General features: G+C 37.4%; 6 protein-coding genes across 30 annotated transcripts; 3 read left to right on the top strand and 3 right to left on the bottom strand.

Moving 5' to 3' along the window:
* Nucleotides 1-5,465: 5,465 nt before the first annotated feature.
* On the top strand, nt 5,466-7,517 carry fshb (follicle stimulating hormone subunit beta). 2 transcript variants are annotated; one of them, XM_028013920.1, is made up of 3 exons: nt 5,466-5,573; nt 6,804-6,978; nt 7,241-7,517. In XM_028013920.1, exons 2-3 carry the CDS (start codon nt 6,832-6,834, stop codon nt 7,433-7,435), a joined length of 342 nt encoding a protein of 113 aa, XP_027869721.1. In that variant the 5' UTR covers nt 5,466-5,573; nt 6,804-6,831; the 3' UTR covers nt 7,436-7,517. The 2 variants fall into 2 exon arrangements, with proteins under 2 accessions (XP_027869721.1, XP_027869722.1); XM_028013921.1 differs by having other exon boundaries at nt 5,476-5,573; nt 6,807-6,978.
* A 5,416-nt stretch (nt 7,518-12,933) lies between these two features.
* arl14ep (ADP-ribosylation factor-like 14 effector protein) lies at nt 12,934-17,374 on the bottom strand. The gene is made up of 5 exons (XM_028013755.1): nt 17,185-17,374; nt 16,126-16,321; nt 15,916-16,041; nt 15,134-15,174; nt 12,934-13,358 (listed from the first exon to the last, which is right to left on the bottom strand). Exons 1-5 carry the CDS (start codon nt 17,253-17,255, stop codon nt 13,130-13,132), a joined length of 663 nt encoding a protein of 220 aa, XP_027869556.1. The 5' UTR covers nt 17,256-17,374; the 3' UTR covers nt 12,934-13,129.
* A 1,046-nt stretch (nt 17,375-18,420) lies between these two features.
* On the top strand, nt 18,421-34,582 carry nr1h3 (nuclear receptor subfamily 1, group H, member 3). 2 transcript variants are annotated; one of them, XM_028014789.1, is made up of 11 exons: nt 18,421-18,574; nt 22,108-22,318; nt 27,305-27,387; nt 27,764-28,006; nt 31,139-31,405; nt 31,521-31,726; nt 31,822-32,001; nt 32,198-32,297; nt 32,431-32,544; nt 32,757-32,851; nt 33,979-34,582. In XM_028014789.1, the coding sequence occupies exons 3-11, from the start codon at nt 27,345-27,347 to the stop codon at nt 34,123-34,125; spliced, it is 1,395 nt and encodes a 464-aa protein (XP_027870590.1). In that variant the 5' UTR covers nt 18,421-18,574; nt 22,108-22,318; nt 27,305-27,344; the 3' UTR covers nt 34,126-34,582. The 2 variants fall into 2 exon arrangements, with proteins under 2 accessions (XP_027870590.1, XP_027870591.1); XM_028014790.1 differs by having other exon boundaries at nt 22,108-22,323.
* Nucleotides 34,583-37,417: 2,835 nt separating this feature from the next.
* Nucleotides 37,418-88,315, top strand: madd (MAP-kinase activating death domain). Of its 23 annotated transcripts, none has more exons than XM_028015759.1 (38): nt 37,419-37,722; nt 44,136-44,335; nt 45,390-46,028; nt 49,000-49,303; nt 51,573-51,704; nt 51,842-51,955; nt 52,159-52,239; nt 55,581-55,637; nt 57,172-57,344; nt 57,907-58,142; nt 58,236-58,392; nt 58,482-58,585; nt 58,674-58,879; nt 58,985-59,235; nt 59,382-59,521; nt 60,209-60,310; nt 62,063-62,122; nt 67,054-67,162; nt 67,277-67,463; nt 68,348-68,498; nt 68,814-69,017; nt 70,284-70,334; nt 71,719-71,822; nt 72,002-72,082; nt 72,892-73,050; nt 73,377-73,497; nt 74,115-74,177; nt 74,925-75,045; nt 75,134-75,239; nt 75,344-75,454; nt 75,529-75,636; nt 75,720-75,884; nt 75,989-76,061; nt 77,141-77,247; nt 79,910-79,918; nt 80,466-80,535; nt 83,727-83,773; nt 85,694-88,315. In XM_028015759.1, exons 2-38 carry the CDS (start codon nt 44,277-44,279, stop codon nt 85,805-85,807), a joined length of 5,076 nt encoding a protein of 1,691 aa, XP_027871560.1. In that variant the 5' UTR covers nt 37,419-37,722; nt 44,136-44,276; the 3' UTR covers nt 85,808-88,315. The 23 variants fall into 23 exon arrangements, with proteins under 23 accessions (XP_027871571.1, XP_027871560.1, XP_027871559.1 ...); XM_028015758.1 differs by having other exon boundaries at nt 72,002-72,085; XM_028015762.1 differs by lacking the exon at nt 70,284-70,334 and having other exon boundaries at nt 72,002-72,085.
* Nucleotides 88,081-117,998, bottom strand: bbox1 (butyrobetaine (gamma), 2-oxoglutarate dioxygenase (gamma-butyrobetaine hydroxylase) 1). The gene is made up of 8 exons (XM_028015784.1): nt 117,863-117,998; nt 115,500-115,933; nt 113,198-113,312; nt 93,598-93,796; nt 92,287-92,392; nt 91,946-92,142; nt 90,999-91,165; nt 88,081-89,550 (listed from the first exon to the last, which is right to left on the bottom strand). The coding sequence occupies exons 1-8, from the start codon at nt 117,981-117,983 to the stop codon at nt 89,390-89,392; spliced, it is 1,500 nt and encodes a 499-aa protein (XP_027871585.1). The 5' UTR covers nt 117,984-117,998; the 3' UTR covers nt 88,081-89,389.
* A 5,842-nt stretch (nt 117,999-123,840) lies between these two features.
* On the bottom strand, nt 123,841-125,240 carry fibinb (fin bud initiation factor b). Its single transcript, XM_028015755.1, has one exon. The coding sequence runs from the start codon at nt 124,761-124,763 to the stop codon at nt 124,140-124,142; it is 624 nt and encodes a 207-aa protein (XP_027871556.1). The 5' UTR covers nt 124,764-125,240; the 3' UTR covers nt 123,841-124,139.
* Between the last annotated feature and the right edge of the window lie 5,185 nt (nt 125,241-130,425).

Raw genomic sequence — 130,425 nt, 5'->3', positions numbered from 1 at the left:
AAACAATATAATTGTTTAGAGATTTGCGAGTATAAAGTAGTATATCAGCTAATAAAGTAACAGTTGATTGCCCCCCTGATAGTCACACAATAGATTTATTTGGACCCCATTGGGCTATGGTGGAGTAAGGGCCTAATTCATTGCACCTTTTAAGCCTACTACTTTGAATCTGATTGCTCAGATAATTAGCTTTTTTTTTCTCTCTGCAGGACCCCTGCAGGCCTGCTGCTGGAATATACACAACAATCATTAGCCATAGCCAATTCACCTCTACCCATCTGATTCATTTGAATCAAACACTCTAATTAGGACAGAACCGCCTGTTATTCTAGAAACAATATTCCTCTAAGGGATTCTAATCTTCTCCTGAGGGTATCTAGTAAATCTCTGGTTGTAATATTCCTGCAGGGGTATTTTTGGGTGCTTGCATGTTCGGAAAGTAACCCAGTCTTTGCATCTTTTAGCTAAGAAGATATCTGAAACAAAATTGTAAAATTTTATACCGAGGCACAGCATACTTTGGTAATAATCAGTCCTGCTGCTGGTGCAAATATTACTCAGTGTCTCTAAGAAGCTTGTCTCCACAGTCTCTGTCTTTCACAAACTCACCTAATACATCAGAGGAGCTCTTTTCTTGTCTGCACAACATGTAGGCAACCTTCCACCCACCTAACATTCATCACGCAACCTCACTTCTTGCACCTCATTGAGCATTCACCTCAGTCAGCACCAGGGGGAGTTGTGAGGCTAGTAATAGGGTGAGATGAAGTGGAGATGCGAGGTGTTTTATTATACAAGGGTTAAGATGCATTTTAAACAGAAGTCAGAGCTGCAACAGATCAAAGCTTGTATGCAGTGAACAAATCCAACCCAAAGAATCATGTTACATTATTGTAAATTGCTTGCATTTATTTATTTAATTAATATAGAAAATGCCTTTTCACACACAAATCACATTTGATAAACATTTTAAATGGCATAGGATTAATTCCTTTTTTAAAGTTTTACAACATAATATACATTGCTATTTCTGACTGATTAAAATACATTTGACTTTTTGGACAATGGCCAGTGTTGAACATATAGGAGTTGTAACATTATTTATGTAAAAATAAGGGTTGAGGTTACTAAATATTTTTATTTCACCTTTGTCAGCTTCAGATGTCCAAAAATGCAAATTTGACTGACAACTGCCTCTATCAACAATTTGTTTATGAAACAATAGTCAATCCAATGTTAAGTGTGCCTTTCTGCTACTTTTGTTTGCTTTCTACTTTTAATTTAGATGCAAGCTGACTGTTGTTGCTACTTTCTGAGCTTTTTGTGTTTAGTTTAGTTTAGTTTTACAGTAGTTCCTGGATTTAAAATCAAACATACATTATGTATAGAATAAATTTCTCACTTTCTCTATGCACTTTCTGGAACATGGAGAAAGTGAATGATGGATACATTAGATTTTTATTATATAGATATGCTGACATCAATAAATTTGCTGTGAATTGTCCTAATTGTGATGTGTATTGATAAATACTGTACTATAAAAAAAATATAGTACAATTGCATTATATGTCTGTAATGCAATTGTATAATGTAATTGTAACTGCTAAGTAAAGGCTGACTGTGACATTTTTCCCGATTTAGTTCATAGAAATATTTTAAAACAATATATTACTGTTAGTATTTCCAAAGACAATGTTTGACTTTGATGGGTGGTAAACACTAAAGAAATTGCTTTTAAAGAAAGATAGATACTGATGGTGAGGTCAGCTGTGAAGCTATACTCAATAAATTAACATATTATTGAAGGGGTCATTTATTTCAGTTACTTGGTTGGCTAAATTACACACATTATATGGATTAATCACAGTCCAACTGATGTTCCCAAGCCTTTTGTAAAATGATGATGATTTCCCATTTACAGCTCATTAAAAGACTAATATTAGAATACATGAGAAACAATTTAAAAAAACATTTTCAATACAGAAATGTTTTTAATACTTGCTTAAAGATTTTACTTTTAATCTGACAAACCAGTCTCATCAGAATGCCTAATGTATTAAACATGATTGCAATATGAAACTTAATTAGTTTATCTAGCAGTTTGAAAATTTAAATTTGACCCAGTTTCTGATCTTTGAGAAGGAACTGTAAAAAGTGCATAATTCAGTCATGTCATCGTGGCCTGAATAGTATGATCTTCTATCTTATTCCAGTGCATGAACATAGATAGCTTTATGCAATTTCCCATCCCAATTTTTCTTACTTGAATCTAACAAATTTAAAAGCTGTGACTTCAGTCTTAAAGAAATAAAAGGAACAGCAATATGGGCTAAACACAAGAAATATGAAAAAAAACTCTTATCTTCCCTAAATAATATCATCAAGTTTTATTTAGAAATGTTGCTGCATATAATAAATAGGTTGTATAGATATCCTAAACAAAGTTTGGGACATAAAATAATGCTTGATAGTGACATTGACATAGTAAGGAGGGAGAAATTGAGAGAGGTTCAAGTAACTATATAGAAATAACAATACATAGTATTTTGGAAAAAGTATTCATACCCCTTCCACATCTGTACATTTTTTATGCAATAGAAGAAAAATATCCTTTGAAATAAAAAAAAAAAAGTGGCCTGTATTTATCTTCTGTCTTCCTTAATCAACACTCCACCAACTTTATTCATCTACATAGATGACTTTTTGTAAAAGAACAAAAAGTACTGTCAGTCTGTTTGGGGAGTTTAGTTTCGAAGCCTTGCCACAAATTATGGACTGACTTTAGATCTGCGCATTTACTGAACCATTTTACAACATGAATATACTTTAATTTAAAACATTCCTTTGTAGTGCTGCTGTACTCCTTGACGGTGGGCCTCTACCACAGTTTCAAGTCATGCAGCCCTCCATCCACCTTTTAATCAGCACTGACCAGTTTCTCTAAGCAAATTTTCCCACAACATGTTTCATATTTCATTATGGAGATGGTATGTTCAGACTAATGTGTATTTACCAAGAAGTTGACTTCTGAATGCAATTGACTGCACTAGATTTTATTAAGGGCTATCAGAGTAAACGGGGTTAAATACAAAAACATCCTAAGCCTTTCACTTTACCCCTACATGTTGATTTGATGCCGTTCTCCTAAGTAAAAAATAATGTTAAAATAATTTAATATAAAAAATGTTTCAGTGGGTATGTATATTTTTGCAAGGCATTTTATTCCTTAGAGGTTAATAGGGAGCTGTCACTTTGAATATTTCCTACAACTATGCCTCTCAGTCAGTTCACATGGAAACATGAATCCAAGTCACATAGCAAAATCCTTGACCTTAAATGGGTTGTAGAGGCGTTTGTTTATAGAGATTAGTGTGGGTGATCCTCGAGACGAAGGCTTCAGCTTCATCACAAAACCGGAGGGTGTGTTTTTCTGTCTCCGGTGTGATTGGGGGGAATCTGCTCCAATAGAGCAAAGTTTCCGCAGAAAAACAATCTGGTTGTGACCAAGTGGGGTTGTGAATATTGTTAGTCTTGTCAGGAGAGTGTTTACACTGAGCTCACAAAAACCAAGATGATTCTGTTCCAAAGCGCTCAAGCATTAACCTGTGACTCGAATTCCTGAAGTCAGCAACTTGTTCAGCTTAGAGCTCTTTTATATCTCTTCATATACAGCTCATATGAGGTCTTTTTTTACACCCATAGGAGCTTTATTTTATTGTACTGCTCAGAGATATGAACCAGAAAATCTTCCTGGGCCCACAAACTGTCACCTCATCCATCACATATAAATTGATTCCTCATGGACATGAATGTGACATTACAGAACAAACCATTTTCTTTTTGCTGTTGGAAAGAGAAAAAGAGGAAAAACATCCTTACCAGCCCTGCATTGGTTTTTGTGTGTGTTTTTGTTCTTGCTGTAGGTAGACTTGGCTATTTTTGGGACTACAATGTTGACATAAACTTGAATGTCTTTTCTGCCCTTTCAGAGTTCTGGGTCTAATATTAAAAAAAGCTGTTCGTGTGATGAGTGTGTGAATGTACCGTATGTGTGTCTGCAGACTTAATGAAGCATATTTTCAGTATAGATGCAGGCATATCAAGAGAAATTACCAGCTGTTGTATAAACTGCTTAGAAAATGGCAAATTAGGTGTCCTGCTCTGAATGCAAAATTAATCCGCTATGGCTGGTCCTCATTAAGAACAGAATGGATACTAATAATGATACATATCTGAGGTTTACTAGAGAAAGCAGCACTTCAGAGGACCAGGGTGACATTTTAAAAGTCCTTGTATCCTTGTTAGACAGGTGTGGCTGTTCTGCAGGATGGTGGAGAAATAAACTCCGTTGTGGCTGCAAAGACAGACTGAGGCATTGCTGGATGAAGCGTGACGCCTTGCCAAAGAAGTGCTTTACTGTCACTGTGGACTGTCCAGCTCAGGCTGCAGTTTTAAAACAACTCAAAGCTAAAGTAGAGACATCAAAATAGTATAATATAGGATATTCTGATTCCTTGTGTCCAGTGCTGTATTAATAAGGAATATAGATTTACAGAAATTGTCCAAAAGGCTCACTAACGAAGACCAAACTGCAATAATGTAACTGAAGTTTATTGATGAGAATGGCCCACAGGATATGCTTCTTATTCAGACTCAAAATAAGACTATTTGCTGAAAGAACAACATACTCAGAGCAGTAATTAAGCCAAAACTGTACAAAAAACATGTACATTGAATTATTTATTTGATTTTTTAAAATCTATTTGTAATATTGCATGAAAAAGACAGATTGTTCAAAGAAAAATTTGCAGAATGTGCCAGTTTTTTATCCGATTAACTGGTTAATCATCAGAATAATCTATAGGATAATCAATTAATTAAAGTTGAAGAGTTGTAGCCCTATTGGTGAGTAATCAGAGCTGTGGTTGAGGATCAACCTCGGTCCCAAAATCGCATTAATTTATTTTGTTAAGCTAAATTTGACAACAAAAATGTACTTTTGCATACCAAAAAACATAAATTCATGCTCCAAGATAGAAACCATCAAGATAGATAAGTCATCCAGTCTAAATAAGGGTGGACAAACTGTTGCATAGGTTACATATTGTCTGTTTAGGTACAGGCACACAAAATGTGCATTTATTCTGCAAATGGACAAGACCTATGCTACAACAAGCAAAAGATGTAGAGTACAGCATACTGCATATTAACATTTTCCATGGCAGTGTGGGGGCAGAGGACTTATAATGCTTCTGTGCTCCATCTGAATCTTTCCATCAATCTAATCTAAACAACACTTCTAAAATTACAGACTTGTTCACCCCCATGTGTGGGAGCAAAGGTCCTGAGCCATGTGGTATTCATGACATGTCGATGGGGAAAATGATGTGGATTTGAGATAAGCCACAGCAGGTAGAAGATGCATTAGGAAATAGACTGAGAAGATTAGAAGGATTACGAGCAGCAATATTTAAGCAGACAGAGATGATTTCAAGTGGCAAACTGCTGCAGATGTATGAAGAGTGACAGAGAAGATATTTTCTTTTTATTTTCAAATAACAAGAGATTTACAGGTAAGCTGTCTGTTTAGAGAGGTTTAAACTGAATGAAATGTCTTCAAAAATGCGTTACTACTGTGTTTAAATTGTGCAATTTATTTTAAGAACCTTTATTTTCCAACAGGTGTACAACATTTTGCTGGATAAAAAACATATTCTCACATTCAGTTTGTTTTCAGCAGAAGAAATATTAATTATTTTACTATTACTTATTTTAAACATTTAAGAATAACTAAAAATTATGTTCTAAATAATTAAAAAAAATAAATTATGTGTTTTAATTTTAACAACAAATTTTATTTCTGTGATGGTGGACAAATAACAAATAAGACTTTTGATGTCCTTTTAAAAGAAGCAAGTTAATTTTACACAAAACATGTAAATGTAATTTTTATTTTTATTTTTAATTCAGAAATCAGATTCGCATTGATCATCAATTTCCTTCAAACCACTAGAAAAAAAATCAGAAACGACTATGTTCAAACATACTCAGAAAGAGTCAAACAAGATCTATAATTTTTTTTATTGTAACTAACAACCCTTGGATATTTATGACTAAATCATCTCTTTTAAAGCCATTCATGTTTTATTAAAACAGTTTTTAATTTGTCACTAAATAACCTGAAAAACAAGTCCAAACAACAACAAAAAAAAATGTATTCACAGAGAAAAAGCCAGAAAGTTTTCAAGGGGGTGGTTAGATAATTTTAGTTTTCACACTAAAACAAAATGCTGAAACAGAAATTGTGTTTTATTATGCTTTTGTCATATCCAAAGCATTCCTGGATAATTGTATCACTTTTCCTCCAACTTACAATGTTTTCATATTCTTTAAAATCGTTTTTTTGTGTTTGCTTCACTTTTGTAGTAATGCAAAGTAGAAAACCTGTTAAATATCCAACAGGCTGAGCCAGACAAACACAACCCCTCTACTCACAAACTTAATACCTGTTAAAATTGTCAAACAGTCATTTTTATCAAACTTTTAATGCTTTTCTGGGAAGGTTGGTGGTGAGACCACAGGTCTATAGACCCAGTCTGGTTCACTGAGAAATGACAAAAAGATCCAGACCACAGTACGGTGTTCTGCTTCTTCTGCTGAGATTGTTTTATAGTGCTGACCAGTGGTGTTTATTTTTCCTTTTTTTTGGCCTTGTGCTGATTGAATTGATGTATAAAAGTGGTTGAAAAACGTTTTAAAAAAATTTTGAAATATCTAATCTAAGACGTGAACTGCTCTTGCAGCAGGAGTCTGTGCTACACCTGGTGGAGGATGCAGTTGGTTGTCTTTGTGGTGGTGCTAGCCCTGGGGAAGGGATGCTTCAGCTGCAACCTGAAAAACGTCAGCATCTCCATGGAGAGATGCGGTCAGAAGGTGTGCATCCACACCACAATCTGTGAAGGGCTGTGTTACTCCCAGGTGAGGAAGGATTCAAACTGTCTGAGTTATTTATGATAACCAATTGTATGTAATCACTAACAAAACATATCAAGGTGAGACTTATTCGTCTTTAAAACTGTGCTGAACTCAACTCTGTCAGCTCATGTTTTCATTGTGAAAATGTTTGCTGGAAAACAAGCAGTTACTGGTTTTATTAAATATGATGTAATAAAAATCTTCCACCAGTGTTTCCCACTGAATTCTGTTCATATATTCAATTTTTAATCCATTTTGGTAACAGGACCCTGTCTTTGAAAGCCCTGAAGAGGCACCTGAGCATAAGATCTGCAAAGGGGACTGGTCCTACGAGGTGAAAAACATCGAGGGGTGTCCGGGAAGCATCACTTACCCAGTGGCTACAAAATGCAACTGTTCCACATGCAACACAGAGGACACATACTGCGGCCGCTTTTATGGCCACATACCCAGCTGTTAAACTACTCCTTAGGTCAGCAAACGTATACTTATTATTGTACCTCTTTGTCTGACACTGAAATAAAAAAAAGATACAGCTCATATTTCTGTTTATTTTTTCTTTATGAACACCAATTGTTTTAAAGTGCCTTAAACCAGAATGATTGGCCTGGTGCTTTATCATCATCAGAAGTAAGAGATTGAATGTCCAAGTATCGGTTTCACCTTTCCTCCCAAACAAGGTGACCAACCCTGAAAGTGCTGTAATTCTACTGGTCAGTTTTTCATTCTGGCAAAATGGTTCACAGAAGGGAAAATAAAAAAAGGCTTGCCTCTTTTTGACAGGTGGAAATGAAAATATACGGCCTGCAGTATTTCTAAAAGCTCCACTGGAGTCCCTGTTCCTCACTGGCTCTTCTCCAGGGGTGCCGCTAAATGCAGAAACAGCTTAGTAAGCCCAAAACATATATATCCGTAATGAACTTGAAACTTCCCTGGAATACAGCATTGCTTTGGTAGATTTTTATGCTTAGCAGAAAAAGCTTCTTTTCGGGTCGTGTAAATTAACGGTATAGCAAGTTATTACTGCTCTAAATAAAAAATCATATTTCAGCAAGTGTGAGCGAATGGTCCTTTATGTAATAAATGTAATGGTCTAATAGACCACTGCATTTTTGAGATAATTGATGGTAAGGCATTAATGAGATTCTGAAGTGTCAGCATTGAGTTCATTTCATTTACTTTGAAAAAATAAATGTTCTGTTCTGCTTGTGAAACGTGTCACTAGTTCGTTGTGGCACATCACAAATACTTCTGAGTTTTTAAACTTTTGATTAACTCTTTACTTCCAATAAGAGACTTTGGTAATAGTTAAAGTTTGGTGGAGGTGCTGAATATTCATATGAAACACGGCTGACAACTCAGATTTTTCTTTAAAGCCAAGAACACCCATTAACATCTACTAATTAGTGTATCTGTCGCAGGACAACTCAGAGACGCACAAACAATTATGCACACACACACACTCCATAGGGAAATTTAGAGAGACCAGCTGACCTAACATGAACATTTTTAACCTGAGAGAGGGAGTTGGATTACATGCAGAAAGACTAAATAAAATTTTGTACATCTCATCTCTAACAGAAGTCACATAATTAGTAGCACCTGAAAATGGAAAGACTAGGTCACAACTGTAAACTAAGACATGAGTGTCTACCAAAACTCAAACTGTGATCAATGAGGAATTATTCAGTAAAGCAGTCGATAGATGACTCTTATGAAATCTCAAAGATTTGCAGCTATGGCAGGGAATCTGTTGGTACCACAACTTTTAGACTCTCTCTCTGATAGTATTAAGACTTTTTAGAAGAGATTCCCATTTGAAGTTTGCCTGAAACCATGTGGGAACACAGCAACATGAGGAAGATGACTATCTGATCAAATGAATTCTAAACTGAGGGTTTTGCATATGTACAAAGCACTTTGTGTGATGTAGAATTGTTCTTGGACATATTAGAGAATGCAGTGTCCCCACAAAGAAACACGTGGTAATAGTATTATGCGGAGGAGTTTCTTTTCCTCACAAAACTGGTCACAGTTGGAATCTGGATGAAGGTGCATACAGGGTAACACAGAAGAAAACCTGAAAAGTTTAGCTCCCAACAAACAAACAAAAACCCATACATGCAGCCAGATTTATGATCAGGGTGTCATACTGATATTCATCAAAAGAAAAAAAATGTCAGTACGTTTTTCCTTTACTTCAGACATTATGATACATTTTTTTAACATAAAAAGCTTCACATATGAAAAAGATGTAAAACTGCTATAAAAATCAAAAAAAAATTTTTTTTAGTAGCACCTGAAAATGGAACCTGAAAATGGAAAGACTAGGTCACAACTGACCTGCAGTCTTTGGAGCTAAATTTTAATGTAGCAAGAAAAAGACATTCAGCATTCTGTTTTCTACTCTGATGTACGCTCTCTTCTACCTGTGGTTACTTTTGAATGTCAGCAGATGAAGGGTGAGTTGTGGGTTCTGATTGAAATGCCAATCAATGAGCAGGGCATTCAGGGACTTGTGGTTTTAGTGGTTGATGTCCTGCTTATCAGATCTACCAGACCTTTGACTTTATAATGCAGAGAAAATTGTAAATTTGACATGTACAGTTTAAATCAAACCATAGAAAATTGATTGTACAGCCTGAATATTTACATTCATAAGTGCTCAATTTCATAGGGCTCAAGCTATTTCAGTCTGTTGATGTTGAAAACTGACAGAAATATCCCCCAAAATCTTCTGTTTGTATTTCCAGCAAAAGGTGATTCTACAAAGAAAAATCATCATATATTTAAATGGAGGTCAAAATTCAGATTCTTTCTTTGTAAAAACACAAACCAAAAAACTTTTTATCTTTATTTAACTTTTGCATGGAAATGGACTCCAAGTCGAGACAAAGTTGTTGTAAAGTTAGAAAGTTTGCAGTTTGTTGTGTTGAGTTGGAAAACACAAGGAGGTGAGACTATAGGCAGAAAGCCTGAAGTAAAAAGCTGACCAAAGCTAAAGAGAAATTCAGCAGGTAGAGATATTGAATGTTTCCCAGAAGGAATTGTGGCAGGGACTATTTTGCCCAGTGTTAGTGTAGCAACATCATCAGTTTCTCCATCAATGCAAACAGCCTGAAGGCAGCAAAAATAAATGCAAAATAAATATAAAAAAGAAGTCAGAGCACAGAGATTAGGAGAATGTAAAGCTCCATAATTTCTAAATATTTGTCTATCCAGCTACTATCCACAGCATCCAGCTTCAGTTAAACTGAATGAACTGATCCTAAGCCCTGGAGGTTAACTTAGAAATCAATCTCTGTTTCTGTAATTAGGCAAAAAAAATCTTGCTTCTAAATCAATGCCAAACTACTGTATAATGACTTGTTGTTCTGCCAGAGGCACAACAGTAAACTTCAAGCCAATCTAATGTCCCAGTGAAGAGATAAGCAGCTGACAAACCAACAAGCATCAGCACTGGCGTCCAGATTAATCCCAGGGTTTCTGCCAATTGCTGAAAGGACAAATACAAAAGGATCAATGGTATTAGGAATGAGGTCTACATTTTCTCTGATTCTGTAGCATTTCCAACATTTCTAATGCTGCAGATCCAGAATTATGTTTGATTTAATATAAAATCAGAAATTAAAATAAAATAATTGTTAATATACCATAAAAAAGCTGTATAAGTGATTGTTCTATTAGTTCATCATCTTTGTGAACAATCTTTTACCTGTTTACCTTGATGTTAGTGGTTTTTGTTTCAACCTTTTATTGCATCTTCTCTCACATCTCCAGCTGAGAGTAACACAGTAGGCTGAGTTTTAGCTGACAAGCTGATGTGTGCTCAGGTTGTTAGTGTCTTATTATAGCCGATTTGTATTATGTCCAGCAGATCCCTGGAGGTTTATGTTATTATGCTTAAAGAGATGTTTTATCAAGTTTTATACATGGGTCAGTCGCTGTGTCGTCTCTGCTAGAGAGGAGTAATTAACTCAGATTTGCAGTCAGGGTGTGATGAAGGCCCCCTAAAAGTTCCCCACAAACTTAGAACAGCTGTTTTTTTTCTTTGTTTTTTGGATTCTTTAAGAACATAGATGCTGTTAGTTCACAGATCTCTAAAAGCGGAACAGTTTTCTATGAGACAAAAAACACACTATAAGTATTCCTGTAAGAACTTTTGTAAAGTATTCTCCTTTGCTCCTTTGATGTCAGTTAGTGTGACTAAATTATGTTGACGTTTTACTCTGACCCACACCGTCATCCTTAGAAGACAGACCTTGGTTAGGATGTTCAAGCTAAAGAAATCAGAGCACAAAAAAGACACAAAGACATAGGCATATCAGTCGGCACACCATGTCTGAATAACAAAAAAAAAGAGAGAGAGAGAGAAGTCCAGAATTGAAAGGCTATTTATTGGCCTTTCAATTCTGGACTGAAAGCCAGTTAAAATATCTGTGACGTAAAAGACACAAGTACTTGCCTTTTTTGACCTCATCACAATAATTTTCACCCAGCTAGAAGAAATCCACCAAGAAAATTCTAAATTGGGCTCCTAATTTAATTAAAGTAAGAGGTCGTGATATTTGCTATATATTTCATCTAGTTCAAAAGGCCATAATCAATGTAATAGGTAAATATTTTACTTCAACTGTATCACACAATCTCAATCTGATATTTTTTTATGTAAAGAGTCACACATTACAGCAGTTCACTGACAGATTTGTAGAGGTCAACAGATGTTATGACAACACATGCCATATTTAACAAGCTATTTGAGTCCATGTGACACCCCTAAAGCAATGTTACCAAAGTGTTGAAGGACATAACCTGAAGGACCCCATCACATTCAGGACATTATAATTTAATGTCCTCTGTTCAGAAATAAAAATATTTTTTCTTCATATTACTTAATAATATAAACATCAAACTGAATTTTTCTATAAGCACTTAATATACCACCCAAAATGTTCTGATAGTAGGCGGGACGTTTACTCAGCATGGAGCAAAACTTCTGTTGCTGTGATGAATGACTTGTTTACATCGACTGGCTCTCAGCACTTATAAATATTAATATGCTTAATTTATTTGTAGCCTCTGTATGATGAGCTATAAAATGGACTTGGTGCAGGTAATAAAAGGCAACAATGAATAGAGCTGCAACACTGTTCTGTTATTTTATGGAAAGCTGACTGCACACTACTTCTATTTTATTTACAACGTATTTAAAAAGAAATATTTCCACTTCAGTTTTAGTTCCATACTCAGCAGGATGGTGAATCTCAGAGCTGGTTATCCATTTTCTTTCAGAAATGTCATGAGGTGATGCCCCCTGGGCTCCATGACACTTCACCTGCAGCTGATGCTCAAGGGCAGCAGAATGCGTATAAATGAAAAATGATACTCGTAGGAGCGCTGCAGCTCTGAAACTGCTGTGTCATACTGGTCTCTTGCTGCCTTGGGTCAGTGAGAAGCAATAATTGATTTTATGTATAGAAAACTTTGGTTAAAAAGCAGCTTACAGAAAAACAAGCATATTGTGAATATTCTGTTGAGCAGATTACTATGAGCACAAGTTAAGAGACTAAAAAGATATATTTGGTGTGTCTATCATGCAACATAGACATCACTGTGGCTATGAAGGAATGAAAGGGTTCCTTCACATTTTTTAAGTGAAAAAACAATCCAAACCAATTTTTTATAGTTTTCAGTTCTTTTAAATTAAACTTTTAAAGTCTAAATACAAATTAAATAACACAAATTAAAGTACCTTTTGAATTTCAATTTCCAAAAAAATCTCTAAAAATGTTCTCGCTTCAGGCATTTAAATAGAAATAATTTTGGAAATTCTAAAACACCTAAAACAAGATAGGTTTAGTCTGATTTAGCTTCAACAGTGAGAAAAAATAATTTCAAGTAAATGCAGGGTAGATGGAGATCGTGATCCTAAAAAATAACAGTGAAAACATAGCAAAATAACAAATAAAATATTTATTAACAGAAGTTGGCATAATTAGAAAACAACTTTAAATAACAGCTACATTGTCTTTTTAATGCAAAGTATCACACTGTAAAATGTTTCAACAAGCTGAAGTTCACTGGAAATAATAAGGATATATCGATAACAGTTTGTTCTTTTTAAACAAAAAACAAAAAAAGGCATCAATGGTAGCTAAGTTGCAAATTTGTTCCGGATGATTTCTCCACCTTCGACTTCCACCTGCTCGTAGAGCCACTTTCGGTCACAGCGGCACTCCACACCGCACTTTCTGGAGCAACACTCGGGGCAGGGGTAGAAGCAACCCATGCAGTCCACATCCAGGCAGTCGCACATGTCTTTGCCGTTGGACAGCAGCCGGCCCTTGCTGTCGTACACTCTGCTTTTGGCTGCGACGTTCTGCCTGCATGATGCAGAGTTAAAGGTGACGTGATGTGATTTGTTCCCTCAGATGCAAAACAATCTGATTTCATTTTCTTGAAGCCTCTTCCTCCCACCCCTTCAGTGGCTTTCTATAATTACTTTCTCACTTGTTTTATATCGCACATTATGACTGTGTGAATTTATCACAACCAGATATAAACCATCCCTGCGTATATCTCCATTAACACGGCCATTGTCTAACACGGAGTGGCAATGTCGGCTAATATAAAGAAGTCAGTGAGGAGAGTAAAAACCTGGGGACAGTTTTGTCTTTCACTTCATTATGAAACAAGGATCAAATTCAGATTTCACTAATCTAATTAAACAAACCACGGCCAAAAGGAAAGTCCAAGCTTATGAAAAACTATTGCAGGAGTTTTTCATTAATCCATTTCTGCTGTACTGGAAAAGTGCCATCAACTTGTCAATTACAGGAAAGAATACAAAATATTCAATAACCTCAGAAATCTGTTCCAAGCAGTTATTCAGAGTTTCAATCAGTTAAATCAAGAAAAAAAGAGAAAAGTATATAAAGGGGAATAATTTCCACATAAATCTAATGCTTAAGGCACATTTTGACAAAGCGATGTGGAATATTAACCTGATTTCCCAGAACCTTTCATTTAAACCGTCAGTCAGTTATTTGTGTTTTCACTGTCTGGTCCAAAACGGGTCCATTTATGTATATGATGCCGGCTGACAGTGAGCAGCTGCTCCTCTTAAAGGAAGGGCTTTTCTGCTGTGAGCATCAGCAATCTTGGGGGACTGATTACCATGCACCTTAACAGCAGAGTTTGGTATGAGATTAAAACAGTGAATCACACAAATACAGCAATAATACCAGAATGTTTTACGACAATGATGGTGCACAAGCAGCGCAAAACCACTCCAAACTTAGTGGAAATGTGCAGCTGGAATGGACTTTGAAAAATCTGACAGTGGGTGTCTGTGGAGGAGATGGAAAAGCAGCTCCAACTGCAAACTTAAAGAAGTTGTGATTTTCAGCAGAACAATTATCACTAGCAACGACACTTTATGACTTATGCAGTCAGTCAAAATCTTTGAGAAATGTATAATCGTAACAAACTTTATATGAATATTCTCCCGCTCTTGAAGCAGAGCAAGAGATATGAGCAGGATCACATCTCTAAGTTCTAAAGCCGTGACTTTTCTTTGTTTAGTTCTTACGGCGGTTACACTGTAAGAAATAAAATTCCTTCTAGCTCAGAGGAAGTTTGAAATAAACTACATATCCTCGTGAATAAAAACCTACATAGTGTGTGCCAAGAGACCAGCACACCCCAACACACAGCAGCAAAAGATTATGCAGAATGTACGACTCTCTCAAACCTAAAATAGGTTAACGATGTACAACCTTGAAGGGTTAAAATTACTTTCATTTGATAAGACATTCTAATATAATAGATTTGGATCCATAAAAAGGAGCCTGACGACAGCGTTAGTATAGACTTTTATCTCAGCAGCTGTTAAGACTACATAACCATCTCTGGTCCCAACAAACTCAATAAGTGTTTATATCCCTACTGGTATATGTACAGTTTTAATAATGTCCAATAGAACTGTAAGAGTAGTTTCTAGCTCTCTGGATGTAGAAAATGGAGACCAGTTTTGTGCTGTTCTGTTTGGATTAAGTAATGCTTTTAGCTCTGGACCTGATCTAGAACTGGACTAGCTTCTGTTCACAAACCCTTAAAGTGCAGAAACACAAATAAAAAAATAAAAAAACAGCCTCACCTGTCAGACAGCTGTTTTCCTCCACGGCTTCCGCGTCCTCCCTGCAACATTTTACATTCTATGATATATCCTTTGGGTGATCTCAGTTAGAAATTTATGATTGACATAATTAAAACCACCTTGTTTGCAGTAATTAAAATTATTAAAGAGGGAAAGAACATTACCTACAATTGAAACCAGATATTTACACACACTGAAGAGACGCATCACTTCTTCTCTCTTTTAGGCCAACTGAGATTAACAAAATTATTTCTGGTGGGTAAATGTCAGAAAACTGATGGAGATTTTTTTTATTTCTTTCGTCAAAATCAAAAGTTTACATAAACTAAGATTATTATGGTCTAATATAATTTGACAACGCTCATTTAATAATGCTATGGCTTCTCTAAGGTTTTTGACAGGTTAGTTTACAAGATTTAGGTTCAACTGAGACACGCGTGTAGACATATTTTAAAGCAACAACTCAAAAAAGCTGGTGTGTGTTATTGGTAGAATATGTGTTGTTGAAGTCTGACTTAACGTATACAGCTTAAAAGACAATTTTATCAAATGCAAAGAAACTGTAAGCTAACTTCTAAATTTTAAGAAACTAACACATTCTAAAAGATTATCTCATTTTTCACACATTCAGCAATGTGTGAAAAACCAGAAATTATTTTGGTAATTCTAACTGAGTCGTATTTAAAGTCAGACAGTTAGAATAGAAAGGCTATGTGTCTTTATATGCAGCACATCTAAATATCCAGTTACAAATATATAAACCAACACCAAAAGAAACTCACCCTCATTCCTCCTCTTTTTTCTCTACGCATGACTGTCTCTCTCATTCTGTCTCTGTCTGCCAGCGTTCCCATCTGATTTGACACATTTGCTTCTTTTGGTATTACTCCTCTTTTACGGAGTTCAATCTGTAAAATGTTCAGAGTTATTTGTTCACTTCATGTGGAAAATGCCATTTTTCAGCACAAAAACAAGAGGAAACCTGCTCCCACCTTTGAAGACTCCTGTCCTGGGGCGAATATGGTGGGCACTGCGTCCTCCCTCAGGAACTGCTTTCCGTTGTAGTCCCTGAAGCAGTCGGTCCTGAAGTGCTCAGAACAGAGGCAAGTGTTGGGCGTCGGGATGAAGTTTTTCATCCCCAGGCTCTGGACCCATTTGGTGGCAAGTTGAGGTTTGCTAAGAGGGAATCTGACAAACAGAGAAGAGGAGACATGGAAGGATTTCAACTTTTTCACAAATTAACAATACGTTTAATGGCAGACATGTCTCACTTTGACACAGCTGATCTACACTGTCACCACACTGCCTGGGCTTCATTTGATGATGTTACATTTGACTGTATATCATTATAACAGCATGTGATAGAGCTATGTATGTCTAGATATGACTGACTATATTGTATGATAATACTATGTAGAACAGGGTTGTCCAATCCAGGCTTAGAGAGCGACTACCCTGCAGCTTCTAGATGGATCCCCTCTCCAATACAACAAAATCAATCAATCATTGTTATTCAGAGGCCTGGTAACAATCTATTAGATTCAATAGATTTTGCTTAAACTATATAATACTAGCCAAAAGTTATGGATGGAGTATTTAAATATGTTCTTAGAAATTGATTAGATAAAATTCACCTCATGTTTTTAATACTGCAATGCCTGAAAAGTCAACGATTCCCACTTATATGTTTGTTTAGAAAATCTATAAAGAAAAGTTAGTGCTATAAATGATATTACACGGAAAAGAAAAGTCTGTTTCAACCACGTGATAAATGAAAATACTATTACTAAATCCTGACTAACTATTTTAAAAAGCAACTTACTGTTGAGAATGGTATTGGATTTGTCTATCACAAATATAGTGTATATAACTAGAGCGATTGCATCCTCCTTAAAAAGAATCTTCGTTCAAAGTTGCACTTTTAAAAGCATTTAAAACGAAAATACACCGTTTGTTTTTGACTACAATCACAATTAAAGCTGACGTAAAACAGTTTTCTGCAGCACTAAACAAAATACCGTCCAATTTCTTGTTATAAGTGTTAAACCTACCTGTAAAATCTTATCTCCGACCCCTTAACAAACTTATTATTGCACCCCGGTGCAGCACAAATTACGGGCATGATGGGTTTTTTAAAAGAAATTATGCAGGAATGCAGAAATACACTAAAAACGTGCACAACATAAAGAAGAGTTACAGAATTGTTGTCTTCCGTTTTCCTTCTTTTATGCTCACACTTCCTGTTTGGTCTTGAAGTCGTCTGCCCTCTGGTGGCCGTTGGTGTAGTTACACCCAATTTTTCCATCTACTTCAGTTTATGAACCTGTGATTAATTCCCATTAAGGCTGATTATAGTATATGTTTGAATTTAAGCTGATTTATGTCACCTCACAGCAGTTCAGTAAGATCAATAGAAAAGGCTTTGACAGTTCTCTGGACTTTCTTTTTCTTGATTCTCCTCCAGTCCTTGGTAAATTTACTAGTGGTCTTGTTTCAGTGTCAGATAAGGCTGGGTGTATTGATCTGAATATCAATACTGTCAATACCTGAGCACAGGTATCAGATCAATAATAGAGGGAAGAGATCAATACTTTTGGTTGCACTTTCTCTGCCATATGCAGCAAATTATTCAAATTTGCTTGCAGAGTTCATGCCAGTGCATGTGTATGAAATAAATGGCAAATATTAAGATCTTACAATTTCAATTTGAGAGCAGGATTTTATGTCTTTGTAATATTTGCAAATATTAATATGGCTGAACAAAAGGTTTGTGTGTATATCTATAGGTGCTACAGTCAACACTGGTCTGGAATGTACCAACTCAATAAGTTGGTACATTGCTGCAGACATTTTTTTTATTTCTCGTTAATAGCCTGTTGCTGTTTTTCTATGGACTAACATATGCACATCGATGTTTAAATAGTTCTACTTAGTTGCATGTTTCTTTTGATCTGAGTATGGTATTTTCATTTTTGTTTTTAATAAATGTACAGGATTATTTTTCCTATGTTATAAATTTGACCCATCTGTTCAGTCTAGATTTTTCTCCCCCCTCCTCCCCCCTGTTTTTTAACATTTGTACTTTATGCATTCTTCCATTTACCTGTACTTGCTACACTTGAATTTCTTCACAGTGGAATAGTCAAAGTTATTCTATTCTATTCTATTCTATTCTATTCTATTCTATTCTATTCTATTCTATTCTATAGATAATAACAGAATATCAAGTGTCTGTTTTTTGTATCTGCCTGCAAGTCAAAACACAGGGCAGCAATCACCCCGTTGCCTAGGGGCGTCTGAGTCACATGATGTACTACGCTGGCTAACGAGCTAACGTGTTAGCTTGGCTTGTCAAAGCCGTAGTCAGGAATCACGAACAGGACTGAATCTCCTAACCTATTGAACAGACAGCCCGTCACAGAGGCGTGAACCTCTCGGAAGGTAAAGAGTTAATTGTTTTGTGTCTTTCCTGAGTGTGTTAGTGGGGTTTGGAGACTGAAATTAGCTCCGGTTGCTAAGTTCAACTTGTTTTTGTCGTTACGTTCATGATGTTGGCCTTGCTGTGTGGGTTTACCATTAAGCTAATCTCCCATAAACAACCCCATTCTTGTTATTCTAAGCGTTTTAGGTAAATTGTCAAAATCTTGACTACTTATCTCGCCAAGGTTTTGACGTAAAGCAGCAGTAATCCTCTTTATGCTAGTTTCACAAAACAAGTTGTGTGTCAAGAGTCCATAACTAACTTAGCTAATGTTAGCAGCGAATGTGTGGTAAGAAAAATAAAACAAGTTCCAGCTTTGTCAATATAAACTCCAGACATATGAGTTATCTGTCCATAGTCAGTTGGCATGAAATTATGCAGCACTACTTCAGTTTGACAAAAGCCAACTAATGTTATAAAGTATTTCTCTTGTGCTCATTGTGGTCGTTTCAGTTCTGTATGAACATGGTTGGGGTTAAAAAGAAAATAGCCTAAATGTCAGTGTACTACCCACATATTCAGACATGTGAAAGTTTGGAGTTTCTTGGTGGAAAAAAAACTCCTAAAGAGGAAACAGCGTTTCAGAGAGTCGATAACGTGGGTAGCATGTATTACAATATAAAAACCAAGGAAAGTTTTGATGCACAGAAATAGGAGATCTACACCAGATTTCATTCTTACCATTTGTAGACATATTGTATGACAAAAATAAGTACTTTACAAGAAAGTGCAATAAATAACTTTTAAATTAAATTATACTGGGATCTCGTAAAAATATATTGCTGTGTTGTGCTGTATGAACAGGGAAGCACCTCTCTGTATCTCTGCAAGTTATAGTTGTGTCAGAAGTTTAGAAATACATATTATCCCTGAAACAGATTCAGGGGGCGAATCATGGTTGTGGTTTTAGAACATGTAGAGAAATGCATCCTGACCATGGAGGTGGTGCTATAGACATTTGTGCCTTTTAAGTTACATATTTTTTGTTTCCAGTTTTATTGTTTGCAGTATTTTGAGAGAAAGGATGATGATTTTCACAAGTATATATATGAGGGTAAATAGCGTCTGAAAATTAATATTAGACTATTTTAAAAGATGGAAGTTTTTACTATTGGAATTTCTGTGTTTTTCATCTAAATATTTTGGAAAACCATGGCAATGCCTCAGAAGATCAGTGCTGAAATGCTTCCAAACAGACACTATAAGACTGTCGGCTGACTACAAACAATGTCTAAAAGTTGTGACAGTTATTTAAATAATGGTATTATGTAATGCCAGTACATTGTAGCATAGTTCTTTTCCTTGTGTTAGTTAGGTGCCTTATTGCATGCAATGTAGAAATGTATGCCCAGCTGTTACTTGAGAAGTTAGGGTTTTCAGGATTTTTTTTTTTTTTTAGTTCTTACTCATTAACTTACCCTACATTTTAATTTGTCACCTTTTTTCTTTTGCTTTCATGTATATTGCAATGTGTTTACACTGTTACAACTATATTGTTTTATTCCCCGTTTTGGTTTGGCATTGTGTAATGCCAATGTACTGGCATTACACGATGTAATGCCAGTACATTGTGCCCTAACTTGCTCAAATATTAATGACTTGGATAGTTTTTTGATTCAGTAAGAGAAATTACAACTAGGTTTCAAACCTACCAATTGCTATTATTTGAAGCTTTGCTTTTCTTATCTTGATAAGTCCGTTTTCTCAGTAACCATCCAGATAATGTCTGATTCACCTGTTTGTTGACTTCCATCAACAATGACTTCCATCTTTTTATCATGTCCACCACTATGGTGACCTAACATACTTCTCTGCTCAGCCCCACCCAGTGTTAATTTTGCTAATAGGTCAGAAGAAGTAAGAACATCAGGGTGGATCTGCAAGCAGTAAATGAATCACTTCTTCTTCTACTAGGGCGTGCATGAGAACCCTAATTTTGTGTGGCGCCAGTGATTCCTGAAAATCAGCGACGCCTTCGTTTCCCACCAGATTGTTGCTGAACATGGGAATCCCATTTTGCTTTTCGAGTGAGAGTTGGTACGCTTTGAGGAAGCCACGTTTCCCTCCCAGTTTTGCTGACTGTTCCTGTATACCAATGCCCTGTGTATTTTCTCTGGGGTTATTTATGAAAAGTTTGCTGACAGGGAATTTTCAGAAGACAAATTTTACAAATGACTTTGAGTGTCATTAGGTTAAAATCTAAATCTTTATAATCTAAACTATACGCTTTCCGCTCAAGCAAAGTATTGGGGTCATTTGGATAAAAGAAGTGGAATATACTTTTTGTTGCTTACCCATTTTAAGATTAAAGTCAATATAAATGGGGGGGATTCAAATGGTGAGAAAAAAGATGAAATAGTAAAAAGTAAAGTCAAAATAACACTGTTAAGGACAAGGACTTAAGAACAAAAACTTTTTTTTCTAGCTTGTAAACATCCTGTGGACACGTACTCTCAAAACACACCAAACCTGCTCTGAAAGAACACAGCAGTGTCAACATACCACCATTTCTGACTTTAATCACAAAAAGATTTTAAATTCTTTTCTCACATTTAAAATTTATTCTTGAAATGAAATTTGAATCATATTCTCTACATTTCATTTTTATCCTGTAACTGATAAGAAAAATAAGCTCCACCTAAAGAAGATAAAATGTTTTCCCATTTCCAGTGATCCTAATACTCTGTTTCATTTGGATTTTGGTTTTGAAAATGAGTACAATCAGTCACCTAAATTGTGACAGTAACAACTTTGATATTTGGCTGTAAATAACTGGTGGAATTGTTTATTGTAGGGCAGGTTGATGTTTGTCTTCCCAGGAGTCTGGAAAGATAAGAACTTGTGGATTTCAAAATAAATGCTATTCCACAGTTTGGTTTGATTTGTGATCAGTAATTAAATTGACTAAATCAGACTTTCTTTATGTAAATGAATGTGCGGTTCAATGAGGTTGGCCAGGAAGACATTATTGATATTTGTTGGTGATTTTATTTCCAGCCATCTGTGGCAAAATGGAACATGAGTAAAGGTGAGCGACCGATAAGATGTTGGGGACATTGGACTTTACCAGTCAGATCAAGGTGTGGATAACAGGAGACATTATGCAATGCAGAGATGGTTTACTACTGCAGAAAGTAAAATTCAGTCAATAAACCATATCTCTAATTATTACACCTGCTGCCTTTTGAACGGTTAAGACCTCACTTTATCTACTTTCCATTGAATAAAATCAAAGTCTGATATATGATTTTACATGTTGCTAGCTTTCTTTTAGTAAGAAAAAGCTAATATTTGGGGGGAAAACATTAGGACAACTGGTAAGGTCTACTTAAATACAACGAGTTAAATACAATGAGCTGCTTCAGGAGAAAATGACCAAAGCACCTCAGTGCATTTTAATATTCAAGAGTCAATGACCTACAGTAACCCCTGGTGTTCTCTTTTTCACCCTTTCTCCTCCCTCCCACTCTGTTTTTCCTCCCGTCTCCCATAGGGCATTGTAGAAAGCCACTTCTTTCCTACTCGCTCTCCTCCAGATATCAAGTCATTAAAACCTTGGCACAATAAGTCAGTGGGCTTTGGGCGTCCCATAAAGCCCACCAGGGAAAGCCGGTCCTCCATCAGTGCAGAGGAATCGACAGACTCAAGCTGTGGACTGGCATGGGCAAGATGGATAGGCAGTAATTGGGACATCCACTTCAGAGGTAAGGTCAGTCTCACCTGACACATACTCACTTTTGCAAATATATTTGAGCCTAATGATGCTCTTTAGCAGAGTTGTATTTTTTAGGTTGTTTTGGGTGTTTTGTTTAGTGAAAAAGTTTTTCTGTTTCAAATTTAAAAGAGAAAATCTGCTTACAGCGTACAAACACAAACAGAAGCCAACATTTGGTCAGCATTTGTAAATGCCAATATTATAAAGTTCATATCTTCTTCCTTATAATAACAAGCATGTTTATTTGTTATATAATGAAAGTTTTTCTTTTTGGTCTGTGGAGGCTGGAGAAATGAATTACTCCCATCATCAGCTCTGCAGCCTTTCCACTGACTCAGTTTTATTCATCACTTCTCTTCTTTGTCAAAAGAACTGAACACGTGTATTCAGTGTTCAGTCAAACTTTTACCATGTGGGACAGAAATGGCAGGTCAAAAGTCAAAAAAACTAAAATAAAAAAATAACCTTTTTTTTACCTGTTCAACAATAAACCAAGCATGCAATAATTTAACAAAAAGTTGTGAGATTCTTTTACTTTGCTGCAGGAAAGAGACGTGTAAACCATTGTCAGTGTAAATCTTAAAGAGTTTTGCACACTTGATTTATTAAAAGAAAGGTGTTCAGTTTACAAATTCTTTTGAGCTCAGATATAAAAAAAAAACTAGAAAAAGATTTAGTCTGTTACCAGCAATAAAAACAAGATTTGGATCTCACTCTTTTTGATAACACCTCTACATTCTGCCTGGTTTCATAAATTATTTAAAAACTAATTTCTTTGCTCCAAAGTCTGCATTTGAGTGAAAGTCACTGGACAGATGTAATACATTTTATTGTGAAATTAAAGAGAATGAATAAACCTTGATGTTTCACTCGACAGATTTAGATTTAAAATAAAAAGTCTCTAAATGTGTATCGTTCTTGAATTTCTGTCAGTGGACACATAAAATCTGTCCATGGGCTACAAATGGTCTCTGGACCACACTTTGAACCATCCAGCTCTTTAATTGGGAATGCACAATTTATTAACAGAATATGGTCAGATTAGATTATGTTTGAGCTTTAGATTAAAGTCCGATAAGGAGGTTTCTTTTAGATCTGACCCGCTGATTCAGAAATACATTCTGCAGCTTTTTGAATACAGATAAAGACACATCAAAGTACATGATGTTTGTTAATCATTCCATAGAGCAAAAATGTATGGAGTTCTTAGTTGTGATAGATTTAATGAGCTGAGGGAAAAGCTATTGATATTTATTAGTATTTGACCTGCTGATAAGCAATCAGCACTGTCCATCCATCCATCCATTTTCTGTTCACCCTTGTCCCTAATGGGGTCGGGAGGGTTGCTGGTGCCCATCTCCAGCTACGTTCCGGGTGAGAGGCGGGGTACACCCTGGACAGGTCGCCAGTCTGTCGCAGGGCAACACAGAGACATACAGGACAAACAACCATGCACGCACACACTCACACCTAGGGAGAATTTAGAGAAACCAATTGACCTGACAGTCATGTTTTTGGACTATGGGAGGAAGCCGGAGTACCCGGAGAGAACCCACGCATGCACAGGGAGAACATGCAAACTCCATGCAGAAAGACCCCGGCCGGGAATCGAACCCAGGACCTTCTTGCTGCAAGGCAACAGTGCTACCAACTGCGCCACTGTGCAGCCCTAAAATAAGTCTCTTTTGGTAAATAAATGTCAGATTTATGTGAGGTGACCTTCGTCTGGAGACATGGACAAAATATCCGATATCACTTAGACCACCGTGATGTTAGTCAGCCCACAGCATGCCTCCCCTGTGATGATCAACCACTTAATCCAAAGCATGAATTTCATAAAAATGAGGGATAAAAAAGGAGCATCAGAAACAGAGAGGAGGTGAGGAGGGGGTTGTACTGCCGGTGGGAAATACTTCTTGTTCCAATTTGCAGGGGGATTACTAATTTTTTCATCATTCCCGTCTTTACACTGATCAAGGAAAAATTGGCCACTTCTAATTTGTGCTAAAATTATTACTGCATCTATACTTTATATCCATGACATAAATTCACTTGGACATTTTTATGCATCTCCCTCTGTGTTGCCCCTGTAGCATTAAGGAGGTGAATATTATTTTTAAATCTGGCAAATGGCAGAAATCCAGTTTATGAGGCTCAGAGCTCTGACTCAGCTGGTGGTTTGGGTTGCTGTTGTGGCTTCCAACCGTTTTTTTTTTTTTAATAGATTATTTAAACCAAGAACTAAAATATTCCAATGTTAATATTTACAGGGCTTAACCATACTGCATTCTATCAATAGCGGAAGCCGTTTGATCAAGCCACAGAAATGAAAGTCAACAACAACTACTTCTTTTGTTGTAGCACTTTTATTTAAAAATCAATTAAATCCAACACAGGTTTTCAAGACTTCACCTTGAGTTAGGCAAACGTACTAAACAGGTTATAAGATAACCATACATGAATTTGTTTATCTTGTTTAGCATTTCTTCACATATCAAAATTAACAATAGAATGCATTTTGTTTAAGATTTGTCTGTCCTGCAGGCTGGTTAAGAATAGCCTCAGTTTATGCTGGTGTGTGTGCTGAATCAGTTTCCTGAAATATACCCTCTCCCCCCCAGCAGCACATGACAGACTTTCATTTCTGCTTTTGCATCCTATTGGTTTTTTTTTACACACTTTGATATTAGGAGTGTCCAACTACAATTAAATTCTTCTGGCATTTCAAGTCTTTCTAAGAACCACACATTGTTGCTTAAGATGCCCTGTCATCTCATTCTCTGGACCGCATCCCTTTTTTGAGTGAGAATACAATTTTTGTTTATTTACATCCACCCGTCTTATCACAGTCATGTTGAAATTCGAAGGTTTTGTGTGTATTTGTCCATGTCTTTGTTAGGAATCTTGCACATTTTGTCATCTTATTGACTGTTAAAAGATTTTGGAAGCTTTAAGTTCATCAGGATCCAAACTCTACCTGTCATGTCTGCAAACAAGCAAAGCTCTCTGTCCAACCTTACTTTAGTTTTTTTTCCCCTTTTTTTGAAAATGTAGTGGTACATCTCATAAAATTAGAATACAAAAAGTTTCAAGATTTTTTGGCAATCCTATAATGGAATAGAGTGTAACATGCTTTATTTATCCCCAAAAGGAAATTGCTTATTTGTTGACAAGCTTCTCCAACCAAAGTGTTAAATATTACCAAATAGTACAAGCATAACCATAAGTGATATAAAATTTATAAAAATATATATACATAGGTGTTGTATAGATTCATTACATATAATGAAATATTGCAATCCTTTTTTCTTTTAATTTTGATGATTATGCTAACAGAGAATAAAAAAACAAAAATTCACTGACTCAGAAAATTTTAATATTGCTAAAGATAAAGAAAATGTCATTCTAAACAGAAATGTGAAGATTCTGAACAGGATGTTCAATGCAATCAATATTTCATTCAAAAGTGGCTCATTTTGCACAAATTACTACTTCAGTACAGTGTAGCACTGAAGAACAGCTGTTTATCCCTTTTTGCTGGTGCACCTTTTAATACCACACGTTTTCCTTCCACTCAACTTTCTTTGCACATACTTGGATATAGCACTCTGTAAACGCATAGCTTTTTCAACAGTGACCTTTTGTGGCTTTCCCTCCTTATGCAGGATGCCAGTGACTGTCCAGTCAGCAGTCTTCTCCATAATTGTGCAGCCTACTGACCCAGACTGAGGCTCAGGAAACTCTTACAGATGTTTTTGCTTAATTAGCTGACTAGGGTCAGTCATGACACCATTATTTTCTAACATTGAACTTTTTCAAATATTCAAAATCTCTGAAATATTGAATTTTGAGCTTTTATTTTCTGTAAAAATGGAGAAATACAAGAAATAAAGGCTTGAAATATTTCACTTGGAAAACTGACTCCATTTAATGAGATTCACATTCTAAATTGACAAAAACTTTGAAGTTTTGCATGATAATTAATGTTTTTAACTACCTGTAGATTGCAGCATATGTATCTGTTTAGCCCCCTCCACTCTGTTACCTGAAATAAATTTAATTGTGTCTACCTACCTCCGGGAGTCACACCAAATTAGTTCAGTAATTATAAATTTGGTCCTCACCATTTTAGGGAAACATTGCCATTGCTGAAAATTGTGATGGCTCTGACCAAATATGTGAGAGATTTGCAGGGCTACTAGACATATTACCTCCTACAAAATAATGATTCCATGCAGTTCCTTACAATTACAAACTGTTACAATTGTGATTTGATAGATTTTGAACAATTGTAGGAGGAAGCCAGAGTAGCTTTTTGTTTTAAAATATTATTTATAATTTTTCTTTTGGAAAATGTAACATGTTACTTAGCTCTTGATCCTGTCAAACTTGCCCAAGAGATTTTGGTCTTAATGGGTCCTTATTTTATTAATTAAATGAAAATAAAGGCTGTATACACTGCAGCTTTTGAACAAAATCTGCTGGAGGCTGCCAAAGGCTTAAAAATGACTTGTGAATCTAAACCTCCTGCCAGAGCTTCAGGGAAATTATAACGATTAATGCATGTCTGTGTGTTTATAGCTCAGACAAAGCCAAGACCTTACTCCACACTGGCAAGAATTTAAAAATTACCATATGTTGTCTTCTAATTATAGTTTGAGCCATTTTTCATAGAAGAATGGGCAAAAAATTCAATCTATAAACAATCTTTTAGAAAAATGTATTAAAAGACGTGACGTGAGAAGATGTGCAAATGGTGCTGACTATAAATTGGTGCAACAGGTTTCAGATTTTTTTATTTTTTTTTAAGTTGAAAACCACTTCACAGTTACACAGTGATACATCAGATGGCCAAAGCAAACATTAAAGTTTGTAGTTGTGACAAACCTTTGAAAAGTTTGTCACAAGTGGTGTTTATTCTTCTGCAAGGCACACTCTGCTGTTTTAACTCAGTCTGGTTATTTTTATTCCACAGGTACACGTTGATTTCGTAATGACAAGCTGCTGTGCAGAAGATGTCCACGCTGTCTGTGACTGATATCCCAGATGTTGGTCATGGTAAGAGGAAAAGATTATTTCTTAAATCTGAGAGATTAGTCAGGATTATTTCTTCTTAAATACGCCAATGTCACTCTTCCAGTTAAAATATATGTATATATTCTCCCACATTAAAAAATAAGACTAATTCTGCGAGATAAAAGTCATAGAACCCAAAAGCTACTTTTTTATTTCCAAGCTTCCTCTAAAGGAGTGACTGTTTTTAAATTGGAATAACCATAAAGTCACTGCTGATTCTGTTAATTCCCTATCATATTGTTTACATTTCTTCGTTCTCTAAGAATTGTTTGTTTTGGACACCTGTTAAAACAGATAAGATAAGAGGAAGCCGAACAATGAGTCTTTGAGTCCAGCGAGTTTGTTTCTCTTTTGTCAGATGAGAGTAAGGTGTTTGACGGGGCCTCTGAGCTGCAGCTGGACTGCTTGGCTGAGGAGAGCGGTGGAAACACCACAATGAAGCCCGGCGGCCTGCTGTCACTGACCGACCTCACCCAGCCAGATGACTTCCCAGTCGCCTCCCACAATGGCCCGTCGCTTGCCGACATGAGCAGCACTCTGCCGGTGGAGCCAAGTGACATCAAACTGGATCCGTGTGCAGGTGACGCGTCTGGTAGCGTAGGTAAGCAGAGCAATAAAAGTTTCCTTGTTTTTGTTTTGAGTTTGCTTTTGAGTTTGCATTTAATCTGTTTTGCTTTTAAACAGATTAAATGCAGGACCTTGCAGTCAGCTGTTTCTAAGGAACAATTGCGATAAATGATAATGTTGTTGTTTTTAGATCATTTTAAAGTTATCTAATGGTAAGGGCATAATAATGCAAGAAATGTAAGATTAATAAGTTTTAAATTCTAACAAACAGTTAACACTGGAACTAAATATTTAAATGTCTAAAATAAATAAACAAAACAACTGAAACTACAAATAAAATGAATCATGAAGTCTCTGTTATAAAACCCCCCAAAAAACAAATCGTCCTTCAAAGAAAGGGATAGCTGAAACCAATGCACCCGGCTAAAAACTTTTGCCATCCAGTTTTTGGTAGAAAAAGAGAAAAACAATAAATCATTCAAATGAAAATTATTGAGTTTGTTTTAATTTATCTTGCGATTAATTGATTTATTGTTTATTGTGCATACGTATTGTTGTTTTTGTAGGATAAGTGGAGCAAAGATTAGTTATTGCTGTGTTTATAATGCACCTGGACTGATGTCCAGTTCTGCCTAAATAATTAGATTTATTTAGGGGTTTTTCTTGCTTTCAAACCTCTCATAATCTCAATCAAGTCTCTTAATTTTGCAAAATGGTTCTGGAACATTAGGCTTGCTTATTATGATCCGTCTTCTCCTGCTTGGTGTCCCGACTTCTCTGTGGATTGTTATTCACACATGCTCTACACAGCAGGAGAAGTCTCTGCAGGACGTTCAGCAGGCCAGCCTGAGTTGAACACGAAGGAGGCGGGACACGATGCTTCATCTATGTTGTAGCGAGTTCTCTGTTTTTGTTTTTAGCAATATGTGGGTGGTGGCACAGATAACCTTGTTGTGCCTGCAATGTTCTTGGGAAAAGAAGGATCGTCTTGAGATACATTATAAAAGAGATGGAAGTAAACAGAAAATAGTATTTTTTTCTTTGTTTAGTAAGAATTTCACAAGGCAGAACTGAAGCATCTTTTAAATTATCATAACTGTCCTCCTTTTCTTCTTGGGGATTTCCAATCCCCTAATTTTAGATCATGTCAGTGATACAAAAGTAACAATAGATTCAGTATATAATTAGATATACTGACGCAAAGGTTCTAAATATTTTTCCATTGGCAGAATTCATCATTAAATCAATTTGGTGCTTTCTTAGATCTCTTTTTATATTTTTGCTGGAAAGATCTAAGACTTGCAGAAGTGCAGGGTTATTATACAGACCTGAAACATTTAGAAAAGTATTCAATAAGCATCTACCTTTTTCATGGCTGAATAAGTATTGGGAAAATTAAATGAAGTGTAGATAATGTTTGCTTTTCCAGACTTTTTTCTTTCGTTCTTTCAAGGACAAAACTCTTAAAACGCTTTAGAAATCAGTGGATTTAAATCTACTTTCAAATGACACACTTCATATTTGACTTGCTACATCACAACTTAATTTTTAAATCTTGTTCATTAAACTGACTGGAAGGCTAGTCATTTAACAACATATCAAATATATACTTTTATAACAGGGCCTGTGGTTCCCAATTTATGCCTGTTTAAAATACCAACCAAAGCCTAAAAGCTATTTTTTTTAACTGAGAGATGTTTCCAGTGTTCACAAAACGGACCCTTAGCATTTATAGTTCAGCTCACACTTTTATATACAATTCCTTATGTATAGGTTTTAAAATGGAGTTTATTTAATGCGAAACCCAAAAGAGCAGTGAAATACGCTCACAATACACTTTAAAGACATAAAGACACTTTTGCTAATGAAGCAGTCAAAACTGTATATTTTATACTCCAATGAAATTTTTTTGAAAATTTGAAACACGAAAAGTATAAAATCTTTAAATTAAATTTCTTTTAAAATATGGAAACAGAGAGGAGATCTTTAATATTAGCATGCGAACGCACATGTATAACAAAAAGATACAATCACTTTTTAACAAGAACAGTTCATTCTGTTCACACAGGTTAGAACTGAATTGATTCGTATTCCAAGTACACCACCCAAACATTTTGAGCAAAATTCACATGTTCATATTAATTCCTTAATTTTTTGATGAGGCAAGGTTCTGAATAATGTGTACACACAATGAAGCTCCTTTTATTTACATGGTTCCTTGTGCAGAAGGAAAATTGAGTACAAAATCTTGAAGACAACTTTCTAATTGGTAATTTGTATGATACTTCAAAAGCAAAGTAAGATGTGACATAATACAGTAAGTTGTGGTTTTACTCAGATCTTGTCTCTTTCATGGTTTCAGTCCCTGCTGAAACTCAGCATATTAAGTCTAGGAGGTCAGGGGATGAGCTTTTTGTTTATGTTAAGTTTAAAGCAAAGGAAGTGGCAGCAGCTTGATTATAACTCCTCGCAAAGATCAATGTGCTTAATAAACTGAACCACACGTGCATGTAGGTGCACATATGTGTAGCAGTTGTCTATCGCTACCTTTTGAGAGGACATATCTCGACTCAAACACTGCTATTGTATAATCTTACTTTAGATCAGAGCACATTGATTACAGCACACAGAGCTGCATCCATATGAAGTTATGATGCAAACATGTTATGCTGCAAGTGAAGATATTTACAGCATTGCAGGTACTGTAGACTTGTTGCATAATCTGCCAACTCCCTGATTACATCTGGATGATCACTGCAGCAGATGCTTTAGACGATCTTTACAGTTTTTAAAGCAGAGTTTGGTTGGGCCCTGACACTTCTCACGTTTTTTACTCCAATATAGATCCATTCACTGCAACTGAAAAACATCATCCACCATATTCAGTGCGCATATACTGCTCATAATATTTTCTCCCTGCTAGGTGCTGCTCCTCTGCACCAAATCCTTCAACTTTCCATCTATAAGAATGTGTCCCCCCAAACTGCACTTATAGAGTACCTACAATCTAGAAAATAATCTGCAAACTTATCCACAAACATCTGTGATCTTGTGGCATTCCTTAGATGTCATACTTTAAAGTTTATGGTTTAATCTTTGTGAAAATATTTAACTTCCTACAAGCCCCCCTTCAGAAATCTAATATGTTTTTTGGATTCTCTTGTAGATGGGCAGCCGGTGAAGAGAAAAAAGGGTCCTGCTCCGAAGATGCTGGGCAACGAGGTGTGCAGCGTCTGTGGCGACAAGGCTTCTGGTTTCCACTACAACGTGTTGAGCTGCGAGGGCTGCAAGGGATTCTTCCGCCGCAGCGTCATCAAAAGCGCCCAGTACTCCTGCAAGAACAATGGCCGCTGCGAAATGGACATGTACATGCGCCGCAAGTGCCAGCAATGCCGGCTGCGCAAGTGTCGGGAGGCGGGCATGCTTGAGCAGTGTAAGTGTCTTCACGCTAAATCAATTCTTGACTTTTATATCTACTGTAAATAAAGTAGCCTCTTTGACTCTGACATTGAGCTTTTGTGCAAACCAGCATCCTCTGTAACCCACAGGCGTGCTTTCTGAGGAACAAATCCGGTTAAAAAAGCTGAAAAAGCAGCAGGAGGAGGAAACTGCACGCACTTCCACAGTGGTCACACCGACCCCTCTGCAGGAAGCACCCACTCTCGACCCACAGCAGCAGGAGATGATCGAGAAGCTGGTGGCCATGCAGAAACAATGCAACAAGAGGTCTTTCCTTGACCGACCAAAAGTTACGGTAAATGGACAACATGTAGCCCAACAAATGGTCTTCAAATGCTGTTGCTGTTTGTTTGGCATCGGTCTCACCAGACTGCCTGTGAATATTTCCAGCCTTGGCCCCAGAGTCAAGACTTGCAAAACCGAGAAGTGCGACAGCAGAGGTTCGCCCACTTTACAGAGCTCGCAATAATGTCCGTTCAAGAGATTGTGGATTTTGCAAAGCAGCTTCCTGGCTTCCTGGAGTTGACAAGAGAAGACCAGATCGCTCTACTAAAAACCTCCACCATTGAGGTTCGTTTTGAGTTACCGTCATTCAAAGCTGCTTTGATTCAATGAATCTGAAGTTAAAATAATTGAAGCACATTTTTCAAGATTCAACATCTTTTTACCTATTTTTTTGTAAATTAATGTTGGAAGTAGTTGGGTTTGTGGCAAAAACTTTGACTCTGCAGAATCAGTGTATCACTCAGGTGTTTGACCTCCACAGATTATGCTGTTAGAGACATCCCGGCGATACAATCCAGCCATTGACAGCATTACTTTTCTGAAGGATTTCAGCTATAATAAGGATGATTTTGCCAAAGCAGGTACATTTAGTCAATGAAAGAAATCATATTATGTACTGTTTTTCATTAAAATCTTGAAGCATTTTCCTATTAAACCCAGTTTTTTCCTCTCTTTACCCATCTCCTTCTTTTCTCTCCCTTTCCATTCCCCCAGGGCTTCAGTTTGAGTTCATTAACCCCATATTCGAGTTTTCAAAAGGAATGAACGACCTGCACCTCGATGAGGCCGAATACGCTCTGCTCATTGCTATCAACATCTTTTCTGCAGGTCAGAATGAATAAACTGCAGACATTGCTGTTCATCATCATTATATAGGTCTCAGAGTGAGCCAAATGCTTATAATCCCTTAAGGACGAAATGGTTCATTTAAGCTTGCAGACTGTGCATTTAGAGTAACATTTATCATATCTTAACAAAATGAAAAATTCTCCAGTGAGAGATTTAAGTTGCCTGTCTATGCTTTGCTTTAATTTGTGTAGATCGGCCAAATGTGCAGGATCACGATCTTGTAGAGAGGCTGCAGCAGCCCTATGTGGACGCTCTGCGCTCTTACATCATGATAAAGAGACCAAATGTAAGTTCCCGCCACATTACGTAATCTCTGCTCTTGTGACCGAGAGTGTGTCAGCACAACAGGCACATAAGATCATAACTGAGGTCATATTATACTCCTGATATTAATGGTGAAGGGTTGAATTTAGCGGTTGTCTGCTTTAAAAGGTTATATTGATTAAATTGAAAGCAAATTGTTACTTTAAGTATTATCTAAAAGGGCTCCAATTTGATGATTTGTTTAGAAAAAAGTTCCCCTAAATATGGAGGGTTTGTCAATATCCTCTCACAATAACTTCTCTACTTTTAAGAAAGTGAGAGACTTGAGTCAAAAAAAATAAGAGGTGTAGTTCATAATTTTGTACACTTTTGATTTTAGTAAGAACATAGTTGGAATGTTTATATTTTGAAGTATCTGAAATGTTAATTATGCTCAATTGTGTAGTTGTTGAATTTGTTCTAAAAAAGTGCTTAAGAAATAAACCAAGCAGCCAAAAGTTGCTCAAGAGTGTGTCTCATACAGAACACCAAACTCTGGAATCAGTGCATGGCACATTTACCGCCCATGAAGAAACTGTAAATTCATAAGGTTTGATTTTGCTACAAAGTTGTTGAGTGACCGCTTGTGACTAAAATCCTAGTGCAGAAAACTAGAAGTCTTGTAGCCAAAAATGATGTTTTCATTTTTGGCCCAGTTGTGACCAGCATTGTTGTTTTGATTTGAATGTGCCGGATCTCTGCCAGTGGGACATTTACATAAGTCAGCTGTGTGAAAACTAGCAGCAGTGAATGGAAGCAATTGAAAGTCTCAATTTTCCACACACAATCAGTTCCTGTTTTGCTTGTGAAGGTTTAACTGCAGTACAAAAATGTAGCTGCCCAATTATTATTCCCAGGACATTGTCACTACCCGTACACTTAGTTTGTTTCACAGCATATCTTTTTACTCAAAAGGTTTATTATCATAATGCTACACAAATACTTGATAGAAGTCTCCTTTAAAAGACTCAGGCAGTTCATATAAAACGTGGAGAGAAAAAAATCATTTTTTGTTTGTATTAAACATTGTTAGTCCTGGTTCATGTCTTTAAAAGATCTCCTTTGCTAACAATGTGCTGTGAATTGATAGTTTTTCGATGTTTTCTTCAGGATCACCTGATGTTCCCCCGTATGCTGATGAAACTGGTGAGCCTTCGCACATTGAGCAGTGTCCACTCAGAGCAGGTTTTTGCTCTCCGCCTCCAGGACAAAAAGCTTCCCCCGCTGCTGTCTGAAATCTGGGATGTCAATGAGTGACTGTGGTCCAGGTGTCTCACTTCGTGGCTTATGGACCCTGAGAGGGACATGGCTTCTATGAAAAGACCGCCAACTCCTCTCTTCTCCTGTGGTCAGGGACTGGATATTGCCTTGAGATTTTTGTTTTACCCTGAAGGGAGTAGAGTGCTCTAACCCTTTGCTCCCTAAAAGACTGTTAAGCAGCATTGTGTGCAGTGGAGGAAACTTGCACACAAACATTTCTTTTTTTTTTTCTTCATTGTAGATGCTCACATGATTATGGTTAAGTTTAGGCGTTAAGGGTTTTGAGACACTTTTCTTTGATTCAGTCTTTGCTGAAAGTTAAAGTCGGTCACTTTCGTGGTTCTGTACCTTTCTTCTACTAATTAAAATCAGGAAGCACTGAGCAGGTCTTGGCTGTTACTGTCTTAAAAATTGCAATGTCTCATTAAGAGGAAAAGATTATTTCTGCAGCTGTGCAGAGGCAGAGACGCTTTTCTGCCTGTATTTTGTCCTGATTCATGTATGGCAGGCGTGTCCAAAGTCGGTCCTCAAGGGCCGGCATCCTGCATGTTTTTGTTCTCTCCCTGGTTGTAGTAACAACCTTCTCAGCTTGTCAATGTTCTCCTAAGGCCTCTAATGAGCCATCATTGGATCCAGGTGCGTTAAACCAGGGAGAGAACTAAAACACACAGGATGGCGGCCCTCCAGGACCGACTTTGGACACCCCTGATGTATGGTAACAACTAGTTTGCATTTCCTTCAGAGTAAATTCAGAGGTCTTATGGTTGAACTCATTGCTCAGGTAAAGTAATGTGAAGCAGACCTCTGAGAAGTAGAGGCTTCTTTAATTTTAAGTACCGTATATTACTCTTTTTTTTCTTTCTCACTGCAAAAGGGACCTTTTTGGTCATTAACAAATGGCCATTAACGTTTATGAAAGTTGGACATTACATATCCATAAGAATGTACAATCATTACATCTAACGAGATCCTAAATTCCTTCACGTGATGTCAATAAAGTCGATCAATGCATTTAAATTACTGTATTCTCAAAGATTAGTAAGTGGATTAAGGAAGTGTCTTTACTAGAATAGGCTCCAGTCTCATTTTAAAGAATTCCTAAATGGGAATCTCATTGTTATTCAATATTACCTGTATGACATTTTGTTTTATTTGTGATTTGTTTTTTCATGAAAAAATACCTTTTTTCATGAGAAATACCATGAAAAAAATTATTTTTTTAAATTTCAGTTAATAAAATTTTGCAACTGCTTTTATTTAACAACACACTGAAAAAGAAAATGTAGTTATAAAGCTAACTTAAAAGGTCTATTACATAAGCATTCTTGAACTTGATACCAGCATCTATGCTGAGAACCTTCAATAAAAAGGCACCAAAATTCAGCAAAGAGCAAAGACATTAGAATGTAAGTTATATTGAACTTTATAATTACTGGGATTTGGTTCTTTTGGCTGTTCTCCATGAATTGCCTGTCAGTGTGAAGTTGAAATCTCAGATAATCAAAAACTTAAGTGTGAAATTGGTGGAGTTTATTTCTCAGTGTCCTCTTTAGACGGCATAAATGGGAATGATTGAATATTGTGGGTTAATTAGCTCTGGGCTTTTTCCCATGTTCAGATGTTCCTAGTTGCGTTGCTAATTTAAAAACCACTTGAATAAAATCCCAAACCCACCGTCTGTGAACTGATTTATATGGCATGCAAACAAAGCTAGACTGGGTCAGGACAAGCATAAATGTAAAAACAAAGAGTCTGCGTACCCTGGTATTTTTCTGACCACATGTTGGTTCAGACATTTTGCTTTCTTCCTCAAAATGTAACTGTTATTTTTGTCATTTTTACAACATTTTAATTCTTTGAAAATTATATTTTCAGAAAGAGGTCTATTATTGAGAGTGCACACAATATTCTTTTGGTTTGAACATTTTGCTTTTGTGTTCCTTTGCAGCAGAATTTGTGAGATTGTTTCTTAACTTTTGGGTTTGATGCCGACACCCAAACACTAATTTCTGTGTAAGGGATCCAGGGTGCCCCAATCAAATATCCAACCCACTGACTGAGGGGAAAAAGATGAAACTGAAACTATCATGGCTGAGTGTGCTGTAGTGTAATCGACTCAAAATAATTTTTGTGTGTGAGTACATGTTAATGCTCTAGCTATCAAAGTTAATTTTACTGTATATACTGCAATTGTAACATCTGATCTAATTCCTGTCTTCAAAGGGTGACTGTAAACATTGATATATAGAAATGCAAAACTATTTTAATACTTGTAACTTCTAAAGACAACCTGTTTTGTATGTACAGTATAAATTAAAGCTCTGCTGTAGTGTTAATGTGTTGGGGTTCTTCATTTCTCAAATTTTTCATTTATGAAGTTAAAAGTAAAACATTTGCAGCACTGCATCATTTTAACAATTTGAGGCAAAACTAGCAGTGGGGTGCTTCTGATGTTGCAGTACTGTTAGCCTCATGTCAGCAAAGTACTAAGGGGTTCCTGCTGCAGTACTGCAACAGGTCCTGGATGAAGGGTAGGAACACTCCCAATAGGTTTCTCAGCTACTTTCACCATCCTTGGCAGGAGTCTCTTGTCTGCCAGATTGCAGCTGGAGTAAGATGCAGTGATGCAGTACAAACACATATACTAATCCATACTGCTGCAGAATGTAGAGAGAGGATGCAAGTAGAAAGTGGGACATGTTTTAGTTTCCAAGGAAAGCAGTCTCTGCTGGTCCTGTTTCACAATAAACAGGAAATCAGGAAGGGGGCAAACATTTTCAGACCACTGTCAGTATAAGGGCTATAAATGATAAGTATGAAAATATTTCTGAGTATTTGCATTTCTAAACCTATGCTGTGACTGAGTTCCTTTTGGGGCCCATGAACAGTAGGGGGCTCTAAGCAGTGGCAAATATTGCATATATGTTGGGCTGTACCTGTTATCACCTATTAGTACAATGTCAATACAATGCATTTTTGTTGCATGTTTTTTTTTTTACTATGATTAAGCACTTGTGATGTTTAACTTTGGGTAATTCACTAATTTATCTATGTGAATTTTACTCGCAGGCAATACTAAACCCAGATTACTGTCTGACAGGTATAGTGACTTATAAAATCGGTCGCTTCATTTAATTGAAAAGCAACAAAATCAAATCAGAAAGCAACTGTGGGAAAAATGCGGGTTTTTTGTGTTTTTTTTTTTTTTCAAGTTTAATGCTTCCTTTAAGTTGGGTTTTGAGTATGCGGAACTTCGTGCAGACTGAAAATGATGAGAAGGAGGAGTAGGGTGTTGTGAAGGCAGGTTGTAACTGACCGAACCACTCGTTCATCCAGTAGGGAGGCGGTCACACGCATTTCCATCATTTACTACGCTGTCAACCAGTCACACTCAGCGACAAGCCCTCCCATTTATTGTTCGTGTCCGGCTTTTTAAATGAGCAACCGTAACCTTGAGAAAACACGACATAACTCATACAACCACCCCTTCCTCTCCAGTCTCTGTGACCGAGAGAGGCATTCAAGACACGGGCCGTCGTCTTTGGCAGTTGGTTTCACAGCGAACGTTAGCGGCTAGCAGGCTAATGTGAGCAGGTAAGGATGTTCTACTGCTGCTTGTGAATTAAAACCCACATGGCGTTTTGGTTGCATATTTCCTGGCTGATAATTTTTTAATATGGCCTCTTGACGTGGGAGTTGGTAGTTAAATATTTAGAGGTTCAGCAGCAGAGCTCCGGTTAGCAGTGGCACAGCTAGTTAGCCTGCTAGCTAATCCATCGGTGGCGTAGGACAGCACACAGGCAGCGCGGACAGGAGGTGAGAGGATGCTTATAAAGGACAAACAAAACATGGACTGCATGCTCCAAATATAAAAATATTCAGTTATACAGCGGGCTGTCAAGAGGCGTTGGCATTGCCTTATTATATTTGTTAAAGTATTGATCTATGACAGCCAATGCCTTTACACTTATCTCAGTTAGTTTAGTATTCCCACTACAGCTTATAACTAGCTTACAGTGGATGGTTTTTCACTCCGTTATTGACATAGAGGAGAGTTATTCGAACATATTGGGTCACGAACTAGCATGTGGCAGACTTCCCGAAAGGTCCTGCGATCAGGCAATTAATTTAAAAGGATTGAATGGCTGTTTCAGTTGGGTAAACATTTACGTAGCCAGCTTTTTAACACCCGTATTCAGAAACTATTGTAGCGTCACGTTTCTCTGTGTTTTCATTTACATTTTTAATGTATGATTAAATATACTTTGTCGGGTTTAATGAAATATAATGCGGAAGACGGGTTTTGAGGACAGAATGTACACAGACACGATAACTACAGGAAAGGAAGTATCAGTTTAGTACATTATGGAATGAATTATAATGCATAAATGCATCTATTTCTGTGCCTTGCAGCCTCTGAGCACGATCTTCCTCTCTGGTATAAAATAAATGACATTTTAGTTATAAGATGTGTATATGTGGATGAAACATTTATACTAGCTTGTCTCACACTATTAGTCAGAACAGCTTGGCGTGTGCATGACCCCCGCACAAGCTGTTACCTACGTAAATCCATCTATCACTACTTATTGAGTTCCTATGCAGCATTTCTTTTTTTTTTTCCAGGTCTGGATAAATTTTGATAAAGAATGACGGAATAGTAGTTGAGTTTTCACTATCCATTTGCCCATCTATTATTCTAGCAGCCTTCAAGATGGGAATTTTTGCATCCATATGTAAAGACTGGCTGACAAACAAGTTCTATATTTTTAAGTGGATCAAAGGATGGACCAAGAACTCTGTAAATCTAATGGTGGAAAAGTTTTTGACTATCTAAATATATTATTTTGACTTGTGTGGATGCACCTATGACTCGTATTTCTGGAGGTGTAATTAAGATTCCAAAGCAGGAGCACTTAGAGGGAATACTTCACTTTTATTTTATGTCTTTTGATGTCTGAGAAACATCTAAACGACATTAGTTATCTGATAACCATCTTCTCTGATACAAGAACAGATTTATTAAATATTAGTGTTGAATAGTGAAGGTCACTGCAGCCTGATGAATCACATTTTGACCCATAATGGATAATTCATATGCTAAATAAGATGTGAATTTGAAAATATTGAACAAGATAAAATAAAGCAATGAAGTGGTGACTTTTATCCTCAGGATCAAAGGCAGCGGCTTTCAGTTCAAAGACCCATCATGATATACACATTGAATATTTTTCTTTCATCAGCCTGGAAAAAAATTAATATTTTTGTCATGGCTTGAAAAACCTTAAACAACCTCACATAAGTGAAAACCCAGTTTGTAGTTGAATTGTACATACCTTTTAAAGCTTGGTATCTGTAGATAGTCCTTTAAGCTGTCACCTGCTGTTTTAGAGTTTTTCTACTCTACTTTTACAAAAAAGGCTACATCTGTTCCCTAATGTTAAAAAATTTTACAAGTCGAAAGCTAGCAAAAATGTTTAAATATCTATGGTGACAGACTTACATTTAACAGAAAGTGTTACTTAATTGCTGATGTAAAAACATTTTTTTTTTGTTTTAAGAGGAATAACTAAAATCAAATTGTGCTGTTTTTACATTGTGTAATTTGATGATGCCATACATTGAGAGTCATCGGTTAACAGTTGACTCACAGTTGAGTCTGAAGAACCCACATTTTTTGTCAAAGGGCTACTTCAGGTTCTGGATGTTAAGTTTGCAATATGGCACTTAAGCACACAATTCTAGTTAACGTGTACATTTATTTTAGCTGAAAATAAATCAATAGATCAGTCCTCTGGACGTGTCAACGTCAAGAATCCAAATGGTTGCTTGATGTTTTTAAGTTTAATTTTCCAGGCTCTAAACGATACCAGCGCTGCTCAACTGAGCAATATTTTGATGTGATGACTGATACTTTTTGAAGCACACGTCATCCTTCATGTGTTTTAGCAGCTTTGTTGAGCTAAAACTACTCCATCACTTTGCTTTAGTAGTTTACTTTGACTGGAAAGAACTGCAACCCATTTTGAAAGGTCTGTGAATCAAATCCGTCTCTCCTCTCTCTGCTTGCATAACCAACAACTGGCGCCTGCAGTAATTCTGAAGAGATCCGTGTGTTGTGTTTAAAATGCATTATTCTGTTGCCTTTGAAGACTGTTATTGCATGCCTTGATTCTCATTTCCTTTACTGAGAGACAAATGGTTCAGCACCAAGCCCACTTATTCAGAACCATCAGTGAGGTGGCACCGACCTTCCATCCTCATCTAAAAATAAATCTGTGGTTCTGTTCTTTGCGCTGTGTGCCTACAGCTCTGCTGCTTCATAAAACAGCCATTTTGGCATTGCACCAGGAAGCCTTCATGTTGCCAGACCAGCATGTAGATTCATTGTCCTGATGCTTTTGCAAGATAAAGATGACTGGATAACAGTTTGTTCAGGCCCAGCCCTGCCTTGCACAACATTTCCTAATAGCAGGCTTATTTCTTCCTACAGTTTGACACATGCTTTAGGAAAGGTGGATCTTATTGCAATTTGTAAATTTAAAATATCACCAGTCCCTTTTTATATAATGTATGAATCTGCAAATTCTCTGGATTGATCAAACATATTTCAAGAAGAGTTGACCTGTTCTAACACCATGGTCCTGACAATCGACAGCGTTCATAATCCAGTTAGAAACTCTATGGTCTCCACTGTATTTGAATAATTACACAAAGCCTAATGACATCTGATATTAAGCTGACTCCATAAAACATTCCTGCCCATTTTTTGTGCTTTTGAAGCCACTCACTATAGAACACCAGATATCCAATGCTGAACTTGGCTATATGAGAAAATTCAAAGATTAGGATTTCAGCAATAACAAATATTTTAATCTTTGAGTATATTCTCAGTCAGTTTTCCACAGATAGGTGTTATATTCAAGTGTAAATGGCCTCTCCACAGCCAAGGAGACCCATTAGTGATAATTGGAGCCATATTATAAGTGAGGCAACGTGTGTTAAAGTTCGCCTTAATGTTCTGATGTCCTCTTTGTACAGCTGTGTCGATTACTAGTTCCTTTGTGGTTCCTGGTTAATGACAGCCCTGGCTGGGATGTGTGTGACTGTAGCGTCACACTCCTGATTTATGTGCTGCTCATTTTGCTCCTCTTGTTTATCTTGCTGTGGTGTGTCTGTTTTTATAAGACAAGCCCATGAGTTTTTCTACATTTATTCACATTTTCATATCCAATGTCTTATCAAAAATTCTTTATCTCTATTGTATAAAACAATAGAAATGTTGATTTTGTGGATTTGTGGTTAGAATCCCCAAGACTTGGAAAATGTAGAAATTAAAACTTAAAATAATTAGCTACCCCTCAGTAGTTAAAGAAATAGGTACAAAAATCTCAACTCATGATTCATTTTTCCAATCCAAGCATTGTCAAACTTTTGCACACTGGATCAAATATTTTCATATACTCCCTGTACTAGTTGTGCCTTAGCAAGTTACAGATAAACCGCACGCTTGTTGTTTCTATTGAAAAGTCAAGTTTATTTGTACAGCACATTTCAGGAACAAGGCAGTTATAAAATGCTTTACACCATTAAAACATAACACAGTAACCAATTATGAAACAATTTACAGTATATTTTGTCAAATGCCATCATCAAAATCATGAATCAGATATATTAGTCAATTTCCTGTTATTATGAATCACAGGTAACTCTAAACAGGTGGCTTTTTAGAGGTTGTTGAGGTTGGTTGTAGATGTTGGATTCCTGGCAAAGACTCTCTCCTTAAGCATAGTTCTGCACTTTTCCGTAGAAGTGAGTTTGAGGCTGTCTACTTTATTCCTCACTAAAACAGTTTGGATGTCTGTATCGGTTTTCCATTCCAGGTTTTGCATAACAGATACCTTTTCAGTCCCATGTCAGTCAAGACTCTTAGTGAGCTGAGGTGACTCTAAAAGATGAACAAGATTGCCAACTACTGATCAGGGGAGAAGTCTTAACGTCAGTATTTGTGTTTGAAACCCAACATCAAAGTTTTATCCATTCAACTTTACACATTTCCCCTCTGTTGTGATACTAACACTGAAAACATCAAACAGTTGCATCTCAGCAAATGTAGAAAGAAACTGCTGATACATTTATTATTATGGGACAGTAATGAATTTGGAAAACATTTCAGAATAAATTGAATACCTTGGATGTCTACCGTCCTACCTACCACTCGGCATCTATCTTAGTTAGTATAAATAACTGTCTCAGCCAGTGAAAAACAGTAATTCCAGTAGATTTTCTGGCATATTTAAGGCTAATTCATTGCTTGGTGTGTTAGTAAATGGCATCATAATGTGTGCATAGGTAAATGGATAGCTCCTTGACCTTATCAGTGCAGGGTAACATCATGCAAGCATGTTCTTCCACTTCATTGTTTGCTTTTCAGGGTGGCATTTCAGCGGAAGAGCGATGCAGTGTTTGTTTTTGCAGTAAAGTGTGTTCACCATGGCATGCCGACTGCGAAAGCTCTTGTTACTCGAGAATATATGCTTCAGAGACATGTTGCTGTTACTATAACAGGAGAGGCCTTAAAATAAGTTCCCTCCTCTTGTTAGTAGTTACTGGTATCAAGGTATTCCAGGTTTTTAAAAAGTTCTAAAACCCCTAAAAATGTAAATTACATAGTTGCTGTGGTTTGAACTCCTTTTGTGGAGATGCCAGAAAGGAGAAAAACTTTTTTACCCCATATATTGCTATGTACTGGCTGAATCAAGGCTTCCATTCTTATTCATCAATAATCATTTTAAAATGGCGACCATTTTGTAGTGATATTCATTTCCGCACTTTCAAGGAGCGGTATGGTTTTCTGATCACTGATAGATTTCAGCTGGTTTGGCTTTCCGTGCCTTTTTTCACCTCCCTTTCTCTATGTGATCAATATCGTTTTCCCTCTGCCATTTCACATTTTTACATACAAGTTCTGAATAATAATTTCTGAACTTATTTGTTTAGGTTCTTTTCTCTGAATGAATTACTTGGATTAACATTTGATGAAAATTTCATGTCACTAACAGTACCTTTAGGAATATGCTTACAATGAAAAATTATGATGTGTTCAGTACTTATTTTACTCCTCTGTACATACATAACAAAATGCATTTTTCCAAAACAAAAAAGTAGCTCAGTCAATTTAAAAGTTGGATCATTTTCATAAAATAGTTTTGCAGTTGTACTTGCCAAAAATGTTTGATTACTGTACCCTCTAAGATCCTGGCTTTAAGAGTCAAAATAAAGCTGGTAAATGGTGGTAGATTTATGTTTTGGTGTTTAAGTTTGCTCCTGTTACCTGTAATTCCCAGGGCTTTAAGGGCCATAGTGCACGCTCTCAATGGTCCTCATTCTCCCAACAGCCTGTAAGCTGCTTACTACATCAGCGAGCCTCTTTTTATCCTCCAACAACAACAACCAGCCGGCACAATAGTGAATAAAAATGACTGTAAAACACACAGCGCTAGAAGTGCAGTAGGGATTTACAGTGTATTTCTGAGTTGAACAATTATTAAAGGGATATTGTTGAATTGGGGAGGAAAAACAACAGCTAGAAATCTCTTGTGCTGTTCCAGACTTGTTTCTTTGTCACGTTCTTTGTCTAGTAAAAATAAATTTAGTTCAATATTGTGCATTGTGTTTTTAATTTCCTGTAAAGGGAAATGTGAGGCAAGATAGTGTTCTATCTGTCATCTAGCTGTCATCTCCTGGCACGGCTGTAATGCTGTTTAATCACAAGAATGCAACCTGCAGCCGATCTCCTGGCGTAAATGTTTGTAAAATATAAAATTAAGGTCCTGCCAATCACCAGTTAGCTGTTCAAGCAGAAAATCTGCCTCTTCCAATTAACTGCTGATTTCTTCACTCTTTTTTGTATTTTGTTTTCTTTCATAGTAACATGCATATTCAAAAATAAACTGTCAAATAAACTGTCAGGTTGATAATGGTCATATTTTCCTGTGTTTTTACAGGTTTGTCTGTAGTGAATGGACATAATGATGACAAAGGATCTGAATTTCAGCTACAAACCTCCTTTGATGAAAATACACCATTGACACAGAAGGGAACATATATCCTGGATGTCTTGACATACAGGATTTTAATATTCCAAAATGGAGAAAAAGAAAATATGCCCACGTCTTCTTGACTACTTAGTGGTTGTTGGAGCAAGGTAAGCACTGATCCTGACTGATGAATCTGTTATTGTCTTAAATGTATCTGAGTCATAAGAAGAGTTATGGGGGAGGGTGCTGCAACACATAGGCCCTCACAAAACACAGCTCCGCCTTACCATCTGCATGCCAGAATGCAAAGTTATCATCCTCAGTAAAGCTTGATTCTTTAAAAATGTCTTTATGGAAATTTTTGCCTAAGCCAGTTGTTTTTAGATTTGATTTTTTTCTTAGAAATAATTCTGTTAAACTAAAATTCAGAAACAATGTTTGAGTTTTATTTGGTACTATTCAGTTACTTATTTATAGTTGCTTTTCAGTTTCAAGTTATTTCTGTTACTGTTGTGGGCTTTTCTAAGTTGAGTTCTGGCCCCTTGCAGGGCCACAAATTAAGTATAGTTTCTTAAGATTCCCTTAAGACGATTTAATTAAATAGCAGAAATAATAATGAACATATTTATAAGTATTGGAACACATAAAGCTGTCCTTTCACATAGATAAAAAACATATTTTGGGATGTGTCACACCTTGTGTTGTCATTATAGCCCTTTTTAACTTAGTAGAATTTTGCCAGATCACTTGGTATCATTTCTACCTAAGGTAAAGCGAAAAATTAACAGTCAATCCAGGCTATAGGCAACGCTCGGTGATCGGCAGAGATTGGCCTCATGGGTGATCGGTATCGGAATTGGCAGCAAAAAACCTGATCAGAGCATACCTATTTGGAACCACTTCTTTGTGGGTATGAGCAATCCCCCCCCTATGTTTGTTGAAAAATTTGTTGAATTTCTAGAAAACATAATGGACATTTTAGACATGCTCATTTTTGATTTTCTTTATCAGAGCTTAATTTTTTCCACTTTTTATATCTCTGGTTTTTGAGCTACTGACACACACTCAAAAACATCCGATATCCCTACTTGGATTTGCCTAGAAGTTCACTTCTTGAACAGTTTAGATTCCTATCAAAGCATTAAAATTTCCTAATTTCTTTTAGTTTGTGCAAATTGATGTTGTAGAATTTCCTGGCATGTTTATCCATCTGTTCTTCAGGCAACCAAGTAGTGACAGTGTGGCCCAGACTCCACAGCTTCTCCGACGCTATCCCCTGGAGGATCACCACGACTTCCCGCTCCCGCCGGATGTGGTGTTCTTCTGCCAACCAGAGGGCTGCTTGAGCATCCGCCAGCGCCGGGTCAGCCTGCGTGATGACTCCTCGTTTGTTTTCACGCTGACCGACAAGGACTCTGGAATCACCCGCTATGGAATCTGTGTCAACTTCTATCGATCTTTTCAGCGCGGGCATCACCGCCCTCGCGACAAGAGTAGCCATACAGAAACTGCAGCGCAGGCAGTGGAGAGTACTAATGAAGCATCTGATGGAGGCGGTGGAGGCCATGTTGCTGCATCATCCGCTCCTGACAACTCCAAGTCTGAAGCCCCGTCTTCATCCGGAGAAGAGAGTGGGCAACCAGGTCCTGAGCAAACCCCTGGCAAGTCTCCACAGCACAAACGCAGAGCTGCCAAGATGGCTGCCAGGAACCGCAACAGTACACTGACCTCGCTGTGCATACTCAGCCACTACCCCTTCTTTACCACTTTTAGAGAATGCTTATATATTCTCAAGAGGCTGGTGGACTGCTGCAGTCAGAGGCTAACCCAACGAGCGGGACTCTCTCGTGCCACCCAAAGGTGAGACTTCTGTATTGTTGTTCTGGAGGTCAAACGCTAGATTTTCTGTTTTTCGTTTAAAAATAACAACAAAAACCCCCCAGAAAAGGTAACTAACCAAATCTTTGGTTAGCCAGAATTGCAGTACTCGAGCTTTTTTTTTTTTTTTTTTTACGTTGTTTCCGTCTGAATGGACTTTTTATTCACAAAATTGATTTTTTTTTTTTTTTTTATTGTTGGCACAATGCTCAATCTACTAACTGTTGTATTGACTGGTGTGCCTTTTACTGTCTCCAGGATAAATACTTTGCTGTCAGCTCATCTATTCACAAGGACCTGTTAGAAAATGCCAAGAAAATAGAGCAGTACTACTCAAAGAGCTAACAGCACAACAAAAAGGCACTGGCTTGTGTTTTTAAATAGTTTGCAAGCAAAAATGAAATTAAAGCCACAAGCGGTGTTGAAGGCACTCGCAGCGAAGTTCGCCTCGGGCCTCATGGCGACTGCGGGGGTTCCAGCAACACCACTCTCTTGCCACCATTGACACTCTCGCGCAGTTCCCACAGCTGTCCGCCTGGCGACACACACCGACGTCTTAGGCAGCGCTTCCTGACAACGGACAAGCGCAGTCGAACTGCAAATTGCAAATTCAAGCTAATGGGTTCTTTAGAGACTAACAAAGGTCAATCCTAGCAAGCATGTATGATTTACAGCAGTCTTACCCAAACTGTGGTCCCTGAACCATTTGTGGTGCGAGGGCACCCCGCAGTGGACAGAAAAGAACTCCAGGACTACTTGTATGATAAGAGGAAGCTAAGTTACAGCGACTGGAACCGTTAGTGTTAGGAATCGTTCCAGTTAGTCAGAACTGCTCTTTGCTTGGTAATGAATGATGCTCTGCTTTCAGGTAAAGAATTAGAATTTGCTATTCAGCCATGCCCACTTGCTCCCACCAGCAGCCATCATTGAAAGAAGGATTTAGAATAAGGAATTATTCTAATTCATTAAACATAGTTTGATATCTGCATGAAGTAGAGATTAGGAGGAAGAAAAATAGTAGGAAAACAGGTGACTTCCTGTTGGAAGGGGGCGGGTCTAAAGTGATGTCACCAATTGACCATTTGAATGTGATGATACAAATGAAGTTTGATGCAGTTGGGAGCTTATATGGGGAAGTTATTCCATCTTGATGTTTCATGGTGAAAGGCCAGATTTGAGGCTTGACCACATGCTTTGACAAAGGAAAATTCCTTTGATAACTTTTGACCTTCAATGCCTCAAGACTGTGCTGACTGAGTTTGAAGCCTGGATCTCAAAAGCATTAGGACGAGTTTGCTCTGATACGACATCAATAAAATAGACAAAATGGCGGCTTTGATCCAAAATCGCTGACTTCCTGTTTGGTTTGGACTATGGCTCCAAGAGACTTTTTTGTAGGTCCTGACATGATACACATGTGTACCAAGTTTCATAATTCTGGGTTAAAGCATGGCTTGGGGCTGATTAAAAAAAAAAAAATAAATTCTAGGGGCACTGTGGAGGAATTAGGCCACGCCCACTAAATTTTGGACCGAATTCCTATCAGGGGGTGGACAAGGATTGATCTCAGTGAGTTTGGTGCAGCTGGGCTGAAAGATGTCACAGGTCACGTATGGCAGTGGATTGACCTGTGACCCGCCACGGCCCCGCCCACCACTGAAAACTCTTGGTGCTTTAAAGCAAGTGAGACCAATTTGTTATCTGTCATCTGACACAAGATCATCTTGATTAGGTCAAGAGAGCCAACAATGCAGCTTTCCAAGTAAAAAAAGTCACTTCCTGTTCTGAGGGGGATGTGGATGAGGGGCAGCACTATGTTATAGTTGATACAGCTGGTGATACCTTGATTTACTCCAGGGCTTTTTATTTTCAAATATTCTATTTGGGATATCTAATGCTTTCAGTGACTGTGCATACATTTGAATAAAGAAATTATCTAGACTTTAGCTTTTAAGCTAATTATGAGTAAAAATACATATTTTCTTAACCTTCGGTTTTACAATTTATTATTGTTTTAATGCACTTCTCTTTCAGTAAAATGATCCATTCTGTCTAGTAATTAGCATCATGAAATTGTGGTTAATCGTACAACCTCAATGAGTGTATTGAAGCCAAATGCTTAACATACTTGAGTTGTTTTGTTATTTTATTTCCTGGATTGCCTGGTTGAAATGTTGGGTTGTGGTGACAGAGAAAGAGGAGAGTCATTGTATAATGGCTTAGAGCACTTCTTACTATGGCAGCTCTGACAGATTGAGGTCTCCAGCTGCCTTTGGGCAGCAGCTGCGAGGTGGGAGGGCTCTGAAGGACTAATGGTTTACCCTCACTCCCCGCCTCACACACTAAATATACCCTTCCAGAACCAGAACGGTGTCACGTGTGTGTTAAGTTGAGCCTTTTCAAATCAACATTTTGGTGATTGGCAAAGAGCCTCTTCCGTGTTTCAGTATCAATTACCCTTCAGATTACTGATTTCACAGTTGGTTTGGTCATGCTTATTGGTAGCTGTCTGCTGCAGCAAAATTAGTCATCGTTTATCTGCTTCAAGATATTTTTATCATTAAATTTATCAGCAAAACTCTGTATATTTGTCATGTCAATTAGATGATTAAGTTCTCTTGAGTAGTTGTATTTGTATCATTGGAATTTAAGTGCATCTGTGAAATTTAAGAATAAGTATTGCATTCTCTTGTGTGTGAAGAAATGGCTTTTAGCAACAGGAGAACATTTCACCTGCATTTGTTACGCCAGTGTTCTTAGAAACTGTTTTGCAATTTAAGCACAACTCTTGCACAGTCAATTAGGATATTTTGCGATTAGCAGACATAGACACTAAAAATATTTAAGTTGATTGCAAATATTTTAATTTAAACTATTTGAATCCAGCTGTAAAGAGGAAATAATAACATAGAAGTTGGTTTAATGTGTGTGATCTGTTTGTATACCTATGCAGGGACACCATGTGGCGGGTGTTCACCGGAGCGCTCTCTGTGGAAGAGAAGGGCAGTCAGCTGCTGGTCGACCTACGGGATATCGAGTCCTGGGTGTACCGACTGCTGCGCTCCCCGGTGCCACTGGCAGGTCAGAGACGCGTGGATGTGGAGGTGCTGCCCCAGGAACTGAAACGGCCACTCACCTTCGCCTTGCCTGACAACTCTCGTTTCTCCTTGGTTGATTTCCCGTTGCACCTGCCCTTGGAGTTGCTTGGTGTTGACGCCTGTCTTCAGGTCCTCAGCTGTGTCTTGTTGGAGCACAAGGTAAGCATGGGAACAAGTCAGGAGTTCAAGATATGCTCTGGTTATACCTTGGACCTTTTTATATCTGTATTTGCGTTTTCAGTTAAGGTAATTTTCATGCATAAAATATGTTAAATAGAACCTCAGAAGATCAGCAAAACACTGAACACAGTTCTTCTGCTGTGAATTCTAATAAAAAACTGACCAAGCTCTACAACCAGGCTGTATACCTCATAATTTATTCATTTCTTGATAAAGAAACTTGATTTAATTATTTTCTTTAGCGTGAATGACTTTAACTTAACCCACTCTGTTTTCTTTAAAGCAACTAACCTTACTAAGGTTTGCAAACATTGTTTTGCATCTCTCTCTTAAGACCCAGCTCTATTGCAATTACCAACTAGTGACATTTTATCTTTGAGTAAAATTCTTTTTTTTTTTTTTACATCTGCCAAAATGAGTAACGTTTATTATTCAGTTTCTGTTTATGGTTTTTATAGCCATTTAGTTTACACAAAGCGCAAGAGAGAGGAAATGAAAACTCGGAGGAAAGCATCTCTTTTCTCTCTGTCATCTGCTGTCTTTCACCCCTTGAGCCATTGACTTGAATGTAATTGGAATCCTTGTTCAAATAGCTGGCGTAATGTTACTGTGGCACAGATACATAGGCTCATTCGAAGCATTTCCAGACCAAAACTTGTGCTTTTAGTTTCATACACAATGTTGTGAAGCTCCTCTGCTGTGTAACCTTTTTGTGTTTCTTTTGCAAATTTTATGATTATCTGACTGGTATTCTTACTTGTTTATATTAGGAAATGCAAATTGAAATGTTTAAAAATAAAATCAACAATGACTTTTCAAAAAGTTTTTCAAATTATTTCCAAAGTTAATGTTTCCAGTCTGCAACGCTATGAATCTAAAAGTGCACTAAAATCCTCCAGGTTATGAGAGATATCAGAATAAATCTGTACAATATATTCAATTTTTTCCCTTAGCAAGACGGATCATAGCTCACTAACATTTTTTTCTTTTCACATTTCAAAATATTGATGTTTGTCTCATCACAGAATGCATATGTAATTTATTGTTTTTTCTTTTACAAAATCCTTTCCAAATAAATAACATCTACATTCAGATATGTGAGAGAACAAAGTGATATTGCTTCCTCATTAAATATAAATAAGACCTCTTTCCCTACTGAAAGAGGTCTCAGTCAGTTTAATTCCCATTTTAAACTTAAAGGCTGTAATTTTCTGCAGTAGGATGATAATAAGGATTTTGTCACTTTAAAACCTGTGGGTATTCACATTTAACTTATTGAAAAGCTGTAATTGTTCCCAAGTGCGAAAAGGTATTTTGCCTTCATGGACCTCCCTGTTCTACCGTTTTCTAGGAATGAGAAGAGTCTCAGCTGCTGTGGGGAGTAAATCTCAGGGTTTTAGCCATAAATTTGTAATCATTTCACAACATTTCCACAGAGAAACTACAGTACATTATAATCTCTTCAAAGCAAGAGGAAATTTGTAACACTCCCAGATATTAAACAGAGAAAGGCTGACAGGTCTGTTCCGTAGGACCATTATCCACACACACCAGCAGCGCCTCGTCTCCAGAATCATGTTATTTTTAAATTTGTATTTCAGAACATATTAGTTTAAAATAAAACATTGTTTATTTGTTTACTGTACTACGTTCAATAAAAACTGTAGACTTTTGTTTTTGAATTAAGGATGCAATTCTTCTCTGCCCATAGACTGCTGTTAAAGGATACTGATGATGCAGTCAGCATAATATGAGCTTTAGACAATTTTAAACTGATTAGACTGAATTATTTGTAAACCCTCAGCACTCCCTCTACACAGAACACCCTCTAAAAGTTCTGCCTTCATTTTAAGGAAAGTCAATATGTGCAAAATTTCCTTGTGTTCATCTGTTTGAAAAACATTTCACATTCTTATTTAATCCAGCCAAGCTGAACTAATTGAAAGCTGTCACACTGACATCTCTTTTGAGCTTTTTCTTCTCTCAGCTTCACTTGTTCTTGAAAGTCGGCTTTTAATAATGCTGTTACAAACTTGAGACAAAAACAGGCTTTCTTGCATGCGAGTTAGATAACAAGGGAATAAGAACAAAGCAGCGAAGTTATTAAAAGACAGACATAACTTGACAGTTTTACATTTGTAAAGCCTTAACATAATAGGAATGAGACATTCACTGCTTGAAACGGGACTAGTAACATTATGTCAAATAACATTAATTGTGTTTCTTTTTACCAATATTTTCCTTTAAGGTCATTCTTCAGTCACGTGATTACAATGCTTTGTCCATGAGTGTCATGGCCTTTGTTGCTATGATCTACCCCCTGGAGTACATGTTCCCCGTTATCCCGTTGCTCCCTACATGTATGGCTTCTGCTGAGCAGGTAAGTGTAAAAATGAAATGCATGGAAACAAGTCTGAGAAACGTTTGAAATTAGCTGCCTATTAAAATTGTAAACACCATCTGTTGTTGGAATACCAACTTTATGTACAAACTGGTTTTGCTTTGTCCTCCTCCCAGCTTCTTCTCGCTCCCACTCCCTACATTATTGGTGTTCCAGCCAGCTTCTTCCTCTACAAATCGGATTTCAAAATGCCAGACGATGTTTGGCTTGTTGACCTTGACAGCAGTAAGGTGTGTGTGTTAACACAATGTTTTGCACATCCTGTCACTCCAGTGGCGTGTTTGTACCAAATGCTGCTATAAGACGATGTCAAAAATAAAGCAGGAAATTGAAGATCAACTATATAATCCCATTTTTTGTGGATTATTTCCTTCCTATTTAGAGATTATGTTAATAAAGTGAATTTTAATCATATGTCTTATGTGGCTTGCAGGTTATAGCACCTACTAATGCAGAGAATCTGCCCCCTCTGCCAGAGCCCGAAGCAGGGGAGCTAAAGAAGCATCTAAAACAGGTAATCAGCACTTGTTTTTTAAAGTCAATTTCATTCAACTGCCCTGTGGCAACCAGAAACCAGTGATCCCAGTATAACACAAGTGTTTTTATATGGCTGTTTCTTCTTACTGTGACTTGACCACACTCTTGTATACATGTAAAAATTCTCTTTCAGCAATTTGAAGAGTAGGTGGCTTCTTCATCATCTCGGTTGTATGTATTGTAGATGAGTGTGTGAGATTTTAAAAGGGCTTGTTTTTAGTGCACTAACATGTTATTATTATTTTTCTCTTTTCTTTTTGTTTCCATTTTGTTTGCATGCTCTAGCTGTTGGAGGTAAAGTCGGATACTTGGACCCAAATAAACCTTTTAGTGTTACTGATGGCAGAGTTACAATTTCCCCCTATAAGCCTACTGAACAATTTCAGAGTCTGGTTCTGATTCATGAAAACAGCTTTAAATTCAGTTCCTTTATTTTTTCATTTAACAACCACAAACGTTCATGGCTTTTACTGTGATTTTTCACATGTAGTGATGCTAAAGGAAAATTGGCTCTGGTTTTTGAAATTTTGTACAAATACAAATCTGTGAACTTTGGTGTGTGTATGTGTTCACCAGATGATACCCCTAAAGGAAATTATGTCCCACTGATTGTCTTTTGTAAAAATAGTAGCAGCACAATTTCTCAACATCTCTGAACATCTCACAAAGCAATATTCAATTCATCTGAAAAACTAATTGCAAATCTAGGAAGAAATTGACACCCATGTACACTGGCAGACCCAAACAGGACAGTATTAATTAGAGAAGCCACTAAGATACCAGAAATAACTCTGGAGGAGCTGCTGAGATCTTGAGCTCAGGTTTACACTCCACAAACTTTCTTGTTTTTATGAAAGAATGGCAATAAGACAGCCATTGCCAGAGGGAAAAAATACACTTCCTTCTACTGCACTTGATGCTAAGTCTATCATCCCTTACGTTAAATGGAGTGGTGCAAGTATAATGCAGTGAGAGTACTTTTCTCCTCTTCAGCAGACATACAAGTTGGTCACTGTTGACAATAAGGTGCCTGGAACAAAACTTAACTGTGACAAAAAATTTGATCTCTTGGTAGAGGTTCACATTCCAACAGGACAACAACATCAAACATACATGTGTTTGAAAACCCATTCAAAGTCCAGATCTAAGTCTAATTTTGAATCTGTGGCAAGACTTTAAAATTAGAGAGCACTGAGCAAAAATGTCAGCTTCTACATGTGCAAGACTTGTAGAGATAATACCCCCAAAATACCTGCAGCTTTATTTGCAGAAACAGGGAGTTCATCTTGCATTGACTTGGAGGGGCTGAATACATATGCACACCCCACTTTTTTCAGATTATTTCTAAAAAAGGTTTCCTTCCACTTCCAATTGTGCAGTACTTTGTGTTGGTCTACCTCAAATAATTTCAATAAAATAAATTGAAGTTTGTAGTTGTAATATGAGAAAATTTGAAGAATTTTGAGGGGTATAAAACTGCTGCAAGGATTTTAGTTCCACAGTATAGACGTATAATGGCCAAGTTATAAAATTGGCCATTATAAAATTGTCTATTACTCCTACACCCTACAAACAAACTTTATTTACCCTCTGTAGCTGTTGTCTGAGTCTCAAATGAGTTTGAAAGCAAATTCAAAATGCCCACATCTTATACATGCTTGGCTCTGAGTTTTTACCCTTTGTCATCCTATATTAAACCTGTACAAGCAATGAATATGGGGCTGTGGACAACCCCACTTGCTGATATCCTTCTCAAATTTTCCTATCTATATTGGTTTGATATTCATAGTATGTGCTATTTTAATTTATTTATTTTTTTTGACTTACTGGGATTGCTAATTGGTACAGCTATTGGTGCAGCAGAGACATTGTTTTTTGACGTTTTTGTTTTACAATCTCACAGAAAAGTAAAATGTAAATAAATAAATCTGAATTTCCTTTAAAGTATTTGAGTTTTAAGTGTTTACATGAAGCTTTGACTTCACATAAAATTTCAGAATCTTATTTTGTTTAAGATTGTTTTGGAGATGGCTTGTTGTTTTTTTATACTGCTATATGCAAAGTTTCACAACCCACTTTACTTGATCTAAATACAGAAATTAACTCAAGAATCTTTTTTTCCACAAATGCAAGATGTCTTCCAACGTACCTTAAGATATGGATTGTTACTAAATATACCAGTTCCATCTTTATCAACCCACTTTACTGGCAAAACACTGTGTTTAGTTGCTCAGAGGCTGTTTTGTCTAGCAAAATTTTCACAGGATAAAACTCAATTTGACTATTCATTTTAGTCATCAATTGGTTTCATCCACCTTGAATCAGAGCCAGTTTTATAGCCGTGTGTGGTTAGCAGCTCTTTCTTTGTGTGTGTGACTGAGAAGCTGGTTTGTAGGAGTGTGCTAAGCCTCAGTTTTTGCTAGCATATATTTGGAAATAAGCTCACAATGTTTTTTTCTGTGAATGTAAAACATGTCACAGAGGAATGTCTCACAGATTTTTCTAAAGACTTGGATGCCGTAGCATAATGCTGCTTGTGTGAGAGCCTCTGAAAATACTTGCACTCGACTCTTCATTTTACAAATAAATTAGTCCTGCAAGAGACTGATTCATTTACTTTTGCAAATCTCAGATTGGTTTATTTATTTTTTTTAAAGAAAATGGGAATTAGTTTAATTTTTTCCATTTTCTGTAGATGCAGAGGTGTGCAAGCATTTTATGTATTTCTGAAAAGATCTGCTGTTTTGTGCTGTCATCTCCTCTCCATCGTAACCACTGGGTTTTCCCTGTTGGTGACCATGGATGTTTGTCCCGTCTCTCTCAAAGGCTGGATTCTGATAGTGAATTCTGGTTTTTGATCAAGTTATTGATTTGTCGGTTTCTCAATGTCTTATCATATTTGGTATAAAATCATCTCAACTTTTTCATCAGCCTTTTTTTCTGTCTTGCTTTCTCAATGTCTCTCTAAATTTAAATCCTTTTTGTTTCCAGACTCAATAAAAATATTATCCAACTCAAGTCAGTTGTAGAATCTAAAAACGAAATGACAGAGCTAGAGTTGTTTCACTACAAAACTCTAGTATAAGCCCTTTTCCTCACGACTGTAACTTTAAATTACTCACATGTTGGTGGCAACAAAATTTACTTACTTGCTGTCAGCTGAGCAGAAAAAGTGGGAAGTACTTTTAAAAGGAGGCAAAGAAAAGAAAGTGAAAAGGCAGATGCTGTTACCCTTCCATCATGTGATGTTCCAGTGTCTGTCACAAAACTGTCATCTCCATGTGATTCTCCTGGCATCTCTCTTATTCCCCTTCCTAGTGTCTGGTTAGATTGACCGTGATCACCCAAAAGCAGATCTTCTCCTCTGAAAATAAGGTTACTCATTTCTCCTCCTGTGGAATGTGTAATGCCCATGCACGGAAATCCTCTCTCACACATTGGTTTGCCTGTCATTACTTATTGTCTCTTGTTCTCTTGACCTGTAGAAAAATGCTAAAGAACATTTCAGAATGTCGCTGGACACTGTTTCTGATACACTGCTTAACTCTGGCTTGAGCATGTATGAATGTGCGTGCATCTGTTTTTGGCATAGTGAGTGTTCTCTTAACCAAAATAAGACAATAAAAGCTTATCTGTTTATCCCTTTGACAAAGTTAACATTCATCCTGACCCAGCAACTAAATGTTCCATTATGCTAAGCTAAACATTGACACTCCTGAGACTGCAGCAGTTCCCTCTAAGCAAACCATGCATAGTGACTTACTTTCCTCCTGTTTCTCCTCTCTAAAATGACATACCCACCACAGGCATTAACATGTGTAAATTCAATCTTTAATGACCTTATTTATTGTTGAGTCAAAACCATAAAGATGGGGAATCTTTGGATTGGGACTAATTTATAAAGTTGTAACTACAATTATGCAGCTTCTACTTCAAATTAAGTTTGTTGTCTACCTTCGAAATTGTTTAGGTGTTTCCAATAAGCAAGACTTAACATTAGTAAATATAAACCTCATATTACCAGGTTTTAGTGTAGAATTCAACACTATTTCCAATGACCACTGCTGTTTTAGAATTACTGAAATAAAGGCTGTATAACAACACACATTGCAGACCACACATGTTTTCAGTCACCCCCAATACAACCAATGAAGGGTTTCATTGATGGATGGAACTAGATAGTTGATGGCGACATTTCAATACATGTTTTAAACTGTTCAAGTCAAGTAAATTGTTCAATTGATCTTACAAAAAGGTGGACAAGGTCCTATAGTGACAGCTGGAAGGATTCACCTCCTGAAAGCTATCAACAACCACTACCAGATTCCCGTTGAGGCAGAAACGATTATTAGGCTGATAAACACCTGTGGCAGCTGGCACTGAGATTTTGGTTTTCACAGTATGGCACACTTGAAGATCTCCAGGCGTACACCATTACTGACTCAAAAGCAAAAGTTGGTTCTGCTTTAAATCAAAATAAGGAAAAGTGGTATAAGCATATGTTATCAAGAACACTGTGTTTACTATGAAGCAGGGCAGTAGCCCCGTGATTCTGTGGATGGACTTTCCATCATCTGACATTGGAATCCTGCAGCATTTAGATGACAAGATATACAGGGTTGAATAATTCTAAGATGGCAGTAAACAACACAACAATTGTGCAACACTGGTTTTTATTTAGTTTGTTAGTTTGGGCACATTGCCAATAAGCTTAATTTGCAGTGGGGGTTGAATAATTTTAGATGCAAAGATATGATCTCCCTTGTTGGTGGTTACAAATGTACCTACATTATATTCCATTAAACACAATTTCTAGAAATTGTTGATGCCTGTAGTGGGAGTAGTTCATCACAGCATTTTTATTAGATCCATAGCGTCTTTTGTAATTTGTATCACTGGTGCCTTTTAGGCATTGGCAAGCATGAGTTTGAACACACAACCTATTCTGAACCTGGAGAAGTTCCAGGAAGGCCAGGAGATGACCCTGCTCCCTCCAGGACGAGACAAGGCTTCGCCATCCTCCACTGAGTTCAACCCTCTGATATACGGCAATGATGTTGATTCCGTTGATGTGGCCACCAGGCAAGTAGTAAACTTACGTTTTCATAAAAATCAAAAGTTTCAAAGTATCCATGTGGATAGAGGTGAGGTGACACATGGTAGGGATCTTACTTTTAATCAAAAATACAAATTGGAGATCACTTCTTGTTCTTTGATTTTTTTTAAAGACTGGCAACACTACTTCCAGTCTACTACTACTGAAAAGTACTGCAACTTATTAAAGATGAAAATTAAAGATCAGCTATGACAAAAACAGAAACAACAATCTGGCAACTTAGTGTGTTTTCTACCACTTCTGTTAGTGTGCTGCCGCCACCTTGTGGGAGTAACAACACATTACATACAATTGATGTTAAAAACAAATGTAAGAATTAACTTCTGTGCCTAAGTTGGCTAAACAGACATGCCAGAATGACTATTCAAAACTTTTAAAATCAGTGACAAGTCTTAGCCCAAACACGATTTTAGAGTTTTTCGGGTTAATGTGCAGCCTTATTTTTTATTCTAACATTGTATCAGCTATAATATCACATAACATGATTTACCCTTAATTAAAACATCTTAATTTTCTTTTTTATTTCAGGGTTGCCATGGTGCGATTCTTCAACTCTCCCAATGTCCTCCAGGGCTTCCAAATGCACACGCGTACTTTACGGCTCTTTCCGCGACCAGTGGTCGCTTTTCAGTCTTCGTCTTTTCTTGCGTCTCGCCCACGCCGCTCCTGCTTTGCCGATAAACTGTCCCACACCCAGGCGGTAGAATTCTATGGAGAGTGGGCACTCAATCCCACCAACCTTGCTTTTCAGAGAATACACAACAGTAAGACTCATTTAACATGGTACCGGTAATAATCTGTTGATGAATCGTGTTGAGTTGAACTGACCACCAAGCTGCTGTTTCTATCTGTTTTAGATGTATATGATCCATCTTTAATTGGAGACAAGTCAAAATGGTATGCGCATCAGCTGCAGCCAGTGGTCTACAGAGTCTATGATGGAAGCTCCCTGCTGGTGGAAGCTATGGCTGGTCCACTGGAAGATGAAGGCAATGAGTCTGATCCTACAGACAGGTTAGGAAACCAGGTCCATGTCTGATCTGGCTCATTTGTAACATATTTGTTGAGCAGCTTCAGATATTCTGGTTTTGGTTTTGTCTCAGTGGTAGTGACAGTGATGGATATGACACCTCCAGCTCTTCCTATTCTTCACTTGGGGACTTAGTGAGCGAGATGATTCAAGGCGACATCCAGGGGGATACACCAAGTATGATCTTTTGATACAAAATCAACTCATGCAGTATGAATAGTTTTCTTTTTTTTTTGGCGTTGTCATTGAGTAGTGTGTCTTTTAGGTTTGGATCCTCCAACTCATGCTGCACTAGGCGATGCCAGCGAGGTTGAGTTTCAAGACTTACACGATTTAAAGGATAGCCATAGTGTGGATGGTCCTTCTAGTGGGGAAGGAGCTGCTGAACAGTCAGACGGACAGCCTCTTCGTTCAAGCTCCAGCACAACTGCAAGCTCAAGCCCTAGCACAATCATCCAAGGAGTCAACAATGTGTGTGACTACTTCATTCAACTTTAGAGATTATCTTCATACAACTCTCTTATGTGTTGCTAATAAGAAATGATTTACACAATGCATATGTATCTGTGCTGACAGGAACAAGTTGAAGCACCTGAGATTGAAGCATCAGCAAGCGCCGCTTTGCAGAACCCAGTCCCTGGAATCGGCAGTCAGCCGTTTCTCAGACCAGCAGCAGATTCTGGTCTGGTGGATTCTGTCAACAAAAAGCAAGAGTATGACAACCCATACTTTGAACCTCAGTATGGCTTCCCCACTGAGGAAGATGCGGAAGAAGAGCAAGTGGAATCCTACACCCCTCGGTTCAACCAGAACCTCAATGGCAACAAGTATGAACATGCAGCATTCAGATGCTCTTTCTTTCATCATCCAAGCTATGTTCGTGTCATGGATGTCTTGATCTTACCGTCCATTTTTGCATGAACCTGTGTGTGTGTGTGATTAAAATCTCATGTGACCTTTCTTCTGGTTTCAGGGCTCAGCGGCCTTTACGTCCCAGCAGCCTGAGGCTCCCAGGAGAATCTGATGGAGAGGGAGACTCGCGAAACAGCTCCCCCAATTCCACCATCTCCAACAGCAGCAATGATGGATTTGGTGGACTTATGTCTTTTGCCAGTAAGAATAAATCAAGTATTAGTGTAGATGTACTGAATGTAGCTTCATTGATTACTATAGAATCAACAGAAGAAAGTTAAAACTTCCAGATGGAAAAATTGCTCCCTTGACAGACAAGATGGCTGGCAGTTCTCTTGTTTTGTTTTTTTATGATGATGATTTGTTTGTTGTCATAAACAGCATCCAGTTAAATGCTGGATGCAAAATGGCAAATTTACAGTTAGTATTGCAAATGCTCAATTAGTCTGTTAGATACAAAACACCTTTCACGGGATTAAGTTTTGTATTTTAAGTTAAAATTGCCACATTACATTTCAATGGAAATGAAAAACAAAAACTTTATTTGAAGACATTCCTACTGGTACCTATATAATATAGTGTTGTTCATTACGTTTATTTTACGTTTTAGCAGCTAACATTTTTTTATTTCCATGCATAGCCTCATTCATACCAGAAATATTTCTGGTTGTGACAAAACCTTTCTTGGTGAAATGAAAGAAGCTGGGGCCGTCCTTAAGTTAGCTGATTGACAGTGTGCAACAACAGGCAGGATGTGGTAATATTTCAACCCAGAGAATACCCGTGTCACCAATCAAGTCTATAGGATCTCATTTAATGGACTTGAATAGTACCAACAGTATTTGATCATACTTTGCTTTAGTGATTGTCTCTTTGGTCCTTCACCAGGTAATCTTTACAAGAACCACGGCACCAGCTTCAGCCTGTCCAATCTGGCCCTTCCCAACAAAGCAGCCCGGGAGAAATCAACACCTTTTCCCAGCCTGAAAGGTAGGAGGGAACTAATGACAATTACACAGATTCAAGTTGTACACAAGGTCTGTTTCTGCCATCCTAGGATAAGCTGTTACAGATTAAGAGCTGAACTATGTACGCTAAATGTCAAAAGAAAACATTTTTATTTGTTTATAAATTTGTTTGTTCTTTTCTGCCTTCTCTGACATTTTTGGGGGTGTAAAAGAATATTTTAATTTTGATGTTGAGGAGGAAATGGAGCAAGCAGGTTTGTAAAATGATTTTAAAGCTTTTCTCTCCTTGCACTGGATTGCCAAACATACATGGCACTATTTAAAGGAGAATATTGAGGAAACGTGAAACATTTTCTCTCAGGAAAATCCACTCCAAAGCAGACTTTATTATGTTGTCAAAAGGAATAACTCAGCATTTCTTTCTCTTGTATAGTTTTTTTCACTCCACTGACTCCTAATTTGTTAGTGTAAGTTAAGGCGGAGAACTGGGTAATATGGATAAGGGAAAAAAAAAATGACAGTATTTCTTCCTGTGTTTAAAAGTTCCAGTAACTATCACAACACAGTTTTAAATGAATCAAATTTCAAGACAAACTGAAAGAAAACATTGTGGGTAAAAGAATTACCAATAAATTGCTGAACATATCACATTACATACTTATAACATAGTCCATGTCATTTTTCTCTGGGTTAGTATAAACTCTGTTTAGGATGGATTTTCTCTTCTACTGAGAGAAAACAAACAGCTGAATCATGGTGAAGATACTCAATAGCTCCACTCAATGTGGAATAGCTGCCATTAAAGGTGTTCTGTTCCTGTTGATTGTGATTTGTTTTGTCTTTGTTGTTCAGATTCCCCTGACAGTCCGGGTATGTTATGTCTGGTGTGATAGTTTGTCCTTGACTAGACATTTCTGTGACCTTACAAAATGACAAGTGACACTTTCCTGCCTTGCATCCTGTTCTCAGAGTAGGACTGAGATAGAAGATAGAAGTTACACCTTTAGTATCCGCTACATGTTTATGTTTACCTTCCCTTTTTGTTCCTCTGTTATTCTGTTTGTGTCACTGTTGAAAGTCTTTTTTTTTCTTTTCTTCTGTGACTGCAAACATTTCTTGATGTGGCATCTTTGTACCTTAATTATGTCAATTAATAAAATGCCATTGGCTCTTTAGTTAATGTTCACAGAAAGATCTGTCCATAGTTAATGGAATAATATCAAACCTTCCCTTACATTTCTTTGTTACCTTATTTGTGTGCTTGGTGATACTTGCTCTTGATTATTACTAACCTTCTAAAAGCATTTGCTTTTAAGCAAGATAATTAATTTAATTAGTTACTCTACTGCTTATCTTTTTGTGTTTTGTTCTCATTAGAAGCCTGTCTCCCTTATTGGGGGAGGAGGAAATATAAATGTGAATACTTTCTAAGGATTTATTCCCATTTATTGTAACTGTTAAAATGTCCAGCATTATTCACACAGTTCAAGCAGTGTTGTGTACATTGCCAACATATTTACAGTGTACTCACCAGCTGAAAATGATAATTGTCTTACTAAAAACTTGACTGTTATTCACATTTTCAGTCACATCCAGGCTCATGAGTTCATGCTATTTCTTTTTTCTGTTTGCCTTCTGTTTTTGGTTGCACTTTTGCATCATTTTAAGTATGCATGTCTGTTTGTTGGGTTGATGTTTGGACTGGTTGTGTCTGGGCCGGTGTCCCTCTTTCTGTTCACCTTTTCGCTGCACTAATCCTGAGTTTTGTGTGCAGTATTTGGGCTAAATTCTCTAATGGAGATAATTACAGAGGCTGGCCCGGGGAGCGGAGAAGGTGGGTTCTGCCCCTTATTTTGAGTGAGCTGCATGCTTCTCCAAGCCAGTCAATTACATCTTTCCCAGCATTTCCACCGTGTTTTCCTCTCATGTCAGTCACTGTGTGCCTCATCAGAAGCCGTGAAAACTGAGTGTTTTGTCTGGTCAGTCATATTGTCATTTCTAATGACTGTCCTTATTTCAGTCTGTTATTTCACCTCATAAAGTGTTTGGCTTAATTTCTAAAACTAGCCTTACCACAGTTAAGTCGCAGAAAAATAATATAATTTTAGATTTAGGTTCTACATTAAGTTGGTGAATAACCCACCAATTAGCCATCAAGAAAAAAATAACTTTTAAATGCTGGATAATAATATTAGTGATCTACCATCTTTTGCTACTCCTTTCTGCTTCGTGCTCCTTCAGAGTACAAAATGTGGGGTTTGGCTGAATCTTGCTGTACTGTAACTGTTTTGAGAACAAGAGGACATGACTGCAGTAAAATAAAATAATAAACTAAGCTAAAGTCAAGGTTTTGTTCAGCAAGATAAAAGCAAGTGGTTATTTTGAATTCACCTCCCACATCTCTATTCCTGGAGGGATTTGGAGAACCGAGGAAAATGCTTGTTTACAAGACACACGCAAAAACATTCTTCAAAAGGTTTGGACCAATAAAACTATACAGGGGTGGGATTTATTCATGAATGTGCTTTGAGATTTCACTTTCTTGTATGTTTAATTCTGAAAGGAATACCCTTTTTATATATACCCTTCATATAAAATCACAAAGGCCCATTTACGTTTTTTCCCCAACAAACATCATCCTGATCTCCCAGACGTTAGGAAAATATTCTTGTCTGGCATCTGAAGGATTTGTAACCATTAACTCTTCTCTGTCAGAAAATCCTGAAGGAAAATGTCTGACAATACGTTTGTGAAGTTCAACTCAGTCACACTGGGGTTCTGCAGGAGAACAATGATCCAAAGAACACCATCAAATCCAATTATTCAGAAAAACAAAATGAAGCTTTTGGAGTGGCCTAGTCAACGTTTGGATTTTAATCCAATTGAGTGTCATGATGTTAATGATGCCTTTCTTGTCTGAAAATACTGGGTCTAAATCAAAACCAATTCTGGAAAGAAGAGAGGCTCAAAGTTCCTTCACAGCACCTGAAAAGACAAACTGCTCTATATTACAAACTAAATGCCATGACTGTTAGGCTTAAGATATAATTTCTTTTTTCCAGGTTGGTTTGGGTAATTTTTTGTGTAAAAATTGAAATGGATGGATGCAGATTTAGAAAATCTGTAATTTGTTTGTGTGATTTTTGTCTGATATTAAAATTAACTTGATCTAAAATATTAAAACATAATCAGGGCACCATAAGCTCTTCATGCTGCAAAGGATCAAGAACCCATCTGTTCACACAGGAAAATGTTTTGTCTCTTACTATTTGTAAAATCTTTGATTATTATTGTAATAATGATGATAAAGTAATTATGAAAGTGTATTTTCTGCACAACACTGCATGCTTTTAATATCTTAACTTTTTTTCACAATGAGTTTTGCGGTGTAGCCTCTAGGTGTCACCAAACGGGCCTATAAAAGCATAGACGAATGTATCAGTTTATTATGTATTTAAACTTTAGCATGGAAAAGTGTTCAGCAAAGACAGAGTACACTGTTTGTACATTAGGCTCTGATGTTGGATTTTAGTCTTATAAACACATCCATATTGGTAAATCCAAATATTTGCATTGAAATAACTGTACACAAATATATTTGCTGTACTCATATTTGATTGAATCATATATAAGTCTTATTAGCTGTAACTTGAATTAAATAAAAATAAACCGACTGAGTGCCTTTAAAGCGATAGAAGTGTTCCTACATGGAAAATAATGTGGATGATACTGGATATGAACTCTTACATCAGTTAAACCAAAAAGCCCATGAAATTATCTCTATGACCCTCATTGGAAAAGCAATAATGGTTTTTTCCTTTGCCCTAACTTTTTTTTTTTCTTTCCAGTGGAGTACTATTCAAACCAAACGTATATACTCTATTTTAGGAAAATGGAGAGAGTTTACTGTAGAGTGATTGACAAGATGCAATGAGCCTCTTGAAAGCAGAGGTCTGCCCAAGGCCTGTGAGGATTTTGTAAAATGCTTGAATGACTGCACTTTGGTTAAAGAAATAACATGAAGGTGGCAGCTGGAATCCTTGTTTTTTTTAGTTCTTTATCCTCATTGAAATAAGTAAATGAGGGAAGTGATACTGGCTGGCTGGAAAAGAGCAGAACACCTAGCAGAAATGCTGTGTTTATCCTGAGGATGTCAGACTACAGGTCGTAAAGGGTAATCCACATCTTCCACTGGATAAATGAGAACTGAATCATGGCAGTTATTGCTTTCACTTTCAATAAAGTACCAACGATTTTAGAAGACAGGTTTATAGCTAAGGGAGGTGGAAGAGTCATGTTTTGGAGGTGTGTAATAATTGCTAAGCCAGATTTATCACAACTGACACATGAAAGAGGATAAGAATATTTGAAAAAATGTAAGATTAGCTTCTTCATTAAACTTTTATTCTCTTGAACTTGTTTGCATCTCTTCAAGTGTTTGGCAGGCAACCTTAATCTAAACATTATTTAGTGCCAGCTGTTTGCTGGTTCTGTAAAAGTCTAATGGCAGCAGATGCTCACACAAGACACAAATGACACTGTCCAAAATGCTAAAGGTCAAAGTTATGGAAGCGCAGATGAAAAAGGGAGGAAAGAAAAAAACTGACATATGTCACACCTGATATTATCACAATATTTACCATTATTGACATTGCAAGATTCATTAATATTAAACAGCCCTTTCGCTAAGTGGCATTTATATTTAAGTAGACTGAATGGGGTTAGTTACCCGTATCTGGACGGAGACATAAATTGGATTGAATTGTTCCCCAGTCCTCGTACCTTTCTTGTGTAAAAGTTTTACATTGTTGATTTTGATATTTTCAGGACATCCAAAAACTAAATGTACACAGGGCAAAAGTTAGCCCTGTGGTATATGGTAACAATTGTTTACACACTGGGAATTTTCATAGCAATTAAGTTTTTATTACTGGTTTTTGGAAATAAGAATTTTACTTTGCATTTTTATACACATTAAATTGAGGTCTGTGAACAAAACTAACATCAGTTCTAAATTTACTTCCAGCCTGTAATTTTATGTGTCTATCAAACTGTGGCATACATTTGAATTAGTCTTTTATTTAAACTTGTTCTAATTTTAAATATGGCTGCACAAATGAACAGATATGCAATAGTAATTGTAAATGTTGCGATAAAAAAATGACTTGTGATAAATAAACTAATAATTAACATGTGTCGTAGTTCTACTTTGGGCTCAAAGTAAGCATAGAGCCCATATGATGAGTAGTCTCACCAACCACTGGAAGAAATTACATAAAATCAAAGATATTTATCTGGACAATAAGGTTTTATTACAAAATAGTTTTCTGGCTGCGGTTTTTGCATTGAAGCAGTTTAACTGTAGCTTTAATGACTTGATGACCTCATAAACGCATACCTTTTAAAACAGTTTATGCTACATTAAATAATTTTCACAAAATGTAATGCAGACATAAAAAGATGCTTATATACTTAGTAAAACTTTATTGCAGTCCATGCAATTCTTTGCGATATGGATTTTGTCTACAGTAATATTACAATTATAAGTTTTTAATATATATAATGCAGCTATAGTATAGATTATTAATTATAGTATGGTAGTGTTGAGTAGCTTATCGTGGTGTAGAGTTTTGTGTAAAATTATCCAAATCAAAATATCTTCTTACTGTGAGATGAGAAATAAAACTGAGAGGTTAAGCTTTAGGCTTTTATTATGAATTTATTTTTTTTCTACAATACTTGTATTTGTAAGAAATTATGATAGTAATCCTCTTGCATCCGCCATTAGAGAATACATTATATTTGATATCTAGAAATAAAAGAAATTAAGCCACAATGTGTTGCTTTCAGTGGTGTTCAGAAATATTTTGAACATCATATTTTCAGTTCATTCCTGACTGAAATACAGGTGTTATAGGAACACCTAAATAATTTGTAATAGTTTCTGTGTTGTGCATTTAAACTTGTCTACACATAGAAAAGAAGACTGTCTTATTTATTTCAGATTTAAAGTTGGATGTACAGTTTAGTCTGTTTAGCTCAACATCCCTCCTGCCACTTTTTTTTTTAAGTTGATTCTAATATATGAAAGTACATGCAATTAATCCATCTCATTTTACATATGGTTATGCTTCACAAAAAAAGAACACTTTGCTTTTATGTTGACTCCTTGGTATAAACAGCAGTTGAGTGTTTTGCTGGTGGTGTGAGTGGTGCAGATCAGACACCTGACTCACATGCTGTCACTTCTAGCACTTCTATTTAATACATAATAATTTAGCTGTTTATCACAGATGGTCAGGCTCTATGCATTTTAACAATACAGTAATATAAACACCATTTTCGCCTCATTGTTCTCTTTTGTGCATGTCATTTACTAACTACTATCGACGCTGTCCTTCCACTGACCTTGACTACTTTATGCTGCTAATGTGTAATGCCCTTACCAAGAGAGCCAAATGGATTCTTATATATGTGTGTGTGTGTGTGAGTGTGCATTTTGTCCGTTTGGTTTGTCCTTTTATTTTTCTTGTAATAATAGTCTGCCCTGTAATTTGTTTGTCTTGAGGTAGATAAATTCCCAAATGTTTCTATCCTTTGTACACAATGATGCTCGTAGCCCTGTGTGACGTTTTAAACACAGCAGTTTGCAAGTAGTTTCCTGCTTTTTAAATTTCCATTGAGTCCAGTCCACTTTAGTGCTCTTTTTTTTTTTTTTTTTGAGCACTTCTGATTGTGAGGGTGTTATTTGATAATTTTTTGCAGGGGCGCGTGCACCCCGAGCACTTGTGGACCAAAAGTCTTCAGTGATCAAACACAGCCCGACTGTGAAGAGAGAATCTCCCTCACCCCAGGGTCGGATCAACAACACAAGGTACTTGAAGCTTTTGTCACACCTCATCAGCAATCAGAGATGTTAGACAAAATAGGGATGACTGTAGTTCACTTCAAAAGCTGCAAAATAACCTAAAGACATGTTTTGACCCAGTGAGAACCAGCAGTTTTTAAAGGAAGTGGTGCAAAGTGTTCTGGAAGGACAAGGCGTCGGCTGGCTTAACATGAAAAAGGTTCGCCGACTGCTGGAGAACGAGCAGCTCCGCGTCTTTGTGCTGAGTAAGCTGAACAGAGCCGTCCAGTCGGAGGAAGACGCCAGACAGGAGATCATACGTGATGTGGTGAGATGCTTGTTTTCTGCAAAATAGAAACTATTCATGAGCTGTGAACTTTTCACATTTATTATTGTTTTGGTAGGTTAGCGATTCCATTTTCTAGTAAAAGATTGAACATTGCACTGCAAGTGGTTCAGAGCTCTGAATATTTTTGAAAAAGGTTTAGTAGTTTCAGTTGAAAGTAATTAAACTAGAAATGGGTAAAAAGGGAAGGTGAAGATAGGAACTAAATGTCAAATTTTATTCAATGTTTTCAGAGGAAAGAAGTTTAATGACAATTGTAGAAAATTATTTTTCAAGCTTCTTACCAATTAATCATTGATGGGTAATCATATGAAATCCAAATAACATGCATCTTATCTTATGGAAAGGCATGCAGTAGTGTATTTTTGAGGGCCGTGTTCTGTCTTTGTAATGATCTGGAGATTGTAAAATTCTAGATCATTTTCATCCATCCATCCATCCATCTTCTGGTCACCCTTGTCCCTAATGGGGTCGGGAGGGTTGCTGGTGCCCATCTCCAGCTACGTTCCGGGCGAGAGGCGGGGTACACCCTGGACAGGTCGCCAGTCTGTCGCAGGGCTAGATCATTTTCATCCAGATGCAATGTGTTCTTTGATCCCAAAGTGACAAATACAATTCTTTTGTATTAATCAGACCCAGTCCCCTCAACGATACAAAGAATATTCAAGTTTCTTTTATGTTTGATAAGAATAGTACATTTCTATTTAGCAATAGTTTTTAGTGTATTTGTTTGCTGTTGTATGGGTCTGAAGGAATTTAGTAACTCTCAAGTTATATTCACACAACTTGCATCAGAGTCGTTTTTCTAATTATTTATGAGTTGCTTGTGATGTCAAACCTTCAATAACCAGTTTGTTTGTTTCCAGGAGGTGAACAGAAAAGTTTACAAAGGCATGCTGGACATCCTGAAGTGCACGGTTTCCAGTCTGGAGCATTCTTATACCAATGCTGGTCTTGGAGGAATGGCTAGTGTCTTCAGCCTGCTGGAAATAGCACGCACACATTATCAAACCAAAGGTATGCCCTAAAACTTAACAACTGCCTTTATAAAGTTTATACCTAATTGTGAGATTCATATGAAGTACTCTTAGAAGTGCATAAGATCCTGTGTCCAGGCTAACATCAGGGTGCTTGTATTGTTTACTTGTCAGTGCGTTTGCTCTGCATATATTAATGCATGTCAATCTGTCTAAGGCATTAACTAAAGCTGTTCTTTGCTTTTTTTTTTGTCAAATAATCTTTTTCTTCTTCCCATTTTAAACTTTTAACATACTTCCTTCTCCTGTGTTTGATGAACTTTGTTTTGGCCCCTTAATTTTGGTAACTTGGTAGACCCGGAAAAGCGCAAGCGAAGTCCCACAGACAGTGCTGGCAGCCCGGGGAGTAAAGAGAGTCCTTCTGGTCGTATGGAGGCAGCCAGACCTCAGGGCCTCCTGAATATCCCCCAGCTGCACCTGCCTCACCACACCACGGGCAAAGGAGCCCGCCATTTTGATACCCGAAGTCTGAACGAGGAGAACTTTATTGCCTCGATTGGTGTGTACACCACTCAAGCCTGGTTGCATGTGCACTGTAACCCCCCCCCTCTCCTTTCCCTGCCCCCCACCGTACAAGCTCATCAACCTTAAACTTCCCCCACCCTACTTCCAGCCGTCTCAGTGAAAGATCCCCCCAGACAACAACCAACAGGTGTTATTATATTCCACACACTTTAACTGAATTTACTGTTGATAATCACATAGAATGGCTAACCAGCTGAAATTTTATATTAAAATGGTTTGAATTAAATTAAAGATGTATAATAAATTAGTTTTGAAGTGTCTGGAATATGCATCCTGTTTCCAGCCTGGACTGTGTGTGTTTGTGGCCTTTTCCTTAAACATCTGTGAAGCTGTTTTCCCTCCCATTCGGGGTTCTGTTGTTGGCCTATTAGCACCTTGAATGCATGTAGTTGTTTTGTTCTTGCAGTGTGAAAATCTGCAGTAGGGGACAAGGGAAAAGTAGAGTTATACACATCGATGGTCAAATCGGTGTTCGTCTAAGCCTTTACTGCAGGTTTCTTCAAGGTGTGCTGTAGAAAATGAACCAAAAAAACAGCTCCTTTTGCTATCAGCATGGAGGGTGGAAACAAAACTCCCCAGTAAACAGTCCCAGTATATAGAAAATTCCTACAACAGACTTGTTTTTTGGGCATATAGTCCTTGATTTTTCAAATAAAATTCTGGGTCTGTCTACAGGGGACTCCTCTCAGTTCGTCCACCCACACCTCTCCTACCCTCGCCCCTTTTTCTACCTGTTAAAAGTTGCACCTTCAATTCTACAGAATGCTGTGAGACTTGCATCTCAGCTTCTGCAACTACTCCATTCCACTCATTGGCTATCAACATCATCCCACGCTCTTTTTCCCAATCAGCCTCCTCATTTTCACCTTTGCTCTGGAAAGCCAGACACATGCGATGGATGAACGTAGACGGTCAGAGCCAAAGCTCTGTAACAGCACTGTGTGGCTCTCCAGGACTCTGTGTGGAGAGCTTGGGGTGTTTTGTAATGTTACCTAAGTAGATGTTGCATAACAAATCCAATATAGCCCTATAACATTTTTTTTTAAATATAATTTTGTCCTAAATGAATCAACACTACATGCCAACATTACAAAACACCTTCTTTTAGAAAGTAAAACATTTTAATGCTTCTTTTGTTTTGAGTTTGGTTTTAATGCTCACCCACCATACATGCCTTTTCAACCAGCTCTCTGACTCTCTCTCTGTCTTTCTCTCCTTGCTTGCAATGCATCTTGGGTAGAATTGTGGAGCAAGCACCAGGATAAGCAAAAAGCTATGGAAAAACAACAGAGTAAGAGACTTTTCACACACCAAAAAAAAAAAACTAACTTAAAAACTGGGGTGTTAAAGTGAATTTTTTTCAACCCCCTTATCTTTGCACTTTTTTTTTTTTTACCTATTCTCTCACTCTTGTATTTTTTTATGCGTGAAACAATAACCATCAATAATCAAGATCCGAATGGACAACCCCTCCCCAAATTAGGGGTTATAGTGTCACTGTGTTTTAAATATTTGAGTATGCATTAAAAGTTGAAGTTGGATAGGATTAATTTAGGCTTAGATCATCATTTTTTTATTCTAAAAGAGTAAAGATGCATGTCACACTGTTAATATTTGTAAAAGCAAAAAAAAAAGGTGGAAAAACATACCTCATCCTTCTATCTGAGAATTATGAACAACTTGTGCTTTTATTATATAAGGCTAAAAACAGAATATAATGAAGGGAAAAAGTTACAATCTTTAAGATTGTTGGACTACCTGACATAAAAATTACAGAAGCTTATTGTAACATTTATTGGCTAAAGCTGAAGCAAAGTGTATTCTTGTTTTATCATGTTCTTCTTTTTCCTCTCTTGCAATCATGCATCTAGATGAGCAGAAATGAATACCTGCTGCCCTGTCCTGCTCTTTTTAACTGTACTTTTTTCCAGTTTCAAGTGACTTGCTGTAACATTACAGCCAACTTCCCACAGTTTTCTGGTGCATTATGAATCGCTTTTCCAAAGTTAAATGTCACAAAAAAGTGAGAACTACACAGACCTGTATGGATGTACGTGTCGGCACATGTCCACCTTTAAAGATGATAAATAACAGTCACACTTGAAACAGAAAATGTCTCCTTTACCGACCATGAGTTTGTCTGCATGCCTAACTGCCTGTGTCTGTTTGTGGGGTTTTGGTGTAAATTGGGACACATTTGCAACACTGATTGAAAAATAATGTCTCGCTCTTGCACTTTTGTTTTCATTTGTAATGTTTTCTGAATTGCAATGTTTTCTGCTTTCTGTGCTTGCCTCTGTCTTCTCTCTCTGTCCTGTTAAGATGATCTTACTCTGAACCAGAGTAACTTGCACATAAAGTTTTGAATTTTTTTTAATGAAATAAGCTTTCCTATTCTGTATAATTAGTAAAGAAAAATGCCTCCCTACACTTTAAAGCTAGTAGCAGCTTATATATTGGAAAGGAAAAGTTTTTCTCAAACTTCATAAAGCTATTGTAATCGGGTGTACAGTGTACACACATAGTGAGATGTCTAAGCAGTCTTTGACCCCTCAAATGGATGTAGTGTCAGGGCTACTATGCTGTGCTGGCTTTGAGTGAGGCGGCTTTTTGTAAGGTAAGAACATCATGAAGCCACATGTGAAAACAGGCTGATAATTAGATCTAATTTGCAGGGGCTGAAGGAGCAAAGCAGCAGCGCCCGCAGGTGTCTGACGCAGAGGAGAAGAAATCACAGATCAGTGCTGATAGTGGACTCAGTGTTGCATCTGGTTCTCAGGTTTGTCCTCTAATTACTGCTGTGTGAAAACATATTAGTGATAAAATCTTGGATGTAATGTTATAGTACATTGGACTGTTTTAATTTGAGATTATAATTATAACCAGAATGCACCTTATTTAGAGGGATAGTTCACATTTTGCAACGGCTGATCTAATTTTCCTTCATTCCTTGTATAGAAGAGTGACACGGAGTCTGTAACCAGTTCAGAGCCGCCGATCCTCACAAGGAGCACCAGCCAGGACTCGGAGGCCAGCACAGTGGTAGGGCACGACCAATTCGGATGACTTGCATTTTATTCTTTTTTTTAAATTTTTTTTTTATTAAAAAAGTATTTTTTTAAGTAAAAATACTTTCTGTATATTAAATTGTTTTTTTTAGAATTTTTTATTTTTATTTTTTGTGACCGGAAATATTGTTAACCAGCCTTAGGTGCTGTATTTTAGCCAGCTGACACAGTGCTGAGCAACAAGTGGGGGAGGGGTAGCACTGCTCTGTACTCCCATCAACCCAGAATAAACTCAGGACTTTTTGGCCCTTCTGCTGGCCTCTCAATTAAACTGTATGGTATGGAACATGTTAACTGCTACATTTCGATAAACCTTAATACTGATAACTGACACATGCCTGTGAATGAGCTGTGTAATAATTATTAAATCCTCTTCTTTAATATAGTTCCTAGATGCCATTTTTACTGTGTGTAGATTGTATCCAAAATATTGAATTTATTTTAAATTTAGCATATAAAATAAATTTAGGTGTTCGTTTTCTGTAACCCTCAAAAATGAGACATAATGCTTTCGTGGTATAAGAACGATCCATTGTATGTTGAATTAATTCCTTAATGCAGGTAAGGAAAATAAGTTTGAATTTTCAGATGGCTCATGTAATTAGAAAATATGCAAAACTCCCAAAGACACAGAGCTACAGTTTCATTAATAAAAAGCTGGACTAAATTGGAAAATACTGTGTTCTATTTACCTTTATTGCATTAAGTGAACAATGAATGTAAAAATTCAAAAGTCTGCATGCGAAACCTGTATTCATACTCTGAATTTTAACATTTTAGATTAGCAATAGCTCTGGCGAGACTCTTGGAGCCGACAGTGACCTGAGCAGCACAGCAGGAGATGGTCTTGGAGGGAGAGCTGCTCCTCATTTGAATCAGTCCAGAGGAACTCTGTCTGACAGTGAGATTGAAACCAATCCAGCCACAAGCTCAGTCTTTGTAAGTAAAAAAACAACTTCCCTAAAGAATACTGATTGCTTAAAATCCTCTCTGAGAGTCCTTAAACCTTGTTACTGCCATGTAGAATTGTCCAAAAAACGATTCCAAATATATCTGCATAAATTTTCTCTTGTAAGTGCAAGCTGACATTGGACTTAAATTTTGTTTTACTTTTACTAAAAATAATCTCTGCAAGTACTAAACAGTTCACCGACTGCCAAAAAATTATATAAAATAAAAAATTTTTTGAGTGATAATTTTAGCAAAGCAAACTGTGATAATTGTGCTTGCAGTTTGACAAACCTGGTCCTTTTCTTCTTCCATAGGGAAAAACTCACACTCTTAAACCAGGTGCAAAAGATCATTTACCTGCAATGATCAAAGGACCTCCTGTTCAACCGATGGAGGACATCAGTATGAGGATTTATCTGTTTGAAGGTTTGCTGGGTAGGTGCTGCTCTCTTGATTTCCGTTTTCTCTGTAAACTTGCTCTACAGACGATTCTATGCTTTTGAAGTTTCATGTCTACTGAAACAGCTGTTTCCTTTGAGTTTAAATTGTTCTGCTTTGCTGACATTGTGTATTTTGACTGGTATATATTTTTTTACATGCATTTTTTTAAGGATTTTCTAAATTACCACGGCTATACACATTTTATTTCAATGTCTGTAAGTGAACAAGATGTCTTGAATATTTTAGTAATCATTGTTCAGGGCAACAGTTAAAATCTGTAATGGTAGAATATTACAGCATGATTTCCTGAGTCCTGGATTGTGTTTAAAACGCAAAATACTTGAAGGATTAATGTAGTACTGTCAACACAAACTCCAGGTCCATTATCTGTCCTTGTCTGTGAAAATGTCTGATGCAAACTTGAAGCTTTGAAGCGGTGTGTTAAAAATCACGCTCTGTATTAATCCTTGTCATGTTTCTGTGGTGTGCATCTCGGCTCGCTCAGCTCTCGTTTTTTTGCCATTTAACCCACTCACACCTCTTTGCCTAACCCCGGTGCTGCTCTCGCTGCTTTTTTCTCTTCTCCTGCTGCTCATGGGAAATTTCTCCAGGGCGGGATAAGAGCTCCGTTTGGGATCAGCTAGAGGATGCGGCCATGGAAACCTTTTCTCTAAGTAGGGCTGATCTCTTGCCTTTGCCCCTTTTTTGTTATTTGTGTGTTGTGCTGGTGGAGTGTGTTTCTTTGCTTAGCTCATCTAGCTCTGTTCAGTCTTTTTAGCTGATGAGAGTTTTACCTGTTCTTTAGTGAGATGTAGATCTGTGCAAATAAGGGTGGGAAAATATGTTTTTTTAAAATATCAAAACAGAAAAAAAAGTCTGTCACACCTATCATCTTTCTGTATACATTGGCTACACACACATTGTTTTATTTGCAGTCCTTTTTCACTCATTTATTGATTTATATACTGCTTTACAATAGTCAAACAGAGAGCTAAAATGCTTCACAAAAATCAATAATAAACAAAGAAACAAAAACTAGAAATCTGGAATAAAATGTCCAATTTCTATCTATATATTTATTAAAAGCCTTCCTGATTAAAAAGACCTTAAACTTTGTTCTAAAAAGGCCTAAGTCAGTGATTGTGGGTAGGTCCAGATGGAAAGGGGGACGGGGAGGGGGGAAGACATACGGCAAATGTTGTCGGGTCCGGGAGTCAAACCCGCGACGGCCGCATCGAGGACTCTAGGCCTCCAAACATGGGTCGTGCTATCCCCTACGCCACCACGGCATGCCCCAAATTACAATTCTAAAAGAAAAATACATATCTTTAGAAATTTTATATTGAAATTGGCATACGATTTGAGTTGAACCAAATTACCAGCAAGAAGATTTGCTCACTTGAGAAACAAACTGTTTTCAGGTAAGGAGCGCTCCACCCTTTGGGATCAAGTGCAGTTCTGGGAGGACGCCTACTTAGATGCTGTAATGTTGGAGCGCGAAGGAATGGGGATGGACCAGGGACCTCAGGAAATGATTGAAAGGTTTTCTGTTTTATTGTTATTATTTTTTCACCATCCAAATGTGAGTTTTAAAACAGTTTTAATCCCTCTGTTTTTTGTGATAACTCAGATACTTGTCACTTGGAGAGCATGATCGCAAGCGTCTGGAGGACGATGAGGACAGACTCTTGGCCACCCTTCTGCACAACATGATTGCTTACATGCTAATGATGAAAGTATGACAGCCTGTTGCTCTGTTTAAGCAGCTGTAGTTTTATTTTTTTCTCTCTCCTTGAGATGAGTGGACCAGCATCCATGTAAATGTTTTCTGTTGATTTAGGTGAATAAAAATGACATCAGGAAGAAAGTGAGACGTTTGATGGGCAAATCTCACATTGGACTCACATACAGCCAAGAGATCAACGAGATACTGGACAAACTGGCCCATATGGTGAATATATCTTCCACTTTTTTTATTTGACCTTTCTTAGTTTTTTGTAATTGATTTTTACCAATCCTATGTAGAATGGTCGTGAGCTGTCCATCAGGCCCAGTGGAAGTCGTCACATCAAGAAACAAACATTTGTTGTTCATGCTGGCACTGATACAACAGGAGACATCTTCTTTATGGAGGTAGGAAAAGGCTTTCATCAGTGCTGCATATATCATGTTCTGTTCTTGTTTTTGCACTAACGAACGTTCACCAATGTTTAAAGGTTTGTGATGACTGTATAGTCCTACGCAGCAACATCGGTACGGTTTATGAGCGCTGGTGGTACGAGAAGCTCATCAATATGACGTACTGCCCCAAGACCAAGGTGTTGTGTCTGTGGAGACGTAACGGCCAAGAGACGCAGCTCAACAAGTTTTATACCAAAAAGGTCTGCAACTGTGCATCATATGCTTTTGCAAACTTTAGGAATTTGCAGAAGCAAAATCCTAAAGCCGCTTAAAAATTAAAGTAACTTTTCTCTGTTTGTTTCAGTGTCGTGAGCTCTACTACTGTGTCAAAGACAGCATGGAGAGAGCTGCAGCAAGACAGCAAAGCATTAAACCAGGTTGATACCTTTGAGATGACGGAGGCTCAGTCTATGTTGCCAACTCTTAATTTGACATTTAATTTATATCCTCTTTAAATTGTTAAAATAACTGATAATTTTATTCATAAAATTCTGAATTAGAATTTTACGATTCTAATTAAGTCATTCTAATCATTAATTAATTTTAATGATTAGAATTAAAAAAAAACACTACTGCAGGCTTAAAAAAACCCATCAATTTAGGTATTTTTCAAATTCATCAGAAGTGTAGGAATGAAAATGAATGAATGAAAAAATATTTTCTTAATCTCTCCATCCATTCACTTATTTCCTTGCAGTTAATGCATGTTTGTAGTTGCACTTTAAAGGAGACATATTTTGCAAAATTCACGTTTTGCATGTTTTTGTTTTTCTATTTGGGTCTCAGCTGCTTCTAAAAATAGCCCAAGGGTTTAAAAAGTCCATACAGCTGTTTTCTGACATTACGATGATGTCTTTCGGTGTCCGAAAAACGAAGTGTTTGAAAACCTCCCAGTTGTTAAGTCACATTTTACAGGCACTGTGCTCTTACCTAGCAACCCAAGCGGAGCTCCAGCACATTTGGTCAGCTGGTTTTACCATTGTATGTTGTTTTCATTCCATTCGGAAACCACTTGCATTCTTAGTGGTTCTGCAGGGGGATGTACACTTGTTTAATTGCACATTTATGTGCAGTTGTTTTTACATGTGAATCTAATGTTGAGTTTAGTTAGAATCTAATGTTGATTTGGCCAAATCCAAATCTTTTTTGGATTTAAAGTGACAAGACGTTCTAAAGTAGCTCATTCTGAAAGGAGCTCAAAATAGGCAGAACTGAGTAAACTAAAATCTTATCATCTCAGAATGATTTTGTGCACGAAAGTTAGTGAACATGTTCTGTATAGCCAATAGACCTATCCTCTCCTGTTGAAGGAAGCATACTAGGTCACCTTTAAAAGTTATCTGATGAGGACTGAACTCTGCATTTTTTTTTGTAAAATGTGTGAAATTTTACATTAGAAAAAAACCCCCCGTCTGATCCTTGTGGTTAGAAAACCTCTCTCCATCCTTATCCTCAGGCCCGGAGCTTGGCGGTGAATTCCCCGTCCAGGACATGAAAACCGGTGAAGGTGGACTGCTTCAGGTTACGCTGGAAGGAATCAATCTGAAGTTTATGCACAGCCAGGTAGGAGGCCATTACCACAGCAGAGAAACTGCCTCTCATCTCACATAAGGGCATGAGAATAAAAACAATTACTCATGATGGCTCAGACTTCATCACGTCCTTCTGTTCCCATCTCTCCTTGTCTTTCCCGTTTGCCTTTGTAGCATTTCTTTTCATCCTGTGACGTCTTCCTCTATTGTCATTAAAAATTTTGATAAGAAACGTGACGTGTACTACTAATTTCAACGCATTTGATTGGCTGGTCCTGACGTGCGTTTTCCTCTAGAGGAAGAATTTCTGTTTGTGCTTTTGCTTTTTTGGATTAGCTCTTTTTTTGTGTTTATGCATGCTTGATGTTCTCTAAAAAATGTTAACACATCCTGCCTCACAAGTTTCCGTCAACATCTGTGGTGCTCGGACCTCATGTTCATTTACTGTGTGGGAGGAAACGATGTGTTAATCTGTGTGTGTGTTGTGCAACAGTGATTAGACAGATGACCTTAAGCAAAGACTTTTCATTAATAATTGGCTATATTATAATAGCAACTTTTCATTTTAAGTTTGGACCCTTGAACATTGTCGTGTCGTCTTCACGTCTGTGCGGGCAGCGGCAGTCTTGGCTTGTGTATTTGCTTAGCTGATTAAAGTGCAAAAAAGCTCATTTGATGCAAAGACCTGAACGCTTAGGATCCAAATAAGGTCAACAGACATTTTTTACATCATCATCTCAAAGAAGACAACTAAAAACTCAGTTGTTATCAACTTGATGCACATTTTGTCCAACTGCATTTTTTTTCTCCCACTTTGGAACTCTTGATTATCTTTCTGTCCTGTATTTTATTAGAATGAAATGAAAGAAACTTTTTACTGTCACAAAATGCTGAAGGCAAAGTCTCCCCAATGGCAGAGTGATCATAGCAGGCCAGTTCTACTGATCCCTCCATAACTATTTGTAAAGAAGATGATGAAACATAGAACATTTACATTTGTTGAATAATATTTTGCTCAAGCAAATTACTGAAGAAAACTTATCTGCAAACATTAAGATGTGCAGTATTTTTTTCTTTTAGATTTTCTGCCCCAAAGACATTTTTATTTTTTTAGTTTTTTTATTTAAAGCCCTCAAAGCCCAAAATTTAAACCCTTTTTTTCCATTTGTGTCTGACAGCATTAATTTCTGCCGAGAAATCTGTGTGGAGTGTAATCTGTTTTCATGAATGGGGCAACAGTGTACTTGACTCCAAGGTTGAACTAAACTGAAAGATCATTCTGTGACTTATAAATCAAAGTGGAACCAAACAAGAACATGTTGATATGGACGTTTAACAAGGCTCCTCCTACACACACAGGGCCTTTCAAGAGCTTACAACACTTCTCAACTTTTTCATATTTTGACATGCTACAACCAGAAACTTCACTGTATTTTACTGGGATTTTTTGTGATAGACAAACACACAGTAATGTGTATTTGTGACCTGAAAGACATACAAAATGTTTTCACAGATAAAAATCTGACAATTGTTGGTGCGTAGGACAACAATTGTTTTCCTACGCACAACAATTGCGTAGGACAACAATTCCCTTTTGTCCCTTTTGTTTTGTTGCTTTTAAATAAAATCCAGTGCAACCAGTTGCCTTCAGAAGCCACCTAAATGGTTTCTTCATGCAATGTGTCTGAGCTGCTGGGATTGAAGACTGGAAAGATTTAAGTATCCAGATGTGCAAAGCTGGTGAAGACATAACCTAAAAGACTTGCAGTAATTTCCTCAAAAGGTGGTTCTACACAGGGATTACAAAGAAATACTCGCCACAATTTTCAGATATTTATTTGTGAGAAACTGGTATCCTTTACCTTCCACTCTACAAGTATGCACTTCCATACTCTCAATCACATAAAATTCCAATGCAATACCATGATGTTTGTGGTTTTTAAATTTTAAAAGTGACATCTATAAAGTACATTTACAAGACCTGTGTAAACACTATTAAAGTTTCTATCTCCTCTTTTAATTTTTTTTCAGGCTCTGGGCCTGATTTTTTCCTTTCCAAAGATTAAATTTATATTCTACTGTAGACGGTAACAATTTCAAGACAAGCACATTTTTCTTGAAAAGGATTATCTGATGGAAGATTGGTGTATATTAAAGCTTACATTTGGACTCCGTTTTTCTTGTGTGTTTTGTCAAGTGTTTCTTTTGTTTTGTTTGTTTTTTTGTTTTTCCCCCACTGCTCAGAGTTGAGCTAAGATGACTTGTTCTGAAGTGATAAGGTGTCAGAGGCAACATCCTTCATGCTTGTGGGATTAGCGGTCTGCCCTCATGTTACCTGTTCTGCTGTTGTGAGTGAGTTATGTTGGTGCCAGCCGTTGTTGCTGGAGGAGGAGGCATGGAGGGCTCTGGGGGACTGAGATGTTTTAAAATCCAGGAAAACAAAGGTGAATCAATTTCTTAACACTCTAGTCAAACTTTATTCCTTTTTCTCTTATTCCTATTTGCTAGCTCTTGTGTTTGAATCTTCTTGTGGTGTTTTTTTTTTAAATCATTGGCTCTCAGATTCTTGATTTGAATCTTTACGAGGCTCCTGCAGATAGATAGCGCCCTCTCGGAGTGTCGTCGAGTGTTTGTGCTCTTCTGTCCGATAATAATCCAAACCATTTCTCTCCCATGCTCTCTCCCCCTGCAAGGAGCGGAAGGTACACAACCTCTGCTGTGTTTGCTTATTAGCAGTTACATCTTATTGGGTTCCTTTTGTTTCCTCTACCTGTTTTTCTTGCTTTCTATTTTTTTTTTTTTTTTACTGTCGTAGTGTATGGCAAGTCTAATTTTGTGTCCTTGTCTCCATTTTGTATAGAACTTCCATGTATGCATCATATGGGCCATATTGCCATTATAAATTCTTCTTGTATATGAATAAGTACACGTTTTATACGTTTGATGCACTTCATTGACTAAATGAGTTACTCTGACTTACTGTTGAGCAGACTAAATGCATTTCTTCTCATTGCCCATGTATGCGTTTGACCATGGAAACTTCTCATAGTGTGTTTCTTTTCTTTTGGTAGCTGTTAAGCGCTTGCATTTCATGTGTAGTTGTTTTTATTTTACCTTTCATACTGAATGAAACGAGTTTAACACGGTTAATTTCTTTTAATTTCTAAATATGAAGTGTTTACTCTTCATCCGGTGTTGTTGAGTTAATAATGTTCTGTCTTGTTTTTGTTTGTTTTTGTTTGTTTTTAGGTTTTCATAGAGCTGAGTCACATTAAAAAGTGCAATACAGTGAAGGGAGTCTTTGTCCTGGAGGAATTTGGTAATTACACCATCTATTGATTCTAGGCCTGTACTCGGCACGGCAGTAACTCAGCTTCATGGCAAATTCACTGACGAGAGCTTAGATCGGCTTGCTAAATTGAATCATCATTCTGTTTTAGGAAGACTGAGGTTTTTGATGTTTGCAGGTGGGGAAGAGGGCGTTGAATTTTATGGAGGATCTGACACAGAACAGTGTCAGAGTAGCACTTGATGTAGTTGATAAGAAGATGTTTCTTCTGCTGTCTTCCACTGAATGTTTTTTTTTTTTTTTTTACAATCAAGGCAGGTGTCTTTAAAAACCTTAACATTTCTTTATAACCAGGCGGCAAAACCCTTTTCAGACATAAGATGTTTGTTAAAGCAACAACATTCACTAATGACATCACAGATGCTCTGTTTCCAAATTTTTCAATTTCCTAAATGTGTCATATCATCTTTAAAATTATTATAATTAGGCAAAACGCAACACTGAATGGAAGCAGTAGGAAATCTCATAATTTTACTTGCACAATCTGGAGTTGCACTGATTGGATTATAACTGGCCGATACCGACTTTTCTGATCTGCCGATTTTATTTCAGAGATCTGTATATGTATATGTGGTTTAGATTTAAGACTAAAACTACCTTTGCAAAACTTACTTAAATAAATTAACTTAATTACTAAAAACAAATTAATTGGTGTATTTAGTTCTTATTCATCTCTTTCTTGCAATTTCACTGCTTTTACGTGCAGACTTTATTAAAGTTATGCGGTAAGCTTCCTAACAGTTATTAATGGCTAGACCCAACTGTTTAAATCTGTTTTAAATAATTCCCTTTTCTTTAAAGAACTTTTTACTGGATAACTGAAGAATGTTTTAGTTCCCCAAGTTTAAATGTAGGTGTCTTTGGTACCTGCAACTTTGTCAAAGCATAACACCTCGATTTCTCAGTATGAGAAACACACAAAACAAAAACACAAATTGATAAAATGAGCTATAAATCTAAGTCAGATTCAAAAATGTATTATCCTGTAATTTAATCAACAATCAGGACTGATCCAGTTGGTTGATTGTATCACTGATAAATGTTGCTGTGCATTCAGTTCCATAATCAAGAGGACTAAATTACTTTGCACTTAAAATGTAGCTCTAATAAAGATTCAGATTCTAAAGTAAAGGGAATCTTTACTTCAGAATCTGAGAAGCAGGATTAAACTTTACATTAAAGTCAAGCTGACGAGTGTACTGCACTGTATGAAGGAAAACTGACACCTCAAAGCTGCTGTAAATTAGTGAATTATAATCATAACAGCAAAAACTTACACAGAAGATCAAAGACTTTTAAAGCACTTCTGAGCTGCATTATGACACTACAAAGGGCTGTAGAAAAGATAAATCTGGCACCTAATTATTGTTGAAGTCAAGGTGACAGAAAGTTTAATCAGTGTTTTTTATTTTTTATAGGATCAGCTGATAGGAAACCAGATCAACCTTTGGTGTGCATTAATATTTATGGATCAAAACATAACACTGACGCGCATAGTTGCTGATTTATAAAGTGACCTACTTTGGCTAAAACTGAAAAAATATGAGATGAATCATTCTGATTTCAGCAGATGGCTGAATCATGAGGCATGTTTCCTGTGGCTGTTGGTAGACGGAGAGATGCTAGCAGCTTAGTGAAGTTGCTATCATCCATTTCCATACAGCCTGAGATGTTCCTCTGCAGACGCTTGTGAATTCTCCACCACAAGCTGCTAGAAAGCACACTCTGATCTGAGGCTTTACCGCCACAATTTGATTACCATAAATGAGCAGAGGCAAACAACTCCAGCATACAGAAGATTTCTTTGTTTCTTAGCAGCTCTGCAGAAAAAAGCAGCCGACGTTGCCACAGCAACTCGTGCAGTCAGACCAATAAAAAATAAGCAGCAGATAAATGAGTCTGTAATTTCAGTGAACTCCATACACACAGGAATAATAGTCACATATTTTAATAAATAATTTAATTTTATTAAAATTTATTACCATTTTTAAAGCATGGGACAATAAATCTATTTATAATCTTAATTTTATTTACTATTATTATTTTTTAAGTTTTTCAGAATAATAAATCTGAGATAAAATGAGAATTGTTTTGCACCTATGACGGTCTCTATGTCCAGACAGTCGTGATCAACAGTTGGATTAGTTACAGCTCTGTTTATTTAAAACAGATGATTCAGTTCTGACAGAGCAGCACAGAAGAATCACAGGAGGTAGAAGTTGGATGTCTGGCTGAGTTACTGTCGTGCCTCTGTGCTGCTTTTGTAATGTTGCCCTCATCTTTGCCACTATGAAAACCTTCATTCTCCAGCAGGTAAAGTGTTGCCACCTTTCTTCTTCAAAAAAAACCCAAAAAAACCAAAAAACTAGATTCATGCAGATTATTTCCTTATTCCATCACTATGCTGATTATTTTTCACCTTCTTTGTATAAATAAGTATTCCTCTCCTTCATTCATCACTTGCTTTTGTTTTGCTTTGAACATCCATCCTGACATTATTCCTCATGTGGTCGTCGTTTGCTGAATGTCCGCCTCAGTATCTCAACCAGTTGGGATCTCAGGTGGGACGACTGCTTTACGGGGGTTGATTCTAAGGGATTTAGCATTTCCAAAATCCCCCGACATCTGTCCAGATCTCAGCCTCTTCATCTCTGCTCTGGGTTCACAGTTACTAATGAAAAGTCAGTCTGTCCTCTGGGCAGGGTCTTAGCCTCTTCTAGCTGCTCTTCTGTGGCAGCAGGTCACAGGGGAAAGCGTTAGAAAAAGGAGGTCGTCTTTCTATTTATTTCTTTTTGAATCGTTCAAATCTTATAACTTCTACAGTCTGTTATAAGTAACTTGTGTGTTTTATTTGTCCATTTAGTGGGCCATGGATGTGTCACCAGCAGCCTGTTTGTCATTTTGATACCAGCTGCTTCTCTTTGAAAAGTAGCGAAGAGTAAAACATAATTTTCCCAAACAGTGCTCTCTTATCCTTGGCTTGAATTCTGTAAATTTATTCACAAGCTTTCTGACTGTTACGGTGTAACTTCTTGGTCCACTTCCCATTGTACACATAATTGAAATTCCAACCCTGTAACTTCCCTGAAGCTCTCAATCATGAACTCATCCAATTTCCTGCTGCCTTTGAATTCTATGTTTTGTCTCTTGCACCGACATAGTTCCTGAAACTAAAGAAGTGGTGATCCACAAGTACAAGACCCCCATGGTGAGTCCTCTTGTTCTGTCTTTAATCAGAGCTAGAAAGCTTTTTGCCGTTGTTTGAAGCATAATCTCCCTCTGCCTAGAGTATTTTAAGATGTATTGTGACTAAATATGGTGATGACTCAGCTGCCGTGTGCAGGGTGATTAGTTTGTCATGTATGTCTCATACATGATAGTAAGAAAGAAATCCAATTGTTTAGGACAAAGAGGAACAATTTGGCAGTTTTTTTGGTAAAAAAAACCCGGCCAAATATATATATATATATATATATATGAGTAAAAGCCTGAGATATTATCAGGTTTTCAAACAAAAGTCCCCAGAAATAGTTGGTGAAATTATTAAATTTAGATGAAGAAACATCCAAAGAAACTGATGAAATATATAATATTAATACAGTACCTTGCAAAAATATTGGTACCTGTTAAATGTTTGCACATTTTAAACATGCCGCACCAACACAATTCGATATCATTTAAGGTTTTCTAATTAAATTGGGGTGAAAAGTTTTTTCTTGTTCTTTTTCTTTTTACATTTATCACAATTAAAAATCAAAATCAAAGTTTGTAAATTTGCCTAAACATAAATTTTTATGTCCTGCAACACAAATTCAATTGGATTTAGATCTACTCTTTGATGTAGCTCTTGGTGCTCAACTCCGATTTTAGCTGAAATTTGATGTGTTTTTTAAAGTAATTAACTAATTAATTAATACATTTTTGCATCCCGAGATCTTTAGCAGTTGATGAAGGTGCACAGCTGAAGGGATTGAGGCTTTTAATTTCTTAGAAGTCTGCTTCTGTTTCCCAATGAGTGCAGAGCACTTTGCGTAATCTCTGCTTTTAGACCACTCTTGGGAAGTTTACTCATGGTCTTATATTTCCTGCATTCCTACATGACCTGCCTGATCCTGGATTTAAACTCCAAGATGGCCTTGTAACTTTTTCCAGTTTGAGCAACATCAGTAACTCTTTCCCCACAGGATCATAAAAGCTTTTACTGCGTGCCGTATTAAATTTTGCACAAACCTGCAGTAAAGCAACGCTCAAGGTTCAAATACTTTTGAATATGAGCAGCTAAGATAGCTCTGCATGATGCACAACATTATATTTGACCTATGGAGTTTCTAATTTAATTTAAAAAAAAAATGCAGATCTAATATTCCTGAAAGTTGCTGTATTATTCTGTACCATGCATCTGCAGAGCCTCTTAATGGTGCAGTATTATGTACAGTTGACTTTTTTTTTTAACCTTTACATCATGGTATAGTCCTAGTTCTTCATTAGGAACCTACAGATGTTGCTTTGATTCTTTCATGCATGTTTGAGAAATCATTTAATCTCCCGTGGCAACAGTTGATCTGTGCAAAACGCCTGGGTGGACCTAACACTGTCTTCAAGGCGCAGCTCCTCCTCAGTGCTGCTGCCTCCAAGCTTACAAGCTTCGGGCTCACAGAGCACTCCCACCCCACGACTCCCCCACTCAGCTCCTTCAGACTAGTCAGCAGCAATTAGCAAATACCTGATGGAACTGTGTACCAGCTGACCTCGATACAAGCTACTTCTCAATGCAACACTGGTAAAAAAAAGTTCAAGGGTTAATGGAGATGATGACTTCCTCATGGAGTTTCAGAAAGAGCAGGATTTTTAGAGACAGATGACCAATGTCAAGGAGATAAACTACTAAGTAAAAATTCTTTTAAATCATATCTGATATATTTAGTATTTTTATAACAACTAAAGTTAACATAGTTAATTGCTGTGCTGTAAAATGGCACTAAGTACCTGAAAATACATAATACTGCTCCTTTAAGGACTGGTGCATTTACAGTTTTAGTGTTTGATGTCTGTTTACTTTAATGGGTTTAACTTGTTCTTATTACTGGTTCTATTTCCTGTATAATTCGCCTCTGTTCCTCCTCCGCAGGCACATCAGATCTGTTACTCTGTCCTCTGCCTCTTCTCCTACGTGGCGGCTGTGAAGGGGAAGGAAACGGAAGGAAAACCCAAGCTGCTCTCACCAAGACCCCTTCCCAGCTAGTCAACACCTCCTGCTCCCCTCCCTCCTCTTAACGTCCTTCCTCATCCTCGGTGTGCCTCTCTACTTGAACTTCATCTCTCTTTAACCAGACAATCCCCAAATTTAAATCTAAGCACACAATCCCTGCTCCCCCTCCCTCCTCCTGTATAAATATGAGCCTCTGATCCTTTATAGATCCAGTTGTGTAGACATGTTTGGTCCTTGATGTCGTGTAAATAACTCCAAACATTCTCCGTTGTTGTCCTGATGTTCCAAACCCAACTAGTTCCACATTTGCTTGCTCCTTGGAGTCGGAGAAGCAGTTCATCAGCTCTGTGTGCAGGCCTCGGCAACGCCAGGTCTGAGCCACAGGCTGCATGCAGGTCCTGTGCAGCAGCGCAGCTCACCACCTCCTGCCCGCCTCCATACAGCTCTGTGTTATTCTGTGACGTGTGATTACTGTAAAGTTCCAGTTTGTCCAAGTTGAAACTGGTGAAGCATCCGGGAGACCCTGTTAGAGTGCAGTGACAAAGCAGCTGCATCCTGCACTAGAGCACCGCATGTAAACTCTTCTTAATGGTGTTTGGTCCTAAAATACTTTCGGTGTTCTCAGATGTGTTCTCTTGCCCACCAGGCTGAATAACTGTTCTAGTTCTGCTGTAAAACTTCTCGTCTGTGCTCCTCTGGTATTAACTGCATGTTACTATAAGGATGGAAATAAATATTATATATATATATTTCTATATATAGTATTTATTTAATATATGCATTTAGACTGTACATTTCTCTGGAAAAAAGTTACAAAATGTTGATTTGCTTGATGTGCAATACTTAATAAGTAGTTAGCCATTGCCAGAGTCGGGTTCTCTTGGCTCCCACAGGGTGAAGAATGTAAGATGTTTTTTTGTTTGTTTGTTTTTTTTTTTCTATTGTGTGTTTAATGAATATACAGTGTGATATAACTTTTCAAAGTGTCCTCTATGGTTAATTATCGGTCAATCACAAGACAGAAAACTGAACATTTCATGGTGGTTTATCATTAAAGTTAGATTCTCTTCCAACTTCAACTGGTAGACAGAACATCCTCTGCAAGCAGAAAAATGGGTCTGTATGTAACATATGGGCTGACTGGAGAAGAACGCTTAGGAAAGCCAGCTCTAGCTGCATTATTTGAAGGTTAACATTTTTTAGAGCAGAAATGAGCTTTTTAAGTTTTGATTTGATGGACAGATTTATGGATTCACTTATGAAAAGCAGCATTTGAGAAGTGCAGCAGCAGTTTAATAAATTAAGCATAAACAAAGTTGATTTTTTATTTAAAGTTTAATAAGCAGTTTTTATTTCCCCAACTTTCCATTTTTAGTCGTTTCTTGCTTCAATTTTCACATTTCACCTGCTTTAATATCATCTCCATTATGCTTGTACTAGGACTAAAACAGAAGAAAAGATGCATCACATTCCTTGGTAGAAATAGTTTTGAATCCAACAGAAACTACAAGATTTTCACAATTTATACCAAGCATGTCCCCATCTTATTTTTACTTAGACTTCTTTCAACCAATATCTGTTCATGGACTGAAAATGGATGGATTTCTTACTTTTCCCCTACTTTTCTTAGCAGCAGAAAACTTGGGTATGAAACGAATGTATGAATTTATGAAGGGTTGAATTGATTCAGCCACCCAGGCTTTACTTTATATTAATTAGTTTGAAAACCTCCCAATTTAAAAAGTACAAATGATCAGATTTTTTTCCAAACATGAAATGGTAAATTTACTGTACATTTTTTTTTCACCAGGAAGTGAGTTGCTGAATGTAAATGTTAAATTGTGATGAGCAGCCGGCAGAAAACCTGAGGGGGTTTTGGATCATGGAAATCAAAGTCAAATCCAGAATCCAAAACTACAGATGTAAAGACAGAACAATGACAGAAATCCTAATTAGGTCTCAAAATGACGTTTGTAATCAGATATTTGTCATGTGATCGACCCTGCAGACGTGTTCAAGCCAACATGTATAATCATGACCGACTCTGTGAGGAGATTTTGTCTTTAAGTTCTCTTTGTGTTCCATGACAGTGAAAAACAGGCCCATTCCACAGTGTGTGTGTGTGTATATGAGTGAGTGCATGTGTGGTCACGTGGCGAACAGTTTCCTGATCAGCAATATATTGCTACAGTAATATCACTGGAAGAGGTTTTATTTTGATCCTGACATGCTTGTATTTTTAGTAACTTAACTGTGCAAGGTAGAAATTTCAGGATGTCATTGAGAAGATGATGTTTCATCTCTACAACTAATCTGCGAATTCTGCTTTGGCTACAAAGTTTTTTTTTTTGTTTGTATTTTTTTTTTAAATCTGGAATATTACAATTCATCTCTGTTATTGTTCTCACTGGCTGAGAAAGAGAGGGAAACAGTAAGGAGATGCCAGGTGTAAGCATTCCAGTTTTTGGAGGTAAAAAAAAAAAAAAGGTATTTATAGATTATGTACAGCTTTGGCAATATAATAAAGTTGTCCTAAATGAAGCAGTTGTATTTGATTTTTTTTGACAAAACACACTTAAATTTGTGTTGTTTTTTTGTAAGATGTATTGCAGGAAATGGTTTGAAACATGGCTGTTTAACTTCATACTAAACCCTTAAAAGTACAAATGGTACCACTTTGAGACCAGAGTTGCCCATAAATAAACTAAAACCAATTTCTTTCAAATTAGCTCTTACAAGAAAAATGTGCTATATTCATTTTTTCACTTTAAAAAAAATGTACCTGTGTGAATATAGTCACGGACGCACGAGAAACATGACGGCTTGTTTACAAAGACAGAAAAATGTGAACTTTGTTGCAATTAACTTCACATCTCGGGACATTTGTCAAAATATCTTTGTGATGCAAGGAATCATGATTTCTTTCAAAATTAAAGGGAACTCCTGCAAATCCTGTCAAAACATGCTGCTGTGCTTTTTGATTTTAACATGTACTTTATGTTGTCAGACAAATTGGATTTAAGTGATTTCTTAATTCAACAATTGAAGGCTGAGAATAGAACGATAACATTTTTACACACAGCCTGGTAGTTTTGGGCAGGGTTTTTTTTCCCTTGGAAAAAATTCAATCATTAAACATCTGCTTTTTGTCTGTCCTTGGTTATTTTTGTTCAAAGATGTAAAAAGACACAGCATTAAATATATTTAATCTTTTCTTTTTTTGCCAAATTTTTCAGATATTTATCAGACAAAATACACAAAAATATTTATAATAAAAAAATGTATGCCAGATATTTTAATCAGAACAGGGAATAACATTTAAAAATAAAAATAAATTAGAGCATATTTTATGTGAAATACCACATAGTTAGGTTTAATTAAAAAAAACAAACTCCAAAGACACCTTTTAAATCTACAAACAAGGCGTATTCATCGTTGCATTGTTGCGTTGCACAAGTTTCAGGCTTCAATCTGAATATTAAATAGACTTTGCTTTTAGCTTGCTATCTAATTCTGTCAGCACTTTTTAAGACCAATGTGTAGTTTTAATAGGAGATTCAGATCCTAGAAGAGGCTTTAAGTCTTTCTATGTAAATGTGACCTTTTGTCCAACGCTCATGCGTCCCCGTGGACATTTCTGCGGACAATCCGGAGACGAGACATCACCTCGTCCCAGTCCAAGTAGGCACCCTCCAAGTGTCGCAGCCTGTCTGGCCTGCTGATGTAGCTCTTCCTGCCGTGCAGCAGACGCCAGTTGTCAAAGGTCACAATGTCACCTGGAATAAAACACGCAGGATCAGACATAAGAGTGTTTGCTGTTGATCTGAGATGGTATTGTGCAGGTAATGTATAACACAAACCAGAAAGGCTAAACGTCAAGAAGCTTAAGGTCAGGCATTATTTAAAGTTCAGGACACGGCAGAAACAAATCCGGTTTTATCCATCTAATAATGAGAAATTTTTTTATTATTTTTTTTTTATAGGACAGTCCTTCAGTGCATACAGAGGTTACCAATGGGTTGGACGTTTACTGCTTGAAATAATGCTGTGGGAGCCAACAGATCCATCCTGCTGCACATTAATGTCCTGAATCTCAGCTGCTAGATGCAGTACAGATGCATGTCATGACTTTTGCTAGATATTGGTAACTTGATTTAGCCAGCTGTGACAGGGATGGCAGTGACGTTTTAATGTCACCGCGACCTTAACAATGACAAAGATGTTCACCATGTTTACGACAAGCTGAAGCAGCCTGCAGAGCAACGTCCTTCACTCTGAAAACACACTCTCCTTGCTTTTTGTAAATCTCTACAGATTGTTGATTACAACACAAACTTACATTTATTTTCCTAAGATTTCTTGATAAATAAAGGTGAAAATGAATGGAGGTGCATATTTTTTTAGCTATCTGAAAAGTGTGGTGTCCCTCTGCTGTCCCGTAATAAGACCCAGTGGAAAGCAACTGCCTTCAGACAATACCTGGATCATAATTTGTCTAAAGCAATCCAGCGTTTTTATTTTAAAAGTCTGAGCTTCTAGAAATGAGCAAAACTCACAATGAGAAGGTAGATATCATCTACAAAGTATCTCAGGACTGTGTTTGATAGTCAGTTGAAGTTCTGATTGTCAAGAGGAACCAACAGAGGATCTCTTTACTATTGAGACTTTTAATGGTTGTAATATTTTAATATTTGCTAAAAGTCTTTGAACCTTTTCCTTTATTTGTTAGACAATATACAGGAATAGTCTACACAGTATTGTAAATGTTTGCTCCCAGATCATTAAGACTATTGTATAACTCTATAGAACAAAGAAGTGTCTGGAAAAATGATCAGACAGCATGAACACATACAGTACATTGGTACTGTTGCCTTCAGGTCCGTATTATATTATGCCCAAGTCCAGAACTAATTGTTACTCAAAGTATTTTATTTTCTCTGCAATTAGGCTGTTGAGTATAGATGATGCCTACAGCTTTTGGTATTTTTTATATGTACTTGTCTTGTGTTGTATTTATACAGCATTTTTTTTTTACACAGAATTAATGAATTTGGTTAGTAGATTAATGTTTGAGATAAATGTATGGCCCAGTAGGCTACAAATAAATTTTCTATTGAGATCAGTAGAGTCTGATTCTGAAACTGAATCTTTCAATGATCTATTTTGTGTTGGTCAGGTAAATAAAGTATATGTAACCTTTTCATTTTCAAAGTGACAGACTGACCTGGCTTCATGGTGTAGGTGACCACGTTTTCCGGTCTGTTCATGATGTCCACATAGGCCTTCAGCGCTCTATAGAAGGGCTGGACCTGATGTAAGGGGAGGTCCAGCACAGAGTCTCTGGTGGCGTTGTTGTAGTTTATTTTTGTGACTTTTCCCTCGGAGTCAACACTGATCAGAGATATTACAGATTTAGACTTTGACGAGTTTCGATGCTTATAGCTGAAACTATTTTCTTCCAGGACATTATTTAACTTAAACTGTAATGTTTTTAAACATCCTGTTTTATACCTATACAAAACAGTACATAGGAAAATGTAGAGCTGCAGCTACCAAATATTTCAATAATCTATTGATTATTCTGAAGATTAAATTGGAGTCGATTTTGTACAATATCAAAAATGCAAAATAAAAATCAAACATATAACTAAATTCCTTTTATAAGTAAAATAAACTTTTTTTTTGCCTGAAATGCAATAACAGTGACTATTTTCAGAATCTTTATACTTTAGTTAACAATTCATCCATTTCTAGATTAATTGACAGTTATTTCAATAATCATGGAAGCTGAGCAACTGAGCAAATTTTGATTCTGATTTGTTTTCTGTCAAAGTAATTTATAATCACCTCAATGTTCACATGTTGGAATAAGCAAATATACTGTGAACCCGTGGATTTAAATAAATAATAATCAAGACATCCTAAATTTTCATGAATTTTTCAGCCAAAGACTTATGTTGTGGTTCAAAATTCAAAGGGCCCTGAACACATCTTTTTTAGAGTCACAAAGAAAATAGATCTCAGTTTTTAATATTTCTGAACAGCAGATGGCAGTGTCTCCATTCCAAATGAAATAACTGTACACACACAGTCGTACAGTTACAGGATGTACCACCAAATCAGATGTGTGTGTATTGTTAAACAGTCACCTGACGTCTCATTGGTACTTACTCGATGATCCGATTCTTGGACTGCAGCATGAAGTCGCAGTAGTCCGTCCCGGTGTCGGTGAAGTCCACACGGAGCGAGGTGAGCGTCCGGAAGGCCTCCGGATCTTCTCGCTGCAGCTGCTCGGCCATGTGGAAGCCGTCCACCACTTCGCTCTCCCCTCCTTCCTTTGCCTGGTTAATGCAGTGCAGGAACTGCACCTACAGCAGGCCGAGGCACACATGCCGAGCAAATGCTCCCTTTAAGGCTCTGAAGTCATGGAGGCCAAATGCCAAGACATGATTCATCGCTGATCCCGTTCCTGTTTAATCCTCTAAACGGCATTTAAGAAAGATTTTACTCACCCCAGGTGCAAAGTGTAAAGCTGGATAGTCTGTATGCAGGCTCAGCTTCCCTGAAGTGTACGCCACATTGTTTGCCATGGACTTGTCCTGGACCTGCCATGTATGCCTGAGGACAAAGATAACATTCATTAATAAACCCCACTTTAATTATTCCACTTTGGCAACAGAAGATCAGCAACGACAATAAGGCAGCGAGGAGAAAAGGATGAGATGAGATGAACTTCGGAGGGATCCCTGAGGGGAAACCGGGCAGCTTCACAGGAATGCTCAGACTGTAGACTCTTAAGTAGATCCTTCATTGAGATGCAGCATGAGTCGAGCGCTAATGAGCTAAAGTTATCTTCAATGTTCTGTTTGTACGCCTCGTTCTGGACGAAGCTCGAGTCATTACCAACTTCTCTCATGGCAGACTCTTAGTTTTCATCTACCAACTTCTCACTTCCTGCAGAATGAGATCATCTCCTGCTGGTGGATGAGCTTTCTGATTCAAACTTCAGTTGCAGCTGAGTGCACCAGGATATTCCTCTGGAAAGATGGAATACTTGTAGTTTGTTTTCCTTTTCTCTGTCATCAAACTATCAGCCCTGCAGCAAGTCAAAGTGATGAACTGCTGTGATTGAAAAAGGCTAAGAGACAGTCACTAAGCTCAACTTTGGAGTCAATATGAACCAAAGCAATAGATGAATCACTCGTGCATACGGTCTCTATACATCTGTGCTTAAAAAGGTTGATTTCCTTTTGAATGTAGAGAAGTTTGCATGCACTCATCATAAGAGTAAATAATTAAGACGCATTTCACCTATTTTCTTCAACGTGGAATAATTTTCACCTTAAAAAAAAACTAAAATAATGCACAAGTTCTCTAGTCAACTAAGGTTCAAACAAAATCACTATAGTCTATAATCCCCACTAATATCTGATTAAGCTGTAAAAATAAACATGTCTTTTCTCCCTGCATAATTCTGCCTGGATATTTGACCGCTCTTCCTATCAGAATTGGTTAAGTTTGTTAAAACTGGTTGTTTTCTTAGAACAGTTTCTAAAAACCAAGGGAGGGATAAATACTCACAGCCCAAGTATTACTATTAATTTAACATTAAATTTAACCTTGTGCACCCAACTGTAATTTTTAAAAATATTTCAAGGTATTTATTTTAAAAGCGATCCAACCTTTCAAAAAAGTAGTATGAATATGTAAAAGCCCTACATTTTTGTAATATTGGCACAAATTGGTGTTGATTAAATTAAAAATTCTCCACAACCTTTATTCTTAGTCACAGTGCTGAATGTGCTTCCAGTAAACAGTCTTACCCGTAAAACGTCAGCCTGAGATATCCAATCCTCTCAGCCAGTCTGGCCACTTGACCTTGCTCTGCAGGCGCCCCCTTTAGGTGCACGATACCAACTCGCCGCAGGGCCAGGAGCCAGGCGAGCGCAGCCCCATCGTCATGGAGAACTTCCTGGAAGTCAACTTGGGGAATACGCAGCGTCGCGTCCCAATAATAACGCTCTGAAATGCAAACACATTATGGTTTTTACCCCTAAGCTGCTCCATAGAAACTACAGCTGGTAGCATTCACGTTGATGTTTCTTTATTGCATTCTTTGTGTCTGTTAGGAACCAGTTTTGGGTTCTTGTTAATAAAAGAGAAGCTTTATTTTCCAATGGACTTTTAATCCAGGACACAACCGTAAATCTAATCACAGACAAACACCATTCAGAAATCCTCCATGTAAGTTGGACTGTGTTGATAAGATGGAGCACAGCTGTCCAGATGTGCAGCACATGTTGAATTCAGGCATTATAAAACATCTGACATCTAGTTATGTTGTTTACTGTGAGAAAAAGACTTCTGCTAGACAAACATTTTTAGATAGACACTTTCTTTTCTCCAGTTTTCTTGTCCTAAAAACTTTCTTTTGGATTTGACAAGATCAACTATGACGGTTTGTTTTATTCTAGAAAGGAAGTAATTTATCTCCAAATCCATTACTGCATCCTTTGCTTATTGGAGCTGAATAATATTCTAAACTCTGCTGCTCACTTGAAGATGAATGGTTCTCTAAAAAGTAAAAAAAAAAAAAAGTAAAAAAAACAGCACGTCTCCATAAGACAGACAGAAATGGAAAGAATCTTCCCATTGCTCTCCACCCAGCTGGCTTCACTCCTTTTTCCATGCAGCCTCCCTCCAGCGACTTCCAAAAGAACAGCTGCTAAGTACATTTGTGGGTAGGGGGATGGGGGGGGGGATTTCACACGAAGTGTGTACCTGTCTGATGTTTATGGCGCCTCCTTGTGTCTCTTAAGTAACCGCTATGCTCAAAACAAAGCTTAATAAAGCTGCAGCACAAAGCAGCCTACAAGAACTAAACCGAGGATTTGACAGAGTCAGAATGTTCCTGCTGAAAACCAAGCATGATTTATTCTCATGAGAAGTGTCCAAAACCACCAAAGAAAATACGCCTGTTTGCTGAGGCCTGTGAAAATTTAAAGACGCAACAAAACAACTTCAAGCGGTGATTTTATTGCCTTGTTTTTTAAAACCAGTGAGGCGCGAAGACCGATGCTACACGAGTCAGGAGCACGGTGGTCATCATGACTCGCAGACCTCCCTCCAGGCTGTTGTCACAAATGATCAGTTACTGGCTTCACAACTCACTCACTTCAAGGATCTGCTGCCTGTTAAAACGTGTCATGAGGATGGAGGCAAACAGAGAGAGCATGGGAAACCTGGGCAAAGGTCAAACCTGAATGCTATAATTAATTGGGAAACGTGCACAGGCATAGCAGTGCTTCAGTTTTTTCACTTCAGGACGTCGATATTTACAGAAAGCTTCTGGCTCGGGTTGTAGTCTTCCTGTACGTGTTCAGTCCCAGCAGCAGTTCAGCACAAATCTCATTCTGAAACTTGTCACGCTCACCATTATCAGGACAGTTCACCATGTGCCTGCTGGGCTGAACAAAAGATGAGAACCTTGCTTGAATATCTACCGTCTAATCATGTAATCAGAGACGCACAGCAGCTTGTTTACGACTGGGAGAGTTAATCACAAATGTTAGATATGTGAGGTGAAAAGAAAATAACGAGGGCCTTTTAACCTAAACAGTGAAAAGTTCAGAATCGGGTCAAGTTGTAAACAGATGAAACTAAAAGTACAATCATGTGTGGGCTGTGTGAAAGCAGTTTTATGAAGCGTGGATGACGAATTTAATGCTAAAAAGAAAGAAAAAGGTTGCGGGATAAACAGCGCCATGAAGACCAAACTCAAACTACTAGTTTTATATTCTACAAATCTGGCCTTCTAGGATGAGAGCCAGGAATTAAGTCATTAAAAGTGCACTGAAGGAAAGTAGCATGTGGAAAAATATGCTACGGTCAAAATGGTGACTTTTTGGAATACAAAAAGCTAACCAATTCAAAAATACCTTGAATTTGAAAGTGACATTAAGTAAACACATCCTGAACAAGTTATCCTCATCATGAAACATGGTGGTGGCAGAACCATGATGAAGGAACTCAGGTGGGACAGGGATGTGAGTCATAATTGATGGCAAGATCGATGGAGGTATCAAAAATGGAAATACTACAAGAAAACTGTTAGTGGCTGAGGCAGAAAAGTCCACAAAGAATTGGATCACATTTGGTTTTTGTTAAAAAAGAACTTCTACCTTCTGATTTTAGTTGGAAATGAATTCTGATCACGTAATATATTATGGTTTTATAAATCTGATGTCCATATCATAATATATTACCTGATTAAATTTTTCATGACAATCCCCTATTTCGATTGTACGTAATATGTATATGTATGTAAAATATGTATACTTTTAAATCGTAATAAAACTTTCATCACCACAGTTCACAACAGAACTGCTGGACAGCTCCTTAGATCTTTATGTTATCAGAAACTTCTACGTTAGCTTGAGGAGCAAAACTGCTGGATGAATTTGACTTGCAGGCAGTCAGAAAGATGGACATGGCAAATAATATTTCAATACGTTATTTTAACTTATATTTTATAATAATTGAAAAACAGATTTGATTTTTTAAAATATATATGTAGAGTTTAAAAGATGTATGGGATTAAATTTTGTTATTTTTGCTTTTTTTTCCCTCATTCTCTTTCCAACTTTCTGAAGCCTCCCTAGCGCTCCCCAGAGGCCATGGCTCCCATTTTCAAAAGAATTACTCTAGAACTTAAAATCCAAATAAAAACAATAAACTCTGTAGAGACATAATCAACTGTGGAGAGATATGAATACTTTAGTAAAAGACATGATGTTCTTGGAAAAAAAAAAGATTCACTGGATGCTGTGCCTCCTCCTCAAAAGTCAAACACAGTCTATGCTTGTTTCTCAAAGCACTAAAAATATTTGACCCGATGCATGTCCTTAAAGTAATTCTGAATTCAGTAAAGTTATCTCAGAGAAAATGTTCTTAGACACACGCATTTATTAAAATATATACTGACGTGACACTGCAGGATCACCAGAAACGCCATGAAAAATTCAATAGTTATCCAGGCTTAATTTTAGTTCAGTTGGGATGACTTGACTCAAAGAGACTGTTCTTCTCACTAGCAGTTATTAGCATTTGAACGTACAGTATGACTCTGTTCTGGGACGCTGCAGTCCTTCCACACACGCAAGCAAAGCCAGAGGCAGGCAGAGCAGCTGCACAGGGCCTTGATGGTGGGGAACGCAGCGGGCCTCACTGACAACAGACATGGCATTGAAGTCATACACAGTATGAAAATAAGGAGCTGTGAGAGCAAGAGACTCAGAAGGGAAGGCTGCTGGAGTGAGATGTCTCGAGCATCCACCACAAGATGCGCCTTATTGGACTGGAAGAAATACTGTATATCAACTGAACCATCAGCTCATGTGAGCACGTTACACTGGAAGTGTGGAGGAGCTTCACATGATCAGAAACCTGTTATGAAAATTTCTCTTTATAGGCATTTACATCAGGTCAAAAGCTTCTTGCAGGGACATGCTGTCCTACCTGCAGTCTGTGTTGATGAATGTGTACTGACATGCATGAGAAGCAACAAAAAAAACATTTAAGACAAGCACACTTGATGTAACTCTGTGTATTTGCCTAAATATAAGGGAAAATAAGCAACAGCAAAGGAAAAAAGCAGAAGAGGACAAAGAAAAACGTACTAGGACTGCACCTCCCAGAAATCTTTCTGAACGTTGCAGATTGCTGTATTACGGAAAGGTGGGACAGTATAAGCTAAAGTAGAACCACGTGTGGAGATGATTAATTTTAAAATAACCTCAAACCTTTTAGGGGTTTTTTCTTCAACAGTGTTGTACGCCACAAAAAAACCCCAAACTTTTATCCACGTTTCTTTGCAAAACTCCAACTCAAAACAGATGGGAAAAGCAGTTTTCAAATCTTGCCAGAGATTCAGAACAAGACTTAGGTCTGGACTTTGACTGGACCTTTTTAGAGCATGGACATGCTTTGATCTTAATCTGCAGTCCATAAGAGCCAGTGTCCTGCAGCAGTGAACTGCCTCCTTATTAACTAAACATGAGTTTCTTCAACTCAGTTTTAAATTTACCTTTGCTAACATTTTCAGATTAGCAAAGGTAAGTTTCTGGTTAATCTCTGTTTGAGTCTCAAGTCTTTCGGGGTTTTATTTCATAAGTGTACGGTATTCATGTTCCTAAATCATCCAACCAGCTTCCTTCTACTTGCTGAAGAGAAGAATCCTCACAGCATAATGCTGCCACCATTATATATTATATATATCAACCCCTTAACCTGCAACTGAACGGTATTTTCCAGGGGTGAGGGTTAAAGGGTTTGCATTTTTTGTCACATCTGAGGTGCATATTATAACCTTTATGTGGTGTGACTGCAAAGCGAATTATAAAATCTAAGTAATAGAATTTTAATTTTACAGTTTTAGATTATAAGTTAAGGTTTAACGAGCAGCTAAGCATGACAATCTTTTGGGTTTTTCCAAGAATATGATGCACAATGATTGTCTATATCAAGGATAGGACTGTTATCCTTGACATGTTTTATTTGTTAGGAACATTAGTATGCATAACATTTTAGGTATTATATTAAAAATACTGTTACATTTTTATAAGTTATATCTTCTTTCTGAACGACCCTGTTTTTCTTGCAAAACCTAGAGGATATGACTAACAGACAGTAAACTACCAGAATTTGCCAGAGTTTCTTTAATGACTTCCTAGCAATAAAAACACAAACTATATGACTGCCTGGAGCTTTTTCCTGTGTGGTCATTTGTGTAAAGTTACTGTGGCGTTCACAGGAATAAAATGCTGGCATGTGCTTGAAGGGACAGCTTCTGACAACCAGACAAGATAGTATACGCAGACAATTCCCTCCTCTGTTTCTCCCACAGTTGTAAAGTGCTACAGTGGCTTTTCCAGATGAGGAAACCTGAAGCCCGGGCTCCTGTGGTTGTTACGCAGTTCATGGCACTTTGGCTTTGCTCTCACTGTGCTCTGCTGAAGCTTGGAGGCCCGCACTGCTCTCCTCTGGTGGGAGTCCTTTAAAGCTCCGCTTCAATCACTGCCGTTATCCACAGAGCTTTTGTTTTGACTTGGATAAGTTTTATCTCTGAGCTTGGATCAGCTCACTTCAGTGGTCTGTCTGGAATGTACTGAGGAAGGTTCAAAGCCAGATGGCATAAACTCTTGTGGAACGGCCGAGCATAGAAAATCAGATTCAACCTGGTCGTGACGTGAGATTAAAAAAAAATAAATCCAAATGTAGCCGGATGATTTCAGCAGCTGTTTACAGAGAAATCATCACATTGTTGACTACATCTTTTTGTTATTGTTACTAATCTTTCGGTAAAGAAATGATATGTTCTCAGTTGCTAACATCATATGCTTATGGCTCTAAACCTATTATAAGACAGAGTGTATAATTCAGTGAGTTTTTAGGATTCATTCATATTATATCTCTAATGGTTTATTTGAGCTGGGGGGGTTTTATTATGAGTTTTACTTAAAAAAATATTATTGAACTTGCATTCCTTTTACAGTTCTCACACATTTTTACAATAAAAAATGTCATTAATTTAGAGATTTATTTAAGTCAAATTGTAAGAATTCAACAACATGAGCTAAACTAGAAAAGTTCTTTTAAATTTTGCTAATTATTTACAAGGTAAAAAAAAAAAAGATAAATAGTTGTTTTAAACAGAAATTTTAAAAAGAGAAGCGCAAAGGATCTGAAAACTTCTAGGCTAAATGCAAGGTGGCAGAAATGAACCAAAAACTATTGTCAGGTGCTACCTCTGAAAATGTCATCCTGTTTCTGGGAACGAAACAAAACCCAGCTTAACTATGTCCTTCATCCTGGATGACCAGTGAAATATGCAACACTAAAACAGCACGTTCAAAAAGATTAGCAGCAGGGAACTTTGTGTAAAATATTTCAGCAGGTACAAACAAAGAGAAGGGCAAAAAGGTTACTCATTACTGCAGGTACTACTACATTTTAAACTGGCTTCTGAAAAGGCCAAACAATTGAACTACAACCTTCAGCCTAAAATACAGTGCTGATGGATAAATAAAACAGGACAAAACAAATGAGAAAAAAAAAATTCAAGCCATGTTGATTTCGCATTTTAAATCGTCTTTCAGTATGGTCGCACATTGAAACCACAGCAATTATTGAAGCAGTGCTTGTTCTAAAAATTTTAAAAGCTATTATAATTTACCTTAGTAACCTTGAATATATGACATCATTATTTTTTACTGAGAGGGATTACCTGAAATTGTGTCTCAGCTCATTTGCTTAAGACAAAATGCAAAAACAAGTCCCACAGATTTAGTCAAAAAGCCTAATTCATAAAAAGCCTAATTCTTAATAGGCTGACACTTCTGCTGAGAATAATCAGACACTGAACTATTTCAACAGACCTAACAAACCGGTAATAAATGAAACAGACCACCACTTCAATTCTTTCTGGCTTCAGACAGAGGGAGTGGATGAAGGTAGAATTTAACTGGAAATGTTTTAATTTTTTTCTACACGTCATAAAGAAATTGATCAGAATGTCAAGTTCTGGTGTTAAAACAGTTTCCCAAAACGGACCAAAACCTACACCTGCATTTTAAGACAGTTTCTAATTTTAGATGTTATGTTGTCCTGACTAACAACTAATGACTGTTTTGCTTGGAAAGAAGGAAATTCCATCTGAGCTTCTCAATAATGAAACTTTGAGTCATGACTGAACAGGGAAACATTGGCTCCAGATTTTATTCCTGATAGCATGTTTCATGTTGGGGTACACGGTTATATCTTATCTAACATATCGTCAAATTGCAAAGTAAAATCTTTTTTTTTTTTTTACTAATTTTACTTTTACTAATCCAACAAAAACACCTATTTATAAAACAGAGCAGCAGTATGACAGTGCAGCTAACTCCTGGATTCCCAGCTTGAGGAGACAAAGTGAGCAGTGTTTTCTGTTTTCTCGCTGGAGAGCTCCAAGCCTCAACACACTGATCCAAACCTAACACTTTCTCCATCTGCAACTTTGGGTGCATAAAACCAAGCCGAGCCCTGCAGAAGTTTCTCAAACGGGAATCAATTTTTTGGCAACTTCTATTCAATGCTTTCAGTGTTATTTCAACTGCCAAGCAGGACGCCTGGTTTTACAAAATGAAAAATCCAATCATTATGTTCATTAAGCTTTCCCTGCAGTCTGACAAAGATGTTGAAATTTCAAAAGAGATGACAAAGAGGTGGGAAGTGACCTAAATATAGCTGATCCGTGAACAATTAGGGAGATAAATGCTGTGAGTGAAAAACAGAAAAAAAAAAAAATTGTTGAAAAGGGCCGAATCTAAATTCCTGGACTGAGTCCATTATTTGAAAAGTGTTAGTTGCTGAAACCATTCGACGTCCATTATAACACACTAACAGTGAAAGAAGCTAATTATAACAAATTAAAAACACTCAAGATGTGGTTTACAGTACAAATTCCCTAAATACTTTCAGGCTGATAACACAGCACTTTTTTATGTATGAGAGCGACTGTTTAGAAAGTTGGTTGTGCTAAAGAACTAAATGTTGTGTGAAATTATGTTAATGTTTGGAAGAACAAAGACAATTCCCACTGAAATAAAGACACGCTTCCAAAAGGCTGTTGGCTGACAAAAAAAAAAAAAGAATAAATCAAGACCAGAATCCACCAGCAAGACAAGAACCTGACAAATCGGCTGCTGCTTAACAGAATCAGTCAGCAGCTTTAATGAAGAAAAGTCCAAACTCAAACAGTGCAGGAGAGTTATGACAAAGTCATTCAGCAAGTTTATGATGAATGTGTAACTGAAATGGATTACTAACTTATGAAAATCATATGTCTAAAGCTGGAACACGAGTTAGAAACAAGCCACACAGAAGGAACTTCAAAACCTAATAAAATATGCAAAGAGAATCGTTTAAAAACAAATAAGAATTAAAGTGATTCGCCAAGACACAATAGAGCATGTAAGTGGTGTACAGAAACAAGATTGGGTGTTTCCACATTGTAATGCATCCATCCATCCATTGTCCGGCTGTCATTGGGTAGAGTACACTCTGAAGATGTCGCCAGTGCATCACAGGACAACCATGCACACGCTATATTTAGTGTATAGCTCCAAGGCAACTTTTTCACAATACAGGCCCCTGATGGTAATTTCAATGGAAATTTTGAGTTTGTTATATAGCACCAAGTCTCCAAAAATGTCATCTCAATTGCAATCATCCATCCATCCATCCATCCATCTTCTTCCGCTTATCCGAGGTCGGGTCGCGGGGGTAGCAGCTTCAGAAGGGAGGCCCAGACTTCCCTCTCCCCGGTCACTTCTTCCAGCTCTTCCGGGGGAATCCCGAGGCGTTCCCAGGCCAGCCGAGAGACATAGTCCCTCCAGCGTGTCCTGGGTCTTCCCCGGGGCCTCCTCCCGGTGGGACGTGCCCGGAACACCTCACCAGGGCATCTGGTCAGGATGCGTCCAGGAGGCATCCTGACCAGAAGCCCGAGCCACCTCAACTGGCTCCTCTCGATGTGAAGGAGCAGCGGCTCTACTCTGAGTCCCTCCCGGATGACTGAGCTTCTCACCCTATCTCTAAGGGAGAGCCCAGCCACCCTACGGAGAAAACCCATTTCGGCCGCTTGTATCCGCGATCTCGTTCTTTCGGTCATGACCCAAAGCTCATGACCATAGATGAGGGTGGGAACGTAGATCGACCGGTAAATCGAGAGCTTCGCTTTTTGGCTCAGCTCTCTCTTCACCACGACGGACCGGTACAACGCCCGCTTAACGGCAGACGCTGCACCAATCCGCCTGTCGACCTCCCGCTCCCTCCTTCCCCCATTCGTGAACAAGATCCCGAGATACTTGAACTCCTCCACTTGGGGCAGGACACCCCCCCTGACCCGGAGAAGGCACTCTACCCTTTTCCGGCTCAAGACCATGGCCTCGGATTTGGAGGCACTGATCCCCATCCCGGCCGCTTCACACTCGGCTGCAAACCGCTCCAGCGAGAGCTGCAGATCACGATCTGATGAAGCCAAAAGGACCACATCGTCTGCAAAAAGCAGAGATGAGATCCTAAGGCCACCAAATCGGATCCCCTCAACACCTTGGCTGCGCCTAGAAATTCTGTCCATGAAAGTGATGAACAGAATCGGTGACAAAGGGCAGCCCTGGCGGAGTCCAACTCTCACCGGAAACGAGCCCGACTTACTGCCGGCAATGCGGACCAGACTCTGACACCGGTCATACAGGGACCTGACAGCCCGTATCAAAGGGCCCGGTACCCCATACTCCCGGAGAACCCCCCACAGGGCTCCCCGAGGGACACGGTCGAACGCCTTCTCCAAGTCCACAAAACACATGTAGACTGGTTGGGCGAACTCCCATGCACCCTCCAGGACCCTGCCGAGGGTGTAGAGCTGGTCCAGTGTTCCACGACCAGGACGAAAACCACACTGCTCTTCCTGAATCCGAGGTTCGACTATCCGACGGACCCTCCTCTCCAGGACCCCCGAATAGACCTTGCCAGGGAGGCTTAAGAGTGTGACCCCTCTGTAATTGGAGCACACCCTCCGGTCCCCCTTTTTGAACAGGGGGACCACCACCCCAGTCTGCCAATCGAGGGGAACTGCCCCCGATGTCCATGCAATATTGCAGAGTCGCGTCAACCAACACAACCCTACAACATCCAGAGCCTTAAGGAACTCCGGGCGGATCTCATCCACCCCCGGGGCCTTGCCACCGAGGAGCTTTTTAACCACCTCGGCGACCTCGTCCCCAGAGATTGGAGAGCCCAACCCAGAGTCCCCAGGCTCCGCTTCCTCAATGGAAGGCATGTTGGTGGGATTGAGGAGGTCTTCGAAGTACTCTGCCCACCGGCCCACAACGTCCCGAGTAGAGGTCAGCAGCACACCATCCCCACTATAAACAGTGTTGGTGCTGCACCGCTTCCCCCCCCTGAGACGCCGGATGGTGGACCAGAATCGCCTCGAAGCCGTGCGGAAGTCTTTCTCCATGGTCTCTCCAAACTCCTCCCACGCCCGAGTTTTTGCCTCAGCAACCACCCGAGCCGCATGCCGCTTCGCCCGCCGGTACCCATCAGCTGCTTCCGGAGTCCCACAGGCCAAAAAGGCCCGGTAGGACTCCTTCTTCAGCTTGACGGCATCCCTCACCGAAGATGTCCACCAACGGGTTGCCGCCGCGACAGGCACCGACAACCTTGCGGCCACAGCTCCGATCGGCCGCCTCGACAATGGAGGCACGGAACATGGTCCACTCAGACTCCATGTCCCCAACCTCCCCCGGGACGTGTTCGAAGTTTTGCCGGAGATGGGAGTTAAAGCTCCGTCTCACAGGGGATTCCGCCAGACGTTCCCAGCAGACCCTCACAACACGTTTGGGCCTGCCAGGTCTGACCGGCTTTCTCCCCCACCACCGGAGCCAACTCACCACCAGGTAGTGGTCAGTGGACAGCTCCGCACCTCTCTTCACCCGAGTGTCCAAGACATACGGCCGCAGATCCGATGAAACGATGACAAAGTCGATCATCGAACTGCGGCCTAGGGTGTCCTGGTGCCAAGTGCACATATGGACACCCTTATGCTTGAACATTGATCAATTGCAATCAAACACATCCAAATTCAATACATTTATTGCAACTTGATAATAGTTAAAATATAGGGCAGTCAAACTGATTAAAAGTCTCCTAATGAAGGAAAACACTTTTTTTAAGTAAAAAATGAAAATAGAATAATTAAAAGCATAAATGTTCATTTCACAGTAATAAAAAAATGTCCCTCTCATTATTCTGACACTTAGCAAATGGAAATAATTTTGTTAAAGCTCGTCTGACCTAAAAAGTGTCATTTAGTCTGACTTAATGTCTGATGTGTGTGTAAATATCTTTTTTCAAACCGATGAAAAAATTGGGCCTTTTTGCGTCTGTCTTTTGTTCCTTAATTTATTTATATGACAATGGCTAAAACTAATATCTAGAAAGAAACACAATCAAAAAGGTAGAAATTTCTACAAGCACACAAAATATCAATCAATAACTACTTAAAGACGAAAATAAATAAAGAAATAAATATTGATGTATCAGTCTGGCCAAAAAAATGAAGCTCTACTGCAAATGTGTGCATGTCAACTGCTTTTTGCATTCAGAGCCAAGTACTGCACTTCTCAAAAGATAAATGTAAATGGAGCAGAAAGTCATTAAGCCTTTTTTGTTTCCTGCCACTACACGATCAAATTACCAGTCAAGCATTGTTCACTTGATGTGTGAAATCACACTAAATGTGAAGGGGAGGTGGGCCGAAGAACACAAAGCACTGGTACTTGCTTGTATTACTGAAACCTAATTAGGTAACTCTAACCAATAAATGACCGGAGCTCTTAACAAACACTTGTCTTTACGCCTTGTTGAGGGTGAGGATCGTAATGGGATCTTTAGCAGAAAGACAGAATACATTTACTAAATATCAATCTTGGGGCATAATTTTTACCTCATTCCATATGGAGTGACATAAAATTTGTCATAATTCCCATCTCAACTAAACAAACATGACAGGCACAAAATGGGAGGCTTAAGATGATGACATGGTTTAACTATTGAAAGCATCTGGCAGGCGTGGAGTATATCACTGGCAGATTTATTGGTGAAAGCAGGAGTCATTACACTGCATTGTGATTGACACAAGCTTTCCCAGGAACAATTTAAAATCCTCAGTCTCCTAAGTGACGCGAAACATTTAAAGTTTACCTTGTCAGAACAGAAAAATTATTGTGTGCGACCTAAAGGTTAGGAAGTGGGTAAACACCGTGTGAGTGATATTCAAGTAAAGATTTCTACTGATGGGAGACTAACAAAAGCACCACGAATCAATATGTAATTAAAGCATATCCATTTGAGAGTCATGATGAAAATATTTGATACATTCTTGGTTTATTTCCTCTCAAACATTAAATGTAATATTAATCAACACCAACTCAGATACACAAACCTTAGATGTACAACAAGGTTTTTTTTAAAACAGGAAATGTGAATAAATAAATTGTCCTTAAATAATCATTACAGTGCCTTCAAAATGTATTCACACCCCTGAAATTTTTCATGTTACAACATTGCATTTTATTGGGATGTCTGTGACTATGAGGAGGAATCAAAAGCTTATATGCTTTTCAAAATATTTTTAAAGTAATTATCTATAAAGTATTGTGTGTATTTGTATTCACGCCTTCTAAGTGAATGCTTCTGAAAGTCTTTAGGAGTATTTCTCTACTACTTTTGCACATAGAGACAATTTTTCTTTAGCTATTTCCTCTGAAAATAGCTCAAACTGATTGGATGGGGAGATTGTCTATTTAATGTAGATTTGGATTTCAAATACTGCCTTTGAAATACTAACACAATCTTATATTAATTTATAATCTAACGCTGCTGTGTTCATTGGCTCTAATGATGTGGTTTGTTCTCTAATGTTTTCTAACAAACCTCCAAGGACTTCATAGAACTGATTATTTATAGGTCATTTGGATAAAACTTATTATCTGACTTCTGAAATAAATTAGCTTTATTTAGAGGGAAAAATGTAAAGAGAGCAGGATCCATATGTCAAACTGTTTTTTTTTGCTTCAGAATGTATCATATTTAATATTTGCATGAAAAATTAAAATCGTGTGTTCTTTTCCTTCCCCTTCACTGTAATAAGCTGCCATTTGATGGTGTATCACATAAAAGCTCACTAGAATACATCAAAGTTGAGATTATAATTAAATATAAGAGTTCAGGACATACTCTTGTATTGACTTGTGTAGTGGCTACTGTAAATGCTGATTTGTTACAGCATTTTGTTAAAAAGTGAAACCATATATGATAAGAACAGTATTTAATGCCGTCTGTATGTCTCCTAACTTCTATGTCTTTTTTTCTTTTTTTACTTGCTTTAACATTAATTGCCCTTTGGGACTCAAATAAATCTGAACCTGAACAATATTTATCAGGAATAACTGGCCTGGCCAAACATCTGTAGACCAATTGCCACAGAAACCTGTGTTAAACACAGGAGAGCAGACAGAAAGGGAAGCCTGCAAGAACTTTTTTTGGACAGCAGAAAGTTCTTTATTTAAACTCCTGTAACATGGATTTGGAGACTCAGCATTCTGTTTGTTGCCAAAGGCGACGCTGACAGGACTGAGAATGTATTTTTAAGAACATGCAGCTCTTTTTTCGACCCTCACTTTAAATCAGTTTTCCATATGGCAGAGACAGATGGAGGGGTCTGAATAAGTCCCTCAGTTATACAGACATCAGCCTTTCTGATGCTTCACTGACTCATACCATTTCTCAACACTTTACATAGTTCAGGTTTTTCTGGAGCAGCTGTATGAAGACATTAAGCTAAATATACTGACAGTTGCATGTGAATCCATTACACTTATGGTGACAAAATGGAGATAAAGCTGCAGACTTGACTGAGGAGAAAATAACAAATTGCATGTAACATCTTGAGAATAATTGAGAACAGGAATTATTTTGTTTTCCAAGTAGATCCTAAACCTGACATAAAGTGTCTCCATCACATAAAACACTGCTATAAATATGCAGGAAACAAAATGTTCATTTAGTTCACTTAGCATGAAATAGTTAATGTTTTTACATGATACATCTAAATGCACACCGTAAAAATTTTTGTATGTCCCTCTTGTGAACTGTGCACTGCGGTTTCAGATCTGAAATTCCATAGAAACGTACAAGTCGAAGAAAAAAACATTACCTCAAACTTGAAAAAAACGATATAATGCATGGTGAATAATAACCCCAAAGCTTCAATTATCATATTGACCTCAGCGTCCCCTGAGTGCCACACTTTCATAGCTGAAACTCTTAAACAGGCAGACTTGGGCCTGTAAAATCTAGCTGTGCTGCGTGAAAAAGACAAGAGAAATTCAAACTGTAGACATTGTTTCAGGAAGTGGGAAGCAGAGTAAAATTAAGCATCATTTATCTTAGAGGAATGTAAATTTTTCTAGTCTGGTGTAAGGAATGTAAGACTGGTGCGCAGGAGGAAATAATTAAACTCAGAGTGTATGTGTACACACACATATCAGGTTTTATTGTCTTCAAGCTCAGAAGTTAAATAGCATCATTGTGAAGTCCTTCTACCTTTGAAGTAAAGGTTTTTAAAGAAATAAAAAAAATCAAAAAATAACTATTCATCCGTAAAGTGCGATAAGAGGGATCTGTTTACACTTCCACATGAATAGAGGACTTATGAAATTTAACAAACACTTACACATGAACTCTTAATCAGTGTAGAACAAGAGCCGCTTAGCCCTGTGGGTCCTTCAGGACCACGTGTGTATACACAAACTGACTGCAGTCCATCCCCCGCTCCACTGAAGTGCTGCTACCTTGTTCCACAGCTGAACTTTCTCCTCTGCTGTCTGGCAGACTGTAAAGTGTACTGAGCCATTGTAAATATACTGTAAAATGAGTTCCCTTCCAGTCTTTAAGAAAATCAATGACAAAGTAACCCTTCTTAAAAAGGTAAAGAGGGAAATTTTAAATTAATGTACTAAAAGAGCACAGAACAGGACAGTGTGTGGTTTGAATCAGCATGGCAAGTTAATTTCAAATTTTACATCATAAATATGACAAGGCGCACATTGTAATGTATGCAAAACATAAAAGTCTACACATCCCCAATAAAACACCAGGTCTTTCCACCTTTAATGAACTCGATAACCACTACAAAACCAATACTTTAAGAGAGAAAATTTTAAATCTGCAGATTTGACTGTGATCAAATTAATCACAACATCTACACCAGAGACAACAACCACTTGTTGGAGTATCTCTGATTAACTCAAAATAACAGTGAACTGATTTAGAGTTTCTGACATTTTCTTATTCGCATTTCACAGTGAAAGCCATGGTGTGCAGAGTGTTCAACAAGTCTAAAAGTTATTGGTCAAGAAACGGGTACAAAATTATTCTCAAAGTATTAGACATGCCAAGGAACACAATGAAGATAGGTATCATCAAGTGGAAAAAAACTAAAGAAACAAACTGAACTGCATGCCTCTGCAAAACTGCTGGAAAAAAAAAAAACAGGACGAAGACTGTTCAGAAAGGATACAGAGAGGTCTACAGCGACTTTAAAGTAGATGGAGGAATTTCTGGAAACTTACAACAGTTTCTTACTCTTCACATGCCTGGGCTATGGGGTTGTCCCCTCCATGTTTTACAGAAGGCATGCAGTGTCCTTTTCTGTTAAATCTTCACTTTTTTCCTTCTTTAGACAGAGCAAAACTGGAAAAAAAATGTCCAGTTTTGTCTCATCAGTATTGTATATATACCTATATATACAATTCTAGAAATATCAGATTTTGTGAAATCCGGCAATTGTTTGTTTTATGTTTTTCTCTCTATGTGGAAGTCTTTCTGAGTCTTCATAAATTGCTAGGGACTAGAGAGTAATATTTTAGTTATATCTCTGCATACAGTTTGAAGTGTTTTGAATGGTTTCTTTACCTTTTCCACTATCTGGACCATCAGCCTGATCGAGCTGGGGTTTCAGGTCTTCTCAGAATAGGTCAAAGGGACACGAAGCTGCTGGAGATGCTCCTATAGCCTTTACCATTATCATGGATAGCTATAATCTTAGCTTGTCAGTAAGCTCTGACCTTTGCTTTTTCTGCTCAATGTTCAGTATGGTGCACACAACAATACCAAAGTACCCTGCAGCATGTTTGTGCCCTTCAAATAAGCCGATGAAAAGCTGAAAGGTATCTATGATACTAAATAATGATAAATGCATAGTTTAAAACATCACTACAAAGCAAAGACTAATAGTCTCAAGGGCCACCAAAAAAATCTGTGAATTTATCATAAAAAAATCTGTTTTATTAATTCACTCCAGACATACTGGTACTAAAAACATTTAGGTATAAATTGAGCAATTTCTTTGAACCGATTCAGCTTTCAAAAAGAAAAAGTAACATTTCACTGACCTTCAAGGACAGAATACAAACATTTGACCATGTCTATTCTTGAGGTGGAAAAACCTTTAAAATTAAATTTGAGCTATTATCCAACAACTCTGCTATTTCATGACACCCCACAAATCTCAGATAGATATGGATTATTATTGTGATATAATGAGATACTTTCAAAAACATGAAAAGATACAGCTGAATGAAGACTGAAGTACCTCATTTATGCAAATTCAAAATATCAAGTGCACACTATGGCTCTTTTTGTCACTGTTTGAATGACGCAGCGAGGAACATTAACATGAAAACGGGCTACGTCTGAATGACTGAATACAACCGCTTTACCAGATTGATGAAGCCATTAATGTTCATGTCTGAGCAGGACCTAATAGTCTTTCTCACAGCCACACACATACACACTTGATGCGTACTAATGACTAAATAAAAAATGCACATTCTATTTATCTAATTTATTCAAGCTGTGACCACTGGGTAAGTACCCATTATATTTCAATTTCAAAAAGGAAATTTCTCTTCCAGGTTGCCCCATGACAGTCAGTAAATATCACATTTAGCAGCTCATTTTCAGAAAAATAGGCTTTAAATGTCTAAATTTAAAAGTATGTATGAATAACAGAAGGATAGAGTCCAAGACGGACATTCAACCAATCAGCTGAGACAGTCCAAAAATATAATATTGCTGTCAAAATGCAACTCTGAAGCAAATTTGTAATATTTGCAAAAACAAAAAGCAAAAAGATGATGAAGACCAAACTGAGAAGTCTGTCATTTAACAGCAATCGCTGGGAAGACATACAGTATGTTCACTTGAGTGAATTTCAGCCTCATTTACTTATCAGCTGAAGTGTATTGAGTTAAAATAAAATAAAGTGCAAATTTGTTATGTCCTTCAGAATATAAAAAAGTTAGTTAAGCTTTTGAGCTATCATTGTGGCATATCCAGTGGCACTCATATTGCCACACGAGATGAATTATCATGAGTGATAAGCTTTATTTCACATGCTGGTTTGTTATTTATGAACAACCAGAAAACACCTGCTGTTTGGCAAGCTGATAAATTGCCCTTAGTTACAGCTCTGAAACTAAGTAATTCACCGAAGTGTTTGTTCTTCATTTTAATTGGGAGACAGCTGTGCTATGATTTATGGCCTCCTAAAAAATTTTTTTCTTTGCCCATTAGATCAACAATAATTGGAAAGTGATCACCAGTCTCAGAACACAGAGACAGAGAGTATCATTCTAAATCTTATCTTTACAGTGGAAGGTAACAGCTAACAGTAAATCTTTCCCAATACATGTGGAAGGAGCTCAATTATCCCCAACACGTCACAAAACTACAGCATACTTTGCAAAATAATATAAATTGTGACTGGGTCTGACACCATAAGGACCTTCATATTACTCTTCATCTAACATCCTGTCCGACCCCGTCTGAAAGGCAATTATTAAAGATATACATTGTGGCATTTTAAAATTTTCTCTTCGTGTAAGTTGTACGAGTGCAAGCTTGTGCAATATTCATCAAACTAGGACATATTAACATGTTATCTCGTGTTTACAGAGTCTTAAATAAAGAGTAAGTACAGGCACAGAGGTTTCCATGCAATCCTGTGTTAATACTTACAACTTTGAACAATTAGCTTTGAAGTAATTAGCATCTTTATGAACATTTAGTACCTGGCATAAATTGTGAAAGCAACTGGTGCAGTTTTCCTGTTAGAGGCATAACTATCATCTCAGAAATGGGGGGAACAAATTTTTTAGAGGTCCATTGAGTGATTTGTCATCCTCTCACATTCAACCGCACCTCCTCTTAGGTGCTAAAAACACAAATAATCACTAACAGCCACAGCTCTCCACCAGGAGACCGACTTTAGTTCTTTAAACTATCTAAAGCTTTAGCTGCCCTTTACCCTTGAACATCTTCAGGGGAAGTAGCCAGATCATTAAATGCGAAATGGCAACACTGAACATGAAATTTTCAGCAAACTATCATTCCTGTAAGTAAATTAATACTCTGTACACAAAATTGAAAGGAATTGACAAGGTAACAGGGTAATAACCCACATAATTTAATGTAATGGCATGAACACAGAAAGTGAAATAAATAAATATAAACTACACATGGCCTTCTCTCTATGCTAATTCAGATAGAAATATTTCAGAGTATGAATGAGCATAATTCTGAAAGATCTGTAAAAACCCTGTCCTGACAACTGCCTGCTTTCTGCTTTCAATAAATATGTTTTTCTCAGCAAGTTAAAATCGCTCTTTACCTGTGTCTGCATCACCATCCCTGCCATTGGTCTCTGGTCTAATATCTTCTCACAAATTTTGCTCTTTCTATTATGTCAATAAAGATTAATTTAAATATGTGGAAAGCAACAGTGAGCACGACTTCTGTTGAACAGGTTTCCCTCAGTTGGTTCAGGTTGGTGGTTACCAGGTCAGCAAATAAAAACAGGTAATTTTCCATTTGTTAGACACAGCTAAACTGAAAACTCCCACTTTTTCAGTGATCAGTGAACACACCAATACCAGTTTATTCATTGAGGCACTTTATTTCAAAATTATGGGACCATATAATCCCTTTTATTTATGTAGGATTGAAAACTATCTCTATTAAGGAATCAGTACCATATTTTTAATGCCCAATGTTTCTTACATTTAACTGCTGAATTAAAGCAAAGCTTAAATGAGTTTCAATGGGTTATTTTCCATAGAAAGACAATTATGTTAAAGTCCAAAAAGACATAAGTTTCTTTCTACAATATCACTGTTGAATGTTGGAATAACTATGTGTCTCATGACATGGCATCCTCCAGTTTCAACTGAGTGTTATAAGCTAGAAAAATATTCATGGCTTTGTGCTTTAATACTAACAGAACTTTAATATTAATAGTGCTGACACTTTTTGTGTTGTTTTTAAACAATATACAGTCTATAGTTAACATGGCATATGTTTAGTGATCATCAAATGCACTCTGTTCATTAAAATCACTTTATATGTCCAAAGAGGTAACCGTTCATTTTTCATATGTGCATGTCTAATCAAATTTGTTTCTCTTACCATAACTATAACCAGTATCTTAAACTTCTGCTTTTACACAGTCTTTCCTATTTTATGGCCTATAAAATAAAAGGACTTTACTGTTGACTTTGTGGGATGGTCTCAAACCTTTATGAAACAACTCAGAGAGAAATTCTACCTCTACTTTTATTTTGTAGCATTTTTGTTGAAAAGATTACTTGATAAGTGCTTCCTACACCAGAAAAAAATATTATATCAAATGGATCCACAACAGGTTGAGTTCTAAAATACAGAAAAACATATTTTGAAGAGAAAAGATAAAGATAAACTCACCATTGAGGAACAGCTCCTCCTGCATTGCTTGTCTGGCAGCATCAGAAAAACAGCGTTTTTTCAGCCACTCTGCATCAAACACACTCATGTGCTGGTCGGGCCACACAATGGAAACCTGAAAAAACATAACTAGATACTGATTCTCATCAAAAGGTTCCTGTTTTCAACTCTTCACATTTTGATGTTGAAACATGTTAACAAAGAAAGCATTGCTTTTTTAAAAAAAAATTAACAGTTTTTGACTACCCACTGTAGGTTTTCTTTCCTTAATATCTACTTTTTGAAATTCACAAAAATGGTTTAATCCACAAGTGGAGAAACATATTGAAGGACATATCTTTTATTATGATGATGTACAGTACTTTGACTATTTTAAACTAAAACGCATTTAAAGGCACTTAATGAAGTCAGAGTTTCAGTATTTTTAAATAACTAAAAGCAAGAATGAACTTTTCAAGGAATTCAAGAACAGTAAGTACAGTGCAAACAGAAAGTTATACAGGGGTTATTTTAGTCAATTTACATAACAAAGGCAAAAAACATCTGAGGATGACTCTCCTGGATGGTTGGAACAGTCAAAACTGAATCTGCTTAAAGCTGCGTCCCACTTTAGGAGCCGAATCCTTAGGGAGAAGCAGGCAGCTCAGAGATGATTCTGTTGGAGGACCTAAGGTTCATGGCTAGCCTACCAAAATTAGACCATCTCCCTGTTTGACCTCAGCACTTCATCATAAGGCAGCTGCACTCAGAGGTCAGTCATTCTCGTCCTGGCAAAGACTATTTCTAGTACCTGAGCACAAAGTTGTGTGCATATAATTTAACACACATCACTAGTAGAAATACAAAAGCAAATAATAATCTAGTTTATGTACTTAGGTACATTTCATAAGGAGAACTGCTCTAATACAAAATAAATGCATATTTTAAAAGAACATTTGAGCACTTACTCATACACCAGTTTTATAAAGGATTAAACATATGATAATATCATGGGAATATGATGAATATTTACACAATCAATAAACTATTTCTCCCTTGTGGATCAAAAACATAAATCATTGCTAAATTTAGAGGCAAAAGGCTCGACCACCAAAAAACATCAACCAATCTATACTGCCTAGGCAAAAAACAAATCACCTATAAAAAACGGTCACGCACAATAATATTTTATCCCCTTCAGCTTAGGTTACGTCATTCATAAGCTTCTGTATGGAAGATTTACTTCCATACAAAGTTGTTTTAATTTTTCACCAAGATCTTATATTGAAGATGGGAGAGTCTGACCACTGCGAAAAGCCTTCTCCAGACCATCACAGGGTACATGTAGGCTCATCACCACCTGACCATCTTCCATAGTACCTTGCAAATTAAAGCATTTGTCCTTGGTTAATCTCACTGATTAGTGGTTTTCTTATGGCTACACAGTTTTTCAGTCTCAAAGCTTTGATCTCCCTTTGCTTTGTGCATGTGGAAATGCTCTTATTTTTACAATTAAGTAAAGCTCTGAGTTCCACCATTGTTTTTTTTTATCAATTTGATTTCAAACATTTAAGTGATCTCCAACCACAATCATTCTGGAGTATTATTCTGACCACATTTCTTTTTCCAAGTTCCCTCTTTCCTTCCAGTTTTTATTAATTTGTTGCAGAGTTCTTAACCAAAGTTTTATAGTTTCTGGAATATCCTTAGACGTCTTTCTGAGCTTCATCCATGCCAATGATTTGTTCCTTCTGAAACAGACTAGCATCTTTTCCACAACCACAGCATGTGTGTCTCAGCATGGTTGTTAAGAAGTGAGGAGCAGCCCATTGCATTGGTTGGGGATAAGTAACTTGTTGCCAACTGAAAGATAATCATCCAGTAACAAATCAATTGGAGGCTTGTACCTATTTGCTCAATTAAATCCAGGTGGTGACTTTTTCTTTTGCCAGGCAGGGTTATGTTACATGTGCAGCCACTTTCTCATTTACTACAAATAAGTATGAAATATCATAGCTGCAGAAATTAAAATTTCTTGTTCATTGGTACTTGTTCATTGTTGACTTTGTTGGCTAAGAACAAAGGCAACAATGAACAAAACCAGCGCTGTTTACTACTTACAAATAGCTGAACTGCTAAGCTGTAAAACCTTTTGAAACAGCGACCCAAAATCAAAGGAACACAAGATCCCATTTGCTCAATACTGGGCTGACACCACACAATGTAAAGAGCTTAAAACTAAGCAAAAAATGTTTTTTCAACATAAAATATTGAAAAGAGTAATGAACCATAGGAAATAGATGAGAGTTAGGTAACAACTAACCTTGCTATCTTTAGTAACCTCCACAGAATCCATTCCTGTGTGGATATCAAGATCAGCCATCAACAGCAAGCGGGCCTCAGCTGACCGCAGGGTGCAGTGCGGACACTGGCAGTTGTCTCTCAGCCAGGTGAATGGGTACAAGCTTTGGCCTCCATCTTCCCATTCCACCTCCATCAGCCTCTCCTCATCCAGAGCACGTACATGTCTCATTGAGTGAGAAGCCACAGGCATGGGGGCAGAACCGAGGGTTTGATGTCTGCGAATATGTACTGGAGTCATGCAGAAACTTGGTGCAGGCAGCTCCATCCTACGACAAGCTTTCATTGCCTTGCAGACCACTGGAGAGGGGCTCCTTTGAAAGACGGGACTAGCAAAACGTGCAAGTGTACTCATCCACATTTCTAAATGCTCTTCCCAAGCTTTAATCACCAGTACTAAAAAAAAGTGTAGGGGAAAAAAATTATGAGAATTATTCAAGTCTACTTTAATGTAAAAAAAAAAGGCAAACAAAACCTTACCTGATAGGAATTAGTCTACCTTTACGTAATCAAGTATGTTACAGTGCCAACTTATGCAAATGTATGTTATTTTCAACATTTCTTTATAAAAATCTAAAATGCATGGATTCATTTATGCATCGCCCACCCTTTACTCTGATAGCCATAAAAAATATCCACAGCTATCATTTGGCTCCAGAAGTCTTCCAATTAAATTAGTAAGAGTCTACTTGTGTCTCATTTAATTGTAAAGTTTGTGGTTGTAACTTTTCAAAATTTACATTTTTAAATCATTTGTATCAAAACAGTAATAATCCTGTATAGAAGGATTATATACAGAATTATGGCCGGTATCCTGCATGCTTTAGGTTCGTTGCCTAGTTTACAACACTTCAGTCAAATGATTGTTCATTACCAACCTCCTGGGGCCTGTAGGTGGACACACCTGCTGCTCTATATCAGGGTTTCGCAACCTTAGTCGGCAGGACCTGTCCTACACGTTTTAGGCGTTCCCTACTGCCACACTAAATGAATGGGTGATTAACAGAGTCTTTGATAGCCTGCTGTACAGGTAACAAAATCATTTGAATCAGCTGTGCTGAAGGAGATAATTAAAACATGAAGAGGTGTGGGCCCTGGGAACCATTGCTGAGAAATATTGCTTCATAGCAATCATCTTAAGCAGGGATGTCCAAATCTTGTCCTCAATGACCATTGTCCTGCATGTTTTAGATGTTTCCCTGCTCCAGCATAGCTGATTCAAATTATCAATCCTAAAGACTTTTTTTTGACTCTGCGGTGACATCAGTCATCTTCTATTTTGGAGCAGCAGCTTATCTGAGCTAAGAGGAAGCAGTTAGATTAGTTCATTAGAGATACAAGCTTATCCTAAAATTGCATCATTGTTGGACAATGTCTCCCACCCAGTAAAGGAAGTTATTGCTGAACTGAAGAGTTCCTTCAGTCACAGACAGCTGAATACTAGGTGCACAAAGGAGTGTATGTAGTATGTCCTTCTTTCCAGCAGTGAAGACTCTATAACCATCACTGCTAACAAATTCTGCTCCAAACTGTTATTTGTACAGTTACTTTAAATAACTGTACAGTATTTTCTTATTATGTAAATTTGCTCTTACTGCTCTTAGTCTTGCTGTTATTCGCTGACCTATTTTTATGTTTTTGTGTACATCTAAATGCTTGGACGTCTGTCACTTTGCTGCTGTAACACCTAAATTTCCCTACTGAGGGACAATAAAGGTTATGTTTTCTATTCTATTCTGCAATTCTGAACTAATTCCTCAGGATCATCAAGATCTACAGGTCTCATCAGGTGTGTTGAGACTTGCCTCTTCATGAAACTGAAATAAGTTTAGTTCAACGAAAAACAAACAATCCCTGGTCATAACAATGTATACTACATTAGTTATTAGCCTTTAATAGTTTTGATAAAATAAACAATTTTCAATTTATTAGGGATCAGATTACTGATAATGTTCAAAAGCAAGAGTATAATATTTTAATACCATGCAACTATTATACTGCACATGACTCGGTGCTTGACAGCATACACACAGCTTATATCGTAGAGTTCACCGACATTCAAGTTGAAAACAGCCTCACAAGAAATCCCATATATAGCCGCCAGCTGCTGGCTTTAAAGACTGAGCTATCAACAAGGCTGTTAGCATGAAGCCGGTGTTTAAAGCTACATCCGGAATCCAGTTTAAAAACATATAAGCGAAACAAACACTCCCCCTCTTTTCCCCGTGGGCTTATTTACCGACTTCCGTTAAGGTTTATGAATTAAAGCGGCGCTGACAAATAAACAGTGAAAACACTCAAATTGTCGCCAATAACAAACGTTACCTGTATTTTGTAAGCGCCGACCGTTTGTTGTCTTTAGCAGTGCAGCAGCTGTTAGCTTGAGAGGGGAAGTAGGTGAAAGGTCGGCCGTGCCTGCCGGGGTGGACAGGGACAAGACAATCATAGCGTGTGTGTAAACTTTGCTCTACTTTCTATTCTCAGACACACATCTAGCGGATAAACCAACTACGGGCCTGCTTTCACACTGAAACTATATATTAAACAATATTACTTTCACCACACAGTGTGGCTTCAAAGAATCAAAGTAAGGTTTTAATTTCAAATACATTATCCTTATCAGCAAATTCTTGCCATCTTCTCTATAATTATTTTACTAGGCTTAGCTAGGCTAACTAGTTCTGTCTTTTAATCTTGATTAATAAAAAAAGAGGTTTAAACAAAACTATAAGAAAATTTATTATGTAACCAGTAGCATTGACTCCACCTATGTTAATTGAAAGAAGAGGAGATAAAGTCATTTTTTTGGCATGACCAGAGAGAAGCCATGCAAACTTCATGCAGAAAGATACCAGGCCGGGATTTGAATCCAGGACCTTCTTGTTGCAAGGCAACAGTGCTACTAACTGTAACTGATCAGAAATCTCAGCGCTCGCAGGACAAATGTTGGGAATCATGTTAGCTGCGGGATAGATTGAGGAAGTCTTTACCCCAATAGGTTAGTTTTCTCTAATTATAGTCCATCAGTATATTCAGTGAAACCAAAAATTCAGACAGCCAGCCACTCATATTATTGGAAATTCAACCGTAAAGAATTCAAGCGATGAGATTAATAGTTACTTATTAATAATTACTGTATGAAGAACTAAAAGGAAACAAGCAGGCAGACAAATATGAAAAACATGCTACAAATAGAAGTCAAATTGATATAATGATGCCATTTAGTAAAGAAGAAATTAAACCAGTAATTACACAAAAGGTCAGGAGTGGAGATACAATGGGAAAGAAAAACAGGTGGCTTTATAACATTCATAGACAAGTCCCCATAATGAGGAAAACGGGAAGAAATAACCATATTCAGATTAGAAGAGAAATTTGGCTGTTTTTGATGCAGAAAATGCATCAAAAATTTACTGAGGAGTGAACTGGTACACGGTTTACAAGAAAACAAATTGCAATTGGATAGTGCAGTTGTTCAGTACAGCACTGTTGTATTGAAGCAAGAAGGTTCTTGGTTCAAATCCTGGATTAGGGTCTTTCTACCTGGAGTTTGTATGTTCCCACTGTCCAAGGACATAAGTGTTATGTTAAGTTTTTCTTGAAGAAAAAAAAAAGGACATCGAACACGACGAGAATTAAAATAATAAGTAATTTAGCCTAAAATGACAAAGTGTGACATAACTAACTATAATTAACAATAAAACATGAGGCCACAATTATGAAGATAAAACTAAACTGAAATTATCAAGAAATAGAAGTTGCAGTACATTGTAAAAGTATTTAACCCCATTTTACTTTTTGCTCTTTAAAATTAGGAGCAAAGATTTCCCCTCTAAAGATGCCAGCTGACTGACTCTCAAATGGGAATATTGTAAGGAATTCCAAGGAGTACTTTTTTTTTACAGTGTTAAAAAATAGTACCCATGCAAAAATGTGTAGATTGTTCAGTTTCATTGCTCTTTATTGGCTCTAGCAGCCTTCATTGAGAGTCATTAGGCAGGAAGTTTGGTAATGACAGAAGGGGAAGACATGCGACAAGGGTCATCAGAACGGGACTTGAGCCTGTAACTGCCGCGTCAAGGACTAGGGCCTTCGTATGAGGACTGTGCTTTACCTCCAAGCCGCCACAACGACCCCTAGTTTTATTATTCTAAAATGAAAATGTAAATAATCAATTATTCCCAATGTCAAGATAGTTTGTTCATGCCACATGACAGTGGATTTTGTGTGAAAAGAAACACTCTTCCGTAACATGAAAGAGGAAGCTGTGGAGCCATTTCTTCCATTTGCCTTCAAATACTTATGTTAGACCCCTGTTTCTGCAATGACTGTGGTCAAAACAAAGCAAAGAAACAGACTGAGCCCAGAGAAGGGCTTGGCTACAACAGTTGCCTCACTGCCACCAAGGGAGACAAAGATTCTCAGTGAAGCACAAACTCATTGCTAAAATGACAGAGCAAAAATTCTTTGTAACATAAATGCAGTTTAAGCAAGTTTTGACAGTTTGTCAGCTTACTTTCATATTGTTAGACATGTATTTCAAGATTATTTGAAGCAAAAATGTTATTTAAAATTAAGTGGTTTTTTTGCAAAGAAATATTTTGTTGTCTAACTGTGGCTGTAGTAATCTAATTAACATCAGTATGCTGGTGCTGTCAGTAAGTTGTTAATTTTGAGGCTGCAATATTTTTCTGCATTGTTTTATTAAGTTTGAACAATGTTTAGTAGAAATTATATTTAATATTCATAAGAATTCTATAGGCATTTAACATTTTGGATTAAACTAAAATCTCTCACAATTATACAACTTCAATGCTAAAACTCATGGAGATTAAATATGAACCTTTAAGTATTCAGGCTTACCTCTTGTCTCTTATTTTTGCCTTGTTTTTCTGAAGGTGCAGGGATGATTTGTTCCAGTGACTGCAACAGCACGATTGTTTATCTAAATGGTATACGCTCACATCCGAGCTTTAAAAGCATCCTTTTGCAATAATTAACCCAAGGTAACAGATAGCTGCTAGAATCATTATGGAGCAGAGATAATTTTCAAAGGCTGAGTAACTCACTCACCTTGTAGCAGGAAGGTGTGTTGAATAATGGACGTGGAGTCATTGGGTTGAAGTGTAATTTCTGCTTAGTGCATTGACATAATAAAAATTTACTGCCTTAAGCTCCTGAAAAATTAAATGAGTTTTAGCAGCAAAATATTATTTGCAATAAATTTAGTGAGACCATGGAAGAATGCACCTACATTAACAATTTTTAGTTACTTCCTGTAAATTTAATTTAACTTAACACAAAACCTTTACTAAATAATTGATCTGAGCAAAGCAAATTCTGCCCTCTCATGATAAACGCTAACTTATATAGTATTATTATCAATATTGAATATAAATTTAAGCAACATCTTCACTTTGGAATAAAGCTAATTGTTTTGTGGCATTTCTTAAAGATGCCTGTTAAATATATGACTTTTCCACTATATGGTGCCGATTGTCTATTTAAACTTTAATAAGAAAAGTGGTGTCTTCCCCTTGCTGCAGAAACATACAAATCAGGTTAAAGGTTCCTCAGCTGTATGTTACATGCTTTGTCTAATCGGTCGGCACAAAGTCTTTGTGAGCGAAACTGAACGGTTACATAATTTACAACCCCTGGTATTTAACATTATGTAGTTATGACATTTTAATTCCTTTGCCTCAAAGTGTCAGAGTGTTTATGCAACATTATCTGTGACCTTCAAAGACTGAACCATGGTTAAAATAAACAAACAAATAGTAGATTACAGCTCACTGGATGAGAACAAACAGGCTGTTTGTAAGGCCGACCGCAGCACCTAAAACACGCACCCTTACAACTTTGTTCCCCATAAATACCAGTAAGCAGCTTCTCCCTTCAAAGCACACGTAATTAGGCCAGTGCCTGAGAATATAATTCTTAGCAGACCTCAAAGTGTTTTAAGCAAACATGGTAGGAACTTTGTCATTTTCAACCATGTGGTAATATTTTGTATACTATAAATTATGTGTGTGCCACAGCTACATCACAGGGTCCCCCATGCGCCACAGGACCTCACTGGTAAGGCTTAATGAAAATCTTGCGTATCATAGTGACATTACAAACTAATGGATAAAAATAAGAATGCTGGGAAAAATGCTTTGATTCATGTTGCAACTCAGCAGTCCGTTGTACTTAATTACTTTATTTTAAAAGTCACAATATAGTCGATTAAGTATGTTGTCATACAGATTATTTCTTAAACTCAAAAGTACATGAGTGCTGCCTGCAGTCTTGACTGTCAAAGTATTACACCAAAAACATAAACACAGATATGTGTGTTCCTTGAGTTGGAAAAAAAATACATAAACACTAGTACAGATTAAGGTATTCTGTTATAAAGGTACTCACAGTATTTACTTTTAATATTAACCTGTATATTTTTACAAGACTACACTCCTTGTACAAAACAGCACAGCAAGGGGCACCCACTTTAAAACATAAGTCACAACATTTAGCACTTAGACAGTAAAAATTGTGCAACATTTGCAAGCCAATAAAACAAAGCCAGAGAAAATTACAACTGATGCTTCGATGCACATGTAAACATTCTTTGATTTTCTCAGAAAAACCTTCTTCAAGAGGGTTAAAGAGACACAAATATTGTTTCTTTTTATAGGATTTTTCACCCTGACTGTGGTCAGCTATTCCACTGCACAAGGCATTCAGGACATAGTGTAGACACTATAAACTGGGCAATGTGATTAGATTTTAATTCTATTCCTATATAAATCCGCAAAACATATTAAAAACGTACTTAAATCTTATGTTTTGAAAGTCAAAGCCTCTAGCTCTAATTCCATCCATCCATCCATCCATCCATCCATCCATCCATCCATCCATATCCATCCATATCCATCCATCCATCCATCCAGCATTGCCAGAATGGCAATATTTGACATCTAGGGAATATACAATGGAAATACTACCCGTGTCTCATTTAGTGTTTACATTTTGTGTGTGTGCAAACCATTAGCCAGTTTCAATTTAGATAATTAAAAATAAACGTTGTCAAATATGAGGATGTATCTTTGTTTTGTCAAATAACTATTATTTATGATTTGCTAGGTACTTAGACTGTCTTGCCAGGATATCCAGTAGTTTGATGCATTAAGATTTTTCCATGTGGCAGAAAAAGAAATTGCATCCCCAATATGTCATTTACATATACTGGGGAAAACAACCATGATGGCACTTGACAGCTTATAAAAATGTGAAAAATTCATTGTTCATTGTGGTTACAATCCAGTTTAGTAGAGTAAAAAAATATATTTTTCAATTTTCAATTACTCTTACCAAGAGATAGTTTAAAAGCTGTATGCCCAGATTGTTTTTTAATCTCTAAAACTCTATTACTGTGAACAAAGTTACTAGTGACTTTTTTTACAGGTACATAATTACGCATACTAATTCAGTTTATTATTTTAAAAAAATATTTAAAACAATTTATTTAATTTAACTGACCGCAAAACTAATTCTGACAAGTGGTGGAATCCATTTTGCATTGAACATATTCACATTTCACACAAATTTAAAAATAGTTTTCTAATTTGGGAACTTTGAAATTAATACTTTTGATCAATTTATTTTTACTCACTGTGAAAACTATAACTGTCAATCCTTTCAAGCTACACTGGTCACTTACTCACTATTGTAAATATATTTATTTTTTAATGAAATAAAAAACAATAGATTTGCTATACCTAAATAATTGTAGCAAATTTACACAAAAAACATGTATTACATTTGTTCTATAAATTTAAAGAGTTGACTCTCTAAGACACTGATTGCTCTTTAGGGCCCCCACTGGTCTTTCAGCCCAAAGACACTGATGTTTGTTATAACGCATTATAACACTTTTTTGAATTCCATCCATCCATCCAGTTTCTGTTCACCCTTGTCCCTAATGGGGTCGGGAGGGTTGCTGGTGCCCATCTCCAGCTACGTTCCGGGCGAGAGGCGGGGTACACCCCGGACAGGTCGCCAGTCTGTCACAGAGACATACAGGACAAACAACCATGCACACACACACTCACACCTAGGGAGAATTTAGAGAAACCAATTGACCTGACAGTCATGTTTTTGGACTGTGGGAGGAAGCCGGAGAACCCGGAGAGAACCCACGCATGCACAGGGAGAACATGCAAACTCCATGCAGAAAGACCCCGGCCGGGAATCGAACCCAGGACCTTCTTGCTGCAAGGCAACAGTGCTACCAACTGCGCCACTGTGCAGCCCACTTTTTTGAATTGTATGATATAATTCTATAAATTATATAACTGATGCCAGGTATGTATTTTATTTAGAAATGAGAAATGGAAGGACACGTTAAGAAAAAAAAAATACTTGGATCAGATCATCTGTTAATGATCAATGTATTGAAATTTGAATGCATGAAACACATGAATTATGTGAGATTAAGGCACCAAAAGTGGACTTAACCCAAGGCCCCGCACTTTTCTAAATCCGGCCCTGGTCACGCTCCACAATAAAAACAATATTTAAAGTGATGTAATGGGAAGTTTGAAGGGATTGTTTCCTATTAGAATTTGAGGTACTCGTTCTTCAGTCTGCTCAGTCTCGTTCCGTGGCTGCGGATGATCAGAGACAGCAACTCGTGCTTGTCCTTCAGGCCCAGGGAGATGTCCATGGTCTCCTTCAGGGCGTCCCGTGTGTGCACGATCATGGTGAGGAAGTCGTCACTGAGCCGGTGCTCCTCCTTCAGCTCGCTCTCCTGGCTCTGCTTGAACTTCACCTCCAGCTCCAGCAGAGATTTCTCCGAGTTTGTGAACGCCTCGCCGATCTGGGCCGTCTCCCTGCGCAGATACATCCCGTAGCTGTCCTCTCCGTCCAGGTCGTAGGAGATGCTCTTCCCTATCCCCTCCAGCACCCGCGCCGAGTCCTCGATCTGCCGCTTGATGAGGGTGAAGTCGTCCCTTATGACAGAGTCTTGATCCTCGTCCAGACTGCACTTTCGCTCGTCGGTCATCTTAAAAAGCATTTGACACTGCTCTGGGTCGTCGTTGTCCTCATATTCGCCATCCGGGACAAAATAATGATGAAAAGTGCCATTAGACATCTCCGGATGTAATGGTCCCCGGTAAAAAGCTCCGCACGCTGGCTGCAACAACATCCAGGCACTTAAGAGCAAGTGAACAAAAGCCATGATGCAAACTTGCTGCAGGGTGCAAAAAAAACCCAAAACAAAACAAAAAAAAAACAGGGTTTAAATACTTGCTAAAATGCACTTTTAAAATGCTATTTCATTTCAGCGCAAACACTGCAAACAGGTTCCAAACTGCGCAGTTAGTTGAAGCTTGGCTGTAGTTTCAACGTCCGCCTCTCCAAACAAACCAAAAAAGTGGCGTGAAATTGTGTCACGGCTTCTCTTTTTCGTTCTTTAACCCAGCTGGACAGCTTGCATCACCGCTGGCGAGCAGGAGAGCGGTGAGTAAAAAAGTTTTCCTCGGCGTGGCTGTAGTCCCGACTCTGCCTGGTGCCTCAAACGCAACATCTGGACGTCTCAAGTGCCGCGCTTCGGTTTTTGACTAATAATACCTCTGTGCTACTCTCAGATTACAGCCCCTCCGTCATTTTCAAAAGGCTGCATTCAGTCTGGTCCAGACTGCCACCGGGGCCGGCCCGTAAAAAAGCCTCACTCAAACCAGAACCAAGACCAAGTTTGTGTTAATTCGCACATCCGTTGCAAGTTGGCGTATATGGTTCAACATTATTACACTCCTGAGAAATATACAAGTGACCACATATAAACCTGAAATGCCCTTTTGTAAACCAGACCTGTAATTACAGTCTAGGCACACACTTTTAAAAATGTTATACTTTTTTTAATAGCAAATGACATTTGACTGAAGTATTTGCAGTGTGGTAAATCTTATTACATTAAAAATAAAAATAAATAAATCCCAATAGTCACAGTATTGTCGGTATAAATAAAAGCTTTAATTTATATTGCTAAATAACAGCACATTGGCTAACATTATAAAAAAAATATTAGTACTATTCATAAAATAACTGCAGATCCTTGCAATAGTATTCATACCCCTCCCTTGAGCCTTGGAACCACAAACGTCAATATATTTCATAGGGATTTTCCATGACTTTAACATGCATAAGTCCACTTCTATACTCTTAAATAAAACCCACTGCAGTCTGTTGCCTCTAGTTGTGTCTGTGTATAATTAATCTAAAAATGAATAAAGTTGCAATTACCATAATTGATAACTTAATTTTTCAATATGGTTTTATGGTAAATCATAAAAGTATCATGAAACAACACTTAGTATTTGTGCAAACAGGATGGGTAGAGATGATTCCCAGTAGATTTCTTGTTGAGGGTGGAACTCATCAGATGGTAATTTAGAAAACAGACACTTTTTATTGTGGAAGGACATTGTAGTGTGTAGTTTAATGAAATCGTCAATGATTCTTCTTTGTTGAGGTTCATCAAATATTGCAGTGCCAATGTGTAAAACAGCTCAGTACCCCGTAGGAATTGTTTGAGTGTAATTTGGTGCGGAGGCAAATAAAAGATGGGTATGTAAGTGATGTGGTTTACAACAAACTGACCTGTTAGAACGAGCAACACAGATGCATAAGTGGTGGTGCAACAGCACCAGGCTGGTACCAAAGCATCCTGCAGAAAGTCAAAATGATAAAGGTGATCAGAGGCAAAGGATGCATCAAGAATGGATCAGACATAGAGACCTCTTAAAGGTGATGAAATGGTCTTTTATTTAGAATGAGCAAAAATATGGTCACTATACTTCTCTCTTCAGATGTTTCATGTTTATTAACATTAGTTTACAAAAACATATTGTCACAGAACACAAGGTTTAAAACCCCTATATTTTAACTCAAGTGTAAAAGCCACTTAAGTTCTTATGTCATAAAAAGTACATGCAAAACATAAATGTATTATTAACAAATAATACGTTAATAACATAAAATATATTTGTTTACCTTTAGTATTCAGAATATATTAGGGCAGAAGTTCAATGATGACCTGGTTTTATTATCTTTACCATGAATGACAGCGTTTTTTAAAGTACAAAAATGTTAGCTGATCTTCTTTATTCTTTGTTTAATCGCATTTAAAAAAAGAAAAAAAAAGCTTTATGAGCTTTAGAAACAGTCCTGTTTTTTTGTCTCAGTTACGATGCATTTTCTGGTAAATCCAAGAGGATTACTCAAACATTTATTTAGCTTAAGAAAAAAAGGTTTCTTCTGTCCTAAAAGGGAACACATAATGCCCCAGTTTATCTCAAACTTGTATGGATCATTGGAAGGGTATTACATTTTGACATCTACAGATAAACTATTACGAGAGCTCTCTTGCAAATGTGGTGTGCCCAAAGTAAAGCGTTTGTCTCTGTGAAAATGCGGGACAGCTGCTCAGAAGATCGGTCTAGAAATTTCAAGGTTTAATGTCCAATTCTTGATTGCGCAATTTAGTGATTTGATCTCGTGAACAGCTGTCGAAATTAGAATTTTTATGTTTATCATTTAGTGAAATGTCATCACATACTGAGTTCTGTATGTCTGTGTAATTTGTTAGCAATGTAATAGGACGTCAAGTTTAGTTCAAAAGAAGCAAAAATACACAACTCACTGAGTAATGTGAACTCCAAATGTATACAGGCTAGACCTGTAATATATTTAAATATTTACTTCTCTATTCCCAAAGCTACTCATTTGGGTGCAACAGAAATACAATGAGAAATGTTTTTGTATTTAAAATTTCTGCCAGTAAAGTTAAAAGTGAAATTGAAACCAATTTAATAACAGGGTCAACCTTCTCCAGATAGCTACTGGAGAAGAATGTCCTAAAGAAAGAGCTGCTTAGATTTTTAACATGATGAGTACATGCACTAACATGCTAAGAGTGATCTAATGTCTTAGACTCACAGTGTCACAGAGTGTGTGCATATTTTTCCCGAGGAAACAGCAGACATCATTAGATCGCCTACCCCTGCTGAGGAATACTGCTCTCATTCTTTCCACTGCAGGGGTGATTATTCAGAGTTTTGACATGCAGGAGTTAGGATTGAGAAGAAAGACTTTCACATGGTAAGCATATGGTTATAATCTTTGGAAATACCTAATTCTATCCCATTCCCATACTAAAATAGTATTTTTCTGTTTGAACTTTTGACAAGAAGAAAGTATCTCAAAACAACTTGATCTATTAATCACTTTTTGGAAAGTGGCTGATATTGTTGTTAATGGAACATCAACAGAATGAAGAAACCATAGTGATATAAAAAGAAAAAACTTTATTACGGGATTTCAACAAAATATGTAGTTTTTGCATAATAAAAATCACCCCATATCAGAGGGGATCTAATGGTAAGTTAATGTATTGCCAGAATAGTTGTAAACACAGAGATTCTGGTAACAAGGTGATTTACTGGCTTTTGTGAACACTGTGCTCGGTAAAAGGCTTTTAACGGATTTCTTCCTGCATTCTAAAACACTTTCATCCAGTTAGATGAGCTTTTGCAAGATGGAGGCCTCGTCTGCGTCATATGTTTGAGTCATAATATGACAATAATGATCCATGAGCCATAACGGATACTACTGAGTGTCATCGTGGTCAGTCGTCACAATTTAAACTTTTATTGCTTTCTCCACTTGTTTGTCACACGTAAACATAAAATTAGACTGCTCTGGCTTCTACCACTGGAACACTAGCCATACAAATTGACTGCTTCATAGTGCGCATTTTGTGACTGATGCAAATCTAGTGGTTAATCTCACTCTACCGCTAATCATGTTCTATGTGCAATTATGTTGAAACTAGCTAGTTCGACTGGACTAACACTGATATTTCTGCATGTCGATCATTCTTTGCAGTCATAACAGATGATGTGGTTGTTTGCAGCTGTCTGTAGGATATATAATTGGTGCTTCAACATAAAATCTGTCTATTGCAGCTTGCCTTCGTCTTCTTTATTAACTCTTTCTGTGCATTTGCTTTTCCTGCAGCATAATTATCCAAACAGTTAGTAGAGTTCTAAAAATATAGTTCAGGAATTTTCTGCAGCTGTACAGAAGTCAAGTAAAACCTGAAAATGTGAATTAAAATTGCATATAAAAACCCAAATCACTGTGCTTTGTGTGCGTTTTTCTAGTTTGGCTATACACCAGTTTAGGACATCTCTGAAACATGTGCATGGAAAACTGAAATAGATTTTGTATTTGAACAAAATAAGCACAGAAAAGAAGTGTTTGTGCCATTAGTTTTTTCAAAGGATGAACTATACAAGTTGACTGATTTTTTTAGTGTTAGGTTGGCCAACTTCCTTAAACTGCATATCTTTATGAGGCAATAAAACAAAAGGCAGAATGGCAATTAGTCTAATAGGGGTATTAGTTGATGTTTTTCAAAGGCCATTAAAGCAACCTAAGAATCATCTGAGAATCATTTTCTCATTAGTCAAATAAGAATTTCTTCACATTAAGATTCCACAGTAAATCCCTTAACAGGTTTATGTATAAAAAGGGCGATATGCTGATTTGTTTACTCATTTGAAAGGCCAAAAATGTTTACATAAGTTTTCACCTGTTTTCTTTTTTTAATGAGAATTGTTCAAATGTGTGAGCCAAATCCATCTGAATGCATCCGTAGCCCGTAGCTTGTTCAACAGACAAAAACTCAACTGTTCTTTGTTTAGAATTAATGTTGCAAGTTAAATTAAATTGGGCTTTTCTAAGATTCATCAATTTCTTTAACAAGAGTGTACAATTTTACAAAAGCGAGGTTGATCAATCCACGACAAACTGTCCCTCTGTTTCTTTGTGCTGCAACTAGACCGCTCAATTTCAAAAAGATTTGTTAAAAGAGAGGATAATGAAGCCACCAGCACACCCACAAGGCGATTCTGAAACAAATGAAATCTAAAATATGATTTCTCTAACATTCAATTTCACATGTTCAGCTATTAATCTCTTATTGTACTATTTCCAGTAATTTAAAGCAAATTATAACAAATACTTTCTTTTCTTTTAAATTGCCTCTCAGATTATGAAAGCAGGGTTAAAATTGGCAAATGGAACATGAGTGAGTATGTTACATAAGCCTTACATAAACCACTGTCTGCAATGTGTATCAGGGTGATTGACGATGTGCAGAAATTCCACATTTCTCATTCCTCTTTCTGTCAGTATCCGACCTCAATAACATGAAAAACTAAAACAACACCGCCTGACGTGATTCGATCACTTGGGCTTTGTCTCAGTATCACTGCAGCTCAGAGGTTTCTGTAGATTTCTAATTATGGGTTTAATCTAAAGTACTGAGATGTGTTAGAAAGTTCTGACAGCTTCTGGCAGGGCTCCTCCTGATGTGCATTGCCTTTTCAGGTTGCCTGCAGACAGAGTCAGCCACAGTGTGCTGTACTTTTAGCAATTTAAACTAACTTGAAGCATCATTTCTGGGTTTGACTTGTTTTCATGAGATTGCATTAACAGCATTTTGATATTGTACCATATTTTATACATAAAATAGCTGAGCAAAAATTGCCTGTTTGGATAGAAATAATGACTTGTTCATTAATTCTCTGCTTTTCTTAAAATTTAGCAAGCCTTTTGCTAAGAAATGAGAATAATGTCAAGCTCAAAGAGGCATGAAGAGGCCTAACAAGCGCCTGCCTCTGACATTATGCTGCAGAAGAAATTTAATATGGTGTCAGACTAAAAAAAGGAATATAGAAAATAAAGTCACAGCATGGCTTTAGGGTGGAATGCTATTTTGATTGGAAGTATTTGGCTATATGCACCTAAAATTAAAAGTATGCAAATTTACATAT

This window comes from Xiphophorus couchianus, chromosome 4 (assembly GCF_001444195.1).
Source record: "Xiphophorus couchianus chromosome 4, X_couchianus-1.0, whole genome shotgun sequence".
NCBI classification, from domain to species: Eukaryota; Metazoa; Chordata; class Actinopteri; order Cyprinodontiformes; family Poeciliidae; genus Xiphophorus; species Xiphophorus couchianus.
This window is presented reverse-complemented; position numbering and strand designations above follow the sequence as displayed.

Coding starts and splice junctions, on each gene's coding strand:
- fshb (XM_028013920.1), top strand. CDS start 6,832: ATGCAGTTGGTTGTCTTTGTGGTGGTGCTAGCCCTGGGGAAGGGATGC. Junction 6,979..7,240: donor AAGGGCTGTGTTACTCCCAG/GTGAGGAAGGAT, acceptor TTTTGGTAACAG/GACCCTGTCTTTGAAAGCCC.
- bbox1 (XM_028015784.1), bottom strand. CDS start 117,983: ATGATTGTCTTGTCCCTGTCCACCCCGGCAGGCACGGCCGACCTTTCA. Junction 113,313..115,499: donor AGGTTACTAAAGATAGCAAG/GTTAGTTGTTAC, acceptor ATGTTTTTTCAG/GTTTCCATTGTGTGGCCCGA. Junction 89,551..90,998: donor CACCTACACCATGAAGCCAG/GTCAGTCTGTCA, acceptor GTTTTATTCCAG/GTGACATTGTGACCTTTGAC.
- fibinb (XM_028015755.1), bottom strand. CDS start 124,763: ATGGCTTTTGTTCACTTGCTCTTAAGTGCCTGGATGTTGTTGCAGCCA.
- madd (XM_028015758.1), top strand. CDS start 44,277: ATGGAGAAAAAGAAAATATGCCCACGTCTTCTTGACTACTTAGTGGTT. Junction 58,143..58,235: donor TTTTCAGAGAATACACAACA/GTAAGACTCATT, acceptor TATCTGTTTTAG/ATGTATATGATCCATCTTTA. Junction 67,163..67,276: donor GGTCGGATCAACAACACAAG/GTACTTGAAGCT, acceptor GTTTTGACCCAG/TGAGAACCAGCAGTTTTTAA.
- nr1h3 (XM_028014789.1), top strand. CDS start 27,345: ATGTCCACGCTGTCTGTGACTGATATCCCAGATGTTGGTCATG. Junction 28,007..31,138: donor TGACGCGTCTGGTAGCGTAG/GTAAGCAGAGCA, acceptor ATTCTCTTGTAG/ATGGGCAGCCGGTGAAGAGA. Junction 31,406..31,520: donor GGCGGGCATGCTTGAGCAGT/GTAAGTGTCTTC, acceptor TGTAACCCACAG/GCGTGCTTTCTGAGGAACAA.
- arl14ep (XM_028013755.1), bottom strand. CDS start 17,255: ATGCCCGTAATTTGTGCTGCACCGGGGTGCAATAATAAGTTTGTTAAG. Junction 16,322..17,184: donor TCGGAGATAAGATTTTACAG/GTAGGTTTAACA, acceptor TCTGTTTGTCAG/ATTCCCTCTTAGCAAACCTC. Junction 15,175..15,915: donor AAAAAAGAGGAGGAATGAGG/GTGAGTTTCTTT, acceptor AAAATGTTGCAG/GGAGGACGCGGAAGCCGTGG.